The sequence below is a fragment of the Ylistrum balloti genome, unplaced genomic scaffold (genome assembly GCF_031769215.1).
Source record: "Ylistrum balloti isolate Yb309-2 unplaced genomic scaffold, AGI_CSIRO_Ybal_v1 Utg370226, whole genome shotgun sequence".
NCBI classification, from domain to species: domain Eukaryota; kingdom Metazoa; phylum Mollusca; class Bivalvia; order Pectinida; family Pectinidae; genus Ylistrum; species Ylistrum balloti.
In genome coordinates this window covers 933,158-1,077,336 of record NW_026782188.1, presented here as the reverse complement: position 1 = coordinate 1,077,336, position 144,179 = coordinate 933,158, and the positions used below count along the sequence as shown (strand labels likewise).

Below are 144,179 nucleotides of genomic sequence, written 5' to 3'. Positions count from 1 at the left end.
ACTGATTTATCTCCTGTTTAGTGTGTGTGTAGGGTGTAGACAAATAACACTGATTTATCTCCTGTTTACTGTGTGTGTGAGTTCTCCTGCTGAACGTGTGTGTGGAGGGTGTAGACAAATAACACCGATTTATCTCCTGTTTACTGTGTGTGTGAGTTCTCTGTTTACTGTGTGTGTGAGGTGTAGACAAATAACACTGATTTATCTCCTGTTTACTGTGTGTGTGAGTTCTCTAGGGTGTAGACAAATAACACTGATTTATCTCCTGTTTACTGTGTGTGTGAGTTCTCTAGGGTGTAGACAAATAACACTACCTGTTTACTGTGTGTGTGAGTTCTCTAGGGTGTAGACAAATAACACTGTGTGTGTGTGTGAGTTCTCTAGGGTGTAGACACAGTAACACGATTTATCTCCTGTTTACTGTGTGTGTGAGTTCTCTAGGGTGTAGACACAGTAACACCGATTTATCTCCTGTTTACTGTGTGTGTGAGTTCTCTAGGGTGTAGACAAATAACACTGATTTATCTCCTGTTTACTGTGTGTGTGAGTTCTCTAGGGTGTAGACAAATAACACTGATTTATCTCCTGTTTACTGTGTGTGTGAGTTCTCTAGGGTGTAGACAAATAACACTGATTTATCTCCTGTTTACTGTGTGTGTGAGTTCTCTAGGGTGTAGACAAATAACACTGATTTATCTCCTGTTTACTGTGTGTGTGAGTTCTCTAGGGTGTAGACAAATAACACTGATTTATCTCCTGTTTACTGTGTGTGTGAGTTCTCTAGGGTGTAGACAAATAACACTGATTTATCTCCTGTTTACTGTGTGTGTGAGTTCTCTAGGGTGTAGACAAATAACACTGATTTATCTCCTGTTTACTGTGTGTGTGAGTTCTCTAGGGTGTAGACAAATAACACTGATTTATCTCCTGTTTACTGTGTGTGTGAGTTCTCTAGGGTGTAGACAAATAACACTGATTTATCTCCTGTTTACTGTGTGTGTGAGTTCTCTAGGGTGTAGACAAATAACACTGATTTATCTCCTGTTTACTGTGTGTGTGAGTTCTCTAGGGTGTAGACACAGTAACACCGATTTATCTCCTGTTTACTGTGTGTGTGAGTTCTCTAGGGTGTAGACAAATAACACTGATTTATCTCCTGTTTACTGTGTGTGTGAGTTCTCTAGGGTGTAGACAAATAACACTGATTTATCTCCTGTTTACTGTGTGTGTGAGTTCTCTAGGGTGTAGACAAATAACACCGATTTATCTCCTGTTTACTGTGTGTGTGAGTTCTCTAGGGTGTAGACAAATAACACTGATTTATCTCCTGTTTACTGTGTGTGTGAGTTCTCTAGGGTGTAGACAAATAACACTGATTTATCTCCTGTTTACTGTGTGTGTGAGTTCTCTAGGGTGTAGACAAATAACACTGATTTATCTCCTGTTTACTGTGTGTGTGAGTTCTCTGTTTACTGTGTGTGTGAGTTCTCTAGGGTGTAGACACAGTAAGACCGATTTATCTCCTGTTTACTGTGTGTGTGAGTTCTCTAGGGTGTAGACACAGTAACACCGATTTATCTCCTGTTTACTGTGTGTGTGAGTTCTCTAGGGTGTAGACAAATAACACTGATTTATCTCCTGTTTACTGTGTGTGTGAGTTCTCTAGGGTGTAGACAAATAACACCGATTTATCTCCTGTTTACTGTGTGTGTGAGTTCTCTAGGGTGTAGACACAGTAACACCGATTTATCTCCTGTTTACTGTGTGTGTGAGTTCTCTAGGGTGTAGACACAGTAACACCGATTTATCTCCTGTTTACTGTGTGTGTGAGTTCTCTAGGGTGTAGACAAATAACACTGATTTATATCCTGTTTACTGTGTGTGTGAGTTCTCTAGGGTGTAGACACAGTAAGACCGATTTATCTCCTGTTTACTGTGTGTGTGAGTTCTCTAGGGTGTAGACAAATAACACTGATTTATCTCCTGTTTACTGTGTGTGTGAGTTCTCTAGGGTGTAGACACAGTAACACTGATTTATCTCCTGTTTACTGTGTGTGTGAGTTCTCTAGGGTGTAGACAAATAACACTGATTTATCTCCTGTTTACTGTGTGTGTGAGTTCTCTAGGGTGTAGACAAATAACACTGATTTATCTCCTGTTTACTGTGTGTGTGAGTTCTCTAGGGTGTAGACAAATAACACCAATTTATCTCCTGTTTACTGTGTGTGTGAGTTCTCTAGGGTGTAGACAAATAACACTGATTTATCTCCTGTTTACTGTGTGTGTGAGTTCTCTAGGGTGTAGACAAATAACACCAATTTATCTCCTGGTGAACGTGTATTGGAGTTCTGTAGGCTCTAGATCGAATTGTCACTACAACCGTTATAATACAAATTGTCTGAATTACCTTTGACTTTAATGATGCTGATCAAGTGCATGGCCAATTTGTGAAATCAGATAAATGACATTATCATGTTCGTCTTGTCATAATAAACCGACATGTCCCAAATTTCCTCAAAATTTGACTGCCATTAAATTTCAACAAATCAGAGTCCAATTTATGGTATTTAGTTTTCTCTCTCCTTTCTTATTCTTTTCACCATCTGACCATTTTCGGTCCTCATAACTACTCCACAATCCTAATCAACACTGTCTCAGGAATCTTTGACACCTCTTCCACTACTGATGACACTGGTAAATATATTACTGTACAGTTCTGCAAGCTATGATTGTAGATTGCTGCGAACACACTTTGTTTGGGATTCAACCCGAGTCGACGGTAACTCGTACAACATATTAGCCGAAGGCAGTCAGAGACGTACGCCAGGATGGGATACCTGTACGTATACTGTACGGGATGTTATATATAACATAAAAAATGTGTATTTTTCACAATATTTAGATTTATATATAGAAAACAAATATTGCAAACATAATAGTTTTAGAAATGATAGCGCTTCTATTAACTCTTGTGTTTGCAATATTTTGATATATAAGGAAATCGGTTTACTTATAGATCAGGATTTTATGTTATGGTCACTGCAACTTCCCGTATTGTCATGGCACTTATTTCTGCCAGTTTTGATTTTTATCGGTCGCCTACTAAGTTTCAACAGTTAAGGCCCTTAGCACCATTGACAAGTCCTAGAAGGAGGAAACAGCTATATGATGTAGCACAACTGATTAGTCTTAGAAGAACGAAACAATTGCATGACGGAGTTTAATTCAATATTTCGTTCTACTGTACCTTACATTCTAAATTTGTATTGAAAGGTGCTAATCACCTCAGTGTCTTTTGTACAATCTTGTTCCCCAACCTTTCTAGAGTTTTGTCGGACACAGTGCCGTCGTATGTCGTTTCCCTAAACATCATATAGCTGTTGCAGATTAGCAGTGCTCTTTATCCTCCTTCTAGACTCTAAAGGTGAACTATTCTGTTAAATTATCCTTTTTGATGAGCATTGATCGTGAGGTTTTCGGGTTAAGCTTCGTCCTAGACCAGATAACGACACCATCCAGTGTAGCAAATATCAATCTTGCTTGAACGTGAGTTGTTGTCGGTTTAGTCATCCAGGACCCTCTGTTGATGGTTTATAGCTCCAGGGATCATTTTCATGTCTCTAATTTCCCTCCCAGCAGCTTTCATTATGGTGTTCACTCCAGCATTAAGTGCGTGATTTTGCCCTTCCTCGAGTCCTGTCAGACAGTGATCAAGCTATTTGTGGTGTATCTGAGCTGTATGCAGTTAAGCATGTCTTCATTATGCTGGTGACGTGTTCGAGGGTTGCGGTAATGTTGACCGATTTGTGAGGGATGTCTTCATATCTTAATATCACGTTTTATAGCGCGAGAGGTTCGAGTCTGATTGACTATGTTTTAACCTATGGATCTTTTTTTGAGAATATTGAAATCTTTCAAACTGGTGTGTTCAATACGTATTCTGACCACTGTCCGGTTAGTTTCTTTATCAGAGTAAGAAAACGGAAGTTGGAAAATGACGATTGCCATGGGAGATCGGATATGGGTGTGAAAGTTGAGAATATTAAGTGGAAGGAGGAAAATGTTGATGAAGTTGTAAAAACAGTAGAAAACAGTATTCACGACTTATTAAATATTTGTGTCAATGTTGATCCCAGTCGAGAAAGTGTAAATAGCTCCGTTGATGAATTTTCAAACTTGTTAAATAGTTTAATTAAACCTTTTTGTACATGTACGGTTAGTAAAAATCCTAGTGATGTAAATAATTTTTTATTGAAAGAAGACAAACCATGGTTTAATGATACATGTAAAATATTGCACAGAGATTATAAAAATGCTTTGCATGTTTTTAATAATAATAAGAACGACGAGAATCGACAAAGTTTAATCATAAAGAAAAAGAGGTATAAAAAGCAAGAGTATAAACTCAAAAAGGAATACAAATGCCATCAGGGTAACATGTTGAATTATATGAGAAAGCATAATCCAAAGAGTTTTTATACACATTTCAGAAAACGTAATAAAATTATTAACTGTGATTTAAGTGAACTAGACTTTTTTACTCATTTTCAGACATTGGCCTCAACTGTACCAAGTATGAATGAGGACGTTATAGACTTTATACAAGATCATGACGATATGGTTCCTAGTGTATTATTTGAAGAGTTGGATGTAGATATAACAGAGTGTGAAATATTAAGTGCAATTAGAAAATTAAATACGAATAAGGCATGTGGTCCAGATGGGATTTTGAATGAATTTTTAATCAATTGTAAATCCGTGCTAATGCCTTGCTTTATCAGTTTATTCAACAGTATACTTAAATATGGACATTTTCCAGAAAGTTGGTCAAAAGGTAATATTGTTCCTGTATTCAAAAAGGGGGATGCTAATGATGTAAATAATTATAGGGGAATTACTATTGTCAGTTGTCTGGGGAAACTATTTACGTCTCTAATTAATAATAGGCTGGTGACGTTTGACTTAAAATATAGTAAAATTACCGATGCTCAATTTGGCTTCAAGCAGAATCACTCCACGGTTGACGCTATTTTTGCATTACAATCAATAATTAATCGTACTTTGAGAAATAAGAAAAGATTGTACTGTTGCTTTGTAGATTATACTAAAGCGTTTGATTTCGTTAATCGTCAGAATCTTTGGTATAAATTAATAAAGGAAGGCATTGATGGAAAATTATTAAAGTTAATAAGATCGTTGTATAGTAGAGTTAAATGTTGTGTGAAGCATAATGGCTCATTATCTAATTACTTTGATTGTGAAAACGGATTGTTCCAAGGGGAAATCTTATCACCTATATTGTTTTCTCTTTATGTAAATGATTGCGAAATGCATTTTTTAACTGACAACTGTCCTTCCATTGAAATACAGACCTTAAATTTATTTCTATTAATGTATGCAGATGACATGGTGATATTTTCGGAGACGCCGAAAGGGTTACAAGATACGCTTAATTCTTTAAATACGTATACAAAAAAATGGGATTTAACTGTTAATACAAGTAAAACAAAAATCATGGTTTTTAGAAATGGTGGCATTCTGAGAAATGACGAGATTTGGAACTATGACGGTTGTCAATTAGAAATTGTAAATGAATTTACCTATTTTGGGTCTGTTAATTAATTACAATGGAACTTTTAGAAAAACAAAACAAAAAATTGCAGAGCAAGGACGCAAAGCTTTATTTGCAGTTACAGAAGTATGTCGTAAAAATTATTTTAATATTGAAACCCTATTGTCCGTCTTTGATACATACGTTAATAGTATTTTGAGTTATGGGTCAGAAATATGGGGTTTTCATAAGGCACCTGATGTTGAAAAAATTCACATGATGTTTTGTAAAAGACTTTTAGGTGTGCGGAAAAATGCTTGTAATAATATGGTTTATTTGGAACTTGGTAGGTTCCCACTGATGGTATCTAGAAAATTGCGTATAATTAAGTACTGGATGAAATTGAAAAAGACCGAAAATTGTATATTGAAATCATGCTACGATGATATGTTGGAGAAGAAAGACAAATGGGTTTTAAATATAAAAAATGAGCTGTATCATCTAGGTTTAGGTTATATTTGGGAGTCAGAAAACAATACGGATGTTCATTATAATATAATCAGAGAAAGAATGTTTGATATGTTTAGACAAGATTGTAAAGAAAAAATCAGAACTTCCTCGAAAGGACAAATTTATACTCATCTTTATCATGATAATGATTTACAAAGCTATCTGAAAAAATCAATACCTAGGGAATTGTTGAGAGAAATTACAAAAATAAGACTATCTTCTCATAATCTAAAAGTAGAAAAAGGTCGATATCAAAATATATCAAGAAATTTAAGAATATGTTCTAATTGTGATTTGAATGATATCGAAGACGAATTCCATTTTATATTGAAATGTCCCTGTTATTCGAACCTCAGAAGAAAATTTTTGGAAAGATACTATTATAAAAAACCTAGTATGTTTAAATTGATAGAATTCTTAAATGCAAACAATACAAAAGAAATAACAAACTTGTCTAAATATATTAAGGCAGCTTACATTTTAAGAGAAAACCGCAATTGATAGCCTAGTTTACTCTCTCCGGGTTTGTGTTGTTTCTTTGTTTTTTGTATATTGTTATGTGTTTGTAAATCGTCTATGTGTTGTTTGCTTTAACCAATGAGTCACACGACTCAATGTAATAAAGAACTTGAACTCATGCGCATTAGCTTACTCGAATCAAACTACTGTAAAATCGCCACGGTTAGCTTTTTACTTCGAGAATCATCTGACTCGGTTATGGTCAGTGCAATGATATTCAGCACGTTATCTGCTATCCGCCAAGTCATCCGATCACACAGAAGAATATCTCGCATTTGGCACTGAGCAAGGGATTCCAAAGTGCTCTACTGAAGCTGTCCTTCTCTCTCACAACCAAAACATCATGCTTTCTTCCAGCTATCTGGCATTGTCTCTTTCTTCCATATCTCCTTCAGGAGCACCAACAGCCTTCGGAATAGTCTATGACACTTCGTCTACCCACAATATGACAATTCACAAAGAACAGGTGCGTATCTTTATCATGCTTTCCTGCATTTCTATCCAAGAGCGCTCTTCCAATTCAAAATTTCTGTTCCGCATATGGTTTCCTCTCCCTGCCTTGGAGCTGACATGCAACCTTCTCTCACCACGCCCCAGGTGTCTAGTAAACGTTGCCACAGTGAACATATTCTTCGTATAGTTACCTTGACCTAAATATGAGTTGTTTGAATGTTTAAATTCGGTCAACCAGGTGACACGTTCTAGAACATTTCATCACATACTAAAACTTTACAGTCCTTATCACTTCTGCAGATACAAATTCTCGTTTTGAAATTTGTGCATGGTTTCATATTTGAGGGGGCTTTCCTGGATAATTTTGGTGGTATGCAGATTTGTAGCGTAAATACATCAGATGGGGCGTAATATATTCATTAAATTTATGAAAATACAGTTTGCCCCGACATCCACATAATAAAATCCCACACACTATAGATCTACGTGTACAAAATATCAACTGAACAGTACCTGATTCACGGAGAGTTGTCTATTACAATATCAGGAAGCACAAAATTTTAAAACTGATGTTTTTGTCGATGAATCAAGGATGAAGGAGTATTTTATAAGAGGGATAGGGGGAATATCTATCTGCTCCGTCTAATAGTTTATGATGACTTTTAAAATTAATCAGACATATAGAAATAACGAATTGTACTAATGATGATATGATGATATTAGTATTAGTAACCCCCCACCCCCGCCCCATGTAGACATTGGTATTGGTACTTTCACTCTATATAGATCAATTTTCTCAGTCATCTATTTTCAAATTTCATAACCTAAGCAAACTACTAATGAGTTCTAGAAGGACGAAACAGCTGTATTAGTTTTATGCTATTCCAATTACAAATTTGTATTGGAAAGTGCTATCCACTTTTATTTTGTTTGTTTGTTTGGTTTTTTTTTTTTTTTTTGTGGGTTTTTTTTTTTTTCAGCACAATCTTGAATCTGCAAACTTTACAATAAGAATAAGGAAAATGCCGACATATCCTACATCTTGCTAACTATGTTTGGTTTTAGAGGACAAAGTTTGTTTGTTTATTTGTTTGTTTGCACTGTTATATGCGTTTGTATTTACTTTCTATACATACCATATAAGGTTCATATGTACATATAATTGAAAATTCCACATTGTAAGGGAGGTAACTACACGTATGATATACACACAATCCATGGATTCTTGACATCGATTTCCCAACAGATCCTGTTATCGTTGTTGGACAAACTTTATCGTTTTCACAAAACTGATAAATGATATATGCATTTACTTGTTTTCAAAAGTCTTGAATACGGGTTTGTTTTTCTGACGTGCATGTATGTGTCGATTGATAGTCGAAACCGAAAGCACAGGAAGAATTGAAATTTTATGTGTACTCGTTCATATTAAATATATATATTGATAATGTGACATTTCTGTTACAAAACATCTAGATGCTCATCCGTGATCGGACTTACAAAATCTTCCTAATTTTTATTATTATTAAATTCGGGATACTGAAGAAAATAAATCAATTTGATCATGACTTTAGGCTTGTTATGATATGTCTTTGTTGTCATATCACCAAAACTAGGCAATATCACAATGACTCGGTGGAACTATTGGTCGATCACCTCCACACTAAAACATCGTGGGTAGAAGTGTACTCAACATCAACCAGCTTCACACGGATAAGTAGGTCATCCTCTCCACCACGTTGGTCATCTGAACATGAACATACTAGCCCTCCAAGTACTCATCCTGATCATTCACTGCGACCAGTTGAGGAAATGAGAGCTGGGTATGGGGGCGATAAACAGTACCGTGACCATCCTAGTACTCCTGGGCAACCAATGGAGGAACGGTGTGCTACCAGAGGTAGTCTCGTTCGAGCAAACGTATGTGAAGTCTAGTTCTCCTGGGCAACCGATTGAGGAACGAAGGGCTATTGATTAGGGTAGCCTCATTCGTGCCCATTCAGAGCAATCGTACGTACCTCCTGGTACTTCTAAGCAATCAGCTAAGGAATGTAGGATTGAAGATTGTAGCCTCGTTCGGGTTCGGCCAGGGAATCGTATGGGAAACCTAGTACTCCTGGGGAACCAGTTGAGGAACGGATGACTGTTGAGGGTAACCTCATTCAGTCCTAGTCAGGGCAATCGTATGTGCCTCCCGGTACCCCTAATCAACCAGCTTAAGAACAGCGGGCTAAAGAGGGTATCCTCAATCGGACCCAACCAGGGCAGTCTTATGTACTACTTCCGGGCAACCAGTTGAGGAGCGGATGGCAAATGAACCCCATGTTCCTTTCAGTACCTCTGTCTGATCCTATCACCTAAGCAACAGAGGTAGGACAGAGGAGAGTGAACTTCATGTTATCATGGAATATTGGCAAAGGGCTGGTCAATAAACCTACTAATGAAAACTTTGTGGACATAATACATAAATAGGATATTATTTGTATCACCGAATGCTGGATTACAGATAAAGGATGTTATAAAACTAAATGGGCACTGTACATATGGTTCTCCTAGACGAAAGGAGGTGGAATTGTAATTTTATATAAGAGCTATTTAAAAATTTATTTTGTTTAGTTGAAAATATTGTGGATTTTTGTGTGTTTGCTATTTCCCTCCAGAAAAGTGTTTTTGTAAAAATTGTGATCTCTTGTGGTCCTCTTGAATAATCAATTAGCCGTTACAAAACAAATGGAAATGTATATTTAACGGAGACTTTGATGCTAGAACAGGATTTTATAGTAAATAATGGTCTCAGTAATGACATGATGTATTTCGTTTACTACAGGAATGATTCGAGTATTCAGAATCATAGTAACATGGATAAACATGTTAACACGTTTGGCAGAAAATTACATTTATTGTGTAAAACCACAAGTATCCGTATGGTCGTCACACAGGTAACAAAGGCGGAAGGTTTACATTCTGTAGTAACAATGGAACACGCCTTATTGATTATCTATTGATTATATATGTATAGACGAGTTTGACACCATCTCTAACCACTCATCCTTATATTTCTCTGTCAATACCACGACATGTAGTTATAATATCACGAATTACCAGAACGGTATTTTATGTACATGTAAGACATTTAACAATGCAAGGTGGAATACAGATTATGTAAATAAAATTTGTAATGGTCTTCATGTGATAGCTGAGAACTCCTTGAAATATGTGATATGCCTTTGGGAACTCAAGAACAACTTGATAGATGTGTAGCAAAGTTTTGTAGTAATATAAATGACGTAGCTTTACCTAACTGTGACGTTAAAGTAGCAAAAAGTACAACACATTATCCCACACAACATAAGGTGGAGAGAGAGGACAAATCGTGGTTTACTGAAGAATGTAATGTAAGGTATAATGACTATAAAAATGCATTGTTTAATTGTAATATTTCTAAATCCAGTGAGAACCATGCTGCTCTTATAAGTAAAAAAACGGACTTACAAAAAGTTAGAAGATAGACTCAAACGACAATATCAACGACAGTAAAGTGATATGGTCGAGTTTCTTAAAAATTACAATCTGAAGGAGTTTTATAGATAGTTTTCAAAATGTAAAAATAGAACATCCCAATCTAAAACTATACTGATATTTTTTTTTAATATTTTAAGTGTTGCCAGTAACACTGGTGATATTGTTGCTCTTACACAAAATTTATATTATGACATAGATTTAACAATATTTAAAGAATTAGAAAAAACATTTACAGAACATGAAGATCAAATCGAAATCAGAAATCTGAAAAGAGGTGTATATTAAAACATGTTTTGAACAGAGAATAGTTGATAAAGATGATTGGATTATAAATATACAATTCGAATAGAATAACTGAGGATTGTGGTATTTATGGAATAACTTGTACAAAAGTAAGGCTGTGTACAAGTTAATAGAGCAAAAACATTATGATATACATTTGCAAGACTTATTACCTAAAATACATAATTCCCCAAACGGAACATTGTATCAGCATTTAGTAGATAATGTTAGGCTGCAGTATTAACTGAAAAAGCCTATCGATCAGTTGTATAGGAATAGTATGTTGTATTCGTCTTGGTTCTCATAAGCTTGATATTGAAAGTGGAAGACACAATAATGTAGCAAGGTCCAATAGAGTTTGTATATTATGTAACACTAATGATATCAAGGATGAGTTTCGCTTAATAAATGTACTTGTGTGAGACACCTGCAGCCATATTACTTCCGTCGTCCTAGTGTATTCAAACTTGTTCAATTGCTCAGCGTTAACAGGGACTTATACGTCCTTGGCGTTAATAATGTAAAAGATATGTGTAATCTTGATAAATTTATAAGATTTGCTAACAAGAAGCGCTCTCAGTCACCTTAGTAATATCGCTGTGTTTGTTTGTGGACGGTATGATTCCACATACTATAGTCACTCTCCTGTACATCATTACTCTGTTAAGCCTGTTACTATGTATTAATACTGTGTATTGTATCATATATGTCGTATGGCTTAGAGAATAAACTTATTGACCGGCGTTAGCTCCTCCCCTTTTGTAAAGAACTAGTTATATATACATGTAGTATCATTATTTGGTATGGCATTAATGACACCATATGGAAATAAAAGGTAGTATATAGTATTAGTAAAATAGCATTGAGAAAATCTTCATCATTTGGCAAGCCCCTGGAGTACCAAACAAAGTTACTTTGAAGAAACACCACAATTGATATTGGTTAATATATATTTTCTTGGCATCAACATCTGTTGGTAATGTACCAGGATATTAATCAGAAATAATGGCAGGAAAACAATCTCTATTCCAGATGAATTTGAGATGCATATACCCAACTCAAAAACTTCAGAATATATCATTAATCTAAAGGCTCAAACATTGATGCACACTCAACGAGGATTAAAGAAGTTGATGGTAAATATGGAGTATATGTTTATAAATACTATGTATGGCGATTTTTAAAAGTTATTCCACTAAAGTAAAGTAGTATAGGACATTAATATGATGATCTCAGAATGGTATTTGTCTCATCAAAACATGATTGGATGTGTTGTCTATGGGTTATACCCGTGCTAATCAGTGATTCGACTACTATTAACACGCAATACATCACATGTACAGGATTACCTGGGAAATTGTATAACTTGCAATATATTCACAGTTTAAACTGTTTTAACATCCTTAGCAGTTGCAGTTTTATTTGAAATTACTTAGTTACATTTTGACATTTCTTAACTGTTAGTATCATTCTAAGCACGTTAACATTCCAATAGAGGCGGTTTCTTCTTTTTGTCTTGAGTCTAATATTTAATAAGTCTGTTATTTCATTACAAATTCATTGAAATAATTCAGTGTGCAAGACAGCTTTTGTTATTTGATTATTAATTATCCAAATCAAATAAAGATGTTCATCAGAAGGCAACACACAAAATGTACCAAGATGTTTGGAGCCGCTTTATAAGCCCTCAGGCCTGTTTGACGGATTCGTGCAAGTCTACTCATTTCTGTTTATTGTGCGTATTTCAGTATTTATTATTTTTTTTTACAAAAAAAACCCATCAAATTCATTGGGACCTCCGTTTAGTTAACATGTCTGGTTTGTATTTAACAGGTTCCGGTAGTCTGATAAATTATATCGACAGATCGGCTTCCATATTGGTCGTATCAACTCTCACCACTTTCGCCGACCAGTCAATATAATTGTTTTAATGATATATTTCTGTATTCTTTATTTCACAATTAACTTATCTATGTACATGTGGTGATGTCCACTTTCTAACTGATATAAAACTCAAATCAGTAGAATAGAAATGACAAGTCGAAGTGGTAATTTATGTCTGTGTAGCCGTAGCTAATGCAGTCCCTGGCTAAAGTGAAAGTAGCCTACTCGTGTGAAAATACGCAACTATGTCTGAAGTCCACATCGGACTACCGGTTTCGGCTTCGCATTGCCATCGTTTATAAGATTCCACAAAACTACACATTTGAGTGTTCCGGATAATGACGTAAAATACATATTGTTCGATTACTGATAAAGTAAATGTCATAGTCAGCTGGAATCAATTTACCAAGGATCGGTAAGTTAACCGCGGCAGAGGTAAACCACGAAAGGGAATAATAATGACGGATTATGTCACATGTGCAACATTTATAAACTTGTGATTGAAATTAATAAGTTGGCATATATACATCTGCATCAACTCTCTATTTTGAAAGAATTAACAAGTGAATTAATAAAAAGGGGCGGGGTACTTACCGAAATGCAGTTGAATTTATCGATGTGGAGGAAATTGAGACTTGTATCAGTCATATTTTAAGAGAATTGACCAAGAATAGTATTCTTTAATGACATATTAGTTTGCATGTCAAAAAAAGTGGGTTAATCCCACTTAGAAACAATTTCATTACCTATTTTAAAAACTACCCACCAACGGATGGACTGTCGCTGGACTTGATTTACTGAAATGGAGGAAAATGGACATGAACTCGTTTTTTTAGAAGAATGAAGCCTTCATAGCTTTACTTGTTATAAGTTACGGCTATATCGCAAATGTTGAGAGATTAATTTAGTTTCATCTATTTCAAATTGATTTTCAGAAGTTTTGCATTCATGGTCGATTTTCGCTGAAGCTGAATTACTGAAATGGAGATAAACGAGCTTAGAATCAGCATTTGTACAGGGGAACGGGCCCACTTCTGCATTCTTTGTTATTCATTCGTGTGATATGCAGAAAAAAAATAGTTGATATATCCAGGGAGCATAGAAAATACTAATACAAACAATGCCACTATAAGACTATTCAATGTCATTTGTCGTCCGAGATTAATCTCCGAAATGGAGATAAATAGACCCAAATTTGGCTCGTTATCAAGAAAATGGAAAGACTAAAGTGATCTCTGACATTCAATTAGGTTAAGTTTGAAAAAATGGGGTTGTACATAACTAAAAAGTGTTTCAAATTAATGATTTAAATAACCACAATTCACGGTTTAAATTTTGCCTTCCCTCAATGGCACTGGGTGTAAGTAAAGAAGGAGTCGGAAACAGAGAATCCAGAATAATTTGCAAATGAACTTTACAGCATTTTATTTTTCTATTATTGGCTGTATGTAATTATTGACTCAAAATAAGCATAAATTTAATTCCTACACAAATACAATGAGCATAGCTGCTAAAATGTTTGTTAAAGGAAGACTATCCAATCTTACTTCTGATATAATCAATTTTGCTATGTATGGATAAAGTCATTGCTGCATCATTTATAATTTTGTGATTGAAATAAATACATGTTGGCATACATTGCATCAACTCTCTATTTGTAATGAATGAACTAGTAAAATATTAATACCTACAGTTACAATCACTGACTGTATTACCCAAACTGTTGTACAATTGTGCATATGAAATCTGTGTGATTTTGAAATCAAATTTTAGTTACAGAGCAATAATCCTATATGATTATTGTGATAAGATTAGACATGATCAACATGATTTCTCATGATTTATCAGTGGTTTCATGCATAATGTGCTTGTAAAATCAAAGATTGTCAAAAAAAGCGTCTGTTTCATAATGTTCATTTGGTTACTAGACCGGTCTATTTTCTATATATTTACCAATTGGTTTTGTAATTATTTGATTTATAAAAATGTTTTTTCAGATGACTTACTAATACTGTACAGAGTACATGTCCTCATTAAAATATAAAGTGAAAAGTGACTGTGAAGCTTGCCATAGATAGGAGAAATAATTTTGATGCAAATTGCCTTAAACAAGAACACATACACTACATAATTTTGTGCAACAATGTATGCCCATGATTCCTCCAGATCCATTTCAGTGATTTTGCACCAATCATCTTGTTCCACAAAATCTTGTAACAATTTCTTGTCTTATACTTAATTACCGTAATGTGGACTACAGACACATTTAAAAGTTAGTTTTGATTACTAACTACATTGTCTATAAAATTAAGTGCCTCTATCAGATCAAAAAGCTTTCCAATTCTAACTTGTGGCATTGTCAGCAATACTCAATCTTTCAATTTAAAAGGATTCAGAAATACTGAATTTGAAAATCTCAGTTTTTCGCAGAAAATACGAAGGTACAAATTGTGTATGCTGCCAAAGATATCATCCTGACAAAGCTGATTCAAAACATTCCAAACATTCAATGCAACAATATGTTAATGAAATCATTGAAATGATAATCATCCTTTTGAAACTTAACATCTAGTTGACTATGAAAGTCAAATTATACAAAATGTATAGTCATTCAGCACAATTTGTTTTACCTCCACTACTGTTTCATTTGGAGGTAATAACTAATGACTGATCACGTTTTAGTATCTCTCAGGAGTTAACATGGTTATACTTCAGTATAATGTATGAAAATTACCAAATACTATTTAAAGTCACATCTAGCTAATTCATATTTCATAAATCATTAATAATTAACTTTTATTAAAATTAAATTCAATCAAGTTCATGTAAATACAAAATCCAGCGATAAAAAATACCAGTTATGATTGGTACCCATGTACACGCATGTCTCTCTCTCTTTTTTTCTCCGTTTTAACCAAGTCCGGATTTCCGTTTTCCACTTTAGTGTAACCCAATGCTACATTACTATGTAAACGTGAATAGCAATTAGAAATACTTCTAAGTCGAATAACCTACAAATGAGAATCAAAGAATGCTATGTGGAGTCCATTCTCTTAATAAAATATTAATTTCACGTCCATTATACCCCATTTTGGTACATCAAACTTGGCAGAAGTAGGACAGTGAATCGCAAATTTTTGAAAATTAAATGAAAATATTTTTGAGTGGAATGAACTTAGGATTTTTGATATATGAACCGACAGATCACCAAAGAACACAATGACAAGGGTCCATTCTCTTGAAAAAACAATCGATTTAAATGCGGTTTCTCTCCATTTCGGTACGTCAACATTCTTGGAAGCTGGGCCGTGAATCGCAGTTTTTTGAAAATTAATTAAAATACTTCTTGTGAAAATAAACTTACATTTTTTACATACAAATCACCAGGTAACTAAATAAGATAATGTGATGCCCATTCTCTTTAATAACAGCCGATTAAAGTCTCAATTTCCTCCATTTCGGGAAATTCAATTCCATTTCGGTAAATATCCCAACCCAAAATATCCATAGATTAAAAGGTGATGTCACTGTTATTAATACCTACTGTTACAGTCCTTAACTGTATTGCCTGTACTCCAACTGTGGTACAAGTGTGATGTTAGTGTGAATTCTGGTGGTGTAGATGTCATAAGCAGATACCTACATCCACACTGAACACTTACAGCCGACCATCATGTGAAATTTGATGGTAAGATATTAAAAACACTGTCTGTGGTCAATCTGCTGGTGATCTGTCCATGAACAATTCTTGTTCTTGCTAGTTCTTCAGTATCACAGGATGGATCTTTCTCCAATTTTGATATGTTACATTAGGTTTCTCTCGATCACTAGTTATGCCCTTTTGATTTTAAGATTTATAAAAAAGTTGATGGCTAGCAGGCAACCATCTTGAATTTTGACAATGAAAGATTGTTATCACTTTTTCATGAGGTTTACTGCATAGATCTTTGTCAAGTTTCAAATAAATGTTACCCTTAGTCCCTAGTAATGCCGTTTTGATTTTGGGACTGATCAGAAAAACAAAATGTCTGCAGGTAGCCATCTTGGATTTTACACTTCCATGTTATCATCACCATTTCTTAAAAGAGGAATTGTTCAGTTCCATATGATCAAAAGCAAAATATGAAAAGAGAAAAGAAGAGAAAGGTCCTATTTTATGGAACAAATTCAGATGAGTGTCATCTTTTCCCTTGGATTTCTTCTAGAGCTATGAAATTATTTGTTGAACCTCTGCTCTGAACAGTACAATTAATTATCACGATGATACTGAGGAGAGCAGCCTACAATGGTATACCAGAGTAATCAGAATCCAAGGTAAAGTCACCTGTTCACCTGATCTGTCTGCATACGTTATAAACTTGTTGACCACCTTCATTCTTCATTCTTTATTTTATCGTTGGTTGCAAATGATGATATGTCTGAACTAGTTTGTCCAATTTTTTAAAATCACTTTCATGTACATGTATTTGAAAATAAAATTCTGCATGGAATTGAATAAAAATACCTGTTATGGAAATTACCCCACAATTTTTGGCATATAAACCAATATGTCAATAAGAAGGGTAATACCAAATGCATTCTCTTCAAACAGTCTATTTAAGGAAAGATCAATTTCCTCCATTTTTGTAAATTCAACTCTTGTGTCTGTAAATACCCTAACTGTTAACTTTTATATTTCCAGCAATGTTACCAGACCCATAAATGTATACTATATCACATATGCAAGTCACACAGATCTATGTTTTACATGAAGATATAAATTGGCATGTTTCGAATCTTGTAGACGTTGCTGAGTCACACAAAAACTAAATCAAATATTTGTGTTCCAGACTTCATTTATACAAAATGTTTGCATACTTGTTGACACAAGTGGACTTGAACTTCAAACAAATTTACATCCTGGTATACCAGATGGAGACTACAGGGCACAGATATCTCTCATTGTGTACAAACTTTTCATCAGTAATGACAGTTGTTAGGTTAGGTGCAATCAAACTAGACATTTGAATTGAACTTAAGTTATTTTGAAGAAAAATAAAAGTTTAATAACTGGTATCGATGTTAACCTGAAAGTGAAAGCACATCATGCATGTCTAGCCAGAAAAATCTCATGCTTATACATGTCTGACTGGGAATAATCCTGACTACAATTTGTTGACATTTGACTTGATCAGTGATTGATCAATTCCATAGCCCAGTCATTTTTCTTAAAAAGAATTAACAAATTCAAAAATTAAAAAAAAAAATAACCAAACAAAACAAAGGAAAAGCTGTCCTTGCCACACCCTGTTCTCCACATCCACACCATGCAAATTTTGCACATCCATCCAAAAGGATCTAATTTATAAAGCCAAAAGATGAAATATTTAATCACTGCTGCAAGGTTTTGTGCTGACTGGAATTAGAGACCATTTTCTTCTTGTTGTATTTCAGTATAACATTCCATGAAGTCAACACCAGTGTTTCACTAGTCAGATGATCTGTAGATCCATTTCAACATGGCAAGAGCTGCACCTATGTTTTTCCTGTGTGGTCAGAGATGGTCATTAAATGGTGTGTCCCTTGTGATAGTAGTTCTAACTCTCCTCTGCAATGAGTTCTTCATCTATATGATACAGAGTTTTAGATGGCCAAGCCTGCCAGTAGCTTCTAGGTAAGTATTTGTATGTCAGTAAATTCTTGATTTTGAACTTATGTATTCTCGTCTGTTTTAAGTATGCAATGGTTCAGCTGACCATCAGGTTCTAAGTATGTGATTTTTTTTTAACATTCACAGTGCACTGGCTATCAGTCTTACTGCTATTGTGGATTGAGGGGAAGTAACTCTGCTTAATCAGGGTGATTAACAAGGAGAAGCAAGATGTAACTGGTAAACAGTTGTTTATATACCAATAGATACAAGTTATACTGTTTGTTTCTATTGTGACAGGGACCCGAGTAGAACACAGGTGATACTGTTTGTGGCTGACCCACAGTTACAAGGCTTTCAGGATGAACCAGGTTTCCCCATAGGATCAGTCACTAGATGGGACATAGACAGGTAACCTCACACTTCACCAAATACTCTATCAAACATCACTTTATACTCAGAGTTCTATCAAATATCACTTTATACTTCAAGTTCTATCAAACATCACTTTATACTTCAAGTTCTATCAAACCTCAATTTGTACTTCAAGTTCTATCAAACATCACTTTATACTTCAAGTTCTACCAACATCACTTTATACTCAAGAGTTCTATCAAACCTCAAATTATACTCAAGAGTTCTATCAAACATCACTTTATACTCAGAGTTCTATCAAACCTCAAATTATACTCAAGAGTTCTATCAAACATCACTTTATACTCAGAGTTCTATCAAACATCATTTTATACTCCAAGCTCTATCAAGCAGTGGTAACACACAAAGGCCAGCCAGTTTTGTATGTCCTATTTTGTTATTTACTTAAAGTACTTCATTTTTCCTGTTGATGCCAAATCTTTTTACAAGTCTGTTTATTTATTTATTTAACAGTTTTACCGTCCACTATTACGGCTTTTTGGCCTTTCGAGTTTACAAGTCTGTAAGTTAAGTGCTTTTTATATTCCTTGAAGGGAGGGCATATTATGGTCGCTTTGTCCATCCATCTGTTTGTTTGTCCATCTGTTTGTACATCTGTCAATTTGTCCATCCTTCATAATTTTTACTTGATCAAAACACAAAAACTATGAAAGGTATCAACATAAAACTTCATAGTAGACAGATCCCAACCAGGAGAAGTGCATTTTACCAGAACCATCACTCTCTTTTTGCATAATTTAGTAGTTATTGCCCTTTGTTATTTTTCATACTTAGATTTTGTCTGCAGCATTATACTAAAACTATAAGAGGTATCAACATTAAACTTTGTACCACATAGATAAATCTCAACAAGGAGAAGTGCAACACAACCATCACTTTCTTTTACATAATTTAGGAGATATTGCCCTTTGTTATTTTTATCCCCCACCCAACAAAGTTAGTGGGGGATATTCAAATCGTTTCTGTCCGTCTGAAAACTGCTTTCCGCATGATATCTTTTGAAGGACTGGTCAGGTTTTGATGAAACTTGGTTGGTGCACTTGTAATTTTAATCCCCTGCCCATGTTCAATTAACAACAAATTCCTCACATATTTAATGAGGCTGCTTTGACTTGATTGGCTGATTTCTTTAATCGCGCTATGGAAATGCTTTCTGCTCATTATCTTACGAAAGAATGATAAGATTTGTAGGAAACTTGCTTTGTAGACTTATTACCTTAATTCCATGTTCAGGTTCCATTATTGGCAAATTCTATGCATATAGAGACTGTTGTGATCTGATTGGGCAATATCTTTTATAATTTTCATTTGACCACCGTAACGTTGAAAGTGGATCAAAGTCAACCATATCAACAAAATATGGTAGCCATTTATCCTAGCATATACCAGGCAAAATATCTGTAGCCTGGGCCTTTTGGTTATTGAGAGGAAGTGATTTGAAATCTTAAACAAACTCAACCTGTTTTTTCTTTTTTAATTTACTCTTGACCACCATGACCTTTGAAATGAGTCAAGTTCATTCATATTAACAAACTTTGTAGCCCTTCATACTAACATTGTCCTGGCCAAATATCAGTGATCTGGGCCTTTTTGGTATGGGGCAGAAGTCGTTTAAAAGTTTTATTACAAACTTGATCCATTTTTCACTACAAACTACAAAAAGAATTTTTCAAAAAAATTTTAAAAAGTTGAAAAAATTGATGACCTTTGACCCTAGAACAAGCCTTTTAATTTTACTTTCTAGGTATTATAGATCCATTATGAAATCTACATAGGTATAAACATGAAACTTCACAGGTAGATAGATCTCAACAAGGAGAAGTGCAGTGCACAAGATCCTTCGCTCTTTTTTTGCATGATTTAGGAGTTATTGCCCTTTTTTCATTTTTCATACTTACATAACCCATCTCTGATGATCCTTGTGTCGGCAGGTTCCTTAGTCAGACCTTTTCCTTGGCACATGCATATGCCCAGCCAGACGTGGTCGTGTTTCTAGGCGATCTGATGGATGAAGGCAGTAAAGCAAGCAAAGAAGAGTACAAATCCTACTACTACAGGTTCCTCAGTGTGTTTCGTGCAGCTGAGAAAGACAAGGTAGTAACTGAATTTTTTGATATCTTTAGATACTATTTAATTGAGATATATGTATGATTATGCTATCTTTTGGTCAAGTTGTGTAACACAGACAGGAATAGATATATGGCACTTAATTCTGTCCTGGAATAAAATACTAACATCTTAATCTTAACATAACACAATTTTTTATCTATTTAATTCTCACAGAGAGGTTTGCCAGTAAGCCTTAAATTTCTTTTTCTGTACCGAATCTTTTTTATGTGAGTCATATTTCGACAAATACATAATTTATGTACAATTTTTGTAAGTGTATTATTGTTACCCTGACGAAGCCTGGAATGGCGAAACCGGTTGATAAGTACCTATTAAACATATCCACCTCCTTGGCTGTTATGTTCAATATCCTTACCTGTTGTGATATTGTTTTACAATGTTTTGTGTGTGATTGTTTTGTATGTGATATGCCTAGAGTTATGTCATGTGTTGATACAGTTGTTGTACATGTATCTGAATTGAAATGGGAGATATTGATGTTATGTGACATGAATTTGAAATGATTACAACTATCTGTTTGTGTTTTGTCTGTCTGTGTTGATTAGAAAGTCTATATTGCTGGAGACAATGACATAGGAGGGGAGTTACGAGACATGAGGAAAGAGTGGAAAATGGAGAGATTTGAGAAGCACTTTGATCTGCTGACTGGAGTAGATAAATTTGGGTTTATTGATTATATAAAGGTATGTTTCTGTTGATGGTATCTCTACGTAAAATCTGTACACTATTGATAACTTATAGCGATACAGAGCACCTGTCAATGTTTAATTTTTCCCCCCTTTTGAACATTTTTACTTTTGTATCATTGATAAACAGATATTTTTACAAGCTGGCAGCAGTTCATTATATTTATCCTAAGGATGTGTGGAATGAAAATTATTGAAAAAAGTGAATACTCTGGTCCTTTTTGATTTGCTAAACATTGTGAATTCATTTCACTTGTGTAACTCTATTGTATTTCTTCTGTTGGTAGTGCAGAATTTGAGCACAACTTATTATGGTTTTTCATAGCTTTGATTCTATGTCTGTTTACATATTCAGGTGATTCGGGTAGAATTTCATTTTTAGTTCCATTTATAATAAAAAACATTTGGAAGAATCTCACAAAATCTTTGATGATATACCAATCATCAATAAACAAGTCAGTAATTAGCACAACTGTACCCTGTTGACAGCACGTCAATGGATAGTGCTTATTGTCTGTATGGTGATGGGGAAGATGTGTCTGATATTCTTCCCTTGTGGTGCTGTTCCTCAGCAGTATCTGTAACGAGTGGAAAACTGGTCCTGAAATTCTTTCTGATGGTGAAATTTAAATGACACTACAAGCCATTTATAGGATTTGAGCATGATGATATCATTCACCTTGTATTACAACAGATCTAAGAGAAATAAGAAATAGTTTAACAACATTTTAGATATATGTATTTCTGATCAACCTGAGAACCAGATAGGACACCATATCTATATGATTAATTGTTGTAACTGATTGATATTTCAGTAAACATAAACATTCCATCAGTTAAGACTTGGTACAATTAACATATTCTATGATATAGTTATGTTTTAATCTAATATCATAACTGCAATTTGTATTTGTCTAATGTTGGTTTCAGATGGATGTCCAGACTCAGGGCATGCCTTTTCTGCCTAAGAGAGATTTAGCTGATGAACTACAGAAGAAAATCACATCACCGATTAGAATCCTTGTTAGCCATGAAACTGTCATGCCTAAACGAAAGGAAGAACTCTATCCAGTGAGTGCTGTCATTTGTATTCATCGTGTAAATTGTACTCTTTGATAAGTTGTCTGGTATGTTGTAAAATGTACCTTTGATAAGTTGTCTGGTATGTTGTAAAATGTACACTCTTTGATAAGTTGTCTGGTATGTTGTAAAATGTACACTCTTTGATAAGTTGTCTGGTATGTTGTAAAATGTACACTCTTTGATAAGTTGTCTGGTATGTTGTAAAATGTACACTCTTTGATAAGTTGTCTGGTATGTTGTAAAATGTACACTTTGATAAGTTGTCTGGTATGTTGTAAAATGTACCTTTGATAAGTTGTCTGGTATGTTGTAAAATGTACACTTTGATAAGTTGTCTGGTATGTTGTAAAATGTACACTTTGATAAGTTGTCTGGTACCTTTGATAAGTTGTCTGGTATGTTGTAAAATGTACACTTTGATAAGTTGTCTGGTATGTTGTAAAATGTACACTCTTTGATAAGTTGTCTGGTATGTTGTAAAATGTACACTCTTTGATAAGTTGTCTGGTATGTTGTAAAATGTACACTCTTTGATAAGTTGTCTGGTATGTTGTAAAATGTACACTCTTTGATAAGTTGTCTGGTATGTTGTAAAATGTACACTCTTTGATAAGTTGTCTGGTATGTTGTAAAATGTACCTTTGATAAGTTGTCTGGTATGTTGTAAAATGTACACTCTTTGATAAGTTGTCTGGTATGTTGTAAAATGTACACTCTTTGATAAGTTGTCTGGTATGTTGTAAAATGTACACTCTTTGATAAGTTGTCTGGTATGTTGTAAAATGTACACTCTTTGATAAGTTGTCTGGTATGTTGTAAAATGTACACTCTTTGATAAGTTGTCTGGTATGTTGTAAAATGTACACTCTTTGATAAGTTGTCTGGTATGTTGTAAAATGTACACTCTTTGATAAGTTGTCTGGTATGTTGTAAAATGTACACTTTTATAAGTTGTCTGGTATGTTGTAAAATGTACCTTTGATAAGTTGTCTGGTATGTTGTAAAATGTACACTCTATGATAAGTTGTCTGGTATGTTTTTAAATGTACACTCTTTGATAAGTTGTCTGGTATGTTGTAAAATGTACACTCTTTGATAAGTTGTCTGGTATGTTGTAAAATGTACACTCTTTGATAAGTTGTCTGGTATGTTGTAAAATGTACACTCTTTGATAAGTTGTCTGGTATGTTGTAAAATGTACACTCTTTGATAAGTTGTCTGGTATGTTGTAAAATGTACACTCTTTGATAAGTTGTCTGGTATGTTGTAAAATGTACACTCTTTGATAAGTTGTCTGGTATGTTGTAAAATGTACACTCTATGATAAGTTGTCTGGTATGTTGTAAAATGTACACTCTTTGATAAGTTGTCTGGTATGTTGTAAAATGTACACTCTTTGATAAGTTGTCTGGTATGTTGTAAAATGTACACTTTGATAAGTTGTCTGGTATGTTGTAAAATGTACACTTTGATAAGTTGTCTGGTATGTTGTAAAATGTACACTCTTTGATAAGTTGTCTGGTATGTTGTAAAATGTACACTCTTTGATAAGTTGTCTGGTATGTTGTAAAATGTACACTCTTTGATAAGTTGTCTGGTATGTTGTAAAATGTACACTCTTTGATAAGTTGTCTGGTATGTTGTAAAATGTACACTCTTTGATAAGTTGTCTTATGTTGTAAAATGTACCTAAGTTGTCTGGTATGTTGTAAAATGTACACTTTGATAAGTTGTCTGGTATGTTGTAAAATGTACACTCTTTGATAAGTTGTCTGGTATGTTGTAAAATGTACACTCTTTGATAAGTTGTCTGGTATGTTGTAAAATGTACACTCTTTGATAAGTTGTCTGGTATGTTGTAAAATGTACACTCTTTGATAAGTTGTCTGGTATGTTGTAAAATGTACACTCTTTGATAAGTTGTCTGGTATGTTGTAAAATGTACACTCTTTGATAAGTTGTCTGGTATGTTGTAAAATGTACACTCTTTTGTCTGATAAGTTGTCTGGTATGTTGTAAAATGTACACTCTTTGATAAGTTGTCTGGTATGTTGTAAAATGTACACTCTTTGATAAGTTGTCTGGTATGTTGTAAAATGTACACTCTTTGATAAGTTGTCTGGTATGTTGTAAAATGTACACTCTTTGATAAGTTGTCTGGTATGTTGTAAAATGTACACTCTTTGATAAGTTGTCTGGTATGTTGTAAAATGTACACTCTTTGATAAGTTGTCTGGTATGTTGTAAAATGTACACTCTTTGATAAGTTGTCTGGTATGTTGTAAAATGTACACTCTTTGATAAGTTGTCTGGTATGTTGTAAAATGTACACTCTTTGATAAGTTGTCTGGTATGTTGTAAAATGTACACTCTTTGATAAGTTGTCTGGTATGTTGTAAAATGTACACTTTGATAAGTTGTCTGGTATGTTGTAAAATGTACACTCTTTGATAAGTTGTCTGGTATGTTGTAAAATGTACACTCTTTGATAAGTTGTCTGGTATGTTGTAAAATGTACACTCTTTGATAAGTTGTCTGGTATGTTGTAAAATGTACACTCTTTGATAAGTTGTCTGGTATGTTGTAAAATGTACACTCTTTGATAAGTTGTCTGGTATGTTGTAAAATGTACACTCTTTGATAAGTTGTCTGGTATGTTGTAAAATGTACACTCTTTGATAAGTTGTCTGGTATGTTGTAAAATGTACCTTTGATAAGTTGTCTGGTATGTTGTAAAATGTACACTCTTTGATAAGTTGTCTGGTATGTTGTAAAATGTACACTCTTTGATAAGTTGTCTGGTATGTTGTAAAATGTACACTCTTTGATAAGTTGTCTGGTATGTTGTAAAATGTACACTCTTTGATAAGTTGTCTGGTATGTTGTAAAATGTACACTCTTTGATAAGTTGTCTGGTATGTTGTAAAATGTACCTTTGATAAGTTGTCTGGTATGTTGTAAAATGTACACTCTTTGATAAGTTGTCTGGTATGTTGTAAAATGTACCTTTGATAAGTTGTCTGGTATGTTGTAAAATGTACCTTTGATAAGTTGTCTGGTATGTTGTAAAATGTACCTTTGATAAGTTGTCTGGTATGTTGTAAAATGTACACTCTTTGATAAGTTGTCTGGTATGTTGTAAAATGTACACTCTTTGATAAGTTGTCTGGTATGATGTAAAATGTACACTCTTTGATAAGTTGTCTGGTATGTTGTACAGAGGACCTGTGATAATCCGCAGGTTGGTAGTCTGCAAAACTCGTAATGTTGATGGAAATATTATGAAACAGATTTCCACAATATGATTTTGAAGCACTAGTCTGGAAAAATAATGTCAGATCCCGGAATATTTTTTGGAAACCACATGGTCGTTCCTTAATAATCTTCATACATTAGTTTTGACATATTTGTCAACTGACCTTGGACATATTTGTCAATTGGCCTGTCATATTTCTTGTGATGGTTATACTGATTGCACAGGTCATACTTTAAAGTCCTAGCTTACTCGTATATCTTAGTACTGTACCCGTAGATATAACAACAGTATAGAAAACACAAGGATGGTCAGGTATTTGATTGTGGCTCTAGTAGATACATAGACATGATGATAACAGCAGGAAGGATAGGGTCACTAACCAGACTAGTGCTACAGTACACTCATTCAGAGAGACTTTACATAACCGTAAGCTTGAATTTGGATAGCAAATGATTTAGTGAGAGAATTAGCAATGCTTATTCTTCTCTGTCGACAATTGCAGAAGCTTTGAAAATCGTAAAAGTGTAGGTAAGAAGACAAAATGCAAAACTAATGATTTGACAAATTCAACCATTTTTTCTTTTCATTGACACATATGGATATTCTATTTTTATACGTGGAGAAAATCAATGTGTAAATATTCTAAAACTTGTTTGTTGTATAGAGTAAACATACATAATTTAATTACAGATTCTTCATTTAGTTTACTGAGGATGTTGTACTTGACTTAATAGTTAATAAAAGCATGCCATTCACTGAATTTGAAATTTAGATTTCTACACATGTGCTAGTTATCAGAAAATTATATATGTTTTGCTGTGCATTCAGTTAACTTTTGTTTTTAGGTCACCTGAGACAAAGTCACATGATGACCTTTTGTAATCACCTTCGTCCGGTGTCGTGCATCCGTAAACAATTTAAAATTTCCAATTTCTTCTCAGAAACCCCTGATCCTATTTCAATGAAATTTTGCAGAAACCTGGAGTCTTTGTTGTTATAATTATAAAGAGACATAAGTCGATCTGTATGGCAAGCCATATGACCATAGTTTCCACACTATTGAGTATTGAGATAAATTGGGAATCTTTGTCATTATTGTAAAGGGAGGTAACTCTGTATAGACAGTCAAGTAAATTATTACAATTATAGGGAGGTAAATCTGTATGGCAAGTCATATGACCATAAATTCCAGACAATGGAGTTGATTGTTTGTTATGCTAGTGGACACATGGTCCCAAGAGCCAAACTGAGTCCATTAGTACATCCAAAACTATATTCAAACCTACCCTTTAAAATCACTGACCAGAATTTCACCAACTGTAACCAATCTTCATTTAGGATTCAAAATTTTAAACTCAGTGTGGATGAATTGGCTGTATGGATTTAATGGATAACAACTTCATATATGTCTAATTGGATGTATATTCAGGTGATGGGGAAGTTTTACTGATGCTAGAGCCCTTGAGGACTTGTGGAGCCTGTGTCCAGAATAAAGTGATTTGTCCATGTTCCTTTAATATTTACGATCTTATTCTTACTATAATGAATATTAATCTCATCAGATTGTGACAGCATTGATATGTCTTAAACTGCTTGATACTATTCTAGGGTATTTTTAATGTCAGATACATGTACAATACACTTTAACTGTTTGGATATGCGTACAACCAATTTGACCTGTTGTAATTGGCCTACTTAAGAGTTTTGTGTTTAATTTTCAGCTTTTAAAAAGATTGAGACCACAACTGATTTTCTCAGGCCATTGGCATAAGGTAAGATAACAGAAAAACTTTAAGGCTGTATGATAATCAGACAAATACATTTATTCATTGCTCATATATGGTATTGAGAATAGTGAATATATCTCTTCTACGACACTTGTTTGATAGTGGCTATATTTTATACAGATAACAGTTAATATTTTGTCCTCTGAAACTAATTGACAATTTGCAAGTTGTTTTTACAGATATTCTACTATCATCAGAAAATCATTGTCTTTCTTATGTAAAGTTTTCCTGTACCATAAAACTAGATATCTGTTTGTTTGGTCTATGACGTAAAGTTTTTTCTATACCATAAAGGCAGGTGTCTGTCTATTAGGTTTCTGATGTAAAGTTTTTTCTATACCATAAAACCAGTTATCTGTCTGTTTGGTCTATGACGTAAAGTTTTTTCTATACCATAAAACCAGGTATCTGTCTGTTGTATTTCTAATGTAAAGTTTTCCAGTACCCTAGTGCCAGGTGTATGTCAATTTTGTCTCTAGTGTAAAGTTTCTTTGTTCTATAAAGCCAGTTGTCTGTTCACTGTTATCCTAATGTAGTTTCCTTTGTTCTATAAAGCCAGTTGTCTGTTCACTGTGATTCTAGTGTAAAGTTGCTTTGTTCTATAAAGCCAGTTGTCTGTTCACTGTGATTCTAGTGTAAAGTTGCTTTGTTCTATAAAGCCAGTTGTCTGTTCACTGTGATTCTAGTGTAAAGTTGTTTTGTTCTATAAAGCCAGTTGTCTGTTCACTGTGATTCTAGTGTAAAGTTGCTTTGTTCTATAGAGCCAGTTGTCTGTTCACTGTGAATCTAGTGTAAAGTTGCTTTGTTCTTTAGAGCCAGTTGTCTGTTCACTGTGATTCTAGTGTAAAGTTTCTTTGTTCTATAAAGCCAGTTGTCTGTTCACTGTGAATCTAGTGTAAAGTTGCTTTGTTCTATAGAGCCAGTTGTCTGTTCACTGTGATTCTAGTGTAAAGTTTCTTTGTTCTATAAAGCCAGTTGTCTGTTCACTGTTATCCTAATGTAGTTTCCTTTGCTGTAAAGCTAGTTTTCTGTTCATTCTATTACTAGTGTAAAGTTTCCCTGTGCAATAAAGCCAAGTGTCCTCATTGAGTTCCTGATGTAAAGATTTCTGTGTTATAAAACCAGTTGTGATGCTAAGTGCCTGTTCATTGTGATTCTAATGCAAAGTTTCCTTGTGATACTTTTTGTAGTCTGTTGTGTTTGTCTGTGAGAAATGTATGGTTGAGGATGATTACACTTGGCCTGTTCATCGCCGAGAACTTACATGGATGGAGGGCTATATGTCTGTTAACCTGACAATCAATCTTGAAGCACTCACAGAGGTTATGGTGCCGACCTGTAGTTACCGTATGGGTGAGACTGATATGGGATACGGAGTAGCAGTTATAGGTAATTACATTTACTTAAAACCAAAACTCAAACTTATATTTATTTTACATAACTTTTTATCAGCAGTTTATCAGACTAAGCTTGTGAATGAATGTCGTAGGATGAGGTCTGTAATCTTCACATCAAGTCTACCAAGTATCATCATTAGATAATAACAGTCAGACATAAACTGTTCCATGATTTTCACCTGGGTAATATTTTGTATGATTAACAAAAATTGAAAAAGAAACACTGGACAGGAAAAATGAATAACTGAGTTGTAATCAATTTTTTTTTATTTTATGTTCTTGAGATAAAATTCAGAGTCTTAATTAGAGCAAGAGAAATACTTGTGAAACTGGGTCATTAAATTATCAAAGTTCAAGTCATAGAACTTTAGTATCTGAAATCTCACATTCGAATTTGATGATTTGCCATCACAGGTAACTAGATATTCTCAGATATGATTGATAATTGATAATTAAAACTTTGATTTTTTTTCTCTTTTTCTACAGAATCAAGTGGAGAAATGAAGTATGCTGTACTTTGGTTGCCACGACGATACACGATGCTATATGTTTATTTAGGAGTTTTAATACCTCTGTTTTATGTTCATGTTCATTTCAAGTTTCTTCCATATATTATGAAAAAATTTTATAGACGAAAGACTTAGTTTCCTTTCAATTATGTTTAATATGCATTCCAGCATTATGCAACTTTTAGCTCAGGATTTGTGGTCCCAGTCTCAAAACGTTTTTCTTTGAGCAATTAGAGTCATGTGACTTCTTTCTGTTGTTGTTGATGATGGTGTTTATACCAACAAACATTTTTTAAAACTTGTTCCATTGTGGCATGCTGACATCCATCCCTCTGTAAACTTTCTCTTACAACATTACCAGTCAATAATGGATTACTGTAGTAGGATATAATTCATACAAAGGATCCTAGACATTGCTATACTAGGACAGAATACAGATCCTGCATGGGGGCAGGTGGCGCCTTGATATGGAAAATATCCTATGCTTTCAAATCATTCCTGCATAGAAATAATTTTTTAACCTTCTTTTCATTCATTGAGGATTGAAACTCCATGTTGTATAGATATATTCTCCAGCCTAAAAAGTCAAAAGAGAAAGAAGAGAACCAGATTATACACCCCTGTGTTCAATAATCAGGAAACATTTTATCTATCAAGAATTATATTATACCAAAGAGAGTGCAAAAATATTCACTCAAACTAACTACTTACAATTGATTTTCAGACTTAGCTCTTCATCATCATCAAAGAGGGACTTTCTCTCGCCTATGATAAAGGTATATCCATACCAAGATGTGTTATTTGTCAGATGTAAGATAACCCATCCCCTCCTCTCCCAGATGTAAGATAACCCATCCCCTCCTCTCCCAGATGTAAGATAACCCATCCCCTCCTCTCCCAGATGTAAGATAACCCATCCCCTCCTCTCCCAGATGTAAGATAACCCATCCCCTCCTCTCCCAGATGTAAGATAACCCATCCCCTCCTCTCCCAGATGTAAGATAACCCATCCCCTCCTCTCCCAGATGTAAGATAACCCATCCCCTCCTCTCTCAGATGGAGAACAAAGCCTGATATCTGTTATGGACCATGTAGAAGCATAATACAATATAGATAGACAAGCATTTTATTATTTTATTGATGTGATACTTGTATTTGTAGGATGTTTATGTAGATTACGGGATACTATGAATAACCTTGTCTAACAAGACAATGTTAGCAACATAGATCAAACACATTAAGAAGCATTCCATCCTTAAACCTATTTTTTATATGACGTGTGTACACAAGATTGTTTTATATCACTCTTCACACTTTGTTGTATTTAGTGACTGATCATTAAATTACATATGTGTAAATACTTCTTAAATTACATAAGTGTACAAATTACATATGTGTACTGATCATTAAATTACATATGTGTGTATACTGATCATTGAATTACATGTGTAAATACTTATTTAAATTACATATGTGTACATACTGATCATTAAATTACATATGTGTATATACTGATCATTAAATTACATATGTGTAAATACTTCTTAAATTACATATGTGTACATACTGATCATTAAATTACATATGTGTAAATACTTATTAAATTACATATGTGTACATACTGGTCATTATATTACATATGTGTATATACCGATCATTAAATTACATATGTGTTTATTTACTGCTCTTGAAGGTCTGTTGCCTAATTACTTACAGTGTATCACAGGTAAACCATGAAGCTGTATATAGTTAACAAGGATTGATTTCATATTGAAGACCTGATGTCTTAAAATAAAGTTCAACAATTCAAAGGATATGAAAAGCAATTTTATGAATATTTGTAAATAAACTTCTTTGTTAACAACAAGTAAAATGGCCTATTTAAACTGTAATTTATATTTTAAACTGAAACATTTACGTGTTTTAGACGATCATTGTGTGAGATTAATGCACATGCTGTTTTCTGTCACTGCAGAAAACAGCAAAACTATATATGTGACAGGTGTATTCTGACAAAGGCAGCAGCAGTTTCATTTCATTTCAGAATATTTTATTGTCTTGATGTTTGTAACAAATGGAATTGGGCAACAGGCAAAGCCTATGAAAGCCCTCTCCATACAACTTAAACAAGTACACAGACACATCAATCAAAATTTAAGATATTAAATAATAATGATAGCATTCCAGGAAAAGAAATTAGAACATAGATTCAGTTGAATAATTATCTAACAGAAATGTTAGGCAAGCATTACCATCATTTAAATTATAGTGTTAAAGAATAGTAAGATTAGATAGGTAATATAATTATATATAACAAGATGGAGTCAAAGTTTGTCAATTGATCACGGCAGCAGTTGCAGGATAAAAATGTATATAATGACCACTCTGGATGTTTGTTTGCTTTCTGTTTTATCACTATTGTAATTATATTAATCAGTTTAATTAATTGTATACAGCGTATCTGGGCAGTCAATCAATCAATAATGACAACCATCAGGTTTTATCCTGTATTCACTGTTGACAATTACCGGATGTTTTGTCACTTCCTTGAAAATCAACACGATATCAGGCACCTGTGATAGAATTGTATGTCCCTGATAAGAGGAATTGTGATTTTTGTTGTTGTTTTTTCTATATTAAGAAACCTATCGTGAAAAAAACTCTTTTAAAACATTTTCATCTTCTCAATATTCAAAAGAAATTGAATGGAAACTCAATGATTTTGGCCTGGAAAAACCATTTGAATTGTTACCTTCTTTAGGCAATACTTTAACATGAACATACCATGTTGCATGTGCATGTTTACCTTTTTAAGGTATAAGTAAGGATTAAGGATAAGGGCTACGATGATAATTAAAACTGTGTGTCAGTTGTTACACAGTGAAGTTGTATAGTTAAAATACAGGTATTTACAGAGATTAGTGTTTAAAACTTAGACCGAAAAGTTACCATCAACATGTATATACTATAAGCATTGTGCAGGAAGACATCAATGTTTTCTGCCAGTAAAAGTATTAAGGGTGTAACAGAGGAGTGTGCTAAAACAGGACAGAAAATACATCCTGTTGTTAATGTGTAGGAGGTTGGAGTGGGCCAGGGACATGTAACTGATGATATACAATATATCGTCCCTGGACTTGTCTGAAAAATTCTAGTCCACTAAAACATTTGTTTGCAATGAAAATGGAAGCTTATGTTAAGAACAAACAAAAGATGTGTTTGTATAGCACTTGTTAACATGGATAGTACAGTCATCAATTAGGAATCTTTGATGGGGTTAATATGGTGTTATCACCAGCCCAGGAGAAGAAAATCATCCTCTGTCAATAGTATTGGGTTGATATAACACTATATTGACCAAAAGGTGTTTGAGATTTAATATTCAGACAAATACATAATAATTAACAATTTTGTTTATTATTTTAATAGAGTACAAAAATTGTTAGAACTTTTAACAAATAAAATTTCACAAATTATCTTCTTCAACAAATACATGTACAGTGTATATTATATTCCATTGTTCACATTGTGTTAGCTGTTTTCAGTTTAGAGACATAGAGTCCACATGTACAGATGCATCATCATTCCCCGTCTCCTCGGTCCAATCACCTCTGATGAAGCAATACATGTCCACATCACCAGGAAGATGTGACCTGTAACCTACAGCCACTTTTCTTAGCAATCTTTCAACGTCTAGCCAGAGTCAGCAAGTTGTGGCCTTTTTTTGTTATAGGATTTAGATGGCAAAATACAGTGAAAAAATTAACTTCATTAAACTCTGTATTTAGTTGAACTTCATTATATCTTAATCTGTATTGAAAGGTGCTATTCACTCTGTGTCTTTTGTGTGTTATAAAGTTAACTATCCTTTTATGAAATATGAGATAAAATGCACATAAGTAAAGAAATATTTAGATGTTATACTATACTTCTGTAACACTTTTCACAGTAATCAATACCCGCAATAACACTTTTAATGAAAACAAGTATAATATCTTATTTGACATAACTGCGATTCATTCTGTTTCAAAGATTACGATGTCATTTTAATTAAAGTGAATTTTTTGAAAACAAAAATGTAAACATACACACGATGATGTTTTTTTGTATTTCATATTGTGATATCTTGTAAAGAAGTAATTTTATTCAAATATTCACTTGGTGATTGTGATAATTCACTTGCACTGAAAAAAAAAACATTTTACTGAATAAATTGATGTGATCTTCAATGAAAAGTGCATTTAAAATTTCATTTTTTGTCATTTAAGATTTAATCATTGATTTTTGACAATATAATGTCCAAGTTGTATATGTGTTAAGTCTCTGTGTGTACCCATGTTGGAGGGAGATAGCGTATGTGGATATTACACATTGGAGTTTTGCATTTATGAAGGATTGGAGGAAATTTTGAGGCTTTGTAATATGTAAGGTAAATCATTTATATTTTGCTAACTGCGTGTTTGTGATGACTTGTATGTGGTATTTTTTTCACACAAGTTTCTTTAAACTTTTTAAAAGTGAACTAGTGTTGAAGAAACACCATACACAACAGCCACTAGTTTGGCTTTTTGTGTCCTGTTTCAACCCCAAAAGAAATCTGCTACCACGTGTGGTATAAAAGTTGGACAAGAGTTGGAATGATGAATCAATTTCTTTAAAATCTACCTTGTTCTTTAATAATAGCAGGATATTGTCCAAATTTGGTATGAAGCATGTTTGGATGAAGGGAAGTTAGTTCTGTATAAAAGGTTGGTCTGTGCTCCCTGGGGCCAAAGGGATGGACCCAATAGGGAAAATCTATTTCTTTAAAATCTGTCTTGTTCTTTGGCAATTTCAGGACATTGTCCAAATTTGGTTTGAAGTGGGGCCAAATAGTTGAAATCGACCAAACGCTTTAAAATCATTCTTTCGTTGGAACTGAAATCATCTTTGGTGAAGAGAGCCATAAGTGCATCTAACTCCCTTTAGGAGAAGAGGCGAGCCTGTTAAGGGGGAAATAGATACAGTGTTTTAAATACTTCTGCTTCAGTTGAAATAAATCAATTTTAGCCAACTAAACCAGGTGAGCGATATAGGCCCTATGGGCCTCTTGATAATGTGTATGTCATTTCCTGAACGATAAATGATCAAAATTCGTTTTTTATGGTTGGAAGTATTATATCCAATTGTGTTGCTGTGTGTTTTAACAAGCATCTCCGGACCTGAACGTTTCTGTTTACAATATATTCGCTAGTGTAAATGCATTCATTGGTGTATATTTGTCAGTACACATCAAAATACCGACAGACGAGATCACCAACGTGTCTTTAATTTGTTTACTATGTAGATAATCAAACCTGATTGATTATGGGGACCCCATACAATATCAAACGACCATGGGTGAATATGAAGCTGGAACGCCGGTACAAATCCATGAAGCACATTTTAAGAACAATACGTCAAAATGAAAGAAGAAATTGATAAATGGAAGACGAAATCATAAAAATTGATCAAGTTTCTAGTTGACAACATCTTCGTCAAGTGTGGTTGCGAGATCTTTGGGAACTAACTGTGCCCCTCCGTTGGCTGACTTGTTTTTTTTTTATTATTTCATACGAGGCTGAATCTATCGAAGAGCCTAGTAAAGCATGTCGCAAAGACCTTGCAAAGTCGTTTAATTTCAATTTCAGATATAACGATGACGTCTTGTCTTTGAATAACAAGATCATTTTTTACCTAACCCGTAGTATATATATATATATATATAAGAATTGGCAGCCAAGGGCACATCATCAGACTCTAATCTCGATCTTTTCCTTCAGCGAAACCAACATGGACAGATTTCCACGAAGCTGTTTGATACGCGTGATTATTTCAATTTCCGTATTGTGATTTTTCCTTTCTGGTTAGCAACGGACTGCATCCGCAGCCTAAGGCGTTTTCATGTTGCAGTTGATTCGATATTCAAGGGTCTGTTCCAATTATCACGATTTTCCTGCAAAAATCCATCAACTGATGGACAAACTCGGGTTTTTTTAAAAAATGAAGGTTGATGAAAATTATGGGGAAGTTTTACGGTCGTCATAGTGATCTTATCGAAATATATTCTATTTGTTTATGCGATATGAAGCTGGACGTGTTTGATGCTACTTAGTTTGCCTGGTGATTCCGTTATCGTACATACCCAGTTCTCATTTGCTAACGTGGCATTACTTACTTGATCAAGGTTTACATGGCGGTTCTCCATGAAGTAGAAGACGTTTACTCTTCCCCAACCCATTCTTGTTCTCCTTGTACAAATTTAAATTTGAGTTTGTTGACTGGCGGGTGTTTTCTTGTTTTTCTTTTTTTTTCTATAATATCGAATAACTATAAAAGATGTTTAAAAAAAGGAAATATATATAGATATATTTATATATACATGAGCTGATGAATGATGTTTGTTGCTAAAAATGTGAATGCACATACAATCTGTGATGACATTGGAAACCATGAGTTTGAGACTGTGGTTCCATCGGCGACTCGTTTGAAATAAAAATTGATAGGACTATATAACGTTATTTACTTGAAGCATGTTTATCGTTATGGATATTGTCATTAAGTATGAGACACACGTTTTCCATAACATCTGTTCCATGTCAATTCGCAAATTATTTTTCTTCGGTCAGTTTAGACCCATTTGCTTTTTGTAGAAAATGTGTATACTGATATATCTCGGATTTCTGAAGTTTTAGGTCTTTTATAAGGTTTTTGTAACGACAAAATATACTTTTGCACTCAAAATGTCGCATATGTTTAACATACACGGGCGCCATTTAACAGTAATAGAAGCAAACCAATTTTCTTGGTGAATAAACTAAGTCTGTTTCATTGGCGACACCTGCCAGGGGCGTAGCTAACCCAGCAGAAATGTGTAAGCCCAGACGAGGGGTCTGAATTTCATGCTTTCAAAGATGTTTTGAATCGCTTTCTGAAACAGTTTTTTTTTTTAAATTTATTTAACAACAAACTTCAACCCCTGGTATTTATTTTCAACCTTAGTATTGTAATTTTGTTCAACATACTCTATGCACGGATTTTTTATGTGTAAGCCCGGGCTTTTTCTTTCTATGGAAGCTACGCCCCTGCCTGCCATGATTGTCTCGGTCTGTACGAAGTCATGGCAATAGCAACTTGAAAGTCTTCGTTCATGCATTTTACATACCTTTGTGAATTGTAACAATTGTACCAAGTATACTGCAGTGGCAGTTGCGTGCATACAAGTTTTAGAAGGACAATATTGTATTAATATTTGAAGTAAAATAATTAGAACGATAGGAAATAAAAGAACTGGGTTAAAGTGACCACATTAATGTGTATCAAACTAAAGAATTCAAAGCACGTTGTTGGCACCGTGTTGCGATTGATTCCAGATGGAGAGAAACACTCTGCAGCGTTAGTCCTTTTACGCAGCCATCACGACAAATCGTCTGATTGACACGTTTGATGATCAAAGGAAAATGGAAAAATGGTTTTGCTTTATATTTACTTTGATGAACTTATAACAAAATCATATACATTGCATAAATATAATATCAAGCTAAATCCAATCCATTTGATTTAATTTCAAGATTTCAATTAATTGAAGATTTAAATCTTTAAATCTTTAAATTGAATGTATTTATTGTATGCCTATATTTATAGCCTTATCTTAATATTGTTTTGATGTCAATTTCAATCCTTAGATCTGATCACGATTTCAAATTCTAAGTAAAATAAAATATATTAATTATAAAAAAATAAATAAAAAGTTTAAGTTATAAAGAAAATCATGTTAATTTTGATTGAACAAATAAAACAAAGACCATAAAACACTTCTGCTTTGAAATGAATTCATATCATTGTTAAGAGTTACTGAAAATAAAAAAAAAGTTAACATGCCGTAGGCTTAGGAAGAAACATCCGATATGTGTGCAGAGAGGCCCGTGCATTGACTATGACGTCTACTAGGATCGTTGTAAGTTCACCTGTGATTTTTGGGACTTAGATAAATTCAGACGAAGGTAAAAAACACACCAAATTCACATAAAAAATGACAATACTAAATATTTTCCAATTTTCTGAAAAATTACATCACTGTGTTCTAAATTTTGCGTAGATTTTTACAAGGGTACCACATTTTAAACAATTTTGTTTCTAATTATTTTTTTTAATGAGTAAAGGTGGCGAAATATGACATTTCTCATTTTTTTTACTAAGACTATGAAGGGATGACATGGGTGTTTTTTATCTATAAAATTACAAGATAGGAATTATTTAAAAAAGGAAATATTTTTAGATTGTAATTAAAAGGAAATATCAAACTAAATTATAGGATGTCCACATTTTTGGATTTTTAAATTTGTAAGGGTCAAAAAAAAAAAAGAATTTTATACACCGTGCCTACACTACTGTTAGTAGTCGATAACAGCGCGCTTACAGGCTAGCGCGCGCCAGCTTTCTGGAGGTGTCCAAAATAGCTACACATGAATTAAAGTCCTAGTATTGCTGAAAACGAGCATGATGTTATCGGCAATAAATTGTTAATTGTGTTAGATTGTGTTTTATTTTGTTCGGTGTTTTTCGGCGTTTTTCGTTGTTTTTCGGTGTTGTTCGGTAGAACAAGTTACATGTTTACCCCATTCACCGCAATGTAACCTCCCTTATTTATGAACTCCCCTACTTCTTTTCGATTCTTTTTTACACACAACTTCGTTGTCCCCTTCAACTTATTTGCGAGATTTATAAAAGGATAATGAATAAGTAAACCAATGGGATAGATAAACAATAAGGGGGTTGCTGAGGATGTTCCGCCTTCTTGATTCCGTTTTCTATGCAACGAAATCAAAACAAGATAGCGGCCTTAGCAACCCCTAACCAATAACCCAACTCCACCCCTGGTAACCCATTGACATCGTTGGAGTGTGTTTACTTGCCGTTTCTGTGTGGTAGAGTATATAATTCGACTAACGCGTTAGTTTCGATGACGTCATTGATGTTTTTGGTTATGGAACAAATAGCCTTCCCCGAGTCCTCCCATACCTACCAATGAATAAGAATTACCACTTTCGTCTCCTCCACTTGATTCCGACACGGATTTGACAGACATGATAGAAATTATGAGTATTTTGTTTCTTAATCAAAATAACGAAAAGCTCGTTGAACAAAAAAAAACTATTTTTTTCATATAGATATAAACATAGAATATAAACCCTGTGTGTAATCGTAAGTCAGAATGTCGCCATCTTACAAGTTGTAGCCTTACAACACGGCGCTGTTAAGTTGGCTTTTGTCACGTTCATATTATCGTCTGTTTAAAACAATACTGACAATAACATCCGTCATTCAAAAAGCTATTCATCCAGGTGGTTTTTCGATGGTCTAATTACCTTTTCTTTTAATATACATTATATTTAATTCTTATATACACATATACATTTAACAATACAAGAACAATCATAAGATGTGGATTAGGAAACAAGTTTTCCAACTTCTATTAATCTGTCTCCGTTCCTAAACAGAAGATATAAATCTGACAATAAAGTATTTAAGTTATTTATCGTAAATTACACGTATAGCATGCTTTTATTATTCTGTAAAAAAAAGTGATTAAAAAGAAGAACAGAAAATAAAAGACAATAAAATAAAAGAAACAACATTTATTTCAACTGATGGCACAGGGTTTTTTTTTTTTATAAAAATCCACTCCTTCCTTCTGTTAAACACATATTGTCTGTCAATCGTCTAGACCTCGATGAAGTAGAAAAAATGCAAAGTCAAAGACACATAAGAACAATATTGTTTTTTATCATATCAATATACACTTAAATTCAGGTTCCCTTCTTTCATAAGCCCAGACCCTCTTCCTTATCTACTCCCATTCAAGCACTGTGTCCATGCTGTCCTTATCCACTTTCACTTCAACCGTTCGAACTATGTTGTTATACAGAGAATCCGTTGCTGGAAAAAGATACAGAAATTGTACGTTAATAAAAAACGATGACGTCACTCACTCCTATGACGATAAGTAAACAAAAATGATGGCGTCTCGGGATTTCTTCCTCTTCATAAACTGCATCATGATAATTTCAGATTTTCGAATATGAAGATTTTTAAAGTGGGTAAAGAAGTCATCCAAACTAATACTAACATTACTAATAATAATAGAAGTCACACCAACGAGAATTTTTACAAAATATTTATAGAACTGCTTTGTATTATTTCGTCGGGCTTAATCCATCTTGTCACCTTCATATCTCTTATATTTTCCCTTAAACCTGCTTTCGAATATTCTGTAAGAGCGTTTCCTCCCTATCAGAATCCCATGATTAGCAGGTGACTTATCACTGTTAAAGGCTAACAGAGCATGGTTGTATTCTTGATGCCTATATTTATAAACCATGATTTGTCTTCTTTGGGGAGATTTATCTGCTTTTGATACCCAAATGTCTGTACTTGTCTTACTTTATCAACGTCACATGGTGTTTTTGCATTTATATGCAAACTCGTCCTAAAGCGGTTGCATTTTCCATCAGCTTCGTTTGAGTCTCTTCGCTGTTTTCATCCTTCAATTGAAAAATTCGCATGTAACTCTTAACTTAGTGGGGTTTTTTTTTCATCCTTTTCACAGCTTTCATAATTTGTTTTGTAATGTAAAACGCTATAGAGCATAATTAGAAATTGTTGTGAAATGATCAACAGAAAATTCACATATATTAAGAAAAGTATAGACTTGTACATAAACATTATCCATTACACCAGTTCCTTTGTGGCAACAACAGCTTTTATCGCCAGAATGGCGACCATTGACAATACGGAAATCAGAAGCAATACATATAGCTAATAATTTCCTACCGTAACTATTTACACACGTATCGGTGTTCCTTCGTGTGATTATATCTTCGTCTTTACTGTATTCGTTGTGTCCATTGTGTTCAACAAAGATTCACTAAGACCATTATTAACAATAAGATCGCACTTACAGCCTTTGCAAGAGTTTAAATCGCCAATAACATTTACCTCATACTTATCATCATATTGGGCGAGCAGCTCCTCCAACACCAAGGACAAGTCGACATTGCTTTTATTGTGAAAGAACCACTATTTTTTGAAGGAAAATAAAATACAAAAATATATTGACATTTTGTTTTGGTGATTTTACCATGACAATGTAGTTATGAATTTGACATTCAACAAATAAATTACTACTTTACGATTGCTTGTAAAAGATAGCCATATCCCCACCCTTAATTTTCCTTAGAAATACAAATTTATACTCTCTTAACATATCAAAATCACCTTCTCCTGTAATCCAACATTCTGTTTGTCTTTAGTTTGGATAACACTACCAAATTCAGGTTTGTCTAGTTTGCTACACATTCCTTTTCCCATGTTCCATGATACAATCCGAAGGTAGTCATTCTCCTCATATCCCTGTCTGTTCACGTTGCTATGGGGATGATCGAAAGTTTGATTAGTATCAGAAGAAGTATTTAGACGGTACACCCTCGTCTCTGGTTGTTGGAGTCTGTTGTTTGAATGTTGCTGATGTCGATTGATCGAAGGTGACAGTGAGTACCGACCCTTGCGCGTTCGATGAGCGCCACGCTGGCTGTAGATATCATCCGTTGGGTGTTGTCTTGTGGAAGGTCGTCCATAGTTTAGGTGAGTTTGCTGGTTAGTCACATAAGCTCTGTGGGAGGGAGCGTTGGTAAAGGATGGCGTCAGGAGGGAAGACGAGGTACAGCATGATCCGGATGTGTAGTACTTCTGCCATGGGACACAATGTTGGACGTGGAATGGTCAATTGGTGTTCTGACTGGAAGTAGGTTTGATGTTGTTACCGTATTGGAACAGTCGGTAGCACTCGGTGGAAGAAGCAGCTCATCACCATTGTCCTGGTACAATATGCCATTAACATACCATTTGTCCCTTACGAGGCGAACGTTGTCGTTCTCGTCTAAATATCCTCATTACCTGACAGAATTGTTTCCTGCGCTCTTCTATCACAGTATGGCATAGCTCTCTGACGACACCTGGAGTCCCTTTAAGTCAGTTGGAGTTGTTCTTAACCAACTGCAGGTCTTGGTAATAGAGGAATCTTGCAACTATAGGACGATTATAGCCTCTGGTGAACCTACCGAAACGATGGACGTTTCCAAACTCAGTGTTCATTTGGATTCCCATTTCGAAGTTCAAGAAATCTTTGAGGAGAACCTTATTATTATCATCGCGATGTTCACTGTTAAGTCCAACCCACAAGATCGTTTTTTCACTGCACTGAAGGTCCACGGTTACTTCACGATACTAATCGCTATCTTTACGTATTTTGTTCATTTCTCGTTTCAGGGATTCAAGTGCCTGTGCCGATTCTCGATCGATTCGGCAATACGAAGTCATCTATTTTGTCAGATACAAATTGTTACCACTCTATGTTGTACTATCCTTAGGTTATACAAAAGACCAGCAACAACCGTTCTCAAGTACAAATGTTGAGTATTGGCATAAGTTACAACAATGATAACATGTATGGCCTGAGTATCGAGCTTAACAAGTTACTCCTTCCACGGCCACACCAGGACTGACTCTATTTGCTGTGATCTTACAGTTTATCCTAAAGTAAATATAATCCAATTCTGATAGGGAAAGTGTCTTCTACTGATCTATAATTAAACCGTGAACAGTTAATGTCTCACTGGTGGAGAGTATGTCCAGCCAATGTTTCACGGCATGATTCTGACACTAAGGTGACCACAATAAAACTATTTGTCTGATAAGCCAGCCGGTCACTTTAAGATTTAACACATGTAATGTTCTACACTTGAGTGACAAATTCCACAATTAACACAAATTTAATGGTGTTTTCTAGCACTGATGACTTTTATTCAACTTCAAGAATTTTTCCTGAAGAACTGTAACCCTGATGGCTACACTAGTGACTTATTGTTCAATAATATTGAACTTTTTCCAGTTTTATCATCATATCGTGTTGTTGAAATCCTCAATGGGAGTTTGATTCCTCTGTGTCCTTGATGGGTTTCCATTATGGCTCCATTAGTCCCTCTGACTGATTTGCCGTATTGTCACTATCTTTACTGAGTTCATTATCCACAAGATCAACATTTTCGTTCACACTATTTTTTTTTTTTTTTTCATTTTTCCCTCTCTTGGACTTCCCCATTTTGAGGTCAAGTTTTTAATTCAATACTATAGCTGACCACACCTTGTTGGACATATCGATAACCACTTATGTGTGACCGCATGAGCTGAAGGTGTAAGCAAGTGATTCTGATTATGTACGAGTAACTTGTGTTCACTTTGTATAATTCTTACATAACGATTTGTAGAGGTATCACACGTGTTCGATATACCGTCAAAGAACACAGAAAATGCACAAATTCATATGAGGAGACCCACTCAAACATCAAACTACATGTCATACCATTTTTCAGAAGGCTTAATTCCCAAGAAATAGGAAAAAACGCACTGTACTCAGTGGGAATTAAGACAGGTGGCTGCCATCTTGACAGGTGGTTCGCACTTCATCCTGAAAACCTCCTCCCTGTCGACTCGCGCACTCGTTCAAACCATCATAAGCCATACGCTTTCAGACACGTACAAAGCTCCACAGACTGCTTTAAACACTCTAGCCAAAATCTATCACACAATGGAACTCACTAACTCTTTTGTTTCTGCTGACATTGTTGATAACTGCAAACCTATCTTATCATGAAAATTCCGATTCTTTTTTCTTCAAAAAAAAACAAACACATATTTTATCTTTGTAACCAATGCATTGAGACTAATCATCAGAATTGACGGCCCCCGAGTGCTACGAAGAAGACGAAGAAGTGCTGTTGTTTTTAGCGCGGATAGGAAAATCCAAAATGGCCGCCGTGGTTTTTTACTATTTTTTTTATTCTTCTCAAGAATGATTGGTGCAGTTGACTTCTAACTTGATATAATATATCCTTATGGAATCCAAAAGTTTTGTTATTTCTCCTGAAGATCGTAAAGTCCAAAATGGCACCCGTGTCTTCTTATTGGCTGAAACAATAATAATTTCTTCCCCTCAGAAGTGAAGGTGTAATGGATTCCTAACTTGGTACAAAATTATCCTTATTAGGTCGAGACCATAGAGTCTTATTTTTCATACTGCGCTGGCGGGCGTATGAAATCTGTGCGATAGCTTAAAGGCGGGGCCCTCCCTCGTCATTGATCTAGTTGGGACTTGATATGGAAGTGCTGATATATAATAGGTAGAATGAATTATTGTGGTGTTACAAGTACGATTTTATATGCATGGTTGTGAAATGAACTGAAGCGCATTTTGCGAATTTACTGAAGATGAAATCGGTAAAATGATCGTGTTCATGACAACATATTTCTCGGGTTTTGTTATAAGATTACTATTACCATCCCCATGGTAACAAACTATGCTGCTGAAACTTAGATAAGACAGTCCAGCAGTGTACAAGGCAGAATTTACACATTAATTCTTAATATAGAGAGTAGATATTAAACTATTAAGGTTATTGCTAGCAAGACAAGTGCGATCAACTTGCGTGGGTAGGTACATATACGTAATGATAGAACTGTAGACCCTTTCCCGCTAAATTTATCACTGTTTAGCAAAGTATCAATAAAGACTACATACAGCTTCGAGGATAAACCTTGTAAGATTTTTCATGATTACACTAACCTGAAACCATTAAGAACAACATTAAATCTGTAAACAAGTTTGTTTTAGGATATTCTGTGCACGAGATACGGGTACATACAGTACTGTTGACTTTTTATTGAAATGTTTGCAAATATGGTGTTATATAAATAAAGTACACGGGAGAATGTGTTTCTGTATAAGGACATGTTTCATAACCACAAGCAAACTCAACTGAAGCGTGAAATGATGGTAAGAATATGGAATGCTGACCAGGCCTGTAGTTACACAAAGAACTAGTTCTAAAACGGACAACAATCAATAATATCGAATTTACCTGTGGTACGTCACGGTTGACAGCGCCTCCTGGTAGACAAGGTGTACGGTGTACTCATATGTGCTTACACAGCTACATGACCGACACATTCACAGTCATTTCAAACATGGATTTAAGGGGTTAAGTCAGCTGGCAGTCAACAATTTAAACAATAAGATTTGTGCTCGAAAATACTAAAATATTTGTGTTACGACATCTAACGGAAGACAAATTTCTCCAACCATTTGGAGTGCTGAGACGGTAAGTCATTTCTTTCCAACATGCTACTGGTGTTAATTTACGAATGTTTAGTTTGTACGAACGGCACCCTACCCACCCTGTTCAGTTACGAATGGTTATATGATACTGAGAGTATTTCGCAATGTACTGGAACCCTGTAAAAATAGAGAACGACTGGGAAGATTTTTTTATCTATCAACGTCTGTTTTAATACATCGATCATAGCAAAGGTTTCGTTGATATAAATGATTTATATGTTGCGATTCTTGTTCAAACGGTAGACTGAAGAGAGAGTTTGAACAATAAGATCACTTACATCCTACAGAATAGCTCCTAATTTAAGTTTGCAGTGTTATTGAAACTGACTCATTCCTGAAATCGACTGTAACACATTCTGTAGAATACCATTCCTATCAAACGTGTAAAGGCTTGTGCATGTAACATGATAAAAAGAACTTCTACAAATAATAATGTGATAAATGGTGATAGTCCTGTAACCATTATACATTGAAAGGGGCGTGTACCAATGATACAATGTTGGAGTCCTGTATCAATGATACAATGTTGGAGTCCTGTATCAATGATACAATGTTGGAGTCCTGTATCAATGATACAATGCTGAAGTCCTGTATCAATGATACAATGTTGGAGTCCTGTATCATTGATACAATGTTGGAGTCCTGTATCAATGATACAATGCTGAAGTCCTGTATCAATGATACAATGTTGGAGTCCTGTATCAATGATACAATGTTGGAGTCCTGTATCAATGACACAATGTTGGAGTCCTGTATCAATGAGTCCTGTATCAATGATACAATGTTGGAGTCCTGTATCAATGATACAATGTTGGAAGTCTTGTATCAATGATACAACGTTGGAGTCCTGTATCAATGATACAGTGTTGGAGTCCTGTATCATTGATACAATGTTGGAGTCCTGTATCAATGATACAATGTTGGAAGTCTTGTATCAATGATACAACGTTGGAGTCCTGTATCAATGATACAGTGTTGGAGTCCTGTATCATTGATACAATGTTGGAGTCCTGTATCAATGATACAATGTTGGAGTCCTGTATCAATGATACAATGTTGGAGTCCTGTATCAATGATACAATGTTGGAGTCCTGTATCAATGATACAATGTTGGAGTCCTGTATCAATGATACAGTATTGGAGTCCTGTATCAATGACACAATGTTGGAGTCCTGTATCAATGATACAGTGTTGGAGTCCTGTATCATTGATACAATGTTGGAGTCCTGTATCAATGACACAATGTTGGAGTCCTGTATCAATGATACAGTATTGGAGTCCTGTATCAATGACACAATGCTGAAGTCCTGTATCAATGATACAGTGTTGGAGTCCTGTATCAATGTTGGAGTCCTGTATCAATGATACAATGTTGGAGTCCTGTATCATTGATACAATGTTGGAGTCCTGTATCAATGATACAATGTTGGAGTCCTGTATCAATGATACAATGTTGGAGTCCTGTATCATTGATACAATGTTGGAGTCCTGTATCAATGATACAATGTTGGAGTCCTGTACAATGATACAATGTTGGAGTCCTGTATCAATGATACAGTATTGGAGTCCTGTATCAATGATACAATGTTGGAGTCCTGTATCAATGATACAGTATTGGAGTCCTGTATCAATGACACAATGTTGGAGTCCTGTATCAATGATACAATGTTGGAAGTCCTGTATCAATGACACAATGTTGGAGTCCTGTATCAATGATACAATGTTGGAAGTCTTGTATCAATGATACAATATTGGAAGACTTATTAAAATGAAAGTATTCAATGACAGAAGTCTTTTACTAATATAAATCCGATGAAATGACTCTAAAATAGACCAAAGTTTTAACTGAAGGTTTCTGAAAGTTATAAACACATGATGGCAGGAGGAAGTAATGTTATTTACTGGTCATGATTTATTTGCTATGACGGAAGAGTAAATGTGGATGACATATGTAATTCAATGTTTAATGTAATAAAATTTGAATATTTCCTATGTAGTAAATCTATAAATATTGTATATTTTGAAATGAAAGTTTGTGATTAGAAATTTGCCGATGATGATAGTGCATCAACTTTGTTCCTTAAGTACACGTTAATCGCAGAAGAAAATAACACGATCCCTGCGTAAAGAATGAAATATTTCCTTAATCGTTTTCAAGAAATCTTCACATGTACACATTGTAAATACAAAGACAAATTTCCTCTAATTTATTGATGAAAGTGAACGTAGCAGGTCTAAAGTGATTTATGGAAAGGGTATAGAAGAAATCAGGACATGGTTTCTGTGGAATCTGTTGATTATGTTTTGCTGCTAAACCTTTCGATGATGAAACCAAATTATATAACTACTGAATACCAAAATGGCGCTCTCGTGCAATATATGTTCGAAAAAGGATGAAAAAGGTCGATTGATGTAAAGGATCTAGAGAATAGTTCCATTCATACGAAGACTGAATGTTTCTCTCAAAATGATTTGTCAGCCTGCATTTAACATGATTAAGGTATTGAAGATTAAGACAAAGTCTTCGATAAAAGCTTCTGTTTTAACGACGGAAGCATCAGTGATAAGGCAATTTAACAAATCAACTTTTATATCGTATAAAAATGAAATATTTCTGAGTGAGATTTTTTTGCTATTTTTCCTGGAATGATATTATTCTGGAAAAAAATCCTTAAATATTGAAACATTTTCAATCGGTAAATGCAGTATGTTCAGGATAAATGGATATACAGCCTGCTAATAAACTGATGGTAACTTTGTACTTGAAGATCGAGGAAGATGTAGGAAAATGTGACGTGTCGTTGATTTCAGTTCACAAAGTTATACACAATCGTCATGGCCCATAAATTTCTTGTTAAATCAACATTCGCTTCCACACCTGGTAACTAGCAACTTTAAACATGCACTTGTAAAACATCATTAAACTCGCATTACTATAATCCCAAATACAAACGATGTATAGAGGTGAGCATGTCGGTCGATTTCCCTCGGTAATACTTGTAGTATCAATAGTAGTAATACAAACAACGGGTACGTTAACCTATTCATTAAATATTCAATAAACGTATAAAACAAAAAACAAAACCCATTTAAATTAGCAATAGGGTTATATTCTTAAGAAAAGATATTAGTTTTCAAACTAGCATCTAGCAGTGTTGTCCAGATGTGACAGGAATTCCGTTTCTATTTGGAATTCGCGGACACTGTTCAATCAAAGGTGTGGCATGTTAAAACTTTGTTGACGCTCTAGGGTGTGTGACTTTGTACCCCGTTAGGGGGTCACTAAAATTTCTAGTACACGCGGACTAATTCTATCTAACATTATCAATCAAACAAACTTTACAATATGATCCTTTATATACACAATAGTGAATGACAAATGACGGTTTAAATAGCTTACAATTTTTATTTCAGTAAACCGGTATCTCAATGAATGTGTTTTCTTAAGTATAGTTATCCAATATTGAATGACCTGGTGTCCTTTGATCCGTTCTAGTTATATTGTCTCATTCAGAATATCCCAGAAGTTTTAACGTTGTACAATGTTCTCTTACTACATACTGATGAGTATTGCCGACATTGCAGACAAAAGACAATCTGTCCCTTTATCAAGACAACGCAAAAAGAAACATAAATATGAAAAACATTTAGCAGTAGTTATGTTGCAAGTGTGTGGCCGATGTTCGGACTCCCTCCGATCCATAGCAGCCAAGGGGGGGGGGGATGGTCAATAAAGATGAATAATAGGACCTTTTTGTTGTTGTTAATATCAATATAAAGAATTAGAAATACAAGAAGGCATTTAATTTTTCTTCATTTTATAATTTCTGTATGTGATAGCATTTCCTCTCTTCAATCTATACAACCATATCATGTTAAGTGTAACAGTTGGGAGCTCGTGCAATATTTTACTGATTTAGCGGTTACTTCATATGGTGAGTCGAGTATTTCATGTCCAACTTATCAATTTAAGTCCGTAATTGTTGAGTTATATTTAAAACCATCCAAATGCTCGGACATATGGTCGGTTAGAACCGCATACATTTCTTCTCTGTCGTCAGCCGTGGACAATATGTCAGCTGTCAGTTATCGTCTTTATCATGTTAGCTGCAATGTTCTTCCTGTCGTATAAGACAATAGATTGGGTAATGTCGTGCGCTTAGGTTACAGGTGCGCGTGTACCATGTATTAGTGGCGGAGAAATAAATACACGCACATACTGTCTCTTTACCGTATCCGTTCTCTTCTGGTCGCAAATTGTGAAGGTGTGTGTGAACTTGTATACAACGCACAATCCTTCCTTGATCCTATCAACTATCGGGAAGGCTTGCCAGACTAACATATTGATAAATAATTACATCCTTTCTGCATAGAGAACTACATTCTTATATGTTCTGAAAAAAAATTAAAGTGCCTTCGGCTTCGGCTATGTCTGAATAATGACACATCAGTAGTATGAGGTGGATACTGCCGAACATTGAGTGAAGGTCATTTCTATCAATGAGGTGTGACTCTTGGCATTCTACTGTCACCGCACTGTTTAGGTAGGAATGTATTCCACAACGCTCCAGGTGGTCGGTGGTGATATGACCTCTTAACTTCAACAGAAAACTATGAACGATAAAACACTATATATAAACATTACTTTGTATGCATTGTATTTTGACCTTGTATAAAACGGTTGCATAATGTGTAATGCATAATTATATATTTGTATGGTCGTCACAATGATCCTTTTACTATCGCTATTAATTGAGCAGTCTGGAATATTATTTATCAAACTTGATGTGTCGGTTCCTCTTGGTCGTTAATTGTATCTGTTCAATTCAAAGTGTGATCAGACGATGTTGGGCGCCAAGATACCTCCAAGATTTCTTAGTTTTGAATTTTAAGCAGTATATATATGTAATTTATAAAAAAGCGGAAAGTAGTGTTTTGCATGCTCTGATAATCTCGTCAACATATCCTGGCCTCACAACACAATGGCCTTCATGACCTTCCACGATCCACGAACTCTCCTCCCCATTCGTGTCAATACTGGGAACAAACAATTGTGAAATCGGTTTTAGGAATCCAATATACGTTTATACATCCAATCATATTAAGTACTGTAAAGGTGTCAACATATAGAATACTTGGATATAATGTTGTACTGTATTGGGTTGTAAAGGACACGATCAGTGTATGGTGGTGCTGCAGTCTCCTATAAATCAGTAATTATACCCCAGCCTCATTGTCGTTGTTCTGACGGATTCCAAATATAACTCGCCACACAAAGGCTTGAAGCTACTAGTTAACGCCTAGTGATTCAGACAACGTGGCAATAGTTCTAACATATAGGGTCGTGATAAGAGAATTAAGGTATTCGTGGGATTCTACCTATTGGTGCTTCAGGAAGATGACATCGAAAAGGAGATCGTAGGGAATGTCACGCACATCATCAACTTCTTAACGATTATAAAGGCAACACGCCACGCAAGGTTCACCCCTTGATATTCACATTATCTAGTGATGAATCTTAACATTGCTGAAAGCCAGCGGTTGTCCTTGTGTATCTTAACAATGCTGAAACCTGCTTGCCTGAATGGCTTGTATACTATATATCAAAACAAGTCCTCTACATGCCTAACCATGGCCTTTCATGATCTTATACTGATAAACAATACCTTATGTGTTGAATAGAGTACTTGTATGATTCTTCGGGGGACACCATTAAACTAATTTATAATACTTAGTATTTGTTTTATAAGATGTTTCATTACGGTAAAAAAATACTGGCCATATATCAGGTAGGACGATATAGAGCTAGCTGTTTGGGTAGGGCTAGTTATAACAGATTTAGTGGTATCTGGTCTGATAAGGCTAGCTATAACTGGTTTAGTGAAAGCTGTTTGGGTAGGGCTAGTTATAACAGATTTAGTGGTATCTGTTCTGATAAGGCTAGCTATAACTGGTTTAGTGAAAGCTGTTAGGGTTAGTGTAGTTATAACTGGTTTAGTGAAAGCTGTTAAGGTTAAGTGTAGTTAAAACTGATTTAGTGAAAGCTGTTAGGGTTAAGTGTAGTTATATCTGATTAAGTGGTATCTGTTCTGATAGGGCTAGCTATAACTGGTTTAGTGAAAGCTATTAGGGTTAGTGTAGTTATAACTGGTTTAGTGAAAGCTATTAGGGTTAAGTGTAGTTATAACTGGTTTAGTGAAAGCTATTAGGGTTAGTGTAGTTATAACTGGTTTAGTGAAAGCTATTAGGGTTAGTGTAGTTATAACTGGTTTAGTGAAAGCTATTAGGGTTAGTGTAGTTATAACTGGTTTAGTGAAAGCTGTTAGGGTTAGTGTAGTTATAACTGGTTTAGTGAAAGCTATTAGGGTTAAGTGTAGTTATAACAGATTTAGTGGTATCTGTTCTGATAAGGCTAGCTATAACTGGTTTAGTGAAAGCTATTAGGGTTAGTGTAGTTATAACTGGTTTAGTGAAAGCTATTAGGGTTAAGTGTAGTTATAACTGGTTTAGTGAAAGCTATTAGGGTTAAGTGTAGTTATAACTGATTAAGTGGTATCTGTTCTGATAGGGTTAGCTATAACTGGTTTAGTGAAAGCTGTTAGGGTTAGTGTAGTTATAACTGGTTTAGTGAAAGCTATTAGGGTTAGTGTAGTTATAACTGGTTTAGTGAAAGCTGTTAGGGTTAGTGTAGTTATAACTGGTTTAGTGAAAGCTGTTAGGGTTAGTGTAGTTATAACTGGTTTAGTGAAAGCTATTAGGGTTAGTGTAGTTATAACTGGTTTAGTGAAAGCTGTTAGGGTTAGTGTAGTTATAACTGGTTTAGTGAAAGCTGTTAGGGTTAGTGTAGTTATAACTGATTTAGTGAAAGCTGTTAGGGTTAAATGTAGTTATAACTGATTAAGTGGTATCTGTTCTGATAGGGCTAGCTATATCTGGTTTAGTGAAAGCTGTTAGGGTTAGTGTAGTTATAACTGGTTTAGTGAAAGGTGTTAGGGTTAGTGTAGTTATAACTGGTTTAGTGGTATCTGTTCTGATAAGGCTAGCTATAACTGGTTTAGTGAAAGCTATTAGGGTTAAGTGTAGTTATAACAGCTTTAGTGGTATCTGTTCTGATAAGGCTAGCTATAACTGGTTTAGTGAAAGCTGTTAGGGTTAGTGTAGTTATAACTGGTTTAGTGAGTTAGTGTAGTTATAACTGGTTTAGTGGTATCTTAGTTATAACAGATAGTTATAACTGGTTTAGTAAAGCTAGGGTTATAACTGGTTTAGTGAAAGCTTATTAGGGTTAAGTGTAGTTATAACTGGTAGTGAAAGCTGTTAGGGTTAGTGTAGTTATAACTGATTTAGTGAAACTATAACTGGTTTAGTGAAAGCTGTTAGGGTTAGTGTAGTTATAACTGGTTTAGTGAAAGCTGTTAGGGTTAGTGTAGTTATAACTGGTTTAGTGAAAGCTATTAGGGTTAGTGTAGTTATAACTGATTTAGTGAAAGCTGAAAGCTGGTTTATTAGGGTTAGTGTAGTTATAACTGGTTTAGTGAGTGGTATCTGTTCTGATAGGGCTGTGTAGTTATAACTGGTTTAGTGAAAGCTGTTAGGGTTAGTGCAGTTATAACTGGTTTAGTGAAAGCTGTTAGGGTTAGTGTAGTTATAACTGGTTTAGTGAAAGCTGTTAGGGTTAGTGTAGTTATAACTGGTTTAGTGAAAGCTGTTAGGGTTAGTGCAGTTATAACTGGTTTAGTGAAAGCTGTTAGGGTTAGTGTAGTTATAACTGGTTTAGTGAAAGCTGTTAGGGTTAGTGTAGTTATAACTGATTAAGTGGTATCTGTTCTGATAGGGCTAGCTATAACTGGTTTAGTGAAAGCTGTTAGGGTTAGTGTAGTTATAACTGGTTTAGTGAAAGCTATTAGGGTTAAGTGTAGTTATAACTGGTTTAGTGGTATCTGTTCTGATAAGGCTAGCTATAACTGGTTTAGTGAAAGCTATTAGGGTTAAGTGTAGTTATAACAGATTTAGTGGTATCTGTTCTGATAGGGCTAGCTATAACTGGTTTAGTGAAAGCTGTTAGGGTTAGTGTAGTTATAACTGGTTTAGTTGTTAGGGTTAGTGTAGTTAGTTCTGATAGGGCTAGCTATAACTGGTTTAGTGAAAGCTGTTAGGGTTAGTGTAGTTATAACTGGTTTAGTGAAAGCTATTAGGGTTAGTGTAGTTATAACTGGTTTAGTGAAAGCTGTTAGGGTTAAGTGTAGTTATAACTGATTAAGTGGTATCTGTTCTGATAGGGCTAGCTATAACTGGTTTAGTGAAAGCTGTTAGGGTTAGTGTAGTTATAACTGGTTTAGTGAAAGCTATTACGGTTAGTGTAGCTATAACTGGTTTAGTGAAAGCTGTTAGGGTTAAGTGTAGTTATAACTGGTTTAGTGGTATCTGTTAGGGTTAGTGTAGTTATAACTGGTTTAGTGAAAGCTGTTAGGGTTAGTGTAGTTATAACTGGTTTAGTGAAAGCTGTTAGGGTTAGTGCAGTTATAACTGGTTTAGTGAAAGCTGTTAGGGTTAGTGTAGTTATAACTGGTTTAGTGAAAGCTGTTAGGGTTAGGATTAAGTTATAACTGGTTTAGTGAAAGCTAGGGTTAGTGTAGTATAACTGGTTTAGTGAAAGCTGTTAGGGTTAGTGTAGTTATAACTGGTTTAGGGTTAAGTTATAACTGGTTAAGCTATTAGGGTTAAGTGTAGTTATAACAGCTTTAGTGGTATCTGTTCTGATAAGGCTAGCTATAACTGGTTTAGTGAAAGCTGTTAGGGTTAGTGTAGTTATAACTGATTTAGTGAAAGCTGTTAGGGTTAGTGTAGTTATAACTGGTTTAGTGAAAGCTGTTAGGGTTAGTGTAGTTATAACTGGTTTAGTGAAAGCTGTTAGGGTTAGTGTAGTTATAACTGATTTAGTGAAAGCTGTTAGGGTTAGTGTAGTTATAACTGGTTTAGTGAAAGCTGTTAGGGTTAGTGTAGTTATAACTGGTTTAGTGAAAGCTGTTAGGGTTAGTGTAGTTATAACTGGTTTAGTGAAAGCTATTAGGGTTAAGTGTAGTTATAACTGATTAAGTGGTATCTGTTCTGATAGGGCTAGCTATAACTGGTTTAGTGAAAGTAGTTAGGGTTAGTGCAGTTATAACTGGTTTAGTGAAAACTATTATGGTTAAGTGTAGTTATAACTGGTTTAGTGAAAGCTGTTAGGGTTAGTGTAGTTATAACTGGTTTAGTGAAAGCTATTAGGGTTAAGTGTAGTTATAACTGATTAAGTGGTATCTGTTAGGGTTAGTGTAGTTATAACTGGTTTAGTGAAAGCTGTTAGGGTTAGTGTAGTTATAACTGGTTTAGTGAAAGCTGTTAGGGTTAGTGTAGTTATAACTGATTAAGTGAAAGCTGTTAGGGTTAGTGTAGTTATAACTGGTTTGGTTTAGTGAAAGTAGTTAGGGTTAGTGTAGTTATAACTGGTTTAATGAAAACTATTATGGTTAAGTGTAGTTATAACTGGTTTAGTGAAAGCTGTTAGGGTTAGTGTAGTTATAACTGGTTTAGTGAAAGCTGTTAGGGTTAGTGTAGTTATAACTGGTTTAGTGAAAGCTGTTAGGGTTAGTGTAGTTATAACTGGTTTAGTGAAAGCTGTTAGGGTTAGTGTAGTTATAACTGGTTTAGTGAAAGCTGTTAGGGTTAGTGTAGTTATAACTGGTTTAGTGAAAGCTGTTAGGGTTAGTGTAGTTATAACTGGTTTAGTGAAAGCTGTTAGGGTTAGTGTAGTTATAACTGGTTTAGTGAAAGCTATTAGGGTTAGTGTAGTTATAACTGGTTTAGTGAACGCTGTTAGGGTTAGTGTAGTTATAACTGGTTTAGTGGTATCTGTTCTGATAAGGCTAGCTATAACTGGTTTAGTGAAAGCTGTTAGGGTTAGTGTAGTTATAACTGATTTAGTGAAAGCTGTTAGGGTTAGTGTAGTTATAACTGATTAAGTGGTATCTGTTCCGATAGGGCTAGCTATAACTGGTTTAGTGAAAGCTGTTAGGGTTAGTGTAGTTATAACTGGTTTAGTGAAAGCTATTAGGGTTAAGTGTAGTTATAACTGGTTTAGTGAAAGCTGTTAGGGTTAGTGTAGTTATAACTGGTTTAGTGAAAGGTGTTAGGGTTAGTGTAGTTATAACTGGTTTAGTGAAAGCTATTAGGGTTAGTGTAGTTATAACTGGTTTAGTGAAAGCTGTTAGGGTTAAGTGTAGTTATAACGTGTTTAGTGAAAGCTGTTAGGGTTAGTGTAGTTATAACTGGTTTAATGAAAGCTGTTAGGGTTAGTGTAGTTATAACTGGTTTAGTGAAATATATTAGGGTTAAGTGTAGTTATAACTGATTAAGTGGTATCTGTTTTGATAGGGCTAGCTATAACTGGTTTAGTGAAAGCTGTTAGGGTAAAACTTCACTGTTAATGATTTAGATGTAGTTATCAGAGAAATTTGTAATTATAATTTATTGAGATTTAGTTATTAGGACAAATAGACATATGTTGCTGGTTTAGAGGTAACCATTATGACGTGGGATAGTATAGCATGTTTAGACTGTATGTGGACAGCTACAACTGTTTAAAGGTAAGTAATAATGTAGTATTTAGGCAGCTACATGTATAAATGGTTTAGAGGTAGATATTAGGTTAGGTGAGCAGCTATAACTGGTTTACAGGTAGGTATTTGGGAAGGTGAGCAGCTATAACTGGTTTAGAGGTAGGTATTAGTGTAGATGGCAAACTATAACTGGTTTACAGGTAGGTTTTTGGGTAGGCGGGTAGCTATAGCTGGTTTAGAGGTAGGCATTAGTGTAGATGGTAAGCTATAAATGATTTAGAGGTAGGTATTTGGCTAGGTGGGTAGCTATAACTGGTTTACCAGATACGTTACGTGTTTGCGTGCCAAGCCTTTACTTATACAAGCAATATTTGCATGGTAGTTATTGTTGACATGTTTTCTTATAGAATCGTGACATTGTCCTTTATGTAAACTTTGTTGGCGATACGCTCTTAGTTTCATATCCGTAGTTTCTCGTGCACGAATCAGAGGGATACCACAATTACTAACAATATTGTTCCTGTTTTACAAAATCATATTCCATCCTTAATCTGATTACAGATCCTAGTTTATCCCTAGTTTATCCCTCCAATACATTCCATTTATTAATAAACTCTATCCTTCGACTCCAGATCGATATAAAAATTCGATAGAACATCGCCCTAATTCGGACAAACTTCCTCTCATTAATACCATTACAAGGAAGGACAGTGACGGTTCAGTGATCAGTTTTGATATTTTGGACCACGTGTGTCCAGGCTTATACGAGTATTATTACTACCTCTGGGACAAATATCTACCTAACATTTGGATTTAAATGAAGGAAAAAACATGTCATGTCTCCCTTGTCACATCTTTCTGTAAGTACAGTACTGTCAGGTCCTGTAATAATGTCTATAAGCAGCTATCGGTTTACTAGTACATGGTATGAGATCCACTTGTTTACTCATGACCGAGAATGTGCCCGCTAAAGTTAGCTGAAGAGTTCGGGTTACCTCATTATCACATGACAAGCCAAGCCCGACAATACACACCGACCTTAATTACCTTGGTCTTTTCTGTCCTCGCATACTAAATTCATCACATGGCCTAGAACAAGTGCGATACTTTAAATACTCGAAAAAGTTCTTAAGATCAATACCGTTTTTCATATCGTGCTATTTTTAGATTTACAATGGACGTAACGTATATAGATTTATATCACGTACATGTTGTTATCTTAACATTCTTATCTTTTCTACAAAACTCCTGATTGGTTAGTTATATAATTTTCGTGGATTAGCAAAAAGTGTTGATGCTTTAATTTCTATAGTTTTCCTTTTAGGAGAATCAAAAACCTTGTATTGATTTCTTTTCCTTTTTTGTAAATTTTTTGAAAATTTTCTGGTGCTTTATGACACTTTATATTTTTATTGGTTTGTCGGCAGTTTTCATTTTTGTCTTGTCTTAATTACTTATCAAAAACCTTGCATATCTTTATGATCGTTTATTTTTTCCCTTCTGTTTTGCAGTCACAGACACCTTAGACAAGTTACTAACTGAAAACACTAACCTTATTCTCTGAAATTTTGTAGGTCACCCATAACCGGATTCATAATCGGGCTGGATATTTCACAATACCAAAACGTGTTTTTACCACTAGCATTGGCAACTCGACTGTTGATCTAGTCTATACCAGCTAAACTACAAGTTCTATCTTGTCATTGTAACTCATTTATCTCAATATTTGATGGAAGATGTATTGATATTTAACTTTTACAGACGAAGAAAAGAACTGAAAAAGAAAATGTCAAGTAACAATAGTAAGGAAATATATGTCATCTGTAGGATAAAATCTTTAAAAATGAGACTGAGTTATTAATTAATTGGATCGTTCACTGCAGTGTGTTTTATTCCCTCGGAAATCTCTCTCGCACCTTGTGCTCTTGACCGCTTATCTGTACTTGTTTATTAGGTCACTATTAATAACATAACAAACAAGATTCCCTTCGACCTTGACGTAAATGATTCAGTACTGTTAACTTCACCTGGCATAACGAAGAATCCTTAAACAGGTAGGTTACTTTAAGTGAAGGGGAAGACCATCTCCTCATTATTAATGATTTATCTTAAGTTTTTGCTCCTCCAACAATTCCATATCTTCACCGAGGTCGGCCAGGGTGGTGCGGTCTCCGTCACAACATGGGAATTCAATAACTTGAGTAGAAATCGTGTAGAGTTACAGCACCACTTTGGCTTGCCAATGAAAGATGCATAAAATGCAGTGATGGTACCTGTTGTTATACATCGTTTGGGGAAACTTAACACTACAAGGTAAATCTAATCTACACATGTAGTCTGAACCATGTCACTATGTGAAGGTTGAACATAACTTGTTGTCTGGGTATGTCACAATTTGTACATCAAGATGTTGTAATTAACAGTTTGTTTCATCACTCTGGTTCAGGAAGAAAACTGTTTGTCGTCGATACTTACGGTACATTAACACCACACTCGTGCTGAAACATCACTGTTCTTAAGGAAAACAAGCACACTGTACTGTATGTCTGCTAAACTGTGTGTCGGAAACGGTTCACATTTTAAGTTCATGTTTATAACATTGTTTATTCACGTGGTATACATAAGGTATAAAGGTATATATTAGCCCATTGTTTATATTCACCATACCAAGGACAACACATTCAGTCGACTGTGTATATATATATATATTGTATGTTTTCTTTTATTTTCAAGATTTATGAGTACATGTATATAGCACAGGACAATAGCAAACACATAAGTCAAGTGGATGACATCATCATCATCATCATCATCATCATCATCCGTCTTTAATTGTTAGTAGTCCAGGTAGTCCATCTTATATTCAATAACACCAACACTGGTGACTGTCCGCTAGCCTCGTGTCCTCATTCCCTGTGTATTCTCAGTTCTGTAAGATGTATGTTAAAACTCTTTTTTAAATCTTTCATACATGTTTTTGTGTATTTATCATCTGACTTCAAAAGATTTTCTCAGGTAGATTGGTTGCCGCATGCTACAGGCGAATGCCTTTCCATAATAACTGAGATCTGGGGAGTGCTTATAACCTTTGTGATAATCTGATAGAATTGGACAGTATGGACTGTCACAACTGAACCGATGAAGGTACAGTTAAATCCGTCAACTAGAAGCATCATGCACTGATCTCGTTTGGTTTTTTGGGACACCTGAACCGGTGGATACCAGGTGGAGATCGGTATATTGTAACGAGGTACGGTTACTCTATCCGTGGTAAAATTGATGTCCGAGAAAATAAAAAAAGTAGCCACTCCTTATTCTTTGAAGTGATTATTCATTTAAAATTCTGATCACATATGTTCAATAGCACTGCTTTATTTTTTATATGGTTCTAAAACCTCTTATAGTTTCCAACAGGTTAGCAACTCTAAAAAGATTAATGTTGAATGGAATAAACTAGACTTTCAAAGGACTTTTAATTGCCATTCTGGTTTGGGTGCGCCCTCTTTTTCTTCTTGGTCAATAACCATGAATAAAAGCACTGGACAAGGACTATGATACGGAGTGTCACGACGGTTTGTGTGCGGGTTTATTGTTTGTACGAATTCCAACCTCTGCGGTGAAAATCGAGGTCACTATTGTAGAACATTTGATGTCAATGCTGATTATTGAAAATAAGTTTCATGATATTAAACTCTACAGTTTCATCTTAATAAACTTTCAATGTTATAATCAGCCTCTTAGTATCAAGTATTTAACTAGGAATGGAAATCCGACACATCTTATATGGAAGGGAAATGTTCGAAACAAACCATAGAAGTTTAGATATTTTGTCAGAGTAACAGAAGCAGGTCCTTGTCTGTCAGGTTGAAGGGATTTACGTTTAAAGTTTCCCATTAAGAAGAATTAATTGATTAGCGAGTGAAAAAGAAACTTTACTCATATATGATGCGAGAAAGTAAGTACAAATGGCTAGTGATGACATAGTATATGCTATTATTATGTAACAAATAAACAACACAGCGGGTAAAGTATTTTTACATCATCAATAGCACTCTTAGGTATTGTTACATTTGGTATTGCAAGAAGTCAATTCCATGTGTAACAATTATTGCTATATATTTTAAAACAGATTCTATATGACAATTTACGACGAAAATGTTGTAGGTATGAAATTCTGTGCTTGCAAGCATATATTTTTTTTTAAATCGAATCAATTTCATCAAACTTTGTGAACTCATTAACCAAGTTCAGAATTTAAAGAACGTCATTGAGGTGTGGAAACATTGGGTAACCTAATCATTAATGTATGATAGCGGTAGAGACCTCCGTTTGTGCTGTTGGAGCCTGTATACATACCATAGTATACTGTTTCCGAGTGTGAGATAGGATGCCGTCCGCACTAACTATAGATTACTGAAATAGATAGACGTCTACTATTACAGGTAACTATTATAACAGCTCACATTATCCTGCCACATGAGGAGGTCGATTATTTTAATGACCCATCATCCTCCTCCTTGTTCATGTTCATTTCTCCTAACAGTCCTATTTCAAAATCAGGTGTGTGATGGATACGGTCTATTGCACTTGGATTTATTACGAAATATCCATATAAATGTTTAAAGTCATTGCTGTGTGGTAGCTAGATTTACGTTGTCGCAGGTGATCTGTATACAGAGGTGTATTCGTGTAACTTGGTTGTGTTCATATCTTTGTAGACCTGAAGTTTCGAAGCAGTACTTAGAACTGCCATGGGAGTCCTGAGACAGCTAAAGGAGCTGTTATGGAAAAATATCATCCTCCGTCGACGAGAACCGGTAGGTAATTTACAGCAGATCAACAGTGGATAAGTATGCTGTATAACATGTATACTCTCAATTGACTTATAATATACATCCTGTATCGTGGATGTAACAATTTTCTTAATTCAGAGATTCATCTTTTACATATTGTCTAATGATTGTCTCATGTATATTGTATTTCAGAATAATAATTATTATAATTATTATATAAGGTATAAATATCCGCAATTACGAATAATGTGTGTAGCTACTGCTAAATTGTAAGGAGGCTGTCATAGTCTTTGTCTGATTCCCTTTGTCCTGAGATATAAACAATTATATGATGAAATATTCCAAATATGCATCCTAGGATTGCTGTGTGTGAAACCACTGAAATTAACATGTACAGGCCAGCCACTGAGTGTAGACGTAAATCTCTGACAGTCATTGATAATTTGTTGACCACATAATTAGAGTGACGAATTAACGTTGTAATGCACGCACCTTGATTGATATAATTATACTTGTGGTAATATTACACCGCATACCTTACAGACAAGTAGTTCATTAATGGTTATAACGGAGATCAAATAAGTATGAAACTGAAAATATAAGTAGTGTTTGCCTACATCATAATTATCTATTCATGGATGAGAGTCAACAGATCTCAGTGAAAAGTGATATACCTGTTATATTCTCTACTACCTAAGACTAAAAATATCTTAATAAACACATCAGCTATCACAGTTTGGTGTTGCAACATGAGCATCATGCATTGCATAACGTTTCGTTTAAAACACTTCCCGTTAAAGATTGAACCGGATTCATCCATCCGTAACTACCCACAGCAAGTTCTTTGTTGAATGTAAATAAGAAGGTAAAGATGACACTGAATCATACACAGGAAAGATTTCGCAATACAAAGACGACTTAGTTTGTCAATATGAACTAGCTGAATTGGTTTTCATTTGGATTTATTTCAACGATTTAGTAAATAAAACTTCTCGCATTTAAATCGACTGTCGGTGCTGTGCAGGTGCATTTACATGAACTCACGTTTTCTACAAGTTTGCTTACCTCTTTATTGATACTACCTTCAAATCATCGCAAAATGTTCATTTCATTTCTATGTATATGTAATAGAATGTTTAAAGTGGTAGCCATAATGAAAAGCTGGATATATCCAACCACACGTTTACAGAAACATCAAGAGAAAATTTGACAAAAAGATATATATCAAACTCACAAAAACTCTTTATAACGTACAAAATGAAATCGACGACGTCCGCATGTAAATATCGGTAAATCCAGGTAACACACAACAACCAGACTCAAGGGCCTACTGACGAACATCGAACACATCTATCTTCATATCGTACAAGAAAAAGAAAATTCTAGTGATGAGTTGGTATCGACATTCACGAGGCTTCATTAAACTTCATCCCTGGAAATACTAAGTATTTCATCGTCATCTATGATAGTTCGCGATATCGGCAACAGGCCCCATGATTAGAGAAATTATTCTCATTTTGTAAATGTTCAGTTTCTCGATAGTAACCAACCTACTTCCCCATTCTGTGAGATTCATATCGTAATTGAGCTAAATGCAGAGATGTAACGGTTGGGTGCGTTGTACGTAAACGTCGTATGTCCCTATGATTTTAAGTCCTGACGACTACCTCAGATGGGCGTGGTATATTAAAATTTATGTTATCTAATGACCAAACATCATCAATATATCTTAAAGTGATATTGAGAACTAAACAATGTTTTCTATAACACATCTGATTTTGCTGCTTGTCCTGTAATCTACACTAGTTATGGTCCCTTAAGGAAGGTTTTTACTGTTGGACCTTCTTTGAATAAAACAGTATTTCAATATCAGTATGTAACATATCCACCCGGATTTGTAATACAGATCGTAGATAAAGTGATACTTGATGTTTAACACAGATAACAACCGTTACACACCTTAAAAGCCACTGCGTTACGTAAGAGTGATGTCAAATGTACTTTATAATGCTAATGTCATATACCTCAAGGAGCTACATTTGAGAGTTTTCTCAAAGGTATCGTTCATGAATAATATTGTAATACTGGTGAAATCATGATGGAGTCACGTTCGAGCATTATAAGATGTTATCATATAATAATATGTTTTTTTCTGTTTAACACATGAACAGCTTTACAAAATGTATCATACTTCAGAAATATTTGATTCTCGTAAAATCATGATGGAGTTAACTTAAAGTTTTATAAAATGTATCACATGTAAACAATATTTAGATACTGTATACCTCAATGAGTAAAGTGTTTCACAAAGTAAAATATATTTTTAATGTGTTAGTATTGAGACGTGCGAGAAAAACGACACGATGTGCATGTTCATTATCAAAGCAAACTTGCAGAAAACATAAATTATACCATTATATATATATATTTATAAACAACATTATGTAACTAAACAAACAAGAATAATACACGATACTTACTGATATTTTATTACGACAACAATACAGAGACACGTCCGAATGTTGGATTATCATATAACAGTATTGTAAAATCATAAAATAACGAGTTTCTGGTCGACAACGACTTCGTCGAGTTTGATGGTTAAACCATGCAATAGACTATTGGCATAATTTCAGGAACTAACTGTACCCCTCTTTTAATTGACTTGTTTTCGTTTTCAAACGAGAATGAAATCATCGAAAAACTTATCAAAACAGGTTACAAAGACCTTGAAAAGTCTTTAAATTTTACTTTCAAATATATATATATCAACACAAAATAGGTTTTCAAAAGGTACAGTTGGTGGAAAGTTTACGGTCGTCATGGTGATATCATTGATAAATATTCTATTTCTTTGTGTGATATGAAGCTGGACGTGTTTGGTGTTCGGTAGCATACCTGATGGTTCCGTTGTGAGATATGAAGCTGGACATGTTTGATTCTCGTTAGTATACCTGTTGGCTCCGTTGTACGATATAAAGCTGGACGTGTTTGATTCTCGTTAGTATACGTGTTGGTTCCTTTAAGGACCTAAATTTTGAAGCCGATTAGGAGGCTAAAGAAATTTCGATAGAAAAAAAATGCCAAAATCTCAATTTTCATTTATCGGATCGTTTTTAGAATTAGATAAAATTAGGACACGTTTATAACAGACATACGTCTAAATGTTTTTAGAAAAACGACATGTATAAACTCATCATGTTAACGTGTTTTTCCAGCATATTTTGCTTCTGGAGATACTTTGGCCTTTGATAATATTCGGCATCGTCGCTGTTATCAGACATGGAACACCAGGAGATAAAAAAAGCACATGTAAGTTTTGAATTAATAACATGATATTGTAATTACACAAATTCTTGTAATTTTCGTGTCACAATGCTGTTGGTTGAAAGAGTTGTTTTTGAGGGGCGGGGTTAGAGGAGATTGGACGGGAAAAGACACTCTAGTTTAAAAACCTTTCACTATCGCAATATTACATTACGATTAGTACCATTGGTTGTAATTCTTGATTCAGGTTCCTATGCCGACAGAGCCATGCCCAGTGCGGGAATGCTTCCATTCATGCAGTCAACTGTGTGTAGTCTTAAGAATCCTTGTGAAGCCGAAGAAACTGTGCAGCAACGTCAAACGTCAGCTTCCAAGTACGTATAGACATCCTCAAATACTCTCAGTTACAAAAAGAAGTTCATATTAGATAGGGCTGATATCAGTTGCAGAATCCATTTTACTTTCCATACTCTACTATTATTGTAAAAATCAAATACCTTATATGACGTAATGGTGTATCCAAATGTGTATTTATAATACCCATTACTATAGCATATTCGCACCGCGATGATATAGTATGGCAAGCTAACACATGATTTCCATGAGTATCACGTGATTTAATTAACCAGTATCACTTCACGTTTGTGAGTGTAATGTATGGTTTATAACATGTCACGCTAACGTCATTTAAACATGTTCTGTCACCATTCCTCTAAATTTGTGATTCATTTACCCAATGTTATATCTCTCACTCTTTCCAGACTCACTTCCCTGGTGTCCGATTTACAGCCTTATCTAACAGCCAACGCGTCTGTACAGGCCCTACAGACATTGGAAAGCAGTGTTAAAGTAGTAAAGGGATTAAATGAACTTCTTAGTCCAAGAAATAGTTCTGATGGAAAGATACAACAAGGCCTGGTCACGGCTCTCGGTAAGGTTTCAATGATGTATATAATTACAGTTCTCTTGGATACCCTGTCCTCTCGAACCAAATTACTACCATTCATGAATACTAGGCATCACGTCGATATTGGTAGAAATGCATTTATAGATTAACATTTCTTCTGTTTTTTTTTTAGGAAATGATACGTTCACCGTTAAGAATCTCCTAAAGGATACTGCTAAAGTAAAACGTGTATTGGTTGAGGAGCTGAAGATTATGACGCCTGAAGTAGCTGACGCGTTTCTAAATGCAAACGTTGATGTAGTAAAGGTAGGCGACATTACTACATCAGTTTATTTACAGCTTTTGAGTAATTTGGAGTATTTTGGCGTACCTGTCGTCCTTAGGCTCCGTAGTATGTTCCAGCTTTTGTCTACGGAAAATCATGTAGATTTATGCCATGTCGTTTTTGAAACTTCTAAAGAACAAAATTTTAATTATTTGATTTAAAATATATTTCAATGTTATAACGTTTTGGAATAACCTTTCTTTATTTCTGAACAAAAACGATATTTGTACTGATTAAGCGAGGAAAATGTTGCCCCTTGTAATTATTGACTTGTTTTCTTTCATCCTACGTGTACTTTAATTTGTTTACAGGTTTTCCAATCGATCGGAGGCATAGACCTACGTTATATCGTGTGTAACGTGGATGAACTAAAGAAATACATGATTTTTGATAAGAGTGTCAACGTTGATCAAATTTCGGAGGAGCTCTGTGCTATTGACACGGAGAAGATACCAGCCATTACGGATATGGTCCAGTCACAGCTAGATATAGCCGCAATCATAAGATCGGTAAGTTGTCTGCTGAGTAACAGGGTATGATTAATGATGTGAAATTTACAGGACATGATTGACGGTGTATAATTTACTGGGTATGATTGACGGTGTATAATTTACAGGATATGATTGACGGTGTATAATTTACAGGATATGATTGACGGTGTATAATTTACAGGACATGATTGACGGTGTATAATTTACAGGACATGATTGACGGTGTATAATTTACTGGATATGATTGACGGTGTATAATTTACTGGGTATGATTGACGGTGTATAATTTACAGGACATGATTGACGGTGTATAATTTACTGGGTATGATTGACGGTGTATAATTTACAGGATATGATTGACGGTGTATAATTTACAGGATATGATTGACGGTGTATAATTTACAGGATATGATTGACGGTGTATAATTTACTGGGTATGATTGACGGTGTATAAATTACAGGATATGATTGACGGTGTATAATTTACAGGATATGATTGACGGTGTATAATTTACTGGGTATGATTGACGGTGTATAATTTACAGGATATGATTGACGGTGTATAATTTACAGGATATGATTGACGGTGTATAAATTACAGGATATGATTGACGGTGTATAATTTACAGGATATGACTGACGGTGTATAATTTAGGAAAGAGAATTGGATAAGATAGTTTTTTAATGTGGTTTTGGTGACATATGTAATTCTGTGATCATGTATCTGTTAACGGTGTGATAGTGATAGCAATGTACTTGTCATAAAACATTTTTATCATTTAACGACTCACGTCCTAGGCTCCATTACATACCTTACAACTTTGTAAGTGATTTATTCGTGTTTTTTTATTGCTGGTTTGAAACGATAAATTTTGATTCCTTTAGAGTAGGTTTATTTTATTTCTCATTTTCATTATACAACAACTGTTTATTCAGATTTCACATTTTCATTATACAACAACTGTTTATTCAGATTTCACATTTTCATTATACAACAACTGTTTATTCAGATTTCACATTTTCATTATACAACAACTGTTTATTCAGATTTCACATTTTCATTATACAACAACTGTTTATTCAGATTTCACATTTTCATTATACAACAACTGTTTATTCAGATTTCACATTTTCATTATACAACAACTGTTTATTCAGATTTCACATTTTCATTATACAACAACTGTTTATTCAGATTTCACATTTTCATTATACAACAACTGTTTATTCAGATTTCACATTTTCATTATACAACAACTGTTTATTCAGATTTCACATTTTCATTATACAACAACTGTTTATTCAGATTTCACATTTTCATTATACAACAACTGTTTATTCAGATTTCACATTTTCATTATACAACAACTGTTTATTCAGATTTCACATTTTCATTATACAACAACTGTTTATTCAGATTTCACATTTTCATTATACAACAACTGTTTATTCAGATTTCACATTTTCATTATACAACAACTGTTTATTCAGATTTCACATTTTCATTATACAACAACTGTTTATTCAGATTTCACATTTTCATTATACAACAACTGTTTATTCAGATTTCACATTTTCATTATACAACAACTGTTTGTTCAGATTTCACATTTTCATTATACAACAACTGTTTATTCAGATTTCTCATTTTCATTATACAACAACTGTTTATTCAGATTTCACATTTTCATATTCTCATTGTAAATAGGAAAAAACATATTTTTTTCATTTGCATTGTGACTTGACCAAACAAATTCATGCTTAGAATGATCTTGTTTTGATTAACGTCAGACAATGCCGTTTATCTGAATCATCAACCCTGCACGAGCAGAGTTCCCATCTCGTATGAGATTTAAGATGTAGAAACTGAGATTTGTGGGTAGTTTCTAAATATTCCGTGAAGACGAAACTCTGGTTAGATCTTGCCTAAAATGATTACATCATAGATCTTTAAAATCAATATAACTTCCTGTTCTTTAATGTTATAGTGATATCGGTTTAAAACTTTAACATCTCTCATTTTACCCTGATCGACATAATTAAAGAGCACGTTGAACATCGCCTACTGGTGTTACAGAATTAAAGCACTGTCGACAAGACAATTTAATTAAATTGTTCTCCTACCATCCAGATGGAAAACTCATCAAATCGAGAAACTGAAATTTATTGAAATATGGGACTAGCTTACATCCCCATCTAGATTTTGACTTTACTTTCAATTACTTTGTATTTTCGTATTCACCTTCTAGGCTTCATGATTTAAATCCCAAGCATCACTGATGAGTCCTAGAAGGACGAAACACCTGTATGATACAATTTCATTCACTGTTTGGCTCTACTGTACCTAACTATTTTGTTAGTAAGAGGTGTTATTCACTTTTGTGTCTTCTGTACTATCTTCCACTAGTAATGTGATTCATTACTTACGTAATGTGAGTTAGGATTTCCTTAAGTTAAAGAAGATTAATGAAATTTTGGTCTGATTATTGCATTTTCGTATGCATTATACACAGTTTTATAAATATTTTTTTTTCATAGTAGCTTTTTCTGGTAGGACCCTAGACTTATATAGGACCGTATAGGAGTATTTTCTGAAATCTGTTCTGCATGTCCTTGTTGTAATTCTCCTCTTAGTCTAGTGACCGAACTTTCCATAAATTTGTTCTAAGAATAATAATTTCTTGACATTAAGATTCAGTTGAAGCCCTACAAAGAAACGATACACATCTACTTGTTCTGGTTCACTTAAAACAAAAAAACTCCAACCCTTTTAATCATTTCACAACATTGAAATGCTGTGTTATTTCTAATATTAATACGAAGGTTTTAGATAGTAACAACAGTTCTTATCAAAATAAAGCAGGAAAAACACCTTTTATTTTAAACTGGTGTGACTACTAGTCCTACGAGAGTGTCATGGACATCGGGACTAGACTTGGGGAGAGTTTTACTAGTACCGCGGGAGGGTTATGTACATAATGATGAGACTTGGGGAGAGTATTGTTAGGTCTTCAGTGTTATTTATCACTTTAAAATATCACCTTTAACTTTAAAATCTCCCATTTAACCCAGTTTGACGGTATGAATCAAGAGGACATTGAACATCACCTGGCGTTATGTAATTATAGCATTGTTGGCTGATCAATAGATCGATTAACATACAACAATCTAATCGACTCTCTGTTCTCAATCACTTATGTGTCTGGGAGATTTACATTTTGTATAGATTGTGTGTTATGGGAGAGAAGTTGTAAATATGAACAGATGTTGAATTAAGTATAAGTACATATCCATTCGTCTTGTTTTACTCCTGCTAAACAAACGAAAGTTTGTATGGGGACATGTCTTTAAACATGCCATGATATAAACACACAGACTTTACCGCCAAGTTAAATAATATTTACAAGTATAGGATATCATTCGGTTGAATGTAATTGGATTTTTACATGCCATACGTATATATAAGGGCAATGAAATATTTGCGAAGGTACTGGAAAAGGAAGGTTTTGAGATTCCACAAAAGAAATGCTGGTGTTTTAATAACACACACAAATCTGCTGCAGTCAAACACTTCAGACCAGGAAATAATCCATCTATAAAACAGATCGGATATTGAGATTTCTTTACTTGTAAATACCTTGATCTTTTCTCCTACAGTTCTGAAAATAAGAAACAGTTCTGACCCAATTAATTTGATATTTCCCTGACTCGCGTGATATAAATTAGAAGACAGCTAAACAACATAAATACTAAATGTAACGTATATTTTTGTTCAATAAATAATTATTAAGCATGCGACAACTATACGCTTTCATATTCATTGACTTGTGAATGAAATTGATAAATAGAGTGTCCCTTTACCTTGAGAGTGTTATAAAGCATTTACACTGCCAGGGTTCTTTTCGTTACACCCTAATTACATGTATGTTAATCAGAAGCACACGAGGCGGATTTTGTCGCGTGCCAATCTGATCCTATCAGGAACAGATCCTACTAACTTTCTTCATAGGTTTGTGAATATGAATGAAACTTGGGTCCATCATTTTAGCCCAAATGCCAAAGAACAACAATGCAATCATCATAGTTCACCCCCGCAAAACAAGATTGTTCCATCAGCTGGAGAGGTTATAGCCTCGGGTTTCTGGGATGCTAATGGTAGTCTGATGGCTGATTATCTTCCTAAAACATTCAATGACACATATTATGCATCACTCAAAACTCAGTAAAGGTGTGTTGTTCCACCAGGACAATGCTCCTGTTCACAAGTCTGGCATCGCCATGGTTACCATTAACGACTGTGACATTGAATTACTGAGCATACGCCTCATTCGCCTGATCTCGCGCCATCAGACTTTCATCTGTTTCCAAAATTGAAAAAGGCCACTTCCGGTATCCACTTTCGGTCAGATGATGACGTCGTATATTAGTGGAAGACTTTCTGAACGGTTATGACAAGGACTTCTTTAAAAAGGCCCTTAAACATCACTGACAAAAGTGTATGGATACTGAAGGGAATTATGTTGAAAAAGTAATGTTATATGTCCTCAAAAAGTCAAACGTTTAAATATGAGGTCACAACTTATCAATCAGCTCTCGTATGATGGAGATACCTCTATGTGTAGTATCCTATGAGATTTAACAATTTATAGACCAATATTTGACGAACAATTCTGTATCCTTGTTTGATCATTTCAGGCGAAAGCCCTCACATCATTGACACAGACGTATGAATTGGGAGATGCTATGGAGGATATCGCTTCAATGGTAGACGTCCTGTCGGGAACCTCATCTCTCGGGAGCATGTTTTCCTCGATGTCGATGTTGCAGGAACTTCCTTCCTTGATGACGAAACTTCCAGGCCTCGTCACACAGGTGCAATCGTTTGAGGCATCAAGGTATGATATATAAGCTCTAACGCTTTGATGTTGGCGAGGTTTGTAAAAGTAATTAGCGATAAGAATTCCAGGTAATCATTATGTCAAACATATAATTGATGAATGTTTGAGACAAGGAGTCTCTGCCAATCTTCAGCTGTGAAATGATAAAGAATTTTCACAATTTTGTTTCAGCCATGTTTGAAATGAAAAGTTAACACCTGGTTGACTCTAACCAAGCTTTAGGCAACTGAACCTTAGTTATTATGTCAGTGATGGTATATAAGAAACATATATATATATATAGTAATGTTCTATTTCTGTTCACCTGGTGTTTACATTATGTGGCAAATAATGTAGTTACTGAAGATCTACATATTACATGTCGACCATTGTATCATTGAATGCGGTACATAGATGAAAAGTGGGCTTTGTGTGTGACTTATTTGTGTTCAAGCTGTGTACTTTAGTGTTACAGTTCTATTTGTATGTGACTTATTTGTGTTCAAGCTGTGTAGTTTAGTGTTACAGTTCTATTTGTGTGTGACTTATTTGTGTTCAAGCTGTGTGGTTTAGTGTTACAGTTCTATTTGTATGTGACTTATTTGTGTTCAAGCTGTGTACTTTAGTGTTACAGTTCTATTTGTGTGTGACTTATTTGTGTTCAAGCTGTGTAGTTTAGTGTTACAGTTCTATTTGTGTGTGACTTATTTGTGTTCAAGCTGTGTACTTTAGTGTTACAGTTCTATTTGTACGTGACTTATTTGTGTAGTTTTATTGTTACAGTTTTTGAGGTCGCCTTTTGTCTTATTTGTGTTCAAGCTGTGTAGTTTAGTGTTACAGTTCTATTTGTATGTGACTTATTTGTGTTCAAGCTGTGTACTTTAGTGTTACAGTTCTATTTGCATGTGACTTATTTGTGTTCAAGCTGTGTAGTTTAGTGTTACAGTTCTATTTGTATGTGACTTATTTGCGTTCAAGCTGTGTAGTTTAGTGTTACAGTTCTATTTGTATGTGACTTATTTGTGTTCAAGCTGTGTACTTTAGTGTTACAGTTCTATTTGTGTGTGACTTATTTGTGTTCAAGCTGTGTAGTTTAGTGTTACAGTTCTATTTGTATGTGACTTATTTGTGTTCAAGCTGTGTAGTTTAGTGTTACAGTTCTATTTGTATGTGACTTATTTGTGTTCAAGCTGTGTAGTTTAGTGTTACAGTTCTATTTGTATGTGACTTATTTGTGTTCAAGCTGTGTACTTTAGTGTTACAGTTCTATTTGTGTGTGACTTATTTGTGTTCAAGCTGTGTAGTTTAGTGTTACAGTTCTATTTGTGTGTGACTTATTTGTGTTCAAGCTGTGTAGTTTAGTGTTACAGTTCTATTTGTATGTGACTTATTTGTGTTCAAGCTGTGTACTTTAGTGTTACAGTTCTATTTGTATGTGACTTATTTGTGTTCAAGCTGTGTACTTTAGTGTTACAGTTCTATTTGTATGTGACTTATTTGTGTAGTTTTATTGTTAAAGTTTTTGAGGTCGCCTTTTGTCCGGCGTCATCCGTCGTGCTTCGTGAACGATTGATATTTTCGACATTCTTTTTCTATTTCCTTAATAACCAAAAGGCCCAGAATTCTGATATTAGGTCCACAGCATTTTGGGTTACCATGTTTATCAAAATAAACGAACTTGACCCTCTTTCAAGGTCATTGGGGTCAATGTGTTGAAATCTTCAAACAAGTTCTAAATAATAAAAAATGCCCAGATTGCTGATATTGGGCCTGTAGTATGCTCGGATGAAGTTTCTTTCATATTATTTACCTCAAATTAAAAAAAAGCTTTTTCAATGACTTCTTCTGAATAACCAAAAGACTAAGAGTGCTGATATTGAGTCTATAGCATGATGGGATAATGACCTACCTACAAAGTGTGTCGAAGTGAATGACCTTGACCCACTTTCAATGTTACAGGTGTCCAATATATTTATATGTTTAAATGATTTTCTTAATAAAAAAAGGCACTTTTAGGGTCACATGTGTCAAATGTGTTGAAATCTTTAAGCGATTTCTTCTCAATAATCAAAAGGCACGTGGTGCTGATATTGGGCTTGTAGCATGTTGGGTTGAAGGACAACCAAGTGTGTAGAAATGAATGGTCTTGGCCCACTTTTAATGTCACAGAGGCCAAATATCGCTGGGACTGATGAACAGGTTCTAAAACTGTCTAAAGACAGGAAGACCTCAGGTGACCGTTAGGACCCATGGGCCTCTTGTTTTTCTGTGTAGTTAAAAAATTACCCTTTCGTTCATGTTTGGCAGTGTAGTTTTAATTTTACCGTCTCGTTCGTGTTTTGCAGTGTAGCTTTAGTTTACAATTATGTTCTTACGATGCCCTTTCCGTGAGAGTGTTGTTTGTGTGTTGCAGCATTGACGAATTGCTGATGTTCCTAGACCCCATTATACGAAATTTCGCTCCAAATTTCACGGACTGGCAGACAATCATGAACTTGGCAGATCAAATTAAATCAGCGGCGGGCGCCATAGGATCAGGTAAGATCTGAAGTGACTGTAGTGGCACCATGACAGGAAAGTATTGGCACTTTTCATGAATTAAACAACTGGATTTATTTAGAATTAGATTAGCTTGTTCCTATCTCGAGGTAACATTTGTATTGTTAGTTTAGTAAGTAGTCTTTAACTACCATGCGGCTTCTTTCCATAAACCTGTTTGATATTTTCAGATGGAAATCTGAACGTTACAGCATTACTAGGTAATGGGTTAGGAAATCTCTCCAGTATCACAAACATGTTGGACATCGATCCTGAAGTAGCAGCACTTTTTCAGACGTCCGGACAATCGGCTAACGACATATCTGCTTCTATTCAGGCTGCAATGGAGGGACAACCTATGGACCAACGGTAAAGCATTTTTGACCTCGTTCAGTTTCAGTGTGTGGGTTTTCTTCCTCTCCTATATCTATATCCTAACGATCATCATTCAATACAAATTTTTGTTTGCTCCTTCAGAAACAAAGATTCTAAGGGACAAAAATGTTGTTGCGACTGAGGAAAATCAAATTATATGTCAGAAACAATTGATGTCACTTACTTGTAAATAAAACAGATTTTATATTTTTCAACATGAAATGGTTAAAAAAACGTAGGACGAATCAATGAGAACGTGCGTGCAGGTTACAACAAACTTTGAGGACTAAAAGTCGGCTTGGAGATTCTACCACTTGGTTTAAGACTTTAAGACAAGCTGTGTTGGAACGGGTGTTTTCTTTTATCACGTAGGTCTTTAGCACAGCAGTTGGACAGCCTCCACATGACGATAGAGATGTTCGTGGGCAAAGACTCTTTAGACCAGATGTTGTGTTCAGCTGACAGTGTCATGGACATGCTGACCACTATGGTCCAATATGCTGAAGGTATTGTTATACGACACAGCAAAATACAGAAAGTGCTCGCAACCAGCAAGTGACCGAACACCAAAACGCATTTAGGAAGTCAACACACAGAACACGCATTCAGCAAGTCAGCAAAGACCAAAACGTACACAGCCAGTCATCAAACACCAAAACGTACTCAGCCAGTCAGCAAACACCAAAACGTACACAGCCAGTCAGCAAAAACACCAAAACGTACTCAGCCAGTCAGCAAACACCAAAACGTACTCAGCCAGTCAGCAAACACCAAAACGTACTAAGCCAGTCAGCAAACACCAAAACGTACTCAATACTCAGCCAGTCAGCAAACACCAAAACGTACTCAGCGAGTCAGCAAACACCAAAACGTACTCAGCGAATCAACAAACACCAAAACGTACTCAGCGAGTCAGCAAACACCAAAACGTACTCAGCCATTCAACAAACACCAAAACGTACTCAGCCAGTCAACAAACACCAAAACGTACTCAATACTCAGCGAGTCAGCAAACACTAAAACGTACTCAATACTCAGCGAGTCAGCAAACACCAAAACGTACTCAATACTCAGCGAGTCAGCAAACACCAAAACGTACTCAGCCAGTCAGCAAACACCAAAACGTACACAGCCAGTCAGCAAAAACACCAAAACGTACTCAGCGAGTTAGCAAACACCAAAACGTACTCAGCCAGTCAACAAACACCAAAACGTACTAAGCCAGTCAGCAAACACCAAAACATACTTAATACTCAGCCAGTCAGCAAACACCAAAACGTACTCAGCGAGTCAGCAAACACCAAAACGTACTCAGCGAATCAACAAACACCAAAACGTACTCAGCGAGTCAGCAAACACCAAAACGTACTCAGCCATTCAACAAACACCAAAACGTACTTAATACTCAGCCAGTCAGCAAACACCAAAACGTACTCAATACTCAGCCAGTCAACAAACACCAAAACGTACACAGCCAGAGAGCAAACACCAAAACGTACTCAGCAAGCCAACAAACACCAAAACGTACTCAATACTCAGCAAGTCAGCAAACACCAAAACGTACTCAGCGAGTCAGCAAACACCAAAACGTACTCAGCCATTCAACAAACACCAAAACGTACTCAGCCAGTCAACAAACACCAAAACGTACTCAATACTCAGCGAGTCAGCAAACACTAAAACGTACTCAATACTCAGCGAGTCAGCAAACACCAAAACGTACTCAATACTCAGCGAGTCAGCAAACACCAAAACGTACTCAGCCAGTCAGCAAACATCAAAAGGTACTAAGCGAGTCAACAAACACCAAAACGTACTCAGCGTATCAACAAACACCAAAACGTACTCAGCCAGTCAACAAACACCAAAACGTACTCAGCCAGTCAACAAACACCAAAACGTACTCAATACTCAGCGAGTCAGCAAACACCAAAACGTACTCAGCCAGTCAGCAAACACCAAAACGTACTCAATACTTAGCCAGTCAGCAAACACCAAAACGTACTCAGCCAGTCAATAAACACCAAAACGTACTCAGCCAGTCAACAAACACCAAAACGTACTCAGCCAGTCAGCAAACACCAAAACGTACTCAGCGAGTCAGCAAACACCAAAACGTACTCAATACTCAGCGAGTCAGCAAACACCAAAACGTACTCAATACTAAGCGAGTCAGCAAACAACAAAACGTACACAGCAAGTCAACAAACACCAAAACGTACTCAGCCAGTCAACAAACACCAAAACGTACACAGCCAGACAGCAAACACCAAAACGTACTCAATACTCAGCGAGTCAGCAAACACCAAAACGTACTCAGCCAGTCAACAAACACCAAAACGTACTCAGCCAGTCAACAAACACCAAAACGTACACAGCCAGACAGCAAACACCAAAACGGACTCAGCAAGCCAACAAACACCAAAACGTACTCAATACTCAGCAAGTCAGCAAACACCACAACGTACTCAATACATAGCGAGTCAGCAAACACCAAAACGTACTCAGCCAGTCAGCAAACACCAAAACGTACACAGCCAGTCAACAAACACCAAAAAGTACTCAGCCAGTCGCCAAAAAACAAAACGTACTCAGCCAGTCAGCAAACACCAAAACGTACTCAGCCAGTCAACAAACACCAAAACGTACTCAGCGAGTCAGCAAACACCAAAACGTACTCAATATTCAGCGAGTCAGCAAACACCAAAACGTACTCAATACTCAGCCAGTAAACAAACACCAAAACGTACTCAGCCAGTCAGCAAACACCAAAACGTACTTAATACTCAGCCAGTCAGCAAACATCAAAACGTACTCAATACTCAGGGAGTCAGCAAACATCAAAATGTACTCGGCCAGTCAGCAAACACCAAAACGTACTCAGTCAGTCAGCAAACACCAAAACGTACTGAATACTCAGCCAGACGGCAAACATCAAAACGTACTCAATACTCAGGGAGTCAGCAAACATCAAAACGTACTCAGCAAGTGAACAAACACCGAAACGTACTCAGTCAGTCAGCAAACACCAAAACGTACTCCGCAAGTCAGCAAACACCAAAACGTACTCAGCAAGTCAGCAAACACCAAAACGTACCGAATACTCAACCAGACAGCAAACATCAAAACGTACTCAATACTCAACGAGTCAGCAAACAACAAAACGTACACAGCAAGTCAACAAACACCAAAACGTACTCAGCCAGTCAGCAAACACCAAAACGTACTCCGCAAGTCAGCAAACACCAAAACGTACTTAATACTCAGCCAGTCAGCAAACATCAAAACGTACTCAATACTCAGCGAGTCAGCAAACATCAAAATGTACTCAGCCAGTCAGCAAACACCAAAACGTACTCAGCGAGTCAACAAACACCAAAACGTACTCAGTCAGTCAGCAAACACCAAAACGTACTGAATACTCAGCCAGACAGCAAACATCAAAACGTACTCAATACTCAGGGAGTCAGCAAACATCAAAACGTACTCAGCCAGTCAACAAACACCAAAACGTACTAAGCCAGTCAGCAAACACCAAAACATACTTAATACTCAGCCAGTCAGCAAACACCAAAACGTACTCAGCGAGTCAGCAAACACCAAAACGTACTCAGCGAGTCAACAAACACCAAAACGTACTCAGTCAGTCAGCAAACACCAAAACGTACTCCGCAAGTCAGCAAACATCAAAACGTACTCAGCCAGTCAGCAAACACCAAAACGTACTCAGCCAGTCAGCAAACACCAAAACGTACCGAATACTCAACCAGACAGCAAACATCAAAACGTACTCAATACTCAGCGAGTCAGCAAACATCAAAACGTACTCAGCAAGTGAACAAACACCAAAACGTACTCAGTCAGTCAGCAAACACCAAAACGTACTCCGCAAGTCAGCAAACATCAAAATGTACTCAGCAAGTCAGCAAACACCAAAACGTACTCAGCAAGTAAGCAAACACCAAAACGTACTCAGCCAATCAACAAACACCAAAACGTACTCCGCAAGTCAACAAACACCAAAACGTACTCAGCAAGTCAACAAACACCAAAACGTACTCAGCAAGTAAGCAAACACCAAAACGTACTCAGCAAGTCAGCAAACACCAAAACGTACTCAATACTCAGCCAGTCAACAAACACCAAAACGTACTCAGCAAGTAAGCAAACACCAAAACGTACTCAGCAAGTCAGCAAACACCAAAACGTACTCAATACTCAGCCAGTCAACAAACACCAAAACGTACTCAGCAAGTAAGCAAACACCAAAACGTACTCAGCCAATCAACAAACACCAAAACATACTCAGTCAATCAACAAACACCAAAACGTAATCAGCAAGTAAGCACTTCCAGAAGTACAATTAAACAATCACGAAAACGTGTTTGGAAATCAACAAGTGTAAGTTAAAACATTCAGAAATTTAAGCACGAAAACCACAAAGCAAATTCATCACGAGTACTACAGAAAAACCCACCCACCCAAGTTTTACTCTTTTCTGCTTCGTGAAACTGTAAACTGGTCAGCTTGTTGTCAATAGTATGTGACCGGATGGAGTGTTATAACATTTCAGTAAGATGGCACTTAATAAAATTGTCCGTTAGAACCCTCATCACCATTGGACATTGTATATAAAAAAAGCTTCTATCTCCAAATGGAAACATATAGTGTACACTTCAAAAATACATCACTACATAAACTTGTTGTTCTTAATCTTCTTTCGTCTTCTTTCGAATCAGACGATAAAATCATGTGATGTTGATTGTAAAAGTTACATTGTTGGTTGATATCACTTACTTTTTATAAAACAAAACACTAGCAAAAAGAAAAATGTACATCTTAAATGTTGATCTTATACAGATATCAAGAAGGAAACGGATCTAACGTTTGGACTTTTTATGGTTAATATGAACTCTTTGCTGAGGAACTCCCAGGTGGACAGTACAGATACATATGTCATCATGAACGCCATTTTTAGACCACAAGTATTGACGGTGAGTATTAAGATTACTTGTTCGTGACTTCAAATTTAAAACAATGATGGATGTATAACTGAGTCATTAGCCTAAAGTTGTGCATCTATCTCAGCTATCACGTCCGTTTTCCCGGGGAAAGATAATTTTCCATTTGTCTGTACTTTTTATCACATATCTATTTTTGAAACTATGCAGGCGATGCTGCGAGCCCCAGAAAACTTCTCGGCTGTGTGTGAGCATGCCCTAGGAGAGCTGATGGCCGATATGGATCCTCAAAAATTAGCAAATACGAAAGCTCTAATGTGCGCAACGAATTTCTCCCCATTGTTTCAGACAATGCGTGACACCATCAATGTTACATCCATTGAAAACGAGGTAAGGAGTGATCTGTGGTCCTTGAAATGTCACAACTGGTATGAAATGTTGTTACAAAGATCACATTCTTACAGTGATAGGAAACGGACCTGGAACCTTCTATTTGCTAAACCAATTAAGCTATAGATTCCCTATATCGAAGCGATACAAAACGATTTTTGTTTTACCAAAGTAAACTTCAACAAACGTAAAGTCTGATTTAACATAAACATTCATGGTGTTGGAGTGTAGATCTCCTGGCTACAGAAATGCAGTCCGGATAAACACTAAATATTGATATCTAAATGGTTACTTACTTTATGTCCCCCTTATAGTTGACCTCTGACCTTCTCAAAAATGTGCTGATGACAAATAACCCTGAACTGGCAGTTTCCCATAACATTGGTGATCTGTATCCTTCTTTTATTGATATTAAAGATGGCAGATGCTTTTAAGAAGCTTGGTATGTCCTTGGAAGGATATAACTGTACTGGCGATGCTCGTTTGACTATGGAAGAACTGTATCCGGTGGCGATGAACCTTTCAACACGACTATCAAATCTGGCAACTCCGACCTACATTTGGGAGCAATATGGTGTTGAAATGGTCATGGACTTCCCTGAACAGAACTGGATGTGGATTCAGGAAGTAATCACACAAACGATACTGAACAATACGTAAGTATATCACATATGGTCTTACCTTCTGTGTAAGTTTTATCAATAACATGAAACAAGAATGATATTCTGTCCCAATTTTCAAACAAAGCTTGCATTATCTGATGTGGATGTTATACAGAGCTAGTACAATACATTTATAACACATTGATAGACAGACCTGCTTACTTGATGTCTATTTGACAGCTGGTCGAATATGGTTACTATGATGGGACCTATGATGGAGGACACGCCCCTTTGGTCCATGATGGGTCCGATGTTATATAATGTCTACACACAAATGGACTCTACGATACAACAAGTTGAATTCATGGAAAGTAAGTATCGTCACACTTTCTGTGTATTTCTATAACATGTGTTTAATAAAATCAAAACTACCTTTTAATTGATTAAGTACCTTTTTAACCAATCATACGACTCAATAGACCCTCTTAATGATTCCATTGGCTGGGGCTTCCAATTTACCTACACCAAGTCATTTGTAAATTGTTTTCCTCTCAGAACAAGTGTGGTGCTATATTTAGATTATCAATACATTGTAATGATGCATTTCCCTTTGGTATGGCTCTTCTTTAAATGACTTCACATTTCATATGGTTTGTCTCTTCTATAATTGACTTCACATTTCATATGGTTTGTCTCTTCTATAATTGACTTCACATTTCATATGGTATGTCTCTTCTGTAATTAACTTCACATTTCATATGGTTTGTCTCTTCTTTAAATGACTTCACATTTCATATGGTTTGTCTCTTCTCTAAATGACGTCACATTTCATATGGTATGTCTATTCTGTAATTAACTTCACATTTCATATGGTTTGTCTCTTCTCTAAATGACTTCACATTTCATATGGTTTGTCTCTTCTCTAAATGACTTCACATTTCATATGGTTTGTCTCTTCTATAATTGACTTCACATTTCATATGGTTTGTCTCTTCTATAATTGACTTCACATTTCATATGGTATGTCTCTTCTGTAATTAACTTCACATTTCATATGGTTTGTCTCTTCTTTAAATGACTTCACATTTCATATGGTTTGTCTCTTCTATAATTGACTTCACATTTCATATGGTTTGTCTCTTCTATAATTGACTTCACATTTCATATGGTATGTCTCTTCTGTAATTAACTTCACATTTCATATGGTATGTCTCTTCTCTAAATGACGTCACATTTCATATGGTATGTCTCTTCTCTAAATGACTTCACATTTCATATGGTTTGTCTCTTCTCTAAATGACTTCACATTTCATATGGTATGTCTCTTCTCTAAATGACTTCACATTTCATATGGTATGTCTCTTCTATAATTAACTTCACATTTCATATGGTATGTCTCTTCTCTAAATGACTTCACATTTCATATGGTATGTCTCTTCTGTAATTAACTTCACATTTCATATGGTATGTCTCTTCTGTAATTAACTTCACATTTCATATGGTTTGTCTCTTCTCTAAATGACTTCACATTTCATATGGTATGTCTCTTCTCTAAATGACTTCACATTTCATATGGTATGTCTCTTCTATAATTAACTTCACATTTCATATGGTATGTCTCTTCTATAATTAACTTCACATTTCATATGGTATGTCTCTTCTCTAAATGACTTCACATTTCATATGGTTTGTCTCTTCTCTAAATGACTTCACATTTTATATGGTATGTCTCTTCTCTAAATGACTTCACATTTCATATGGTATGTCTTTTCTCTAAATGACTTCACATTTCATATGGTATGTCTCTTCTATAATTAACTTCACATTGCATATGGTATGTCTCTTCTATAATTAACCTTACATTTCATATGGTATGTCTCTTCTATAATTAACTTCACATTTCATATGGTATGTCTCTTCTATAATTAACTTCACATTTCATATGGTATGTCTCTTCTATAATTGACTAAACTCTGTTGTTGTGTGTTGACATTGTGGTAAACTCTGTTGTTGTGTGTTGATGTTGTGGTATATTCCGTTGGTACATGTTGACGTCATGTTGTATTTTGATTTATGTAGACACTAGGCTTAAGTTTGTTGTGACGTTCACTAATGTAATGTTTTTATGCACACGTATGAATATATTTATGGTATTAGTAAGTTTTCATACATGTAATGCTAATGACGGATTTTAAAAATAAATATGAAAGCGTAAGGTATTGTTTATAGTACAACCTTATATTTTCCTTGTTTTCAACAGAGATGATGGATCCATCCAGCGATACAGGCAAGCTGATGAAATACGTCATCAATTACATGCCAGAAATTATGACAACTATGATGAACCCCAATTCTTCGCAAATGGTATGGAGAAAATACATTTGTCCTACACAAACCTATGTGGTTTTAAAAATATGCCTAATTGTGGTTACGTTAATCATAGCAACTCATCATCACAGACTGTATGTCACGGTGACGTGTGTATGCAACTCCCACAGATTTTCGACAAAATGTCTTACCTTATAGCCCGTTTTCTCATCTTGGATTACTTTGTCGTTATTAACCACAAACAGTCTGTTTCTTTACATGGCGGATGTCCTCAATGAAGCAGACTCTCATGCCCCTCTGGACACAAAGTCTTATTATCTTGTTTGTTGCAATGGTATCTTGTAAGTCGTTCTTTTGTCCGTGTTTTACCCTCGTTTCAAGACTTTATAAAAAAAACAACAACCCTGAACATGAAATAGATAACGGTACGATCGTTGTTGAGCTCTTGAGTCAACACTTCATGTTTTTAACCACAATCTTACAACTATATGGTGCGTTCTTTTTGTAGCTGACGGAGGTAATGAGCTCCCCAGATCCTGTCCAGACAATGTGTGATCAACACACTCTACAGAAGATGGGAATGCCGGACAGCGTGCCCGTAATGGACATGGAAATTGCACTGTGTAATATCAACTGGACTGAGGTTGTGGTCGGCATGACTGCCTCGTATGACGTTGAAGCAATGATGCAACAAGTAGGTGTATTTAACCCCCTTATTACCTACTCAGGATGACCTGTAATACATTCAAAATCTTTCTAATAGGATCTGTAAGCCATTTAATGAATTATAAATATGGTTATATTCGTGTAGGATCCGAGAGCTGCTTAATGAATTGTAGACATATAGAGATATTCATATAACCATTACAATTTGATCCCAAATACACTGGACCAAATATTCAATTTTTAAACTAATTTCTTCCTACAACGTAGGCATTGAATTCATAAAGGCAACCAAATATTGATTAATATCACTGCTGCATTGTTGAATAGTAACTGGAGCCAAATCTAATTATTGACTAACTATCACTTATAGATTAATAGCACCAACACCAAATGTAATTTTTTATTGAATATCATTTATTAACAGGAGTCAGATTTAATAATTGATTAAAAACACATATCAATGGCAGCCAAATCTAATCATTGATTAAATATGATTATTCAACACTAGAACTCATTCTAGGAGGCTTGTAAAGAACATGTATGTTTGGGATCACTTCACAAGTAAACTACAGATTTGGATATAGATCTAAGTCTGTGAGTAGATACACATGATGAATTAGTTTATAATATTGCACATAACAGTGAAAACAAAGATATGACACCCAGGGTTGCCTGGATCATTTGTCTGAAAACTACAACCCCCAATTCCACAAGACACCATGTTAAAACATTCACTTAAAGTTTCCTTATTTGACTGCATTGACAGCTATACAGTACCATGATATTGCGATGTTTTTTCCAGGTGGCTATGTATTTTGAGCCGAATTCAACTGTCAGAGTACCAGATAAATTTGATTGGGATGGAATGGTGTCCAACATGGAGCAAATGCAGCAGCTATACAGTGGAGAAAGTGCAGTGGCCGATATGATAATGACTATAAATTTTACACGTCTGGAACAAGCTATGTCTACCATGTTGATGTCCAGTTTGCCTGACATGACAAGAATATCTACAATGATGGAGTCAGCAAGGTACAGTTTTAGTACTTTTCCAGTACTGAACAACTATAATTATAGATTTATTTTCTATACTTAACATTTTTACATTCACTTATCACCATGGTTGCTTTAAGAATATAAGAAATGTCCTGGATTTTCCAAACTTTGTCCCACGGCTTTTGAAAGTCTTAATATTGGGGGACAACTCTTCACTTTCTAGAAGGCTATTCTACAATTTTGTAGAAATGGTAGTAAGATTGTTGATCCATGGAGATGTCCCAGTTTGTTGTGGAAATATAATGCCATTTAATGTTTTCTTGGTCACTACTCTTGATGCCTCATCTCTTCATAACTTTACAAAATTGTAAGAGTCTATATCATATAATCCATGTATTTTATATAAGGTTCAATAAGATCTCCTCGTGCCTTTCTGTAAGATAAAGTGGGATGTTTCACTTACTTTATAGATATTTTGTGTTAGTTATCATAGCATATGAGATTGTGTGATTGGTGTTTTGTGTACAGATACGTAAATATTTGTGTTATTTTAAACTTGTCACTTTCTGTTACAGCATGAACATGACATGGGAAGAACTCATATCAACCATTACTGGCATGGGCAACCTCAACGGGTAAGCAAAAAAATTATCTTAAGGCACGAGTGATTTTTTAATGGTTTGATCAATGATAAATCCGTGATTGACGCATTTTGTTGTCCGTATGAAGACATATTTCTGTGCTTTTTTGTGCAGTGGGTTACAGCAGTCAGACATGATAAACATGTTACTAGACATGCTGTTACCTGGGAACTCGAGCACTGTAATGCAAGAGATACGGGCCATGGAGGCAGTGTACACCAACCAACTGCATACTTCTCTACAGTTCATCATCAAACATCTCACCTACTTCAACAGTAAGTTTATACTAAAGAAACCTCTCAGAAAACCAGGTTATAAAGCATTGAATATTTATTACATAATGTACTGTGTTTGTGGAAAACAGGTGTGGATATTTTTTTTTAATAGAATCTGGAATCAACTGTTTCTATTTTCATGAGAAATTGTTATACTGCATGATCTTGTTACTGTTTAATATGACATTTCTAATGTGCTTTGATGTGTTAGTGTCAGTAATAGTGACGTCATACAGGATATCACATGAAAACTTCAAAAAGAAGTTGATTTCAACCATTTAACTGTTATTGAATGCATAACTGTCATTTACCTGTCCTCTGACTGACTGTAAGATTTAAGGTTTTTTAACATTTTGTTTTATTTGAAACATTGTAGCAAATAAAAGCAGTGGAAACCAGTTCCAATAAAACATGGCACATTGCCAACTAATCCAGCACATTTGGTCCAATATTTTTAACTACTGCATGGAAAGGCATGCAGTATCCATATGATATAGGGTTCATGGTAACAGTAGTTTGTGGATGTGAAGCATATGTACAATTCAGTTTGTCAATATGGAAATGAAGATATGGATCACAGACAATATTACAGTATTTTGTCGAGGTTTTGTCTAAGTTATCTCCTTTTTGTATGTATGTATATATATCTTAGTTAGGAATCACAGTACTGTGTACAGATCAGCTCCATGATCTCCGATTGGTATATAGGAGTTCATAGTGGAGATTTTTGAACCAGAGTATTTTGTAAAGATTGTGTCAGAGTTATCTCCACTTGGTATTTATTCATTTCTATTGGAGTGTTTTTGAATCGCAGTATAACATTAAGGTTGTGTCAGTTACCTCTTTGTGTATGTAGATGTATATCTGAGTGTTTGGAACCTCAGTTTGGTGTGATAATTGTACTGAAGATATGATACCAGGGGAACGATGACACTGGCCATATCGAAGTTGGGGTCCCGATCAAATTATTTATTTGGTTAGAAAACAATTTCCATACTGTCATGAAAATACAACTTGAAAAGATAAAGCCTGGATGGAGAATGGTGTGTTATGATATACTGAAATCAGGGTGTCCTTCTGTCTGTGGAAGAAAGTCTATCTGGAGTTATCTTACCTCGTATTCTCTCAGTCAGTTATGAATTTGCTGATCGTATTTGTTATATTCGAATTTCTATATAGAAATATATGATAGTGTTGGCCATTGTGCAGAGGTTATGTGAAGAGAATTAATTCTAAGATGTTAAATATATTTTCTTCTGGAAAACGTTTTGCTGTTTAATACTAACAATGTTTCTATACGTTCTTGTGAAAACTTTGATTTTTACTATCGGTAATTATGCAAACATTATCTTTCAATATGAAATTGTCTGTTAATTTCTATAACTGTTTGACAAAGTTTCATATGATGTTGGGAAAATTTGATAGTGGTTGATAGTACATGCACATAAGTTTTGATGATTATTCTGTGTTTTAGAAGCTGATTCAGTAGATCTGAGGGCATATCTTGGCTCAGCAGAGCTCAACAAAATTTTGGATAATGTTGCCGCTGGTCCTGATGTTAACTCTGTAGTGTTGGAGACACTTCGAGCAATGATGACAGATACAAATTTGGTGAGAATGAATTTTAGGTCTAAAGGTTTTTATTCTGAACTTATGTAAAATAAAACTGTATTGATCAAAATTTCTACTACATCTGTATTTTCTACGAGGTTTTTATAACAATATCAATTATTTTGTCTCTCCAGGTTAACTACCTCATGAACAATTTAGACCAGCTGTGTACAAACCGTTCCATATTTGAAGGGATTTTCAAGGTTCCACCTGGTAACAATATTGACCTTGGTCAAATGTATTCTTCCATCTGTGGACTAGATATCAACATCACTAAAATGTTTGAGGAAATAATACAGAATGTTGATGGACTTTCAGATGTGGTAAGTCAGAAATTGATGGCTTGCTAAATGTGTACAGAAATAACTCCATAGCTTACTGGTTGTTGGTACCGTAAGTGAGAGTATGTGTTAAGTATATTCATTGAGAAGCCTTAGTGTTACATCGGGTTGGCCATGGCTGTATAATAATCTGACAAAGAGTTTAGCACTGTTTAAAACAACAGATTGTAGTCTTAACCAGAGTGACACATGTTTCTGATGAAAGTATGAGATTTTTTTTTTTGTAGGTGGAATATATAAACAATGCGATGATAAGGCGATATTTTTATACTGATACATGCCACACAAGATTAAATATTCAACTTCATTTTCTGGTCACTACATTTTTTTTTCTGAAATCTGTATCCCTAAGATCAAGTTATTGATAATTCAATTTCAATTAAGTATTGTGCTTGTCCATACTGTAAATGCATAAGACAGCATTTCTAAATGAAATGAGTTTAATAAAATATTGGCGGGAATGGTCATTGTTTCATTCTCGGCGTTTAAACACTAGAGTGATTTGTTTCTATGATTGTCTGGTGTTTTCTCTTGTTTTCAGGTTGCTATATTAAACACTAGAGTGATTTGTTGCTATGATTATCTAGTATTTTCTCTTGTTTTCAGTTTGCTATATATATGTCACCACCTCCGGGGTTAGTGTCGGTAAACTACTCAATCATTATGGCTGACCAGGATACTGTGAACAGTCTGATGGAGAGCCTCATCATGCACCCTCCTGTTATTACAATTGGGGGCAATGTGAACTGGATGAACATAACACTATACATAGGACAGTTAGAGAGTTTCATGGGGGAACTCTCTAGTGCCTTTACCATGGATAATCTGGCACAGTAGGTCTTAAAAAACATATTAGGCCAAAATTTTCATGTTGGATGATGAAGGATTTCTCGATTTTTTTTTCTAATTTCTGCTATATTTAAACTAAATGTGTCAGGCAAAATTTGAGAGAATGAATGTTTGCAGTCGTGAGCATTTACATAGATATATACTTTTCTCACTCATGTGGAAGTAAATAAATTTCAGAGAACATAATCTTGAATTACCGGCAGATTTGAGAAAGAGAACATGATATTCTTGTTTAGAAAAAAAATTCCATTCACTATGTCTTCTTTTATTTTGAGGCAAAAAACTGATAAAAAATTAAATAGGTTAAACAATATGATCTAATCATTGTTAAGTCAGAGTTTTTCCATACCTCAAGCATAGATTGATGTTGACAAGTTTGTTTGAATGCAGTTCATACTGATTAGTAAAATAAGAAAATTCGATTCCACTAAGATATGTATAATTGTGACCACTTCCACAACTTAACTTTCAGGTTACAAGAACCGGGTTTGGACTCTGCATTCTCTAGTTTGCAATCCATACCAGAGATGGAGTCAATGTTACAAATGATTAGTTTCTATGTTAAAACTGCCAAGGAGCGTCTTACCCAAAGTATAGGTAGGCAACAACACCAATATTAAAATGTTGAACAGCTGTCCAGAAGCTCTGTCCGAGAAGATATGATGTAGGCTTCATAAATTAATATGATAAAGTCAGTAAAATTGCTTTTGTAGTGTAAAACTATGTAAGTAAGGGTGAAATGTTAATAAGAGATAAATGGAAACTATTATTGGTTTGATAAAATGATATTTTGTGATGGATAAGTAGCCTGTTGTACCTATAAACTACATGTTGTTTAATTCATCCATTGCCTAGCATCATATATCTTTAATTTGTTATTTGTTATATGGGTAGATGCCTCAGAGGATCCTCTAGCAGCATTGAAGGGCTTCCCCACTTTACAGAAATTAATGGAACTGGCTGATGACATTCCTCATCTGTATGCTGTTCTTGTTTTCAATTCTATATATCACTCAAAGCAGGTAAATATTGTTTCTTCACTTTCATAGGATTTTTATCATCTTTAGCCATAGTCCATTGTTCTGTGATTAGTAATTCAATATTTTTGATTGTTTGGGTTTTTTTTTTACATTATTGTGTATCAGGGTAACTCGGTTGATACATATTTGTTTCCTAGGTGAACAATGTATTAATGGTGGAATCCTGGGAGGGTTTCTGTGTGCTGAGTGATCTCCCCCTGGATGTACCTGGCTCTACCTTCAGTATGAGTGACTTCCACACAGAATTGTGTTCCCTCAATCTGACGGCCCTAGAGACAGAAGCTGCAGCCTACCAGGCCATATCATTTGGTCTACTGGTCAGTCTCTGAACTCTCTATTGGTGTTAATATTTGTTTAGAAAGTAAAGCTGTAACTGAATAGACATGTCTTGTCCTTTCATCACAATTAACAACAGCTGATAATGTAACAAAACAAACCAAAAAGAAATCATGTGAAGCCAATTTTAAATCAAATAAAAATTTTAACCTTTAAATTTTAGAATAATTTTAGAACATTACAAAAATTAATCATTTAGTGTTTGACTGTGATTTCAACAAAGTTTGAATTTTATAGAAATGTTGTACAAATCAAACTCTCCTGGTACATATGCCTTTCTGGGCATATCCCAAAATATTTTACATATGTAATCTGCAAATTCACAGAAGAGTCTATCACACATTAAAAATGGTTGTTGTATTCTTCCTTATATTACAGAATTACACTGTAGATGTTACAAGCACAGTGGTTAACATCACCCAACTGAGTGAACAAGTCAGCGAGATATTTAACCTTCTTATCACAATAGAGAACAGCACGACTGAAGAGGAGATGATACTACCAAACTTTCTTAACTGGACAGTGTGGGAACAGGTCAACTCGCACCTCTTCTCAGTCATTGCAGACCCAGACAGACTCATGAAGTGAGTGTGCCAAGGCGGTGGTGTTCTTAACATGTTCTGTGTCATTGGGATATCAAAAGCTGAACTGATATCTGTGTGAAGACTAGAATTAAACAGCTTTGTGACAGGGACTAGAATTATACTGACTTGTGACAGGGACTAGAATTATACTGATTTGTGACAGGGACTAGAATTATACTGACTTGTGACAGGGACTAGAATTATACTGATATGTGACAGGGACTAGAATTATACTGATATGTGACAGGGACTAGAATTATACTGATATGTGACAGGGACTAGAATTATACTGATATGTGACAGGGACTAGAATTATACTGATATGTGACAGGGACTAGAATTATACTGATATGTGACAGGGACTAGAATTATACTGATATGTGACAGGGACTAGAATTATACTGATTTGTGACAGGGACTAGAATTATACTGATTTGTGACAGGGACTAGAATTATACTGATTTGTGACAGGGACTAGAATTATACTGATTTGTGACAGGGTCCAGTATTATACTGATTGATGACAGGGACTAGAATTATACTGACTTGTGACAGGGACTAGAATTATACTGATTTGTGACAGGGACTAGAATTATACTGACTTGTGACAGGGACTAGAACTATACTGATTTGTGACAGGGACTAGAACTATACTGACTTGTGACAGGGACTAGAATTATACTGACTTGTGACAGGGACTAGAATTATACTGATTTGTGACAGGGACTAGAATTATACTGACTTGTGACAGGGACTAGAACTATACTGATTTGTGACAGGGACCAGTATTATACTGACTTGTGACAGGGATAAGAACTATACTGATTTGTGACAGGGACTAGAATTATACTGACTTGTGACAGGGACTAGAATTATACTGATTGATGACAGGGACTAGAATTATACTGATATGTGACAGGGACTAGAACTATACTGATTTGTGACAGGGACTAGAATTATACTGATTGATGACAGGGACTAGAATTATACTGACTTGTGACAGGGACTAGTATTATACTGATTTGTGACAGGGACTAGAATTATACTGATATGTGACAGGGACTAGAATTATACTGATTTGTGACAGGGACTAGAATTATACTGATATGTGACAGGGACTAGAATTATACTGATTTGTGACAGGGACTAGAATTATACTGATATGTGACAGGGACTAGAATTATACTGATTTGTGACAGGGACTAGAATTATACTGATATGTGACAGGGACTAGAATTATACTGATTTGTGACAGGGACTAGAATTATACTGATATGTGACAGGGACAGATGACAATTTTAACTTACATTGGCATCTACATCTCTTTCTTACAGCTTAGTGACATCTACGTCCCAGAATACAGGAGAACTCCTTAACCCTTGGATGGCTGTTGAACCTGCCATACAGGAACAGCTTCGGATTCAATCTATTGTGTATGGTATAATTGGCGTGTTCATGGACAAATTGGACAATCTAAGTAACAGTAAGTGAAACATCATTACAGTAGGCCCTTTATCAAATGATCTGTTTTCAGTTACTATAGAGCTTTCTCATCCACTAGGATTAACCATGCATCAACACAAAGTATGAAAGTCATACATCAAAACCAGCAACTTTACCAAAGTCTGAGGATAAAATAAAACTTTCTAGAAGGAGATTTTGTATGTCTGTTTCTGTTACAAACATAGTTTTTGTATGTCTGTTTCTGTTACAAACATAGTTTTTGTGTGTCTGTTTCTGTTACAAACATAGTTTTTGTGTGTCTCTTTCTGTTACAAACATAGTTTTTGTATGTCTGTTTCTGTTACAAACATAGTTTTTGTGTGTCTGTTTCTGTTACAAACATAGTTTTTGTGTGTCTCTTTCTGTTACAAACATAGTTTTTGTGTGTCTCTTTCTGTTACAAACATAGTTTTTGTGTGTCTCTTTCTGTTACAAACATAGTTTTTGTATGTCTCTTTCTGTTACAAATATAGTTTTTGTATGTCTGTTTCTGTTACAAACATAGTTTTTATATGTCTGTTTCTGTTACAAACATAGTTTTTGTATGTCTGTTTCTGATACAAACATAGTTTTTGTATATCTGTTTCTGTTACAAATATAGTTTTTGTATGTCTGTTTCTGTTACAAACATAGTTTTTATATGTCTGTTTCTGTTACAAACATAGTTTTGGTATATCTGTTTCTGTTACAAACATAGTTTTTGTATATCTGTTTCTGTTACAAACATAGTTTTTGTATATCTGTTTCTGTTACAAACATAGTTTTTGTATGTCTGTTTCTGTTACAAACATAGTTTTTATATGTCTGTTTCTGTTACAAACATAGTTTTTATATGTCTGTTTCTGTTACAAACATAGTTTTTGTATATCTGTTTCTGTTACAAACATAGTTTTTATATGTCTGTTTCTGTTACAAACATAGTTTTTGTATATCTGTTTCTGTTACAAACATAGTTTTTGTATGTCTGTTTCTGTTACAAACATAGTTTTTGTATATCTGTTTCTGTTACAAACATAGTTTTTGTATGTCTGTTTCTGTTACAAACATAGTTTTTATATATCTGTTTCTGTTACAAACATAGTTTTTGTATATCTTTTTTTGTTACAAACATAGTTTTTGTATATCTGTTTCTGTTACAAACATAGTTTTTGTATGTCTGTTTCTGTTACAAACATAGTTTTTGTATGTCTGTTTCTGTTACAAACATAGTTTTTGTATATCTGTTTCTGTTACAAACATAGTTTTTGTGTGTCTCTTTCTGTTACAAACATAGTTTTTTGTGTGTCTGTTTCTGTTACAAACATAGTTTTTGTATGTCACTTTCTGACACAAACATAGTTTTTTATGTGTCTGTTTCTGTTACAAACATAGTTTTTGTATTTCTCTTTCTGACACAAACATAGTTTTTTGTGTGTCTCTTTCTGTTACAAACATAGTTTTATAGTTTTTGTATGTCTCTTTCTGTTACAAACATAGTTTTTGTATGTCTGTTTCTGTTACAAACATAGTTTTTGTGTGTCTCTTTCTGTTACAAACATAGTTTTTGTATGTCTGTTTCTGTTACAAACATAGTTTTTGTATATCTGTTTCTGTTACAAACATAGTTTTTGTGTGTCTCTTTCAGTTACAAACATAGTTTTTGTATGTCTCTTTCTGTTACAAACATAGTTTTTGTAAGTCTCTTTCAGTTACAAACATAGTTTTTGTATGTCTGTTTCTGTTACAAACATAGTTTTTGTATGTCTGTTTCTGTTACAAACATAGTTTTTGTATGTCTGTTTCTGTTACAAACATAGTTTTTGTATCTGTTTCTGTTACAAACATGTTTCTGTTACAAACATAGTTTTTGTATATCTGTTTCTGTTACAAACACAAACATTTTTTGTATGTCTGTTTCTGTTACAAACATAGTTTTTGTATGTCTGTTTCTGTTACAAACATGGTTTTTGTATGTCTGTTTCTGTTACAAACATAGTTTTTGTATGTCTGTTTCTGTTACAAATATAGTTTTTGTACATCTGTTTCTGTTACAAACATAGTTTTTATATGTCTGTTTCTGTTACAAACATAGTTTTTGTATGTCTGTTTCTGATACAAACATAGTTTTTGTATGTCTGTTTCTGTTACAAACATAGTTTTTGTATGTCTGTTTCTGTTACAAACATAGTTTTTGTATGTCTGTTTCTGTTACAAACATAGTTTTTGTACGTCTGTTTCTGTTACAAACATAGTTTTTGTATGTCTGTTTCTGTTACAAACATAGTTTTTGTATGTCTGTTTCTGTTACAAACATAGTTTTTGTATGTCTGTTTCTGTTACAAACATAGTTTTTGTATCTGTTTCTGTTACAAACATAGTTTTTGTATGTCTTTTCTGTTACAAACATAGTTTTTGTATGTCTGTTTCTGTTACAAACATAGTTTTTGTATATCTGTTTCTGTTACAAACATAGTTTTTGTATGTCTGTTTCTTTCAAACATGTTACAAACATAGTTTTTGTATGTCTGTTTCTGTTACAAACATAGTTTTTGTATGTCTGTTTTTTGTATGTCTGTTTCTGTTACAAACATAGTTTTTGTGTGTCTATTTCTGTTACAAACATAGTTTTTGTATGTTTCTTTCTGTTACAAACATAGTTTTTGTACGTCTGTTTCTGTTACAAACATAGTTTTTGTATATCTGTTTCTGTTTCTGTTACAAACATAGTTTTTGTATGTCTCTTTCTGTTACAAACATAGTTTTTGTATGTCTGTTTCTGTTACAAACATAGTTTTTGTATGTCTGTTTCTGTTACAAACATAGTTTTTGTACGTCTGTTTCTGTTACAAACATAGTTTTTGTAAGTCTCTTTCAGTTACAAACATAGTTTTTGTATGTCTGTTTCTGTTACAAACATAGTTTTTGTATGTCTGTTTCTGTTACAAACATAGTTTATGTGTATCTGTTTCTGTTACAAACATAGTTTTTGTATGTCTCTTTCTGTTACAAACATAGTTTTTGTGTGTCTGTTTCTGTTACAAACATAGTTTTTGTATGTCTGTTTCTGTTACAAACATAGTTTTTGTATGTCTGTTTCTGTTACAAACATAGTTTTTGTATGTCTGTTTCTGTTACAAACATAGTTTTTGTATGTCTGTTTCTGTTACAAACATAGTTTTTGTATGTCTGTTTCTGTTACAAACATAGTTTTTGTATGTCTCTTTCTGTTACAAACATAGTTTTTGTATGTCTCTTTCTGTTACAAACATAGTTTTTGTAAGTCTCTTTCTGTTACAAACATAGTTTTTGTATATCTGTTTCTGTTACAAACATAGTTTTTGTGTGTCTCTTTCAGTTACAAACATAGTTTTTGTATGTCTGTTTCTGTTACAAACATAGTTTTTGTATGTCACTTTCTGACACAAACATAGTTTTTTGTATGTCTGTTTCTGTTACAAACATAGTTTTTGTATGTCTCTTTCTGTTACAAACATAGTTTTTGTACGTCTGTTTCTGCTACAAACATAGTTTTTGTGTGTCTCTTTCTGTTACAAACATAGTTTTTGTATGTCTCTTTCTGTTACAAACATAGTTTTTTCTGTTACAAACATAGTTTTTGTATCTCTTTCAGTCAAACATAGTTTTTGTATGTCTGTTTCTGTTACAAACATAGTTTTTGTATTCTGTTTCTGTTACAAACATAGTTTTTGTATGTCTGTTACAAACATAGTTTTTGTATGTCTGTTACAAACATAGTTTTTGTATGTCTGTTTCTGTTACAAACATAGTTTTTGTATATCTGTTTCTGTTATAAACATAGTTTTTGTGTGTCTCTTTCTGTTACAAACATAGTTTTTGTAAGTCTCTTTCAGTTACAAACATAGTTTTTGTACGTCTGTTTCTGTTACAAACATAGTTTTTGTATGTCTGTTTCTGTTACAAACATAGTTTTTGTATGTCTTTTTCTGTTACAAACATAGTTTTTGTATGTCTGTTTCTGTTACAAACATAGTTTTTGTATGTCTGTTTCTGTTACAAACATAGTTTTTGTGTGTCTCTTTCAGTTACAAACATAGTTTTTGTATGTCTCTTTCTGTTACAAACATAGTTTTTGTAAGTCTCTTTCAGTTACAAACATAGTTTTTGTATGTCTGTTTCTGTTACAAACATAGTTTTTGTATGTCTGTTTCTGTTACAAACATAGTTTTTGTATGTCTCTTTCTGTTACAAACATAGTTTTTGTATGTCACTTTCTGTTACAAACATAGTTTTTATATGTCTCTTTCTGTTACAAACATAGTTTTCTAGTTTTTGTATGTCTCTTTCTGTTACAAACATAGTTTTTGTATATCTGTTTCTGTTACAAACATAGTTTTTGTATGTCTGTTTCTGTTACAAACATAGTTTTTGTATGTCTGTTTCTGTTACAAACATAGTTTTTATATGTCTCTTTCTGTTACTAACATAGTTTTCTAGTTTTTGTATGTCTGTTTCTGTTACAAACATAGTTTTTGTATGTCTGTTTCTGTTGCAAACATAGTTTTTTGTGTGTCTCTTTCTGTTACAAACATAGTTTTTGTATGTCTCTTTCTGTTACAAACATAGTTTTTGTACGTCTGTTTCTGTTACAAACATAGTTTTTTGTGTGTCTCTTTCTGTTACAAACTGAGTTTTTGTATGTCTCTTTCTGTTACAAACATAGTTTTTGTATGTTTGTTTCTGTTGCAAACATAGTTTTTTGTGTGTCTCTTTCTGTTACAAACTGAGTTTTTGTATGTCTCTTTCTGTTACAAACATAGTTTTTGTATGTCTGTTTCTGTTACAAACATAGTTTTTTGTGTGTCTCTTTCTGTTACAAACTGAGTTTTTGTATGTCTCTTTCTGTTACAAACATAGTTTTTTGTGTGTCTCTTTCTGTTACAAACTGAGTTTTTGTATGTCTCTTTCTGTTACAAACATAGTTTTTGTATGTTTGTTTCTGTTGCAAACATAGTTTTTTGTGTGTCTCTTTCTGTTACAAACTGAGTTTTTGTATGTCTCTTTCTGTTACAAACATAGTTTTTGTATGTCTGTTTCTGTTACAAACATCAGATATTATACCATCTGTTGATCTTTAGAAAGATGACTTACCAGTATAAGAGTGCACTTTGATTTATTTTATTTCATTTTTTCAGAAACTGTTATCAATTTTGATGAAATATTAGCCAATGACCCAGAGACTTTGAAACTGTGGACCATTTTGAAAACACCAGGAGTACTAGAAATATTGGTGTCTTCTGCGAACTCCCCACAGGTAGAAATCTTGTATAAAATGTACATTTGGATTGTCTATATTGAACTAAAGTTTATCATTTATACTAAAATATATTGATGTTCAGTGTGACATAATTGGATATTTAATTAAAGTTTGGTTTATAATCTACTTTTTAGTTCTTTTTTCTTTGATTAGCTTCGGCTCAGTTTAATCAATTATTAATTTAATTATTTTTCTCTTTAAGTTATTTTAACTCATTAATTACATAAAGAGATAATAGAATTAGCTTCAGAGGACCGTTGCTATGGAGGTATATCTATATTTGGTTTGAGTTAATTCACCCTGTATTTGCACACCTTTCAGTTTACCCAACTGCTTCTGATGGAAAATGAGACTGAAGCACTCCAGGTTATATGTGATTCCAATACCAACTTGACTTCCTTCCTCAATGTACCTGGTGGTGTACAGGTTGATCTGGGTCAGCTCCAGGCTGATTTCTGCCAGGTCAGGTTTGATCTACTGGAACAGGAGTTTTTGGAGGAAATCATGATGGTTATCAGTAAGGTATGGAGTCCATAGACACACCTCTCTAGGGAATTTTTCTTGGGTTAGTTTCCTAGCATATGTCAATTTCAAATTCCGTGTTCTTTACATTATTGTCATATCTAAATCTGGATATCAAAGATAGTCACAATTTTCATCACACCAACTGAACACCTAACATATGTAGGTGAGACAAAACCTGCTTTGTAAGATTAAAGTTCCACTATTGATAAAAGCAATATATTGACGTGATAATATTAACTAGGATGAAACAAATTTTTTATAGAAAAAATGTATTGATGAAAAATAATGGAGTTGGCTTTTGTTTTGTTGTTCAGTATATGGACAACAGCACAGAGTTGAACTGGTCGAATGTCACATCACAGTACATCAGGATGTCCCAGTGGATAGAGATTTGGTCAGTCAATGCCCCGACACTGGACCTCCCCTCCTTAGCCAATCTACAGGCGATGCTAGAACAGCAGTATGGCCAGGGTCTCGTAGATTGGTCATGGTATGTATTAAATCTCATGGTTTCTCTGTGAATACAGAAGAATTAGTAGTCAGTATCATGTGAAATCACCCTCCTACTACAGATATCTCGCTACATTCATGACAGATTGGTAATCATATGTTATAAAAGTGACTAATAATTTCCTCCCCTTGTGATGTAGGTTGTGTAAGGACTGATATTAAAACAACTTTATATTACAGGACTACCATGTTTGGACAGACAATGGGCCCTATCACTGATCCAGATTTAGAAAAAGCAATTGCAACAGTGAACCTAATTTTGGAAGTGGTCAACAATAGACTTGACCATCTCACTGGTCAGTATCAAAGACATCTGTCAACATAAACTGTCTACTCTGGCTATTCTGAAAATGTTTTGTTAAACAAGCTTTACTGGTTAGCTGGTGCTGCATTGTGCTGTAAAGGTTTTAAAAAGACTTGATTTTGAGAATTAATCAGAGGGTAGATTGGTCTGATACCAGTTACTAATGATAAAACTGAAATTACAAATAGTTATATAGTAATTTGATATTTTTTTAAATAAGCACATAAAATTTCAGCAGCAGTAGGTATAACTTTATTCTGTCTATTTTTAGATACTGTTAGTTTGACAACACTTCTTCGGAATGACACTGATGTGGAACAAGTCTTGCAAGCTTATCTGAATATAGTTCAGTACAGCACAGACCTCCTGTCACCAGATAGTGACATAAATGTAGAGCGGGTAAGTTGGTAGTTATTTAAGTGTTCACAGAAGACGGGGCCACTCACGGACAAACAGTCCATCTCCCAGAATATTGTAGCTAGACACGGTATGATAGATTTGTTTATGAACATCTACATTTATTAATAGGATGCAGAAATTCTTATTTAAAAGGAAGACAAATGCTGTGAAAATGCTTTGAATTAAGTGTTAAAAAGATGATCCACCTTGGGAATATTAAACCTAAAATTACATTCAGGTTTTCAATTAGTAAGGATTTGAACCGTTAGTTGTCTTTTTTTTAAAAAAAATTAAAGTTCACAAATTTGTATGTTTTGTTTTTCTTTCAGCTTTTACAGCTCATAGAAAATGGGAGTGTGTTGATGTCTATGTGTCAGAGTTCTTCACTGGCCACATACTTGTCCAAGAGTGGACAGGCCACAAATTTGACCATTAACATACAGACAGCTATGTGTATGAACCCAGAGGTTTTCCTACAGAACCTCCAGTCACAGGCCGAGGCTGACTACATAGCAACACAGGTAACATACACGTTATCAGTTAACTTTATATCTAACATATATATAATATCATTACACAAGCTTTGATGATCAAGTCACTGTTGTTTTATTGTCCCACTATCAGGCAACAATAGGGTTGTCACACCTTCCAGCTCATGTTTCAGAAGAATTACCTCTTTTTTAATACAAACTTATTTAAGTAATCTTGCTGCCTTGTTAGGAGCCTTTCAAATGAATGTTGGGCATGTTTCATTTGTCAATGTTTTTCTAGTTGGTTATCAATTTCAAAGTATTGAAGATGATTTGCCTAAAGGAAACATTTCTAAATCACATACATTGTACATGTGTGATATGGACACTAATTATTCCCAGCGAAACAAGTTTGCGAGGGATATTGATTTGGGCTCCTCCTGTCTGTCTGTCCATTTGAGGGTTTTTCTGGGCTATAACTTCACAACAATTCAATGCAGCTCCACAAAACTTTCTGTATGTATTAGGTTAGTGCCCTAGTTGTGCCTTTTTTTATTGAGGACATTTTATTATTTACTCTTTTTTTTTACTATCAAATATTTGTGACTTCCTGTATTACTCCAGAGCTTTGTTCCTGGCCAATAACAACCTCTATTCAAACATCAACAATCAAACACACAGGATCTACATCAAGATATAAACTCTTACTATAAGTTGATATATATATGAAAATAAAATGTTAAAGATGCAAGGAAATTTGATTGATAATTGACAAAGGGAGAGTTTACATTTTGCACGCGCTTTCACTGTGTTAGATCTTCTAGTAATAGTAGTGGTACATAAATGAGTGATGTCATAAATTGTTATACCGTTATATATATATCATATTTGGGTTTTATACCAACAGCTGGATGTGGGGGTTAATGCCACACTTTGCAGTTCACTGTAAGGTCATTTTAACCTTCATCACTCATTCAAGGTCAAATATTGTAAGGTGAAAAGAAAATTGGTTTAAAGAAGGAGAGATGTGAATTTGTTTAAGAAAAAGAGGAAAAAGAGATTGAGATTTGTTCTGCATGTCTTTCTTCAACCCTGATCTATCTCTCCGTTGATTGTAATGAGCTCTTCTTTGCCAATGATGAAATATATAGATGATATATACAATCATGTGTTTAACAGCTGATGAGGATTTGGAACAGCTCAGAACCTTTGAACGTGAACTGGAATGATCTGAACAATAATGTAGAAAATATGACGAGGCTTCTGACAACCCTACTTGAACAAGAACCAATGGTAGACATGGGTGCTTGGAACCTCTTTGGAAACTTTAGTACCCTGATGCAGTCTTTTGATTCCCTTCTACAAGACCCCTTCAAGTAAGTTACAATTCCATTATATATCATTTTGTATTTAAAATTTCTCACATTTTCAGTTACTGCATAATTTCTTGTAATACTGCTAAAAACCTTGGCAATCATGTAAAAACAACTCACCCATGATACATAAAGATAGCCACTGCCTTTACAGATTACTCGAGATGTCCGCAAGTGTGAATCCTTTGATGGCGACAGAGGTAGATCCAGAGCTTGGTCCATTCCTTGATGTGTGGCAGCAAGTGTACTCCAATGTTCATTTAATGATTTCTTCTGTAAAGGGTAAGACATTCTGGTTTAAGTCTTATGTTATCACTTCCCTCTGTCCCTCTTCATCCCCATTGTTCCTTTCCTTCAGTCTGGGACTTTGGGTTTCTTTCACTAAGGACTAGTGAACACAGAATTTTTAATAGCCTGACGTAATTTGCAAATTATACTCTGATTTTTATAAAGCATGAAACATAATATCTATCCAAAATCGTGGAAATGATCAAAAGATAAAAACAGGCTCGAGAGTCACTTTTCAAGTAGAATTTGTGTGTACAAGATATTTATGGCAAAATTAATTCCAGCTCTAAACAGGAATTCTTAGAAATAATTTCTGAGGGTGAATGGTGGAATTTGTATAAATACCTTTGTGGCTTTCTCACTGTGTCTATCCATCCTGTTCAGTCATGTGTTCATGTCATTCCTCGAGAAGTTGTCAAATACGTACATGCATGGGAGCAGGAGCATTTAGTCCTTGCAGAGATTTTAAAATTTTTACAAAATGTTTTATCTATCAGATGGAAAACCAATTAATAGTAGTTTGCTGCTAAGCCTATTTAATGCCATGTCATCACTGGATATACAACAAAGCTTGATGGGGGAATCTAACTACATGCAGATGGTGAGTATAATAAATATGTGACTAGTTACTGGGTCATTTATATAAAGAATAGGATTGTTCTTTGATAAATTATTTTACGAAGTAACAATTTAATTTATTGATAAATTATTTTACGAAGTAACAATTTAATTTATTGATAAATTATTTTACAAAGTAACAATTTAATTTATTGATAAATTATTTTACGAAGTAACAATTTAATTTATTGATAAATTATTTTACGAAGTAACAATTTAATTTATTGATAAATTATTTTACAAAGTAACAATTGAATTTATTGATGAATTATTTTACAAAGTAACAATTGAATTTATCAATAAATTATTTTACAAAGTAACAATTGAATTTATCAATAAATTATTTTACAAAGTAACAATTGAATTTATTGATGAATTATTTTACAAAGTAACAATTGAATTTATAAACTCATGCAAGGCTGAAATCATTTAAATGACTTTCAGTTGGAGGACATTGGACAGCATACAGATGTCCAGGGGTTTGTTTGTGATGTGGCTGCCCTTGATCATCATTTTCCTGATGCCGACACTATCAGTTCAGCACTGTGTGGCAAACCAGCCAACACCTGGTTCAGCATACTTCAGCAGACGTTTGGCATGAACAGTACCATTCCAAGTCATTTGGTTGAAGTGGTAAGTAAAGTCAGAAGTAGAATCTTACCTGGCAAGAGTGTCTCAATCAGTCCTCATCAGATATCACACACCTGGGTAAGACTGCCCTTTCATCAAGCTTTGTATATCTAAGAGTCATTGTTCCTCACAGATATCACACACCTGGGTAAGACTGCCCTTTCATCAAGCTTTGTATATCTAAGAGTCATTGTTCCTCACAGACATCACACACCTGTGTAAGACTGCCCTTTCATCAAGCTTTGTATATCTAAGAGTCATTGTTTCTCACAGATATCACACACCTGGGTAAGACTGCCCTTTCATCAAGCTTTGTATATCTAAGAGTCATTGTTCCTCACAGATATCACACACCTGGGTAAGACTGCCCTTTCATCAAGCTTTGTATATCTAAGAGTCATTGTTTCTCACAGATATCACACACCTGGGTAAGACTGCCCTTTCATCAAGCTTTGTATATCTAAGAGTCATTGTTCCTCACAGATATCACACACCTGGGTAAGACTGCCCTTTCATCAAGCTTTGTATATCTAAGAGTCATTGTTCCTCACAGACATCACACACCTGTGTAAGACTGCCCTTTCATCAAGCTTTGTATATCTAAGAGTCATTGTTCCTCACAGATATCACACACCTGGGTAAGACTGCCCTTTCATCAAGCTTTGTATATCTAAGAGTCATTGTTCCTCACAGATATCACACACCTGGGTAAGATTGCCCTTTCATCAAGCTTTGTATATCTAAGAGTCATTGTTTCTCACAGATATCACACACCTGGGTAAGACTGCCCTTTCATCAAGCTTTGTATATCTAAGAGTCATTGTTCCTCACAGACATCACACACCTGGGTAAGACTGCCCTTTCATCAAGCTTTGTATATCTAAGAGTCATTGTTTCTCACAGATATCACACACCTGGGTAAAAATGTCCCTTCATAAACATTACACTCTTATAAAGCATTGAATTATTTTGGAAAAGTTGGAATTTCAGGGTTAATGGGTCAAGGTCTAGGGTATTAGGAGGCCATTATGGGATATGTATTGAGGAGGTCAGTAGGGGACATGTATTGCTCTAGCGATACTAAATATGTGTGTTTATTTTGTGTTGTATGCTGTATTTAATGAAAATAACTTTTTTATTCCCATGTTTTACTTTGAATAATGCTATGTTATTGAACAGCTGAAGACAGTATTCCCTCAACACTTTATGACGTCAACTGGTATGACGTGGGGTGAACTCTTCAACCAGATACAAAATTTTACGGAAACAACAATGACATTAGATGCAACCCACACTGAGATGTTGATGCAGGCTATTCTTGGAGCCCTCGGAGACATGACCCAGTCAGACCAGACGATTGGCAGGTAAATCATCTTTGGATTATCGATCCTATTTTGTAGATTAATGATGCGAGATGTGTCTTCTGTGGTAAAAATAAACTCGAGACTTATCCTGGGTGCATTACAATGTAATATATATAAATTGAGGCATTCAGGCGTTGTCTTTTGACTTCAAAGAGATGACATACTCGCTACAAATCTATGTAACAATGTAATTTCATACTGCATCTTGTGAATATTCCTTTGTTTTCTTATCATAAGAGTTAAATCCTGTTATCAAGGTATCACTACAACATGTTATATATATAAACAGCTCCTTGGAATGGCTGAAAATGATTGATGAAAATCCAGCAACTTCAGCTCAAGGACTTCTGACCTTCCTCATGGAGATAAACAAATATCTCAACCGACAGATGCAGCTCCTTCAAGGTAAGATAGTCTACACAACCATCTCTAGACAAAATTCAATCAAACTCCTCAAAAATGTTTAATACAATGATATACACAGCCAAATGTTTGTATGTAGTCCCCAGATCCGCTTTCGCGTAACCCGGTTGAAACAGTTCATGTGGTCTGGAATTATTTGCAAATATACCAGATTTGGCAACTGATATATGTAAAGCTCAAAATGCACAGTTTCAGAACTTCCTGTTAAGTATAAAAGAATTACGTAAAAAAAATATGATGCCCTTCATTTCATCGATACTTGATAGAATAATGCTTTTGGAAATATATCACTGCATCGACCCAACTTTATACTGAAATTCTGTAAACAAATGATATTCAGCAAGTTATGTCTGGACCTCTCAATCTGTGTCAGATATTCTGCAGTCTTGCTTCTGTCACAATATGTGCCTGGCTTTTTTCTTATAAGTTCAACCAGTTCAACCATTTTAACCACTTACACAAAAGGGGCCAAGGTCTCAAACTTCTGTGGAATGTGAATGTTAATTTAGTCCTGATGAAAGGCTATCATACAGAGTTATCTCCCTTCAAGAAACCAAGAGCTTTATCTGAAACATTAGTTATAAAACAGAATTTGGATAGTAAATAACACTGACGTTGTACTGGAAGCAGCACATTTAGTTCTGTCACAGAAATCTACAGGAGTTGGCTTTGACTTTTTCAGGTAGTGGCAATAATATTCCTCTGTCAGTGTTATTGCCCAATAGCACCTTACTGGCTGACCTTCTGGAGCAACTGAATCATGAAACAGCAGCAGGACTCCTAACAGCATACATTAATCCTGAAGAGGTTGTTATACACCCATATATATATATATATTACTGGTTAAAGCAAGAATATAGTGTAGCAGCCTTATGATAACTGGTAGCTTCTCATTAAATTTGATATTTCAGGTTTGGTAAATTTATGTTAAGAGCTGAAACTATTGCTGTACTCTTACATCTGTTTTGTCAAGACTAACTCAATATATACGTTATCATATGTTATCAAGTTCTACCAAACAAGTCATAGGTTTTAAGGAATTCTAGGATGGATTTCTATGGTCTCATAGAAGTTTTATTTCTACAATTGTATGTTTTAAGTGAGATAAAATGTTACCCCAATGATGTTTTTACATTTCAGTTTTTGGAGTTGACACTTACTGACAGATGGACACAAGTGGTGTGTAATGCTAGCCTGTTCCAGCAGACCTTTACATTCCCAGACGGAACAAACACCCAGATGATCCAACAAGACCTGTGCACTGATGCACAAAGTCATCAATCTGTAGTCACTGAAATTCTTCAGTCACTAAACGTGGTGGATGTTCTCACTGCTGTGAGTGACCTGTTCACATATTTTTCTCGTGTAATCTTTGCTTTGTTAGGAGAAGAATAGCCAAACCTTTAAGATCTGGATGTCTTTTTTATAATCTGGGTGTCTACTTGACTGAACATTAAGCTGTCTTTCAGCATTGTAGTTAGCACAAATTGTCTAGGAATAATATGACTTTCACATACAAATACTGTGTTGCTTGTACACATTCAATAATGCTGCAATAAGGTCAGGGTTAAGCTAAATAAAAGAGCAGGATAGGTCAAGGTCAAATTTACTGTTACTAATTTAAATTAAACAGAAGAAAGGGATACAATGTCGTTGTTGTATTTGTAAAGAAAATGAAGAAGAATAACAAAAATGTTGCTTAAATCCTGTAGTACGGCATTTGATATTGAATCTGTGATGAAATTATAACATGTTGGACACATTAGAGGACTGTAAAATGATGCTTTTAACTTTGGATTAGTTTGATGACTGGATCATGGGAAGAACCCCTGCTGTACCCATGAACGATACCTACGTGTGGCAAGCTCTTCAACATAACATCGAGATACTTTTAGTCAACATGGAAAAGATCACAAATGTCACTCTCTCTACCAGTGGATTGGAACAATGGTTTTCACCCATCATGAAGGCATTCGACACATTAAGCAGACCAAATCCTGAAAGGTATATTGTTAAAAAGTGAACAATGTTAAAGTATATGATGAAGAAAGTTTCATATCAATTTATACATATTTAGATCCTGTAGAAATGTTTAAATAAAATTGTTCTTCATTGGCAGTAATGACTTGTAGAATAACTTAAGAATATGTAGTGAAAATGTGACATTATAGATTTTTTTAATCTAGGGAGTGTCGAGATCAGTCAGTTGTTCTCCACAGAACAACACAATAGAAAATTAAATTGGAATAAAAGCTTCAGTCTCAGCCAGATATGTGAGATTATAAAGATGTCTGATTGTTCCTACAGTCTCAGGCAGATGTGTGAGATTATAAAGATGTCTGATTGTTCCTACAGTCTCAGGCAGATGTGTGAGATTATAAAGATGTCTGATTGTTCCTACAGTCTCAGGCAGATGTGTGAGATTATAAAGATGTCTGATTGTTCCTACAGTCTCAGGCAGATGTGTGAGATTATAAAGATGTCTGATTGTTCCTACAGTCTCAGGCAGATGTGTGAGATTATAAAGATGTCTGATTGTTCTTACAGTCTCAGGCAGATGTGTGAGATTATAAAGATGTCTGATTGTTCTACAGTCTCAGGCAGATGTGTGAGATTATAAAGATGTCTGATTGTTCCTACAGTCTCAGGCAGATGTGTGAGATTATAAAGATGTCTGATTGTTCCTACAGTCACAGCCAGATGTATGAGATTATAAAGATGTCTGATTGTTCCTACAGTCTCAGGCAGATGTGTGAGATTATAAAGATGTCTGATTGTTCCTACAGTCTCAGGCAGATGTGTGAGATTATAAAGATGTCTGATTGTTCCTACAGTCTCAGGCAGATGTGTGAGATTATAAAGATGTCTGATTGTTCCTACAGTCTCAGGCAGATGTGTGAGATTATAAAGATGTCTGATTGTTCCTACAGTCACAGCCAGATGTATGAGATTATAAAGATGTCTGATTGTTCCTACAGTCACAGCCAGATATGTGAGATTATAAAGATGTCTGATTGTTCCTACAGTCAGATGTGTGAGATTATAAAGATGTCTGATTGTTCCTACAGACAGATGTGTGAGATTATAAAGATGTCTGATTGTTCCTACAGTCACAGCCAGATGTGTGAGATTATCAAGATGTTTTTTATTTTACAGTATCGGCCAGACATGTGAAATGATGCTGTCCTATGTAGACAACACAGACTTATACACTTCCTCCATACAACCCATAATGTTAGGTGTTCTCAACAACATGGCCATGACTACCACCCAGATGGCCATTCAGTCTAGTAAGTAGACATCAGTGTGCTTCAAGGAGGAGCAAAATACGATAATATTTCTTATACAAGCCTAGCCTGAGAGTGAGTTCTTATACTATCTCTGTCAATACCTGGTATTTACCTCTGTTTATGTCACAAATGTAGCCTGAGAGTGGGTTCTGATTCTGTCTCTGTCGATACCTGGTATTTACCTCTGTTTATGTCACAAATGAAGCCTGAGAGTGGGTTCTGATTCTGTCTCTGTCGATACCTGGTATTTACCTCTGTTTATGTCACAAATGTAGCCTGAGAGTGGGTTCTGATTCTGTCTCTGTCGATACCTGGTATTTACCTCTGTTTATGTCACAAATGTAGCCTGAGAGTGGGTTCTGATTCTGCCTCTGTCGATACCTGGTATTTACCTCTGTTTATGTCACAAATGTAGCCTGAGAGTGGGTTCTGATTCTGTCTCTGTCGATACCTGGTATTTACCTCTGTTTATGTCACAAATGTAGCCTGAGAGTGGGTTCTGTTAATGTTTCTCTTGGTTTATCTGTCAGTACGTTGTCCTTGTTAGTCACTGCTCTATCATTACCTGTCAGATAGTTCATTAAAGTGGAGTAATAGGACATTACAATTACCAAGTTTTTTTTATGTCATAAAGAAAATTGAAATCTTTTATGTTAATCATATATGACAGTAAACATAGTATATATCTGATATATTTGATCAGACTAGAGATTGAAGTCTATATAAAAACCTACAGCATTTCTTTTTATGTCACAGCTGTACATATCTTTGATGTTTCATGCAGTAACACAGTTACCTATAGAGCGACCATTTACTGTGTTGTAGTTGTGGAGGATTCTCTATGTGACCTGGCCAGCTGGAATATATCCGCCCTGACAAAACGAATACAGGACACAAACCTTACCCAGCTCATCATTAGTGTAAGTGAGGATGCCAGGCTTTAATGAACTGAAGCCATCAATTATATAGCTCAAAGGTTTATACATATGTAAATGAATAGCTGCATAGGAGTCTCCTCAGTCAATTGTGACTGAGTTAAGTACGATATACAAAACCATTTTGATGATGAGTGAAGGGTTTAATGCTTATTTTGCAGCTTGGGTCACCAGTCACAGATGTATCTGGGACTTTCCAGTGTTCTGCTATGGTAGCAGCTTCAAATGATCTTGCCAAGATGTGGAATGAAAGTGTGGCGCGAATGACGGCCAGCAGTTCTTCCTATGATTGTTTAGTCGGTAGCCTCCAGGCACCCCTCAACTTCTTCTCTGATGCCTCGCAGTAAGCAATCTACCATTGTGCTCAAAGTGATGAAAATGTTTTAGTGATGATATATACCATTAATTGTTTGTTAGATAAAACGTTTAAGTGATAAGATGTAAGAAAAATGTTTTTTGTTTGGTTTGAAAAGAGGCCTATGTGATGGTAAACAAGTAAAAGTGCTTTAAGTGATAATATGGGAGAAAAACATTCAATTTGGGAAGTGCTAGGCAAAGGTATAAGTTAAAATTTGCAAGTAAAACTTCTTCATTTAAATGGGGTTAAAGGGGTTTTATTACACATTTTGGTTAAAAATCTGTAATGAAAAATCATACAGAAATAATTTTGTGTCATATTCGGTGCAAACATAATATTTCAACATTGCAGAACATTTTCTTTGGTATCTGATCTGTTTGGTGTGCTGATGGACCCGGCTATTCTGTCTCTGGACGACACAGGGAGCCTGTTACCACTGGTGGAATTTATGTACAACGTCTTCATGCAACAACAGAATGGTGAGTCCTCCAACAGCTGGTAACAGCACAGCTTTGTGTCACATTTAGGTCGTATGGTAAAAGAAGATATTTTTAACCTTCTAAAAATAGTAACAAACAAATCATGATGCTGATGCTGGGGCCATCAGTATGTGTGGCTTTTATTTATGCATATTACAAAGCAAATAAATTTCTGACTTCTCAAATGTCTTTTTAGCCAAAACTAGACCTTTCTGTATAAAACTTTTGTGTATTTGGAATAAATTTTAGGTTGAAAACCTTTGAATTTGTCAACCTGTCAGATTAATTACTTCAACGATGTTCAGATTGTCTTTTTATTTAAATTATTTTGTTCACACCTCCAGTAAATTATGTACCTCGACATACATGTGTATAAAAAAATTGTTTCACTCACTTAAACTATTTTTTTTCTGAATTATGTAATTTCTGAATCAGTCATTTTAGAAAGTGTGGTGGGAAGGGTGAGACATTAGATTTGATGGATTCTTGTTGTAGTGTCGGTGAAGCTTGTGGATGTTCTGACCAATGCTGGTAGTTTTGAGGAGGGCTTGAGCAACGTGCTACAAATATCACCAGAGGTTTTGGCTCAGTTACTCAACTCAACGCTCAACATTGATGGGGTAAGGGTATGAATATGTCATCTGCTAGAGAAATGTAAAGGAATTCTAAAGTTGGTAGGTTCTGGTGAATGCTGTAATTCTCCACTACTATTTTACATCATTTTGTGGTTCATACTTGACTAACCTGAAATCATATTTAGACTCTAATATATCATTTTCTGAAACAAATTTGGATTGAATTCATCATAACAAGAACTACTGTATGCATTTTTTCTGTACGTAGCTGTCCATGCTGGATCAGTCAGCAACAGACATTGCCAAGACTCTGTGTGACCCTGACAAACTCTCAGAAGTGATCTCCCTACCCCAGTTTTCAAATGTCAGCATTGAGGAATTAAGCAAACTTCTGTGTGGACCTAATATAACATCTACAGTGGAAGTGTTCACATCCTTGTTAGATTTCTCAACCATCTCTTTCATAGTAAGTAATAAAAACTTCAGATATTAGATAATTTAAACATGCTGAATTAGGCTCAAGGAAACTCTAAGCAACTTATCACTTTTTAGTAAATAGGCATGATGATGAATATGCATATCATTGATATCTGCTGTGTAAACAACATATACAAACTGTAATTAGTACATTCATATTTAACACAATACTTTCAGTGCTAAAATCATATTACTAAAACATGCCCGATTACAGTATACAAAATTTCAATTGTTATCAGTGTCTATATCGGAACAGTTGGGTGAGAGATTATTCTTTTTTGAAAACGTGTTTAAAATAAACATACAGTGTAAATGAGTCTGTAGCAGAACCACATGGATTACTGTCTATAAGGAACATTTCCTGGTAACAGATGTAATTTTTAAAGTCTGATTTACGTGTGACCTTATCATGTTGGTATTCTTAGATTTCAGATGTATAGTTAGACTTAAGAATGTGTTTCCTTTGTAGCTGTCAGACAGTAACACTGACCTAAGTATGTGGTCCGTTCTCTCAGCACACATTGCAGAAGTGATCAGTAATGTCCAACAGTTGACAAACCTACCGACCATCAACATCGACTTCAACAACCTCAACACACTCCTGCCCTACCTTCAGAGGTTCATCTTCGACTACGGACCAGAGGCCTTGGTGGATAGGTAACACAATATTTTGAGTTTTGACAATATGTAAATGACTGTGTGGTATCAACTTTGTTATATTTCATACCAGTAAGCTTATTTTTGTGGCTCGTACATCTCCTTTGGTGTTTTTTTTTTCCTTCCAAAACCTGCATTTATTTATATACCACCTAACATTCAACTTGAATGTCATTGATTGAAGATTTTAATGAAAGAAAATATTCTTGTTTTAAATAATTTTCAATTTGAATGTAAACAGTGTTCATTTTGAATGCCCAGATTGAAGATTTTAAGTGCAGGAGCACTCTCAGCAGAATTTTCATTTTGAAAAAGCACACTTTTATTTTATCAAATTTTCAGTTTGAATGTCCTGGTTGAAGATTTTAAATCTTTAACTGATGACGAGATGGCTGTAGCTTTGATGGCTGATGCTCAGCTTATCATGACAGGAATGACCTCTCTCAAGGTTATCAGGAACTTTATTCCACTCAACGGTAGGTAACCTTAGTATGACTACAGTATGTAATGGTGAAGAAATACTACAACATTACTTCAGATTACCAGTGTGCCGGTACAAATCTGATAGAGATTATACAACTGATACATGATAGTCACTAAACACCATAAATTTACACCATAATTTAAGACATATTTGGGTCTAACACAAGATGACACAAGTAAATCTACCTTGTGGTCAGTTACAGATTTCTCTTGGTCTCATTTCTGTAAAGGAGAGTAAATGATGGTCCATTTATCACAAAAGATCTCCCTTGAATTCAAACATAACATTAGATATGTGTGTACATAACATCATATGAGAATTCTCAACGTCTAGGTAGTGATTGATTGATTTTGAATGTGACAGTATAGGCGTGTGAAACAATTGCTCTGTCCATGGGCTGTTGTTTATTGACCCATCAATTACTGATTGTAATATGACCCCTCATCAGTGAAAATGATCTGAAGCTAAGTCCATAATTCTGTTGAGGATTACTACAATATCTGTTTTCTAACTGATGTGGAAGATGAGATGTCAGTCAGTACTATGAGTTTACTGATGTGGAGGATGAGATGTCAGTCAGTACTTTGAGTTTGTCAGTCAGTACTATGAGATGTCAGTCAGTACTTTGAGTTTGTCAGTCAGTACTATGAGATGTCAGTCAGTACTATGAGTTTGTCAGTCAGTACTATGAGATGTCAGTCAGTACTATGAGTTTGTCAGTCAGTACTATGAGATGTCAGTCAGTACTATGAGTTTGTCATTCAGTACTATGAGATGTCAGTCAGTACTTTGAGTTTGTCAGTCAGTACTATGAGTTTGTGAGTCAGTCAGTACTATGAGTTTGTTAGTCAGTACCATGAGTTCGTAAGTCAGAACTATGAGTTTGTCAGTCAATACTATGATTTACTGTATGTTGCAGTTGTCCTACAGCAAGTGCTGAAAGACTCCAACAGTACCAAACACTACATGATCTCTGAACTTGGATTAAGTCCAGAGGTTGCTGAAGCTGTGTTGAGTGGAGCCATTGACTACAGCGTGGTGAGTGTCTGGTAAAGCTTTGTAAGTTGTTGAGTCATCTGATCTGAAGGGTCAAGATGACCTGTTGCTATCCTGCTATGTTTCTTGTCATCTGCCATCTTTTAATTTTTACTTTAAAACACTCTTCCTACTGAAAGCCTGGATGGATTACAAGCAGATTTGGTTTGAAACATTACCATATTTTCTGGATTATAAGTCCGAATGATATATTCTGATGCAGCTTATATATGGATCAAATTAAAAACTTCCTAAAAACTGGCCCTGCGGCAAATATACCACTATAGTTTATAGTCTGGAATTTACGGTATTCAAATTTTGTATGAAAAATCATTAGGGAGGGCAATCAATTTTCAATTCAGAAAGTTGATTAACCCCCTAAGGACTAATTGGCAGGGCCCTTAAAAGGGAAGTTAGGAAATATTTCAATTTAAAACTCTACTCCTTAATTCTTGGGTGGAATTCAACCTAATTTGGTCTGAAACATTATCGGGGAGTGGCATTGATATCAAGTATGCATGAAGTGATCTTAGGGTTGTCCTGACCAAATCTGATTTTTTGGTTTGATCCAAAATCTAACATAACCCATCTTGAACATGATAGCCACAGTGGCCATTTTGGTGAGCTGTTCAATTCATCTTTGATCTAGGCTCTGTTCATTTGTCAACCGTTCACATCCATAACCTTCTGGTTATGTGAAAATGAGGCCTGTTTGTTGGATTAGAAGAGTATGTTTGGTTGAAGGTTGAAATGATTTTATTTACAACAATGATGAGTAAGTATATGATATTAATTATACCAGAAGTTTAGGGATATATATGACTTTTTGATGTACATTTTATGTAACAACAGAAGAATTTATCACCGGGTGTTTAGGATCCCTGTTTAGAAAGTGTTTTGTTTCATTGTTGTGTTGTTGTGACTTCAGCTATTGCGGTATGACTACAAAGACTTGGAGAAACATGTGTGTGACCCAATGCTCCTGTCAGGCTTGCTCAATCTGACAGCCTCAACTAGTATCCAGGTGTCACAGATCAGCACCGCTCTGTGTAATCTTAGTGATGCTCAAACTGTCAATCTCACTGAAAGTCTACTACAGAACTTAGACGTTGGAGAACTTGTCGAAGAGGTGAGAAAAACTTTTAGATGTTCCTGGTGAAGGTGGGGTACACTGGAATCTTGTTATCTTTACTACCAAAGGATATGAGAGCAACTTTTAAACATTTTCCTGATGATGGTGGGGGTCAGATAGTTTGATTATCGATGGAGTCCAATTGTCAGGACTGCTATCTTTGTAGCTTTATTGAGATTTTATGATTACAGTCATGGCTGTTAAGTCACCTATCAGGGAATCATGAACACACACACCACAGCATCCACGCACACACCACAGCATCCACACACACACACACCACAGCATCCACATACACACCACAGCGTCCACACACACACTACAGCATCCACACACACACCACAGCATCAACACACACACACCACAGCATCCACACACACACCACAGCATCCACACATACCACAGCATCAACACACACACACCACAGCATCCACACACACACCACAGCATCCACACACACCACAGCATCCACACACACACCACAGCATCAACACACAAGCATCCACACACACACCACAGCATCCAACTCAAAATCTACCTCTAAATGGACAGAAACATTAAAGTAAAAACATAACAGAAATATCATTATTTCTTTAGCATTTTTTTTATATTTTAGCATTTTCACTGATACAAAATTAACTTCATTGATATTTTAAAGTCATTATCAACTGAGGAATATGGAGCTGAAGAGCAGCAGGCATTTCATTTCTCCTAAAACTTAATGTGTTTCAGTATGTGAAATCTGGAGTGAACGAACTGTTGAACTCTTTCAATGTGACACCTGCTGAAGTCTCTGATTCACTAACAAAGCTCAGTGCTGCTGAAGAAGAACTAACCGCAGCTGCTACAATTTACAAAAATGGATCTGCTGACCTGAATCTCAACATTTTGGCATCTCCAGAGGCTCTCACAGGTAAAGCACCTTTATTTTGGTTTATGTGTGTTCAGGAATGATAACAGCACTTATAAACAAGGCAGTTTCTTACCGCCATGGTAATACTATCTTTCCAATCAATTTTAATTACTGAATGGTAATGTTGACATATTTACAGGGAGCTCACTGCCATCAGTATCCAACCTTCTGTGTGGAGATAATTCAGACAGTCTCTCCATAACTGATTCATCTGGAATCTCGGGCAAAGTAGGTTCCTCTAAGGAACTGACTGCTGACCAACATAAGGAGAAGGAAGAACTAGGAGGTAAGAATAACACACAAGCTGCATTAGGGTGATCATATCTGTTTGTCTAACAGCTACATTGAGAGGATCGCTGATGTCACACTTTGTCTGTCCACCCAGTTATCCATCCAATATTTCGTAGAATTAAATATCACTAATGTATGAAAATTTTAAAGAATCCATCTGGTAGTGCAGTCCAATAGGTTTTCTCTCACCAACTCTCTGATATCATACATAATAGGAGCATGCATATATTCTAAAAGAGGCCTGTATTCATGAAACCGTTCTCATGCTCAAGCATAGATTTTGTGCTCAAGCAAACATTTTTATAATTCACCTAGATAATATAAAATAATACAAATGTCAAATTTAAACCTTGAATATAACTTTGACTTGAAGTCCTTTCAAAATTGTTCAAATTTTTAATTTAAATAAGACATAAGGCTTGAGCACAAAATTCATGCTTGAGTATGAGAACGGTTTAATGAATACAGGCCTCTATAACTCTATTGATATCTGTCTGGTTTCTGTAACCCTATAAATACTGGTTTCTGAAAAGATTTTATTTTTCATTGACCTTGCAATACATGTGGATATTTAGATGACTTATAAGTCATTTTATATCACTACACATTCTCACGGTTATTAGATCAATTGATAGGGCCAAATTCAGACCACCATTTCCATATCTACCTTAGAATGATTAAGGTAAATTCTTTTTAATATCTATATAGTAATTTTGACTGGTTTTATGATGATGTGGATATGTGTTGAAATGCCGTTATATCTCAATGTCCATTTCTCTCACCACAGAGGGATTCTGTAAGGACTTGTATGTGGATATTATTACATCGGAATATGGGCCTGTTGTTTGGACCTACCTGAAGCCATTGATACGGGGTAAAATCCTGTACAGTCCTAACACTCTAACAACTCAAGAACTTGCTTCAATGGTGGGTACTGTGTGTGGCAGATAAAATTCTCTGTCAAATAATTGTAATATGATTTTAATTGCTGTTGGTTATAAATGTGACTTAAAATATGTGTTTTTTGTATTAAATTTATGCTGTAATTCTTATTTATGACAGTGTGTGCATTTCTTTTATTTATCAGATGTATAATTCATCGTTTGGAATATTGGAGGATGTCCAGTACTACAGTCGCCTTTGGGCCAAAGGATTGACTGATTTAAACGAGCTCAAGTCAGATCCAAATCTCATGGATAACATTAATGTAAGCTGCAAAATTGTGAATTATTCTTACAAGATATCAGTGTAGAAATAGACAAATATCTACTTTATCTCTTGCAATATTTGCTGATATTTTAGAAATTTCCATTGGGGCCATAGGGGAGATTATATACATCAAAATTTTCAAACTTCAAGAAATGCATAAAGCTCATTTTCTAGACACTGACAGGTGAAGACAATATTCAGTTGTTTCATGCCTTATCTGACAATATTCAAACATATTTCCCCATCAACAGTTTGGGCTGGCTGCCTGGTAACCGTGTTTTAGCAATTTTCTTGAGAAACAGTGTAACATGTGTAATTTACATTTTACATAAAGAGTCGAACAACATAATTTAATCTGTCTTTTTTTTTCGAGGAGGGGGGGGGGGGGGGGGGGGAACAAATTTGATCTTTGAAGTAATACACAACTATGAAGATTTATTGATATTTTGTTCTTAGAATTGGGGATCATAAATCATGAGTTTCCCTCACTAAATGAGAGACAAAGCTGGACTGTGTGAGTGAACGTCCTGTTATAGTCTTACTGATTAGTTTACCCATAGACAATAAGCAGAACTCGCTGGATATGAAGATAGGTTATATTACCCACAGACAATAAGCAGAACTCACTGGATATGAAGATAGGTTATATTACCCACAGACAATAAGCAGAACTCACTGGATATGAAGATAGGTTATATTACCCACAGACAATAAGCAGAACTCACTGGATATGAAGATAGGTTATATTACCCACAGACAATAAGCAGAACTCGCTGGATATGAAGAAAGGTTATTTTACCCACAGACAATAAGCAGAACTCGCTGGATATGGAGATAGGTTATTTTACCCACAGACAATAAGCAGAACTCACTGGATATGAAGATAGGTTATATTACCCACAGACAATAAGCAGAACTCGCTGGATATGAAGATAGGTTATATTACCCACAGACAATAAGCAGAACTCGCTGGATATGAAGATAGGTTATATTACCCACAGACAATAAGCAGAACTCGCTGGATATGAAGATAGGTTATATTACCCACAGACAATAAGCAGAACTCGCTGGATATGAAGATAGGTTATATCACCCACAGACAATAAGCAGAACTCACTGGATATGAAGATAGGTTATATTACCCACAGACAATAAGCAGAACTCACTGGATATGAAGATAGGTTATATTACCCACAGACAATAAGCAGAACTCGCTGGATATGAAGATAGGTTATATTACCCACAGACAATAAGCAGAACTCACTGGATATGAAGATAGGTTATATTACCCACAGACAATAAGCAGAACTCACTGGATATGGAGATAGGTTATATTACCCACAGACAATAAGCAGAACTCACTGGATATGAAGATAGGTTATATTATCCACAGACAATAAGCAGAACTCACTGGATATGGAGATAGGTTATATTACCCACAGACAATAAGCAGAACTCGCTGGATATGAAGATAGGTTATATTACCCACAGACAATAAGCAGAACTCGCTGGATATGAAGAATGTTATTATTGATAGGCTTAGATCCTGATCTACGTATATAAGATCCAGCTCCTAATTATCATTTTGTATTAGAAATTTCTTTTCTGATGAAGTCCTCAAGGGTTGTCCATTGAAGCCCCAAATGTCACCAAGTTCCTGTTCCCAGATAGCTTGTGAAGAAAGTTTGGGGTCCTTAAAGCTAATGTTATTTAACTTTCAGTTACCTTTCTGTTTTCCTTTCTCAGGGCATGACATCCAACACTCTAGTCCAGAGTGTGTTACAGTCTTTGACTGGCATGTCCACGGACAACCTGGTGTCTGGACTCTCCTTGCTGGATACGTTTAACCAAGATGACTTGACCAGTATGGAATACCTAGCAAACATGCTGATAAACTACACGTCCTGTCTAGAGATCAACAGATTCAAGGGCTATGACACAGAGGCTCAAGTTATGCAGGCTGCATATGAGTATGGATCCACCAATAACTTACTGGCAGGTAAATGATTTTGTGTTTACTCCGTGGGAGGAAATCAAATTATATTAAAGTAGAATATCAATGCCACGGGGAAATACGACAGGTTTACCAATTATGACCTGTGGGGATGAATGATTTGTTTGTTTGGATTATTACCTTGTGGACAGCCAGGGTCATTTGAGACGGGTCTCTTTGTAGCGGCTGGTGGCCACCTCACTGTACAATATATGGGGATCTGTCACATGTTATTCACAGCAATTGGGGTAAAGTATCTTCCCCAAGAACACAACCATGACAGCATAATCTTGCCCATCTCTCAGCTTCCTGAGAAACACAAAAAGAAATTACTAGCAGTTGAATCATGCACATTGGATTTTTGTCTGAAGTAAGATAGACCAACTCTCCAACTGACTGAGCTATCGGTTTAAAACAATATCATATATCGCAAATAATTTCCTCCCAGACTTACAGCTGAACCAGTTCCAGGTGTTGTACCAAGAACATTTACACTTTTGTTTCAATGGAAACAAAGACATGGTATTGTGAATTTGATCATAGCCATACAGTGCATACTTAAAATTGATGGCAGCCCTTCATGCTTATGTAAATGTATAAGGTTGTGGTCAGCATCAAGTTAAGAGTGCAGGTGGTTGGTCAGCATGGGTATGAGTCTTCAGGTTTTAGGCACATAGAGTTAAGGGCACAAGAAGTGTGTGGTCAGTTTGGAATGTAATCCAGTAGGTTTTGGTCAGTGTAAAGTTTAGAGCACATGAAATGTGTGGTCAGTTTGGGATATAATACAGTAGATTTTGGTCAGTGTAAAGTTTAGAGCACATGAAATGTGTGGTCAGTTTGGGATATAATACAGTAGATTTTGGTCAGTGTAAAGTTTAGAGCACATGAAATGTGTGGTCAGTTTGGGATATAATACAGTAGATTTTGGTCGGTATAAATTTTACAGATTGTATGGTCTGTTTGCACCTCTTGTTTATATTTGTGATACTTTCTAAATGAAATTACTCACATGTTGTTTAATATAAAGTCCTGATTTCAATTTCAGTGGTTGTGTTTGATAATCTAGAAGTTAGTAACAGAAAAAAGAGAGGGGCTACAAACCAGCTACCAAAGCATGTATCGTACAAAATACGTATGGACCTGGAGAATGTCAGGAACACTGTGAGGCTAAAGGAACGGTAAGTACTATACAAAATACGTATGGACCTGGAGAATGTCAGGAACACTGTGAGGCTAAAGGAACGGTGAGTACTATTGTATCAAACCAAAGCATGCATCATACAAAATACGTATGGACCTGGAGAATGTCAGAAACACTGTGAGGCTAAAGGAACGGTGAGTACTATTGTATCAAACCAAAGCATGTATTATAGAAAATACGTATGGACCTGGAGAATGTCAGGAACACTGTGAGGCTAAAGGAACGGTGAGTGCTTCATCACTAAGACTGGTGTTGGGTATAAAACCAATTCTCAATATTATATACAGCACTGTTGAAATAGATATAATGTCATCATATGTAATCAGGGCTTTAGAATAAGATTGAGGACTTGTCTGATTTCTTCAGTAAGTTTATCATCCCATGAACAGCCATGGTCAGTGTGAAGTGTGATCTCCTTTTAGTAACTAGTAGCTATTTATTTCACAGTATGTCCTGCAAATGGTCACATGTATGCTATCTAGAGCAATTTGTGTAAAGGTATTTTGGTCTTGGACACTACTGTGACAGCACCGGAATCTGTGATCATAGTTTCCTGATAAACACAATTGTCTCATTTTCCACTTCGCTAATACCTTATATAGGATATTAGTATGACGTGTCGTTTTTATTTTACTTAACAGGATGTGGAGGCCATACCCAGAGGATGACATGGTATTTGACATGAGGTACACACGAGGATTTATACAGCTTCAGGACATGGTGGACACAGCCATCATACGTATGCAGACAGGAGAGTCACCCAACGATCCAGTCATCCACACCAAACAGTTCCCGAGTCCCTGCCACGTTAATGATATGTTAGTAGCTTCCTGTGTTCTGTTATATGTTGTAGATATATATACACTATAAAAAAAACAGTATTCTACTGTATACTTATAATGTAAGTAATAACTTTATTACAGATGAACTGTTTATTTTTTTACTTAAATCTTTGATTACTTACATTTACAGGTATATGAATGCCCTCAGTATGTACTTACTACCAGTCATGATGACTTTGGCTTGGGTCGCGGCTTTGGCTGTTGCTACTAAGAATTTGGTGTATGACAGACAGGATGGTCAGGAGGAGGTATATTTTACTTTTATTTAAATCAACATACCAGACAAAGATATGTAGGATCTTACATGAGTTTTCATTTCATATGAAATTTCATGAAACAAAGTTTTTATCAATTTTTTTCAATCTCATGTAAAATGATAAAAAACTTGAGACACTTTTTATTGCATAACTCTGAAAAGTTACATTTTGACAGGTTTTAAGTCAAAATGAAGTGGACAAAATCAAATGGAGGCAGATATCTTGTTTCACCATTTATAATTGATGATATAATGTTATTGTGCTGCTAATGATAATCACTTTAGAGGGTCATAGACAAGTGAAATATAAATAAAAAATATCTAATTCCCATGAATGCGTGAAGCGCTTTTTCATCCTGTCAGCCAATAAAAACATGCTAAAATGTTATGCCACATGTGGTACAATATGGATGTTTATACAACAGTTGGAATGTTTAATTGTTGCCTTAGGAGTTGAAGAACACCCACCTTCTGTGGAAGAAAATGCGGTTATTTAATTCAAATTCTTTGTTAATCGAGACTTATAGGGTCACTGTTTGTTTTGGGGAAAGGAGAGTGGTAATCTTATTTTTGCACTTTTGGCGACAAAGATATTGTGCTTAATGATTGCACTAATTACAGTTCCTGTAATTATCATGGATGTGGAATTTCAACGTGGTGCTTATTTGATAAAAAGTAGAAATATGTTAAAATTTTACCATGCCAAATTCAGTACATTTATAGCATTGCTGGTAGATAGCAATATTTGTGAGATTATTAATTTTGTATCATAGAAGAATCAAAATCAATGTGTTAAGGCTGTATACCTGGAGACCAATGTATAAATAAGGACAATCTTGAAATATTTAGCCCTGCTAATTTAAACAGCTAAACATTATATGGATTAAATGTGAGTTTACAGTCACGTGTACTAGTGTACCAATGATGTCTACTTCTGAATGTTACAGGCCTTGAAGGTGATGGGCCTACATGGCTCCCTGAACTGGTGTATGTGGTTCCTGAGCGCCTTGGTGATCATGTCCTTCACCTCAGTTATTTGTATTTTGATACTCAAGGCTGGTGATCTCTATGCCTACTCAAGCTTCGCCATCCTCTTCCTATACTTCTGTATATTCTGCTTTTCCAGTCTTATGTTATGGTAAGTCGTACCAACTAGATGGTCTTAATTACCTGGTTCATGGAATTTACACTATGGCAGACACCAAGGTATCATGAACTTCAAACAGTATAGTTTTCATTTTCTAGGGTAAAATTAAAATAGGGAAAATTACAAACAGTTGCTTTTGATTGACACTTGAAGAATTACTTCAATGGAAGAATCATGTGAGCAATACAAATAATTTCATTTAATGAAATCCTCTGACAATAGCTATGTAATTCTGTATGATGAGTTTCGTGTCATTTCAGTTACATGATCAGTGCACTGTTTACACAAGCTACACTGGCTGTGCTGACTGTCCTCATGGTCTACGCTGCCTCCTATATCCCATACATGGTCCTCATAGCCATGGAGGTACAGATGAAATTCTGGCAGAAGATCCTTGCTGTAAGTATTACAGATTCTCAGCCTTGCTGTAATACTGACAGGAGATCCTTACTATAAGTATCACAGTCTCAGCCTTGCTGTAATTCTGACAGGAGATCCTTACTATAAGTATTACAGATTCTCAGCCTTGCTGTAATACTGACAGGAGATCCTTACTATAAGTATCACAGTCTCAGCCTTGCTGTAATTCTGACAGGAGATCCTTACTATAAGTATTACAGATTCTCAGCCTTGCTGTAATACTGACAGGAGATCCTTACTGTAAGTATCACAGTCTCAGCCTTGCTGTAATACTGACAGGAGATCCTTGCTGTAAGTATCACAGTCTCAGCCTTCCTGTAATTCTGACAGGAGATCTTTACTGTAAGTATCACAGTCTCAGCCTTGCTGTAATACTGACAGGAGATCCTTGCTGTAAGTATCACAGTCTCAGCCTTGCTGTAATACTGACAGGAGATCCTTGCTGTAAGTATTACAGATTCTCAGCCTTGCTGTAATTCTGACAGGAGATCCTTACTATAAGTATTACAGATACTCAGCCTTGCTGTAGTTCTGACAGAAAATCCTTGCTGTAAGTATCACAGTCTCAGCCTTGCTGTAATTCTGACAGGAGATCCTTGCTGTACATATATCAGAGTCTCAGCCTTGCTGTAATTCTGACAGGAGATCCTTACTGTAAGTATCACAGTCTCAGCCTTGCTGTAATACTGACAGGAGATCCTTGCTGTACATATATCAGAGTCTCAGCCTTGCTGTAATTCTGACAGGAGATCCTTACTGTAAGTATCACAGTCTCAGCCTTGCTGTAATACTGACAGGAGATCCTTGCTGTAAGTATCACAGTCTCAGCCTTGCTGTAATTCTGACAGGAGATCCTTACTGTAAGTATCACAGTCTCAGCCTTGCTGTAATTCTGACAGGAGATCCTTGCTGTAAGTATCACAGTCTCAGCCTTGCTGTAATACTGACAGGAGATCCTTGCTGTAAGTATCACAGTCTCAGCCTTGCTGTAATTCTGGCAGAAGATCCTTGCTGTATGTATACATTTTTTAGCCTTGCTGTAATTGTGATAGGATATCATTGCTGTAAGTACTACTGTTAGTTACCACAGAATGATGTTTTGTTTCAGTGTTTGGCTTCCACCACTTCCTTTGGGTTTGCTGCTCAATACATTGCTCGCTATGAGATACAGATGGTGGGCATGCACTGGGACAAGATTTATGAAAGTCCAATGCCTGGAGATGAGATGTCTTTTGCCTGGTGCTGTCTCATGATGATCATCGATGGTGTCATCTACCTCATCATTGGCTGGTACCTAAGGAGCATCAGACCAGGTACAAAGTCTCCAACAGAGTCCAAACATCATTGACCAATTTATCATCTGCATGCTTCACTATTAGTTGTGTTTATCTAAAAATTAATGTAGATTTATTTTGTAAGAAACAAATGTTTGAATCAGAAAAGCTCAACTCTATCACACCTGAACATGAAAATCAAGCTGACATGTTAGTTCTGTAGTATTTACTGTCATCTAATCAAAATCAAGCTCTGCAAGTTGTTCTCGAGTGTAAGTGGTAAAATCTAACATAAATTATTGCCCTGGGTGATTTTTCAGACTTATAGTACCTGGTATATGTCTGACATGTTTACTGATCTATATATGCACAAGTACACAATGATAACAGAGAAATATTGATGTATTTACAGGAAAGCATGGAATATCTCTGCCGTGGTATTTCCCAGTGTCTCCATCCTACTGGGGCTGTAAATTTATCTCATCAAACGCTAAATACAGAGCTTATCAACAAGGTAATGCCCAGTTCCAACTTCCACACAACTTTCTTTGTTTAATTCAGTGCCTATGTAGATTTCGGTTTATATATAAGCATCATTTTATTGTTCTCTTGGATTGTTAATTTTGTCAACTGTTTTTTTGTCAATACTGTTACAATTCAGCTGTTACTCTTACTTGATGGCCTTATGGCAGATTTGATGGCATTCACTAAGGCAGCATGAGTGTGATGTCCTGATTGAATTAGGACAGTATTCCTAGTCTAACCCTATGTGTTTAGGTTTCTTCCCACTAAGACTGTGATCTTTTTTACATGCCAATAAAAATGCTCAGTTTTTAAAACTTTCTATCCTTTTTATAAAAGGTATTTACTGCTGTAATCGGTACAAGGTGCTACAGTGTAAGTCATGGGGTGTGTTTTATAGTATATTTTGCTGTTATAAAGATGGTGTATCATGCCTATCGACCATTAAGCTTTGATTATTTACAGAACTTGTTGAGGAGATGCCCACCAATATGACTGTTGGAATGTCTGTCCAGGGCCTGTGTAAATCCTATGGTAAAACAAAGGCAGTTAAGGATTTAACGGCAGATTTCTACGCTGGACAAATCACAGTTCTCCTGGGGCATAATGGAGCAGCTAAGACAACCACTATGTAAGAGAGCAATACTGTTCTGTTATTAGGAGAAAAAATACTAAACTCCAATAAGTAAAGTGGAGCAATCATTGAAGCCAGGTTTCCATACAGTATAATCTACTTCCCCTAAAGATGGTTGTCAACAGGTTTTGGCCTTATATACATAATTATGATATATTGCTATGTTGTTTTAATGTGTATTTCTGGTGTGTTACAGAAAAATGATGACAGGTGTATTGGAGCCGACTAAGGGAGAAATCTATTTGCATGGACAACCTTTATATAAATGTTCCAAGAAAATTGGAATATGTGCACAGCATGAAACCTTGTTCCACTAGTAAGTGATACTTAAATTCTCAAACTCCAACCATTTGGTATGTATATTATCATCTATGATTAAAGGAAATCTTCTGTACATGTGAGATGGCTGGAAGCATATAAAAATCCCTACCTATACTGTGTAATTATATATAATCAGCATACAGTTATGTTGTGTTGATCTTTGTGGAAAATTGCTCCCAATGACATCTTCAGGATTTTTCAAGAAGGCCCAGAGGCCAAAAAAGTTTTCTTTTTGTCTTAAAACTTTTATGCAAATGGACATGATTCAACCATATTTTTAAAATCAACACTGATAACATGGTGATCAATTGTTTAGGATCTGTTAAACAGAAGTGGACTTTTCAGAAATTAATTGGCTCTTCAGACTAACTTACGTTTGACCAGTTGTTGATAATTTCGTTGTTGCAGTATGACTGTAGAGGAACATATGGAGTTTTATGGCAGTGTTAAGTCCAGTATGTCTTCAAAGGAGCTGAAATATGAGAGAGAACAGTAAGTGTTTGATTGTAAAACCTGAAGGTGGAGACCAGTGACGTGGAATGCCTTTTACACAGTGCATACATATAAATTTAGATGTTTAAATATGGTTGGTCTTTATAGATGAAAGAATAGGGTCTTTTTATCCTGTCTGATCATAAGTATGAAATAAGTTAGCCTTACCCTCTAGATAAAATCAGGGAATCTCTGCTGATCCTTTAGACCTTTTGTTAATATTCTGTAAATAACAACAGAGTAGCTCTGCTGGCCCTTTAGACCTGTTGTTGATATTCTATAAATAACAACAGGGAATTTCTGCTGGCCCTTTAGACCTGTTGTTGATATTCTATAAATAACAACAGGGAATCTCTGCTGGCCCTTTAGACCTGTTGTTGATATTCTATAAATAACAACAGGGAATCTCTGCTGGCCCTTTAGACCTGTTGTTGATATTCTATAAATAACAACAGGGAATCTCTGCTGGCCCTTTAGACCTGTTGTTGATATTCTATAAATAACAACAGGGAATCTCTGCTGGCCCTTTAGACCTGTTGTTGATATTCTGCTGATGTTGAAGTCTCATGCTTACAGTCTTTGTTGACATCTATTGTTTTCGCACAAATAACCATTTCTTCTGACAAATTTTACTAAATATTTTGCATGTGCACACCTTCCCAGGTCACTGTTTTTATAATTAGAATATTGTAACACTTGTATTTAGTAGGAGACTGAGTAATTCTAGGCGATATCTTTAACCCGTTGTGAACATAAGTCTTTATCTTACCACAGGTTGCTAAAGCAGGTTGACATGTGGCATGTACGTATGGTTCGTGTGTCAGACCTATCTGGTGGGATGCGGCGCAGACTCTGTGTGGCATTGGCCTTTGTTGGAGGCTCAGAGGTTGTCATTCTGGATGAACCAACCAGTGGCGTAGACCCCAATGGCCGACACTCAATTTGGAATCTCCTTCTACAGAGAAAGAGTGGTCAGTTAATAGAGATTTCGGTCAGTGGCCGTACCGCTGGTCAGTTAATAGAGAATTTTGGAGACTCATGACTTTTTTCTGTTCACTTATGTACTTGCAGATGATATAATTGTGTCAGCCATGAGGTAAATTTTAACAAAGTTTAGAATTTTAACTAAAAGAAAACAACAGATAATCTTTCATGGCTCATTTGAATGTTACAGACAAATTCTTTATTTTGATTTCCATCCCTTAAACATGCTCAATATATGACCGTTAGGTTTATGACCATTTCAGGTTGTACAATACTGCTATCCACTCATCACCTGGATGAGGCAGACATGATCGCAGACAGAATTGCTGTTATGGATAATGGACGACTGATGTGTGTCGGCTCCCCACTTTTCCTTAAACAACGACTGGGAAGTGGATATCATCTAAAACTCACCAAACTTGGTAGGTTGTACATTTGTTAGAATAGGTTAGATAAAAGTTATACACTGTGATTTGACATGTCATATCTGGTGCCTCAAATCAGTCGCTGTGTTACCTAGAGTTTGACAGGATAAGTTTTACAGGTGACTGTAATGCGACTGTAAAACCTCTATATTATACAGATGAATGTAACTGGGTCTATGTCCTGGACTGTCTGAGAACCTGTATTCCTAAAATCTTTATATTATACAGATGAATGTAACTGGGTCTATGTTCTGGACTGTCTGATAACCTGTATTCCTAGAATCTTTATATTATACAGATGAATGTAACTGGGTCTATGTTCTGGACTGTCTGAGAACCTGTATTCCTAAAATCTTTATATTATACAGATGAATGTAACTGGGTCCATGTCCTGGACTGTATTAGAACCTATATACCAGAAGCTGCAGTGGTAGAGGACATCGGATCAGAGATGACCATCAAACTGCCAGTACATGCTGGAAACATGGAAAGGCTTTACAGTGCTCTTCATAACCTGGACAAGTACAAGGATAGTCTCAACATTGGCAGCTATGGCATCTTTGACACTACATTGGAAGAGGTTTGGTTTTAAACAACATTAACAATTGTAAACAAAATTCATTTATTTTTTATGGATAGTCTGAATTCATTTCTATTTTCTGATGTCAAAATTTGACTTTCAATGCTATTTCAGGTATTTTTGAAAATTTGTGCTGTGGCTGAGAAAAATATTCCCCTAACGGATGAGGTTGTGCAGAAAGCCAGTGAAATGCAGTTCGATAATAGACAACAGAGAATGTCCAAGAGCAGAGATCTGCATGCAGGTATTCAACAATAGAATTATTTGTTATAGGTTCAAATTATCTGTAGGGACAATAGTTGGTACTAAATCCTACACTACTGGAAAACCTTCCCGTGGATAGCCATCTGTCACTGATATGTTGTGTAACCTGTAGGAAGCAATGGGACCTTGATAATAAGCTTTGATTATCACTAGCAAAAAAAACAAAATGACGATGAGTTTCTCTTGTGAAATTTGTAGGAACATTCAAATGACTCAGTTATGACTTTTGAGTTTTATAAACAATAACCCCTTTTACCACAGCTCCACAGAAACATTCCAAGAGGGCTCGAGTCCGAGTGTCTGAGGGAAGTCAAAAGTGGCAGCAGTTTGGGGCCTTATTGACAAAGCGTTTCCATCACTACCGTCGTAACTGGAGGATGTTCCTCTCAGTAATACTGTTCCCGGTGTTGTTCGTGGCAGCAGCCCTTGGCTTGACACTTATCAAACCTGATGAGATAGAATCACCGTCCCTGTTACTCACTCCTGCTCTCTATGGTCCAAACAGCTATGGATTCTACAGGTTTGTTACTCTAAATCCATATGTCCCGTCAGAAACAGAATCCAGGCTCAGTGTTATGTACATCATTATTGATAGGAAAATGCATTCAAAACAGTAACAGATAAGTCAAAATAATAACAGATAAGTCAAAACAGTAACAGATAAGTCAAAATCGAACTGACTGGGTACCATGAAACAACGATTTGTATTGTATATAGAATGACCTACTCCAAGTACTGTTCGAAGGATATCGGAACGTAGGTTTAAATAATGATTGTTTATCATGCACACAACACTAGTGTGGCCAACGATAAGGACTGACACTAAGATCTTATGAACTAAAACATTGAAATCAATTACTAGACTGTAATGTAATGCAGAACGGTTCACTGAATGATAATGTTACTTTTTTATCACTTTCGTGTGCTAGTGATTCTGTCCAGACTGCACAAAGTCAGAAGATATCCCATCACCTCTGGTCCAATCCCGGCATGAGTACGACCTGTATGCCAGGTGTGGATTATGGGTAAGTAAAGACTTATCGTTCTTCAAACTAAGTATTTGTATGACAATTTTATATATTTTGACACATTATGAACTACATTTTAATATTATGAAAAGAAATTTTTCAAGACAGCTTTATTCATTGAGATAAAAGAATCTCTTTATAAAATGTTTATTTATGTCATTTTATGTCTTCGGTTAAAGATACCTATTTCCACATTTTAAGGCTGTTCTTGGCATTGGTTTTAGGATAATTCTCTATATTTGTGTCAATAAATTTCCCTACATCTTAATTTACTAATTCTGTCCTGGTATTTTTTCTCTCTATAGTACTGATGTTTTTTTGTGGCAGATCACCATTTGTTTGTGAGGCAGGACAAACTGTGTTTAGCAGCAACGTCAGTAACCAGGCAACGTATGATGCAGCACAATGTACGTGTTCTGATTACCGCTACACCTGTAACAGCCACGCCCACTCAATCACCGTACCACAGGTAGTCACTAACACCACCGACATCATCCAGAACCTAGGTACACATAATGTCACCGACTATCTCCTGAAAACATATGAAGCTCATAAGGAAAACAGGTGTGTATTGATGTCTTCTTTCTAAGGTACAGTCCCCATATTGATAGGATACTCTGTGTTATACCCCCTCTAACGAACTTAGGGTGGGAGTATAACTAGAATCTCCCTGGCGAGATGTCGTCCACAAATATTGTTCACAGAACTCCTCCTAATCTGGTGTACCGATTCCATTGAAACTTCCTATGAAGATAATGAATTATATGTAAATATGCATGCATTTTTTTCCAGAAATATATTTGCAGTAGTAACTGAAGTCTTTTCATGTGTAAGGAGGGGGGATTAAGATTTACACAAATTTACAATTGTTTCCAGTTTGAAAGTCAAAGAGTGGTCTTCAACAACAGATTGGTGCTTGCTTTTTATCCTTATTATATTGGTATATTTAACCAATCCCTAAATCTGACTCTGGCATATTCTGCATTTGAAAATTTTCTTGTGAGTTATATCCCTTGTTATGATGTGATATTTTGTAAAGATTTTCTGGATAAAGCTGCTTACTCTCTCAACCAATGCTGATGAAACTAGATACACTGGTCAGTGCCTAAGACAGTTGTGCTTTGATTTATTTTTCATTTTGATAACATTTTTTGGATTTATGTCCCTTTAGCGACTTCTGTTTCTCCAGAGTAAACATTACATTCTCTCACTTATATTCGGTTTATTTTCAGATTTGGTGGTATATCTTTTGAGACCACCTCTGACAGTACATCTAACATGAAGGCCACAGTCTGGTTCAACAACAGGGGGCATCATGCTTTGCCAGGATACTTAAATGCATTGAGTAACTCAATTCTGAGATCAAAGATCACACAAGGTGACCCTGCAGAATACGGTATTACAGCCTATAATCACCCCATCCTCCTAACCAAACAACAACTCAGTCAGGAAAGCATGTAAGTATGGCTGATAAGTTATACTTCAATTAATATTGCTCATTTCTTATTGAATATTAAAGTCTTCATTGTGCACTTTTCCTGCCAAGAGATTGTAAGCTGAACTTTTACCTCAGAGTTAAAAACTTTCTCATACTGAGAACAGATATAGTACAATGGCTATGTTCTACACAGACATGTAAATACAGTGGTTTCCATTTTTCTGTTTTAGTCTCCAGAATGCAGCTGACATCGGTATTGCCATGGTGTTCTTGCTGGCTTTCACTGCCATTCCTGTTGGCTTTGTTAGTTATGTTGTCAGTGAACACAGTAAGAAAGAGAAACAGCTGCAACACGTCAGTGGCGTGGGAAACTTTCTCTACTGGTTTACCTCCCTTCTCTGGGATATGGTAGGTTCCTGGTCACCACTTTCTAAACACTGTCATCTCTAAGTATGTTATAATATCAATGGCGATGCAGATTTTGTTTTATATGTATAGATAAGCCACTTTGACTACTGGAGAAAATAATTGCATTACCATACTGTATCAGTAACATTGTGTCTTAATCTCTGGGTGTTTTTTTATTTAGGGTATATGCCTTGTATATATGTATATGATTTCTGTTTCAGGCGGTTTTCTGCTTAACTGTTGGACTCGTAGTAGTTGTGATGGCCATCTTCAGGCAGAATTCTTACTGGGCACGAGAAAATCTGGCTGGTGTGGTTGTTCTCCTACTGCTGTACGGGTAAGTCCGATAAACAAACTTTGTGAAATATCATGAAATCTGTGATGATACAGCACTAATTTTCTCAAATTTATTCATTTTTATTGCTGATTTTGAATGACAGCTTTTCAGGAAAATATGATATTGCATGGTAGGGTAGTAAAAAATGTTTCCTTCAAAGCTGTGCCATTTCGATTCAATGGAATACTGCCACTATCACCAGGGTTACGATGATGATGTCATATGGGTCATGACAATAAGGATAACAATACAGTCAGAAGCTTTATAATGATTTTGTTTGTTATAGATGGGCCACTTTACCCTGGATGTACTGCACAGTGAAGTTGTTTAAGGAAACCACCTCAGCGTACATGGTCCTATTCTGTCTCAACCTCTTTATCGGTGTGTTACTCGTGTCCTTGGTGTTCGTCCTCAACTTCTTCTCCTCACAGGAGGTAGGTAATCTACATAATGTTGGGTAGGTGAAATATAGGATGTCTTGACCATGGTTTTTGATGAATGTTAACTTTGTATATATATATTGACTTTACCTTTTACTCAAAGAAGAGCTCATCATGCAGACATTTTATTCTTTTATCTTCAGTAAGCAGCTTTTATGTATCTTAACAAATCTCTGTAGCATTTTTACCTTGAAATATTCTGTACTGGTAGAAAATTTTGAAATTTGCAAACTTTCTCTTAGATTGTTAGGATGCTACGATTTATATATGGAATGATTTTTACAGGGCATAAAGAATGTGTACGACATTGTGCGACGTGTGTTCTTGATATTTCCACCATATGTGCTGTGTGATGGCCTGATAGAGCTAACCTCTAACCAGGTTCAGGCCGAGATCCTGGCCCGCTTCAAACAGGACACTTACGTCAGTCCATTCTCCTACGACATGTTGGCATACAACTACATAGCTTTAGCTATTGCTGGATTTGCCTTTTTCATCCTCTTGTTCTTCACAGAAATAAGATGTCCATCTCGTGCACGGTAGGTTTTCTGTTTGTCTCTGTTTGAGCGATGATGATATTGCCATAGTGTGTATGTACTGCAGCTTGTCTTACTGTATCAGAAATAATTCAGTTTATTTTGTGTTCCCTAATTATGGGAATTTTAGGCATAAAGTACTGCATGACATACATACTATTCTGGTTTTGTTTAATTCCATACTTTGGATATTGTTTACAGAGTGAAGAAAAGTATTGATGATGAAATTGAGGAAAGCAATGAGGTTAGAAATGAGAAACAGCGTGTCCTGTCCCATCAAGCTCGCAATGATGCCCTTGTGGTCAGCAGTTTGTCCAAGGTAACTATGGGAATGTCTCTATTAATCTTTACAATTTTGAAATATGATTTCAGACTTCATATTTCTGCTATAAACAATGTCAGACTCCTTTAATATTTGTGAGACTTCATCAAAGATTGGTAAGGGAGGCAAAATCATCATTTTCACGGAAGCTGAAGGAAGGTTCTTTGATCATGTAAAATTGAAAGGAGAACATTTTTATTTTCAGGATAAATAGTATACTGATTGTCATATTTCTGTTGATATTTACCTAAAGTTTCATTTCAAAGGTGTATGTCCTGTTGTACAAGACTTCAGAGATGTTCATATGATATCTATCATTACAGGCCTATAAGAGAGGACGCAAAAGTTTCTTGGCCGTCAACCATCTGTCATTTGGTGTACCAAAAGGGGAGGTAAATGTTAAAGGAAAAATGCATTCTCCTACTTCTCATTTTCAATGTAGTTGTTCATTTAATATAAGTGATCTGTTTAACAGGTGCACTTTATTTTATTTAGAGGATGTAATCCATATACCTATTCTGGTGTTATACTATCCAAGCTTAACCACTATAAGTAAAAAAAAAGTGCAAGGTATTTTAATGATAAGACTTCATTTTAATGAATAGTCTGCAACTTGTGATATCGGGGACAAGATTACAACTCTGAGTAGAAATCAGGAGTCCCATAAAGATATCTGTTTCGTGTCATTGAAACCTCTCCCCACACTTAAAACCCATTCTGGGTTGAAAGCTGGTTATTGATGATGATCTGTTTTACAGTGTTTTGGCCTTCTTGGAGCGAATGGTGCAGGAAAAACGACAACGTTTAGAATGTTGACAGGTGATGTTCTCCCTAGTGAGGGTTCAGCCACTGTTAATCATAACAGGTAAGTAGTATATTTTTTATGACTGCAGGGCTAGTAATGCCTTTTGTTAAGTCTTACCTGTAACATATTGTTCTGTACTTTGCTATGTCTTACCTGTAACATATTGTTCTGTACTTTGCTATGTCTTACCTGTAACATATTGTTCTGTACTTTGTTACGTCTTACCTGTAACATATTGTTCTGTACTTTGTTACGTCTTACCTGTAACAAATTGTTCTGTACTTTGCTATGTCTTACCTGTAACATATTGTTCTGTACTTTGTTATGTCTTACCTGTAACATATTGTTCTGTACTTTGCTATGTCTTACCTGTAACATATTGTTCTGTACTTTGTTACGTCTTACCTGTAACATATTGTTCTGTACTTTGTTACGTCTTACCTGTAACAAATTGTTCTGTACTTTGTTATGTCTTACCTGTAACATATTGTTCTGTACTTTGCTATGTCTTACCTGTAACATATTGTTCTGTACTTTGTTACGTCTTACCTGTAACATATTGTTCTGTACTTTGCTATGTCTTACCTGTAACATATTGTTCTGTACTTTGCTATGTCTTACCTGTAACATATTGTTCTGTACTTTGTTACGTCTTACCTGTAACATATTGTTCTGTACTTTGTTACGTCTTACCTGTAACATATTGTTCTGTACTTTGCTATGTCTTACCTGTAACATATTGTTCTGTACTTTGCTATGTCTTACCTGTAACATATTGTTCTGTACTTTGCTATGTCTTACCTGTAACATATTGTTCTGTACTTTGTTACGTCTTACCTGTAACATATTGTTCTGTACTTTGCTATGTCTTACCTGTCAGCGATGCTATCATTGACTCCAGTAAATATGTGTTCTATGTATATGATGTTTATATGAAGCACACAGTGATGGCAGTTGATGTATTTCATCTTGTATTTTGTTCCTAAAAAAAAATAACTGAAATATCACTTTTGTTTTTCTTGCTCAAAAAAGCTTACTACAGTGTATTTTTGTCCTAAAATTGTGTGGGTGTTTTACAGGGTTACACGGGCCAACCCAGCTATCGGACAAGAAGTGGGTTATTGTCCACAGGAAGATGCTTTGGATGGGTACCTGACAGGAAGAGAACTTCTCCACTGCCATGCCAAGCTTCGGGGCATGCCTTCTGATCACAGAGATTCTGTATGTATTTTGTATGTGGGGGAGAAGGAAAGATGAAACAAGTTTTTGTAATTGGAGGGGGTGGGGGAGGGGTGTGTGGATGGGAGTCTGAACTACATCAATGTGTGTGCTTAAGCATAAGTATAAAGTCATGATGAAATGATCCCTTACTTAAATTGACTTTAGTAAAAAGTGAAGAAATTAATTGCTGAAGATGACTTAAATGTTATGATAAGTAGGATATAGTGTGACAAAGATATCAATGTCAGATTGTATACTACAGATTGTGGAGGACCTAGTGATCAGGCTGGGCCTGGACTTCGCTGACCGTACCGTTCATACATACAGTGGAGGAATGAAGAGAAAGCTGTCCATTGCTATCGCTTTACTAGGTGACCCTCAAGTGGTTTTCCTGGTAAGAGCAAAACACTTTTATCAAGTATAGTTTCAACAATACTAAAATTTATCATTAAAAGATAGAATTCAAAGTTGGAACAAAATGTTACATGTAAATAGTCTGAGTATGGAGAAAGGATTTGTTTATTTAAGCTTAAGTAGATTAGGACATATATGTTAATTGTGTGATGTTCATAAACAGGATGAGCCAACCACTGGTATGGATCCTGTTGCTAAGCGACTGGTGTGGAACTGTCTGATGACCTGTGTAAAGAATCAGCAGGCAGTGGTCCTCACATCTCACAGGTAGGACCATCCTAATGTTAGGATAAGTAGGACCATCGTAATGTTAGCTTAAGTCCGAACATTCTAATGTTAAAAATGTAGGATAAAGATTAATCACCTAATGTTAGGATTAGAAGGAACATCCTAATGTTAGGATTAGAAGGAACATCCTAATGTTAGGATTAGAAGGAACATCCTAATGTTAGGATTAGAAGGAACATCCTAATATTAGGATTAGAAGGAACATCCTAATGTTAGGATTAGAAGGAACATCCTAATATTAGGATTAGAAGGAACATCCTAATGTTAGGATTAGAAGGAACATCCTATTTCAGATTTTTTGTATAATTTTTAGATGTTAATATAAGTATGATTTAAAACATTCAGTTGTTAGAAGTAGGAACACTAGTAAAAGTTTGCCTGAAGTTTATAATGATTGTTTACAAAAAATGTTGATTTTAAGTTTGATGATGTAAATCACTGTTGTATTATTGTAGTATGGAGGAATGTGATGCCATGTGTACCAGACTTGCCATCATGGTTAATGGAGAGTTCCGTTGTCTGGGTTCTCCCCAGGTCCTAAAGAACAAGTAAGTATTCAACAGGTACAGATATAACTGATATTTTTACTGGTTTACTGGTGTGTATCTCGTGGTTAAAACCACTTTTAAATATTGTATCCTTCCTGAAATAGACCAGGTGTATCATTTCTCAATCTACTGGTTTTGCCTTCAGATACGGAGATGGATATACAGTGACACTGTTCACCAACGGGCTGTCTACCAATATGATGGCTCTGTCAACATTTACACAGTCTTCATTCCCAGGCTCCATCATCAGAGTAAGTATGACAAAGCTGTGGAAGAGATACTCTTACTTTATAGGCCCACAAGCTGCTTTCAGGTTTCACCAGTTTTGTGATATTTGTGCAACCAATGAAATTCGTGTCAAATTATATACATGTATATGATTGTTTAAATAATTATGTTTCTCACCTGCCTTCCATTCTGTAAATACAACAGTCCCTATCACTAAATATGTTATCTTGGAATCAGATTCCTTTCACACATACTTTATAACCATTATTGCTGGATGCTGACTTGTCCACACATGTAGAACTAATATTGTGTTCTTTGTGACTTGTAAGTGATAAACTTCATGGAATTATTATTGTCTTCTTTCTTCCCTCAGTTAGGAACTGGTCAGGACTAGTTTGCCTGTATATTGAAGTCCTTTTCTTGGTCACTTATATCTTTATGATGCTGATTTTTTACCTTGAAGTGTCTTTATGGGTCTAAACTTGTGGTTAATACTTTTACTGTCATTACGTCTTTAAGAAGCATAAAGTGTTGCCCAAGTTTTAGGGCTCCATGGTCAACATCAAATTGGGTTTTGTCTAACAATAATATTGATTAGCTGGAAAGAGGAGACATTCATGCTTCAGACATTTTCTTGTTCAAGTTTAACATTGTGGTTGTTAATAAAAAAATCATGATTTTTTCTGACATGTTTTGAACTTGTGTATGTCTGTTACTTACCTGGTATTGGGCTCACTTCTTCAGAAGCAGTGTGAGTCTCATCGATTCGCTCAGAGTGTAAAAGTGAGGGTAAGATTGACGTTTAGACCCCAGTGTTGTCTAGTCGTGACATGACTGTCAGGAAATTCTAAATCTTTAGTTAGAGGATACACTTGTCTTCTGGGCAATGTTTCCTCAGTTCTATTTCTCTCCTTGTCCCCATCATCAGACATTGGGATGATCTTGTGCATGGTAGATTCCTAGAGTACTTTGGTTTTGTCTGTATGTCCATCCATTTGTACATGGAAGGCCATCTGAAGTAAACTTCTTACCAAATCAACCAATTTCTATGCTGAGGTAGTTGTGCACACATATTTATTTTTCATACTTTTTCCTGGGAGTTATATATCTTATTGAGATCCATAACGAAAATTGTAGAAGTCTTTTTGCTTCCATTGTGTTATACTTGGTACACATACCACAACGTTGTACTTTACTTTGTACCACAATGTTGTGCTTTACCTTGTACCACAATGTTGTACTTTACCTTGTACCACAATGTTGTACTTTACCTTGTACCACAATGTTGTGCTTTACCTTGTACCACAATGTTGTACTTTACCTTGTACCACAATGTTGTACTTTACCTTGTACCACAATGTTGTACTTTACCTTGTACCACAATGTTGTACTTTACCTTGTACCACAATGTTGTACTTTACCTTGTACCACAATGTTGTACTTTACCTTGTTCTACAATTCATTGCTTCTTCTCAGAAAGAACTTTCTTGTTATTAAAACCCTATATATGTATTTAATTTTTGTTTTTGTTTTCATAATTTTCTTGGGAAATATTCAGCACTTCCTGTTTAATCTTATAGTTTCATACACAGGATTGAGATGGTACATCATTCTTCTATTTATAATGTTACAGTTAAATTGTGAAAACCCAACTGGGGGATAAATCTTATTTTTCATTTCTGTAATTCAGAATGTTTACTTATTTCTTCAGTGATCAGAAAATCCCTAGCTGTAAAAATGTAATAATCAGATCTAAGATGGCATTATCTTCTATTGGGCTACATGTTTATCTAATTTAACAGTAATCACTAATTTCTGTTTTTATTTGAGAGAATTTTTACATAAATGACGTTGCTTCATGTAGGTATAGAGACAACAGATTGTTTGGTACCCTACATTGTAGTACAGACAACAGATGGTTTGGTACATGACAGTTGTATCTGGTACCCTACATTGTGGTACTGACAACAGATTGTTTGGTACCCTACATTGTAGTACAGACAACAGATGGTTTGGTACCCTACATTGTGGTACTGACAACAGATTGTTTGGTACCCTACATTGTGGTACTGACAACAGATTGTTTGGTACCCTACATTGTAGTACAGACAACAGATGGTTTGGTACCCTACATTGTAGTACAGACAACAGATGGTTTGGTACCCTACATTGTAGTACAGACAACAGATTGTTTGGTACCCTACATTGTGGTACAGACAACAGATGGTTTGGTACCCTACATTGTGGTACTGACAACAGATGGTTTGGTACCCTACATTGTAGTACAGACAACAGATGGTTTGGAACCCTACATTGTAGTACAGACAACAGATGGTTTGGTACCCTACATTGTAGTGCAGACAACAGATTGTTTGGTACCCTACATTGTGGTACTGACAACAGATTGTTTGGTACCCTACATTGTAGTACAGACAACAGATGGTTTGGTACCCTACATTGTAGTACAGACAACAGATGGTTTGGTACCCTACATTGTAGTACAGACAACAGATTGTTTGGTACCCTACATTGTAGTACAGACAACAGATGGTTTGGTACCCTACATTGTAGTATAGACAACAGATTGTTTGGTACATGACAGTTGTATCTGGTACCCTACATTGTAGTACAGACAACAGATTGTTTGGTACATGACAGTTGTATCTGGTACCCTACATTGTAGTACAGACAACAGATTGTTTGGTACATGACAGTTGTATCTGGTACCCTACATTGTAGTACAGACAACAGATTGTTTGGTACATGACAGTTGTATCTGGTACCCTACATTGTAGTACAGACAACAGATTGTTTGGTACATGACAGTTGTATCTGGTACCCTACATTGTAGTACTGACAACAGATTGTTTGGTACCCTACATTGTAGTACAGACAACAGATTGTTTGGTACCCTACATTGTAGTACTGACAACAGATGGTTTGGTACCCTACATTGTAGTACAGACAACAGATGGTTTGGTACCCTACATTGTAGTACAGACAACAGATGGTTTGGTACCCTACATTGTAGTACAGACAACAGATTGTTTGGTACCCTACATTGTAGTACTGACAACAGATGGTTTGGTACCCTACATTGTAGTACAGACAACAGATTGTTTGGTACATGACAGTTGTATCTGGTACCCTACATTGTAGTACTGACAACAGATTGTTTGGTACCCTACATTGTAGTACAGACAACAGATTGTTTGGTACATGACAGTTGTATCTGGTACCCTACATTGTAGTACTGACAACAGATTGTTTGGTACCCTACATTGTAGTACTGACAACAAATTGTTTGGTACCCTACATTGTAGTACAGCAACAGATTGTTTGGTACCCTACATTGTAGTACAGACAACAGATGGTTTGGTACCCTACATTGTAGTACAGACAACAGATGGTTTGGTACATGACAGTTGTATCTGGTACCCTACATTGTAGTACAGACAACAGATGGTTTGGTACCCTACATTGTAGTACAGACAACAGATGGTTTGGTACCCTACATTGTAGTACAGACAACAGATTGTTTGATACATGACAGTTGTATCTGGTACCCTACATTGTAGTACAGACAACAGATTGTTTGGTACCCTACATTGTAGTACAGACAACAGATGGTTTGGTACCCTACATTGTAGTACAGACAACAGATGGTTTGGTACCCTACATTGTAGTACAGACAACAGATGGTTTGGTACCCTACATTGTAGTACAGACAACAGATTGTTTGGTACATGACATTTGTATCTGGTACCCTACATTGTAGTATAGACAACAGATTGTTTGGTACATGACAGTTGTATCTGGTACCCTACATTGTAGTACAGACAACAGATTGTTTGGTACATGACAGTTGTATCTGGTACCCATACATTGTTTGGTACATGACAGTTGTATCTGGTAGTACAACAGATTGTTTGGTACATGACAGTTGTATCTGGTACCCTACATTGTAGTACAGACAACAGATTGTTTGGTACATGACAGTTGTATCTGGTACCCTACATTGTAGTACAGACAACAGATTGTTTGGTACATGACAGTTGTATCTGGTACCCTACATTGTAGTACAGACAACAGATTGTTTGGTACATGACAGTTGTATCTGGTACCCTACATTGTAGTACAGACAACAGATTGTTTGGTACATGACAGTTGTATCTGGTACCCTACATTGTAGTACAGACAACAGATATTGTTTGGTACATGACAGTTGTATCTGGTACCCTACATTGTAGTACAGACAACAGATTGTTTGGTACATGACAGTTGTATCTGGTACCCTACATTGTAGTACAGACAACAGATGGTTTGGTACCCTACATTGTAGTACAGACAACAGATTGTTTGGTACATGACAGTTGTATCTGGTACCCTACATTGTAGTACAGACAACAGATTGTTTGGTACATGACAGTTGTATCTGGTACCCTACATTGTAGTACAGACAACAGATTGTTTGGTACCCTACATTGTAGTACAGACAACAGATTGTTTGGTACCCTACATTGTAGTACTGACAACAGATGGTTTGGTACCCTACATTGTAGTACAGACAACAGATGGTTTGGTACATGACAGTTGTATCTGGTACCCTACATTGTAGTACAGACAACAGATTGTTTGGTACATGACAGTTGTATCTGGTACCCTACATTGTAGTACTGACAACAGATTGTTTGGTACCCTACATTGTAGTACTGACAACAGATGGTTTGGTACCCTACATTGTAGTACAGACAACAGATTGTTTGGTACATGACAGTTGTATCTGGTACCCTACATTGTAGTACAGACAACAGATTGTTTGGTACATGACAGTTGTATCTGGTACCCTACATTGTAGTACAGACAACAGATTGTTTGGTACATGACAGTTGTATCTGGTACCCTACATTGTAGTACAGACAACAGATTGTTTGGTACCCTACATTGTAGTACAGACAACAGATTGTTTGGTACATGACAGTTGTATCTGGTACCCTACATTGTAGTACTGACAACAGATTGTTTGGTACCCTACATTGTAGTACTGACAACAGATGGTTTGGTACCCTACATTGTAGTACAGACAACAGATTGTTTGGTACATGACAGTTGTATCTGGTACCCTACATTGTAGTACAGACAACAGATTGTTTGGTACATGACAGTTGTATCTGGTACCCTACATTGTAGTACAGACAACAGATTGTTTGGTACATGACAGTTGTATCTGGTACCCTACATTGTAGTACAGACAACAGATTGTTTGGTACCCTACATTGTAGTACAGACAACAGATTGTTTGGTACCCTACATTGTAGTACTGACAACAGATGGTTTGGTACCCTACATTGTAGTACAGACAACAGATGGTTTGGTACATGACAGTTGTATCTGGTACCCTACATTGTAGTACAGACAACAGATTGTTTGGTACATGACAGTTGTATCTGGTACCCTACATTGTAGTACAGACAACAGATTGTTTGGTACCCTACATTGTAGTACAGACAACAGATTGTTTGGTACCCTACATTGTAGTACTGACAACAGATGGTTTGGTACCCTACATTGTAGTACAGACAACAGATGGTTTGGTACATGACAGTTGTATCTGGTACCCTACATTATAGTACTGACAACAGATTGTTTGGTACCCTACATTGTAGTACAGACAACAGATTGTTTGGTACCCTACATTGTAGTACTGACAACAGATGGTTTGGTACCCTACATTGTAGTATAGACAACAGATGGTTTGGTATCCTACATTGTAGTACTGACAACAGATTGTTTGGTAACCTACATTGTAGTACAGACAACAGATGGTTTGGTACATGACAGTTGTATCTGGTACCCTACATTGTAGTACTGACAACAGATGGTTTGGTACCCTACATTGTAGTATAGACAACAGATTGTTTGTTACCCTACATTGTAGTACAGACAACAGATTGTTTGGTACATGACCGTTGTATCTGGTTTCCATCAATGAAGGTTTGTTCCTGTGAAAACCATGCACATTACACACAGTATGTTTATACAAGTTTCTTTTGCCAGGATCAACACCATGGCATCCTCCAGCTCGACATTCCTCATTCTAATCTGTCTGTGGCCAATATCCTGGAGCGCCTTGAAGCCGCTAAGGACACCTACAGCATTACTCACTACTCTGTTTCACAGACTACGCTTGACAATGTAAGTAGTTTAACTGGTGAAATAGACATGCCTCTAGGAATTGGTGTTTCTTTATATAACTGAGTTTTGTTTTGTTCAGTTTCTGTCGTATCCATAAGATAGAATATACCGTAACTAAATGCTCCTATATCATTTTTACTCAGACAGATGTTTATCTTTTTACCTCCAGTTATTATACGATCAGCTGATTAATCATATTTCATAAACATTAAGATTCTTGGATTTGAATTTTTAAAATTATTTATTATAGGTTTTCATGAGTTTTGTGAGAGAGCAGAATGATGGTCTGTCACCCGAGTACGACAATTACTCCAGTAGTAGCGGTGAATCTGACAGTGTGGCTACCGGAGAACCCTTCAGCAATCCAGGCTACAACAACTTTGCCTACTCCAACGCTGGATTTACTGGCAGTAAGTTGGATGGATTGCATGTCCAGCGTGAACCTGCTGGAGTTTTCCTACCAAAGGAATCGTCTATATACCCAGATTTGTCTACAAAACTGTAATGATGATTACAGCTCTCAAATCATTTTCAATGCAAACAAAATTGGAAACAATTGTTTTTTAAATGTCACCATTCACCATATGTAAATAGAAAATGTAGCCAAATATGCAAGGGACATGAATAGGAGCAGTGTTTATTTTCAAATGTAGAATTCTCAAAAAACTAGAAGCAACATTTAGATCCTGTCTGTGTTCAGGACATTGTCTTTTACAGACGGGTTGAGTTGGTGATTAAGTTGACGACTATATATTATGTGATATTGATCATTTTTTGTTTATTCTTCCTCATCACGAGACACAGTGACTGTGTGATGTGTCTATATATACTGTGATATGAACACGGGTCACACCATGTGGAGTTCTGTGTACTACTTCAAGGTTTTTATTTAGGGTTTGGTATTGGTGGTAAACACCATACTCGGCCATGAAAAGCTATGACGCCTTTCATATGCAAGTCCCTGTACAGTTTTAATTCTTAATTTGGTGTGATGATTTTGCCAAGAATCATCATCAATAATGACCAAGTGCAGAAAATAGATTTCTCTTAGTGATCACAATATCTTGATAGTGAAGAAAAAAAAAAAAAGGAAGGGAGTTGGATTACATGTATTTAATAGGATTCACAAAGAGATGGTTTGTTCTGTAAATCTTGAATTCCTCTAATTATCATATTCAGTGTTTTTGTTACAGTGTGCTGTGTTAATAAACTAGCATCTCAATAGTAGCATAATTAATCTTCCAGCTTTTGGGTTACAATCACTCCTATGACATAGCTATTATACCAAAGCTTCACATTGCGAGCCAAATACATTTCAGAGTAGATCAGACTGTTATAATTGTATATTGAGTTGAAATGTCTTGCGTGTGAAATGTTTCCGTTTTTTTTATTCTCAATAAATCATTTAGAGATTTAGGCAAGAGTTATCTTCAAGTTATGTTCACTTCGGTTCATCTGTTCACCAAATGAAAATTTATTAAAATTATAAAGATGATTTGAAGGCCTCTAATGGTAAAATTTTCAGAATTTGACAAGTATTAACAAGCACTCTACATGTTTCAGAATCAAATGGATATTTCATACAACCTGAGTTGTATTCTCGGTAAGCCATCTACGATGAGTTTGTTGCATTTTTACCTTATGAAGTGCATGTTTTACTCACTTTTTTGATGGTCTCTCAGACTTCTAATTTTCAATGGCAGAACTAACAAATGTTTGCCTGGATATAACCCTAATTCATTGTTTGGTTTTAGTCTTAAAAAGTATTAACTATCATAAACCATTTCATTGGTGTGATAAAATCAGGCTTTCTATTGTGAGCAACTGTGATGAAAATCTTACTTTTGGCCAAGATATAGAAACTTACAACTTTGAGAAAGGAATGCAAATGAGGTTGATCATGACCACCAAATCATGGACTGACAACCATTATCATATCATCACTCAGCCCTGATCAATATACGAGAAGTTAACTAGAGACTGAGGTCTGATCAGTCAGGCATGAAGCTTACATGGACTTTTATGTACCTTTTATATACACGTAGTGGTCACAGAGCATGCGATATGAATCCTGACCAAGTTTTGATCAACATAAATGCATTGAAGATTTATGAACTGAATTTGTGTGCATGTTTTTTTTTTTTTTTTTTCTATTTTCTGTTTTTTATCTACATATTTTTTTTACATTTTGGTTTATAAGTTTTCTTAACTACTATACTTAATGTTAGGTAAACAGCTTGGCAAAAGGTCCTGAATTTCTCAATAGTCAGACAGCTTTGTGAGAGGTACTGAGTCTGTCAACAGCCAAACAGCATGGTAAGAGGTTCTGAGTTTGTTAATGGTCACAGATCTTAATAAGATGTCTTGACTTTGTCCATTGTCAGTGTAAATGATGATCCTGAAATTGTCAGTTGTCACACAGCTTCATGAGAGGTCCTGATTTTGTCCATCGTCACTCAGCTTCATGAGAGGTCCTGATTTTGTCCATCGTCACTCAGCTTCATGAGAGGTCCTGATTTTGTCCATCGTCACTCAGCTTCATGAGAGGTCCTGATTTTGTCCATCGTCACTCAGCTTCATGAGAGGTCCTGATTTTGTCCATTGTCACACAACTTAAAGAGAGGACCTGAGTTTTTCAGTTATCACACAACTTAAATAGAGGTCCTGAGTTTGACAGTTGTCAAACAGCTTGGCAAGAAGTCCAGAGATTGTCAATTGAGCAGCTGCTGGATGAGAGGTCTTTAGTCTTTCAGTTGACACATGGCCTGGCAAGAAATCCTGGATTTAAATACAATTGTCTGTGTTGCTGTAATAAAAATACATTATCATTGTGGTGTCATTATTTATGAGACCTGTATTTTCTGTGAGGAGCTTATCATAATTTGCTTTCAAATTAAAAGTGGCAATTAATAATTAATATATGTAAACAGAAAATGATTTAACAAGTGAATATATGTGGATTTACCGGGTAATGCTGTATGCTTTAATTTTATTTTGCGCATGACAAGTTGACAAGTTTTTGATCATCTGGAATTTAGGTGCTTTTACTGGCTTATTGGATGCTGTAGTAATAATTTTTTTGTTTTTTTTTTTTATTTGTTTTTTTTTCTTCAATTTTTTATTTTGAATTTACATTATAACTTACAAAAGGAATCAATTCACACTATCAGCTATTTAGTGATTTACATTTTTATAGTGGTTCACATAAACACAATGAATGCTGCAGTAAAAAGTGATTTTTGTAAGCATGTTGATAAAAAATGAACATTACAAATATATTAAGTTACATGAAACAAGATGAACTGATCTTCCATTAGCATGATAAAGTTTTGTCAAAATTGGCAAAATATATAATGGATGTTGTCTTGTTGTTCCTTATATGTCTGTTGTTTGTGATTTATATTTCGCTGTCATTGAGTATTTAATACATTAAAAGAGCCTTTGATGAAACCCTGGTGTTAAATACAATCATTCGCAAATAATTCTAAATGGTAACACCATATTTTTTGTGTAGGTGAAGCTTCTAAAAGTCACTGTTAGCTTCAATCTTACAGATTTCCATCATAATTATGTGTTATACATACCATTTACAACAGAGATTTTGTGTTTGTATTGTTGGATGTCTCTAACACATTGCATTTCTTCTCAGGTTTATAAAGATTGACATTTTCATATTTCTTAGTCAGAAAAAGTTTCAAAAAGAAAAGAACAAGGAGGGAAAAAGGTCCTTTCAGTGTAAATAAAATTAAATATAATGCATTCCAACATCTTAGGAAGACTGAACATGTTTATCTGAAAAATTTCTAAAATGATGCATTCTTTTTTTGAAGAAAATCCAGTGAGTTTTACCCACCAGTAAGAAGATGATTTGATCAATTCCAATTTCCAAAGTAAAGTAGACTTGGCAGAGAAACATTTAATTGTTCAAGGACTTCAAGGATTGTCATGTTAATGAAATGCAGAGAATTATTTAGTTATACAAGGAAGGTATGCTGCTTGTGTTTGCCTTACAGATACAACGAAATACCATTTAGTTATACATGGACTTCGAAATGATATTTCAACAAAATAGAGAGAAAAAGTGATTTACTTATGCCAGGATAATATATCAAGTTGAGATCTAGCAATATTGACACTACAATGGAGAATGTTTAATTTGTACTTGGATGTTGATTAGTGCTAGCTGTATATACTTAACATGTAGGTGTGATAGGTAGCAGTATGCTTATGCTAGCTGTATATACTTACATGTAGGTGTGATAGGTAGCAGTATACTTATGCTAGCTGTATATACTAACATGTAGGTGTGGTAGGTAGCAGTATACTTATGCTAGCTGTATATACTTACATGTAGGTGTGATAGGTAGCAGTATACTTATGCTAGCTGTATATACTTACATGTAGGTGTGATAGGTAGCAGTATAC

General features: G+C 35.4%; 2 protein-coding genes across 2 annotated transcripts; both read left to right on the top strand.

The window, feature by feature from the left end:
* Nucleotides 1–13,058: 13,058 nt before the first annotated feature.
* Nucleotides 13,059–30,954, top strand: LOC132551934 (metallophosphoesterase 1-like). The gene is made up of 9 exons (XM_060216075.1): nucleotides 13,059–13,136; nucleotides 18,155–18,374; nucleotides 18,651–18,761; nucleotides 20,717–20,879; nucleotides 21,461–21,598; nucleotides 22,532–22,672; nucleotides 27,662–27,712; nucleotides 28,918–29,116; nucleotides 29,611–30,954. The coding sequence occupies exons 2-9, from the start codon at nucleotides 18,220–18,222 to the stop codon at nucleotides 29,766–29,768; spliced, it is 1,116 nt and encodes a 371-aa protein (XP_060072058.1). The 5' UTR covers nucleotides 13,059–13,136; nucleotides 18,155–18,219; the 3' UTR covers nucleotides 29,769–30,954.
* A 29,278-nt stretch (nucleotides 30,955–60,232) lies between these two features.
* LOC132551915 (uncharacterized) lies at nucleotides 60,233–140,259 on the top strand. The gene is made up of 90 exons (XM_060216059.1): nucleotides 60,233–60,298; nucleotides 63,493–63,586; nucleotides 63,789–63,915; nucleotides 64,303–64,472; nucleotides 64,621–64,754; nucleotides 65,085–65,282; nucleotides 69,960–70,159; nucleotides 72,555–72,679; nucleotides 72,871–73,048; nucleotides 73,427–73,560; nucleotides 77,915–78,048; nucleotides 78,226–78,405; nucleotides 78,823–79,061; nucleotides 79,248–79,378; nucleotides 81,268–81,371; nucleotides 81,844–82,029; nucleotides 82,804–83,033; nucleotides 83,573–83,632; nucleotides 83,753–83,913; nucleotides 85,388–85,524; nucleotides 85,659–85,847; nucleotides 86,472–86,698; nucleotides 87,187–87,311; nucleotides 87,609–87,736; nucleotides 87,892–88,071; nucleotides 88,469–88,674; nucleotides 90,009–90,157; nucleotides 94,221–94,237; nucleotides 95,333–95,449; nucleotides 95,774–95,974; nucleotides 96,292–96,467; nucleotides 96,668–96,783; nucleotides 97,063–97,190; nucleotides 97,520–97,711; nucleotides 98,840–99,036; nucleotides 99,188–99,315; nucleotides 99,819–99,922; nucleotides 100,384–100,572; nucleotides 101,749–101,933; nucleotides 102,223–102,338; nucleotides 103,039–103,163; nucleotides 103,497–103,691; nucleotides 104,158–104,360; nucleotides 105,513–105,646; nucleotides 106,472–106,566; nucleotides 106,743–106,924; nucleotides 107,291–107,418; nucleotides 107,914–108,038; nucleotides 108,262–108,459; nucleotides 108,940–109,127; nucleotides 109,470–109,603; nucleotides 110,531–110,649; nucleotides 111,575–111,775; nucleotides 112,511–112,691; nucleotides 112,831–112,977; nucleotides 113,770–113,909; nucleotides 114,070–114,189; nucleotides 115,938–116,190; nucleotides 117,230–117,362; nucleotides 118,027–118,203; nucleotides 118,358–118,475; nucleotides 119,431–119,621; nucleotides 119,891–120,029; nucleotides 121,159–121,363; nucleotides 121,737–121,838; nucleotides 122,312–122,477; nucleotides 122,677–122,796; nucleotides 123,210–123,293; nucleotides 124,068–124,264; nucleotides 124,541–124,699; nucleotides 125,071–125,282; nucleotides 125,397–125,526; nucleotides 125,808–126,066; nucleotides 126,476–126,571; nucleotides 126,902–127,138; nucleotides 127,807–128,031; nucleotides 128,243–128,420; nucleotides 128,642–128,757; nucleotides 129,044–129,191; nucleotides 129,483–129,736; nucleotides 129,935–130,052; nucleotides 130,379–130,447; nucleotides 130,814–130,920; nucleotides 131,940–132,081; nucleotides 132,344–132,475; nucleotides 132,659–132,762; nucleotides 133,239–133,331; nucleotides 133,477–133,582; nucleotides 139,617–139,754; nucleotides 140,005–140,259. The coding sequence occupies exons 1-90, from the start codon at nucleotides 60,233–60,235 to the stop codon at nucleotides 140,257–140,259; spliced, it is 13,836 nt and encodes a 4,611-aa protein (XP_060072042.1).
* The last annotated feature ends 3,920 nt before the right edge of the window (nucleotides 140,260–144,179 follow it).

Coding starts and splice junctions, on each gene's coding strand:
- LOC132551934 (XM_060216075.1), top strand. CDS start 18,220: ATGGCAAGAGCTGCACCTATGTTTTTCCTGTGTGGTCAGAGATGGTCA. Junction 22,673..27,661: donor GAAAGGAAGAACTCTATCCA/GTGAGTGCTGTC, acceptor TTTAATTTTCAG/CTTTTAAAAAGATTGAGACC. Junction 29,117..29,610: donor ATACGGAGTAGCAGTTATAG/GTAATTACATTT, acceptor CTTTTTCTACAG/AATCAAGTGGAGAAATGAAG.
- LOC132551915 (XM_060216059.1), top strand. CDS start 60,233: ATGGGAGTCCTGAGACAGCTAAAGGAGCTGTTATGGAAAAATATCATC. Junction 101,934..102,222: donor TCAGACCAGACGATTGGCAG/GTAAATCATCTT, acceptor ATATATAAACAG/CTCCTTGGAATGGCTGAAAA. Junction 139,755..140,004: donor CACAGACTACGCTTGACAAT/GTAAGTAGTTTA, acceptor TATTTATTATAG/GTTTTCATGAGTTTTGTGAG.